The 135,540-nt window shown below is 39.0% G+C and overlaps 2 protein-coding genes, 1 long non-coding RNA gene and 1 pseudogene across 7 annotated transcripts; 2 read left to right on the forward strand and 2 right to left on the reverse strand.

The window, feature by feature from the left end:
* Positions 1-1,086: 1,086 nt before the first annotated feature.
* Positions 1,087-5,981, forward strand: LOC132015021 (uncharacterized). The gene is made up of 3 exons (XR_009403524.1): positions 1,087-1,527; positions 4,033-4,125; positions 5,799-5,981. It is a non-coding gene; the product is annotated as an uncharacterized LOC132015021 (long non-coding RNA).
* Positions 5,982-12,469: 6,488 nt separating this feature from the next.
* LOC132016294 (large ribosomal subunit protein uL29-like) lies at positions 12,470-13,171 on the forward strand (annotated as a pseudogene).
* Positions 13,172-22,134: 8,963 nt separating this feature from the next.
* NUP42 (nucleoporin 42) lies at positions 22,135-44,611 on the reverse strand. 2 transcript variants are annotated; one of them, XM_059396721.1, is made up of 7 exons: positions 43,260-44,611; positions 40,067-40,295; positions 38,295-38,389; positions 31,934-32,010; positions 31,109-31,195; positions 28,199-28,283; positions 22,135-22,987 (listed from the first exon to the last, which is right to left on the reverse strand). In XM_059396721.1, the coding sequence occupies exons 1-7, from the start codon at positions 43,369-43,371 to the stop codon at positions 22,422-22,424; spliced, it is 1,251 nt and encodes a 416-aa protein (XP_059252704.1). In that variant the 5' UTR covers positions 43,372-44,611; the 3' UTR covers positions 22,135-22,421. The 2 variants fall into 2 exon arrangements, with proteins under 2 accessions (XP_059252704.1, XP_059252705.1); XM_059396722.1 differs by lacking the exon at positions 38,295-38,389 and having other exon boundaries at positions 42,993-43,351.
* Positions 44,612-50,389: 5,778 nt separating this feature from the next.
* Positions 50,390-119,921, reverse strand: KLHL7 (kelch like family member 7). Of its 4 annotated transcripts, XM_059396724.1 has the most exons (12): positions 119,533-119,620; positions 104,736-104,869; positions 100,197-100,299; positions 98,960-99,053; positions 98,586-98,710; positions 93,752-93,927; positions 90,423-90,597; positions 79,480-79,622; positions 61,972-62,212; positions 57,612-57,813; positions 52,754-52,851; positions 50,390-51,825 (listed from the first exon to the last, which is right to left on the reverse strand). In XM_059396724.1, exons 2-12 carry the CDS (start codon positions 104,757-104,759, stop codon positions 51,542-51,544), a joined length of 1,665 nt encoding a protein of 554 aa, XP_059252707.1. In that variant the 5' UTR covers positions 104,760-104,869; positions 119,533-119,620; the 3' UTR covers positions 50,390-51,541. The 4 variants fall into 4 exon arrangements, with proteins under 4 accessions (XP_059252707.1, XP_059252708.1, XP_059252706.1 ...); XM_059396725.1 differs by lacking the exons at positions 104,736-104,869; positions 119,533-119,620 and adding an exon at positions 119,830-119,921; XM_059396723.1 differs by lacking the exon at positions 104,736-104,869 and having other exon boundaries at positions 119,533-119,917.
* Positions 119,922-135,540: the final 15,619 nt, after the last annotated feature.

Raw genomic sequence — 135,540 nt, forward strand, 5'->3', positions numbered from 1 at the left:
TAAAATGATAATTAGGAATTAAAATAATAATTCTTATATAGCAAAAGCAAACATATATACAGTGCTTATTTTGCGATAGGTACTGTTTTAAACACTTTATAAATATTAACTCATTTACTGTGCCCTCCTCATTTTCTCCAGGTTTTCACAAGGATGTCCATCCTGCCCAGGGCGGACTTCATAGGTGTGTGACTTGGGCAGTCCCACAGGCTCCACCCTTACAAGGGCCCTGTGGTTGTTTTACAGCTCTGCTGTCGCCATCTTGAAAGTCTTAATTTTTAAACAAGGGGTCTTGTGTTTTCGTTTTCCATTCGGCCCACACATGATGTAGCCAGTCCTCATCCTGCCCCCAGCCAGGGAGCACACAGCACTGTGGTTTGGAAGAGCCACATCCTAAGCTGGTTCAGGGAGGCCTTCACTGAACCTGTTGATGCTGAAAGGTTTGCAGAACTGGCTCAGAGGTGCTATCTGACTGCTGCACCAGGCCCTCCAAAACCCACACAGGGATTAAGCTAACCAGCTGAGATGTGTTCCCAAAGAGCGTAGTTTTGGTTCCCTGTAGCACTGGTTTCCAACGCTCGCTTTGGCCTGAGGCCCCCTCTGATTATGGATGTGGTACAAAACAGCCCTGTGAGGCCACTCCGGGGCATGCCAGACAAATTATTGAGGACCCCATTGGCCGCATCACACATACACCAAAACCTTCTTTTTGGTCTCAGCACATGGGATGGTTAGCCTTCTCCTGAGCAGTAGTTTGTGTTCTATTTTTAGAAAAAATGGTAGGGTCGCCATGGACCAGTTATGTCACTGTTCCCTTCGCTGTCCTGCTGCGAGGAAGCTGAGCCACCCACCCGGCTACCACCGCTCTACATTGTAATGACAGGCCTCATTCTTGGCTCTACTTTATCTTTCCCGCCCCCATGTTCCTTTGGGCTCATTTTCCTCATCTATAGAGGTTTTATCTTACTGTATGTATTTTTATAAGTCCTTTCATACCCTGTCTAGAAAAAAGTTACAACTCAATAACTTAAATGACAACTGTTGAAATAAATCAAATCCTGTAAGATCAAGTGCCCTCTTCTCATAAAATTTCTTGAAGCTAAAAAGATTTTTCTGGACCTGCTCACTTAAGCAGTATCATTCACAAGAACATTCTGGCACAACAGTGACCCGGGTAGTCCCATGGAGTCATGGGATTTGCTGTGTGCAGGCCCGAGCCTGGTGCGGAAAGGCTGCCAGACCAACAAGCCCGTGACACTGAGTCAGCTGTTCGGGGCCCCCGGGGAGAAAATCACTGCCACCCTCTTCCTCTTTCTCAAAAGTAAAACAAATCCAAATCAGCTCACTGGCCACTGACCAGATAAATGCCTAATGGCCTTCTTTGAGCGCCAGACACATTTAGTGCAGCAGGTGGGTTCTGCCTTGCTGCACCAGCCATGCAGGAAGGCGGTGCACAGGAAGCCAGCCACCGGGCTAACTGACCCGGCCTCTGGGAGCTTATTCACACTATCGATGGAGGAAGGACAGGTGAGGGTCAGGCATCACATTAGTGAGCTCTGATGAAACACCATGATGTTTTAGGCAGCATGAGGCAGACCAGGGTCCTCAGCTTCATTCCTGTATCACTTTCGGGGATTTTCTCATATCTTTGTACTTTATTTAAAAATATATATTTGGGGCGCCTGGGTGGCTCAGTGGGTTAAAGCCTCTGCCTTCGGCTCGGGTCGTGATCTCAGGGTTCTGGAATCGAGCCCCATGTCAGGCTCTCTGCTCAGCAGGGAGCCTGCTTCCCTTCCTCTCTCTCTGCCTGCCTCTCTGCCTACTTGTGATCCCTGTCAAATAAACAAATAAAATCTTTAAAATATATATTATATATAATATATATTTTATTTTATTTTTTTATTTTTTTATTTTAGAATTTTATTTATTTATTTGACATAGAGAGATCACAAGTAGGCAGAGAGGCAGGCAGAGAGAGAGGAAGGGAAGCAGGCCCCTGCGGAGCAGAGAGCCCGATGTGGGACTCGATCCCAGGACCCTGAGATCATGACCTGAGACGAAGGCAGTGGCTTAACCCACTGAGCCACCCAGGCGCCCTATAATATATATTTTAATTTACTTTTTTGAGAGAGAGCACGCACAAGCAGGGGGTGTGGCAGGAGAAGCAAGCTCTCCGCTGAGCAGGGACCCAACACTGGGCTTGATCCCAGGACCCTGGGATCATGACCTGAGCTGCAGGCAGACATTTAACCAACTGAGCCACCCAGGTGTCCTATATATGTGTACTTTTATTACAGTTTTTACTTGATATTTATCTTTGAATCTATGTCAATACTTTAATCTCCTCCTAAGTGATAGTACTCCAAATGTCGGATTTTGATATTCTAGTTTTGTTTTTTCTCTCTATAGAAAGACAATTTACTGTTACCTATTATAAAATAAATATAGGGTGCCTGGGTGGTTCAGTGGGTTAAAGGCCCTGCCTTCAGCCCAGGTCATGATCTCAGGGTCCTAGGATCAAGCCTCGAATTGGGCTCTCTGCTCAGCAGGGAGCCTGCTTCCTGCCCCCACCCCCTGCCTCTCTGCCGACTTGTGATCTCTGTCAAATAAATAGATAAAATAAAATCTTATAAAAAATAAATATTGAAAACTTGTTGAAATAAAACGGATGTGTTCGTTTACCTTCTAAAGTCATCTCATGTACCCCCAGTGGTAGGCATGGCCCACCAGGGACACTCTGAAGGAGAAACTAAACCCAGGTCTCATAGGGCTGCCCAGAACAGCGTTGGCTTCGGTGGGATCTGGGGGGAGCAGAGAACCTGTACTTTAAGTGCCATATATACTTACAGATATTATTATAGACTTAAAAAAATTGGGCTTTGGGAAACCAAAATAATCACAAGTTAGGATCCATAACTTGTACACCTTCCCTGCCTCTGTTTCGAGGCTTCTTTGGATAAAATTGTATTTAAGATAAATGTGTTTATTAATGCCAATAGTGCATGCAGCATTTGTGGATCCCTTTAGAAACAATGCTGGCAGTTACAGCAAGTTCTTTCTATATTTTAGAAGTAGTACTTGTTCATTCAGTTTACCAAGCCCCAGTAAAGGACAGTTTTGTTATGAAGTATCAGCAAATGTGGCCAGCAGGAAGACCGTATTCCAGGGTGGGCTGGGGCTTCCTCTGGGAGGCCCCGGGGAGCTGAGCACGCTAGAAGAGGGGTGAAAATCCCAACAAAGAGAGGCTGGAGAGAGAATATTTTAGGGCTGCATTTTCACTCCATGGTGGGCACGGGGGAGAGGGAGGAGGAAGAGGACCTCTATTGTAAGGGTTGGCAAATGGGGCCGGTGGTGTTTTGTCATGGCAGAGGTGAGGATGTGAAAGCAAAAGAGAAAAAAGTTGGAAAAATAAATTTCCTGCAAGGTCAAGTAAGAGAAATTTTATCAGCAACAAAACAAGGATGGGAAGTGTAATTGGGTATTAACTGGAGACCTGGTCAATGGCAGAGTTGGGAGATAGAACTTCAAAACTGAGACTAGCTGGCCAGGAGAGCTTTGGGATTATTATTATTATTATTATTATTATTTTTAAATTGGATCTCAGAAGCAGAAAGGACACACGACGTACTTCTGAGAGAAGCTGCGTTCGTTTAGCCAGAAGTGCTGATTCATGGCTTCAGGTTGGTGGGTTGGCATTGTGGGACACACAGGCCATTCCCCACAAAGCCCAAGGACCAAAACAGAGGCTGAGAAGTCAGGCATTGGTCTGGGGGCAAGGTCACCTCTTTGGGGTTGGAGGTTGGAGGGTCATGGTAGTGGCTCTTCCTATGGTTTTGGTCATAGCAGCAAAAGTAAAGAAATTGGAAATTTCAAGATTTTTGCCAATTCTTTTGAAGTGTTATGGTGGGAGCAGAGGCAGAGCAGATTAGGAGAAAGTTCCCCCATCACCTCTACCAAGTTGATTCAGAGAGATTAGAAGGTAAGTGGTGCTTTCACAGAAATTTGAAGCACTTTTTTTCCTTCTAATTTTAGGGGAAGCTTCATAGAGCCCTTCTATTGACAGCTGGATTACATTTGGAGATCTGAAGACAATGAAGAAAATATCTAGACATTGCAGCCTCCAAGGTCCCCTCTCCCTTCCTCTTCCTTAGAGCGGTCACAGGAATATACATTGTGACATGGTGGTGGTGTGATGGAAAGTTCCTTAAAAGCATGAAAAGCACAAATCAGCAGTCATGTGCTTGAAGAGGTTGATAAAGAAAGAACTGTGTGATTTGAGTGTGTATGTTTGTGGGCAAGGTCCTAGAATGTGCATCTTGTGCAAGCCTGTGTTAGGAAATAGCTAGAAAACTCCAAATGTCCTTCAGAAAAGGAGAGGTGAAATAAATTATGACACATTCATGCAATGGAATATTGCACCACTGTTAAAAAGGAGGGGTTAGATCTTTGTTTCAGAGTTTGGTCAGATCATCAGAAGAGACTCTGCGTATTCAGTGACTGACCCAGGGTGGGCACATACCTTTGATCAGAGCCAGGGAGAGGCAGTGAGGATTTTGTTGGGAATCCTGGGAAAGTGCCCCTTTTTCTTCACTAACTCTCTAAGAGACATGGAGTCTGGAGCTGCTGCAGGAATGTGGTCAGTGGAAAAAGGGAGCCCAGACGCCTAACGGGTGCTGAGAACTTAGCAAGGACAGTTTCAGTGGAATAAGGGGTGAGACAAATTGAAAAGGGTTGAACAGTGAGGTGAGAATGGGTCAAGGAGGAGAGTGGTCAAGTGAAACAAGATTTGGAGAAATGTGGCCTTTACAGGAAACAGAGAGCTTGGGTGGTGGTTTTGAAGACCAAGAGCATTTTGCAATGGTTTTTCCCCAGCAGACAGGTGCTATAACATGTGTGATGTTTATGGGGGAGTCCGCAAAGGGGAAGAACAGGTGACTTAGGAGGAGAGTAGGCAATTGGTAGTGTCCCCATAGCATGTGTGAAGGGCAGGCTTTGGAGTACAGAAGAGAAGGACCACTGTCTTGTCTGAGGCTTCTAATTTCTCAGTGAAGGATGAAGAGGGTCATTTTTTGAGAGAGAAAAGACAGGTTTGATGGTGTAGAAAAGGTATAGAAAAACCAGGGGGCAGCTGGCTGGCTCAGTCAGTGGACCATGAGACTTGATCTCAGGGTGGCAAAGGGAGCCCCATGTTGAGTGTAGAGAGGAAGGAAGGAAGGAAGGAAGGAAGAAATGGAGGGAGGGAGGGAGGAGGAAACAAAGAAACAGAGAGGAGAGAAAGAAAGGGAGAAAAGCTTAGGTGGGAGCAGTGGATGAGCCGCCTGGAGGAACTTTGTGGCTTTCTGTTTAAGGTCATGACTTCGCAGCATAGCTTTCCATAGCAGCCCCACAGCTCTGCGGGTGTGCTCGTCATGGCAGACAGCCTCCCAGGTCTCAGGCTGGCAGGAAAGTGCCTGGAGGAAGGGATATGGAGGAGTTGCAGTTATGGACCTTCAAGAGTGGTTGGACTGATGTGCTGTGGACTCTAAGCTAGAAGAAGAAACAGATGAGGCCAGGAGGCGCCACAGTCACTTGGGGATAGACCCCCCCCACCCCCCATAGTTTCATTTTCCTTTCCCATTTGTCCATTTCCATCTCAAATTTGGCTTGTTAGAAGCTGCTTGGCTGGCGAGAAAGCTGGAGCTATTTCTTAGAACCACCTCTCTCTACTTCTGCCCCCATGGGTGAGCTAGGTAGTAATTTCCATTAATAATTTTTTTTCTGTGTGTTTTGATGAGATACGTCTCTCTGGTCAATGACAGACTTGTACATTCAGCCATCAAACATCATGGAAGCCTATCTAAAGGACAGATGACAGCTTCAGAACACTTGGAAATCCTCATCTTTCTAATTTTGATGGAAAAAAACCCAACAAGATCTGCAGCGTTGTCCATGCAGTAGTGGTCCAGGAGGCTCCCTGGAAGGGATTGATGGGAACATTGCTGATCTAGACCCCAGTCCTAATTGCTCTTATTGCTGTATATATTCATGACAATAAATTCACTACCTTTGAAATGTAAGTAGGCTATGTCTTCTGTTTCAGGACCTACATGGTGGGGAGGATGGAAGGACAGGAGGGGATTAATCAGTAAGACATTTCAACGATCAATCTAATGAAGTCTATAAAAATAAAAACTATTTAAAAATAAATAAAATAGGGGCGCCTGGGTGGCTCAGTGGGTTAAGCCGCTGCCTTCGGCTCGGGTCATGATCTCGGAGTCCTGGGATCGAGTCCCGCATCGGGCTCTCTGCTCAGCGGGGAGCCTGCTTCCTCCTCTCTGCCTGCCTCTCTGCCTGCTTGTGATCTCTCTCTGTCAAATAAATAAATAAAATCTTTAAAAATAAATAAATAAATAAATAAATAAATAAAATAAAAACTATCCATATTTTCAACTCAGCATTTCCACTTTTAAAAAACATTCGCACAATAGTGAAAAGATATATGTTCTAGTATATTCTATTGAAGCATTGTTGGCCATGACTAGAGGCATAGTTAAATAAATTAAGCAATGGACATACAATGGAATCCTCCCTTTAAAAACAGTGAGGGGCATCTGGGTGGCTCAGTGGGTTAAAGCCTCTGCCTTCGGCTCAGGTCATGATCTCAGGGTCCTGGGATTGAGCCCCACATAGGGTTCTCTGCTCAGCGGGGAGCCTGCTTCCCCCCCACCACCTCTCTCTGCCTGCCTCTCTGCCTACTTGTGACATTGGTCAAGTAAATAAATAAAATCTTTTTTTTTTTTTTTAAATTAGAAACAGTGAGGTAAACCTATACATGCTGATTTGGAAGATTCTTCAAAACATTTTGTTAGGTGACAAGATGAAACATAGTATGATAACACTGATAATAACTATTAGAATGTGTATAAAGATGAAAATGAGAGAATCATGCACAATAATGTTAAAGACAATGCCATTGGGAGGGTGGAGAATAATTTTCATTTTATGAGTTTCTATGTGGCTTAAATTCTCTGTCATGACCAAGCATTATTTTTCTCACTAATGGAATTACTAAGCATAATTTCCCTGCTAAGGATGTTATATTCATTACTGATCCACACAGTCACTGGGTGGGGGATAGTGCCTGTTCTGCAGATAAAAGGATTGGAAAAGTTAACCTGCCCAAGTTCTCCCAGTAAGTAAAGATTCTTTATCGAAAGAGACAAAGAAGCTTTTCAAACTCTATATAATGAAGTTAATATAATCTTCCTGGACTCAGCTGATTTCTGTTTAGAGGGTCACTTCTTACTGCTTTGATTATTTCTTCTTCCACTGTGATTTCACTTCTGTCTCAAAACTATTAAAATTCTGGGACGCCTGGGTGGCTCAGTTGGTTAAGCAGCTGCCTTTGGCTCAGGTCATGATCCCGGCGTCCTGGGATCGAGTCCCCCATCGGGCTCCTTGCTCATCGGGGAGCCTGCTTCCCCCTCTGCCTCTGCCTGCCATTCTGTCTGCCTGTGCTCGCTCTCTCCCCCCCTCTCTCTCTGATAAATAAATAAAATCTTTAAAAAAAAAACTATTAAAATTCTTTTCCTCTGGGAAATTATCACAGGCTGATGCTGGCTTTTCATGAACTGTACTCCAGCATTGTGATGTCCTCATTGCAGTGACTTTTTATACATGTTACCATCTGAATTTGCATAGATGACTTGATTCTTGTTCATCTTCATCGTGATGATGACCTTGTTGAGAGACTTGACACTTTGTTTGGAACTTTCCATAATCCTTCAGGGTCGTTTCCAAACCTGCTCAGTAGGCCTAGGACTGAATCTATGGTAGTGTAACATTTGCACTTGGTGGGTCCTTAATATCAGAAAGCAACAGTTCCAATAAACCAGGCAATCTTTTTCTTATACAAGACTATGTTTCCTCTACTGAATTCTGTGAATGTTCCTGAGTTGGGTAGCTTCTGGGTTAATAAATAATTCCAGTAATGTCTTCTCTTGACCTTTTTTCTCCTGATGGAAAGGAAATGTGAGTCATGCAGTCACTAGAAGGTTTTCCAAGTGTAGGGACACCTGGGTGGCTCAGTTGGTTGAGCATCTGCTTTGGCTCAGGTCATGATCTCAGGGTCCTGGGACTGAGTTCTGGGTTGGGCTCCCTGCTCAGTGGGAGAGTCTGCTTCTCCCTCTGCCTGTTGCTCCCCACTGTGTGTGCTCTTTTTCTCTGATAAAAATAAATAAATAAATAAATAAATAAATAAAATCTTTTAAAAAAAAAGTTTCCCAAGTGGAAAAATCTTGACAAGTACTATGTCAAAGGAAACATTAATGGCAGAGAATCCTCTATGCCTCTGCTTCACTGCAGACAGGATTGAATACTGTTTATATTATAAATGACAAGGAAACAAGATGAGACTTCCTGCTGCCTGATGGCATGAGGTTGAGAAAAGACCATCAAAACCTGGTTAACATAGGGAGTCTAGATTATCTTTCTTGTCTGTTTTAAGTAGAGAGACAAACTAGTGAATCAGGTATAATTTTCATTTTGCTCCACAAATATTTGACTGTAAACCCTTAACATTTCAACAGCATGGTAGCAAAAATTACATTGTCCATATCCACGGTCTGATCCCTGGTTTTCTTCTCTGGGCTTCAGTATTTGAAGGCAAGCTTCACCAGAGTGGCATATTTAATCCAAAAGACTTGGATACAATTTGACAAACTAGTTGATTCATAGCATCACTTCAGAAATCTAAAAGCTACTTGATAATACACAATTTAGGGTGGGAAAGAAGGCATTTCTTTTTTTTTTAATGAAATCTTTACAAATGTTTAAACTTATTTCAAGTCTATGGAAAAGTGTAGAAAATAACATCCTGGATAACTATGTACTCATCATCCACTCTATTAAATGTTTCCACTGTTGTATTAAGTTCAGATTAAATGTCACAGAGATAAAGTGCCCTGCATATGCGTCCAAAATCTCATTACTTTTATTCCCTCCCTAAGCAAACTCCATTCTGAATTTGGTGTTTGTCATTCTCATGTTGTCATTTCCTTACTATGTTTATATATTCAAAAATAATATATAATATTATTTTGCATTTTGTACTTTAAATGGTATACCATAGATATCAGTTTGCACCTGTATTTTTTTAGTTGTTTATACATGTAACTCAAATTATTGTATAGATATGTCCTCTTTTACCAAATACCTGTTATCCTGCAGATGGACTTGTTGTTTTCAATGTCTTCCTACCACAGACAATACTCTGTATTGATTTGCTCAAGTTTTTTCCCACATACAATTGTTTCTCTTATATTCAGGTGCATTCAATCATCTGGCAAATCTTGTTAGCAGGAAAACTCTGATACAGTAGGTTTGAGAAGGGGCCTGAGATTCTGCATTTGCATTAAGTTTCCAGGTGGTATCCATGCTGCTGGTCCTAGGACCAAACTTAGAGGAGCAATGGTCTTATGGGGGAGTGGAACTACTAGGTTGTAAGAGATGTGTATCTTCAACATTTCTAGATATTGCAAATTGCTCTCTCAAGTGCTTGCACCAATCCACACTCGTGTTAACAGCTCACAGTGTCTCCACGATATTGTATCTTTTTCAACACCTGTTTTCATCAGACTTTGATTTCTGCCAATTTGGTGGGCGTGAAGTCGTATCTTGTTGTATTGTCTTTCATGAATATTTTTGAAGTTGGACCATTTGAGTTTCTTTTTCTGTAATAATTCTCAACATAAACTAATATTTGGAACAAAGAAGATGTCTTCATTAATCTGTTTCATATTTTAAACATCCTTCTTACAAGATTCCTTCACTTTTTTCTTAAGAGACTCTTTTTTTTTTTTTTAAAGATTTTATTTATTTGATAGACAGAGATCACAAGTAGGCAGAGAGGCAGGCAGAGAGAGGGAAGCAGGCTCCCTGCTGAGCAGAGAGCCCGATACTTCGGGGCTCGATCCCAGGACCCTGGGACCATGACCTGAGCCGAAAGGTTGCTTTTACCCACTGAGCCACCCAGGTGCCCCAAGGCATGCACTTCTAAGTCCTGCATTTGAATTCCAATTTAACCAGTGACTAGTTGGGTGACCTTGGATAGGTCATTTTCTCACTTAGAAAATGAGGATCATGATAATAGCACCTAGATCATATGGTTGTGAGGATTAAATTAGCTAACAGATGTAAAGTACTTAAGACATAGAAACTTGCAAAAGATCATAAAAACTAGAGCTATCAGAGGTGACATTAGCAAGATGGTAGAATAGGAAGCCCTCCACCCTCCTTCCCCCTTGGAGACACAGATTTAACTGCAATGCGTGGACCAATCTGGAGCCCAGTCAAGAGTTCCTGCACTCCAGGTGAGTGCAAAGCCAACCACCTTAAAGCCTGGTAGTAATGTTCATAGTGATTTCTTTTGCCAGAGCTCTCCCTCTGACCCAGTGAGTGCTACCGGGAGGAAACACTTAACTCCCATCTTCTCCCTGTGGATGAAATGTATGCCCAACACTCTTTTAGGTGGATTGTTGAAGGGACTGGTTTACATCTTGTCTGACAACCAGGAGTCTGGTTGGGAGCTTGGCCTGCAAGATCAAAGTGATTGGCATGAACAAGAGTCTGCAGTACCATGGATAGGCACTAGGTGGCTCTCCATTGCCACGGCATACTACAGCACCAGTGAGGTCACTGCACACAGGCAGGTATTGATGGGGAGTACTGAGTAGAAACAGGCAAACTCTTCAGTCAGGTTACACACAAGCCCCAAAAGGACACACTCCCCAGAAAAGGCTTGTGAAATCTCCAGAATCTCTAGCAGCACTGAATTGAGAATGTCATTCCAGTACAAAACCAGACTATAATGTTGGGGAGGGATGGCTGATTTCAAATGCCCAAATCCCAACAGCAGATAACAAGACATACAAAGAAATAGGGAAATGTGGCCCCTTTAAAAGAAAAATTAGGGGTGCCTGGGTGGCTCAGTGGGTTAAAACCTCTGCCTTCGGCTCAGGTCATGATCTCGGGGTCCTGGGATCAAGCCCCGAATCTGGCTCTCTGTTCAGCAGGGAGCCTGCTTCCCTTCCTCTACCTCTGCCTGCCTCTCTGTCTACTTGTGATCTCTGTCTGTCAGATAAATAAACGAAATCTTTAAAAAAAAAAAAAAAGAAAGAAAAATTAAATTTTCTGAAACTGACCCTAAATAAATGGAGACTTACGAGCTACCAAAGAATTTGAAATTGCCATCATATATGCTCAATGAGGGGCACGTGGGTGGCTCAGTTGGTTGGGCCTCTGCCTTTGGCTCAGGTCATGATCTCAGGGTCCTGGGATCGAACCCCATATTGGGCTCTCTGCTCAGCAGGGAGCCTGCTTCACCCCCAACGCCCCCTTGCCTCTCTGCCTACTTGTGATCTCTCTCTCTGTCAAATAAATAAATAAAATATTTTTTAAAAATTTAAAAAATGCTCAACAAATGAAAAAAAGCATAGATAGACAACCAAACAAAATCAGGAAAATAATACATGAGCAAAATGAGAGTATCAATGATAAGAAAGAACTATGAAGAAGAACCAAACAGAACTTCTGAAAATGAAAACAATAATAATTGCACTGAAAAATTCACTATTCAATGTCAGACTTGACAAATCAGAAGAAAGGACCAGTGAACTAACTCAAAGACAGGACTTTAAAAGTTACTTAGGCAGAGGAGCAAACAGAAAAAATACTGAAAAAAGATGAAGAGAGCCTAAGTGACTTATGGGACACCAGAAAGCAGAACAACATATACATTATGGAAGTCTCAGCAGAAGAAGAAAGAGAGAAAGGAGCACAGAGCCTAACTGAAGAATAACTAATGGCCTTATATTCCCTCAATCTGAGACTAGAAATGGACATACAAATTCATGAAATTCAAAAAGCTCCAACTAAGATAAATCTGAAGGTAATTACTCCAAGGCATTTCATAATCAAACTGTCAAAATTCACCAAAAGAATCTTGAAAGCAGAAAGAGAAAAGTGACTTGTAATGTACAAGGGAGCTCCTATTAGATTATCAAAAGATTTATCAGCAGAAACATTGTGGGCTAGAAGGGAGTATGATGATATATTAAAAATACTGAAAGAAACAAGGGCCAACCAAGAATACAACATCCAGCAAAACTATCCTTCAAAAACAAAAGAGAAATTTAGATTTTTCCAGATAAAAGCTGAGGGTTTCTCATCACTAGACCTGCCCTATAAGAAATGCTGATGGGGGGCGCCTGGGTGGCTCAGTGGGTTAAGCCACTGCCTTCGGCTCAGGTCATGATCCCAGGGTCCTGGGATCGAGTCCCGCATCGGGCTCTCTGCTCAGTGGGGAGCCTGCTTCCTCCTCTCTCTCTCTGACTGCCTCTCTGCCTACTTGTGATCTCTCTCTGTCAAATAAATAAATAAATTCTAAAAAAAAAAAAAAAGAAATGCTGATGGGTTCTTTCCCTTGGAGCAGATGGCAGACGTCGTGGCTTGTGCAGCCCTGGCCAATATTAAGTATCAAGATCTTCAGGGTAAGGGGCGCCTGGGTGGCTCAGTGGGTTAAAGCCTTTCCCTTCAGTTCAGGTCATGATCCCAGGGTTCTGGGATAGAGTCCCTCTTTGGGCTTTCTGCCGTGTGGGGAGCCTGCTTCCTCCTCTCGCTCTGCCTGCCTCTCTGACTACTTGTAATCTCTGTCAAATGAATAAATAAAATCTTAAAAAAAAAAAAAAAAAGATCTTCAGGGTAAGGAAGAGGAACTGTTGAAATAGCCGGACAACAGGAAGGTAAAGTTATCACAGCTGCATGTCTCCAATGTGACAGGCAGAATGGCATCCAAGCTGTCCAAGATCCAAGTTGTTCACAAATCCATCATCTGTGCTCTCACCACATTAACTAGGAATCTAGTTTGTTTTTTTTTTTAAGATTTTGTTTATTTATTTGACAGACAGACATTACATGTAGGCAGAGAGGCAGTTATTAACTAGCTAACTAGTTCTAGTTAACTAGAATCTAGGAAAATTATACAAGGGCAAGTAGTAAAGCCCCTGGAAATGGGCCCAAGAAAACGTGTGCCATGTGCTGCTGGCTCAACAAACATGAGAAAAACCTGAAGATTAAGAAGTAGCAGTGGAAGAAAATTTTGTGCCCACTGTGGATGTATGCAGTCAGAGACTGAGCACAGCAGGTCCATAAACTGGCTGTGAATAAAAAGGAATGCTGAAGGGAGTCTTTCAAGTTGAAGTGAAAGGATGATAAACAGCAACCAAAACCATACAAAAAACTCCTGTAGTAAAAAAAATATATAAATATAAAAATACAAAATACACAACTCCTGTGGTAAAGGTAAATATATAAATGTGTAATTATGTAGTGTTATAATGTAGGGAATATATCACTTTCTAGTATAGAATTTTAAAAACAAATGCACAAAAAGTAATTATATATAAATATGTGCTAAAGGATATGATATAAAAAGAGGTAATTTGCATTTCATAACAAAGTGGGGGTACAGAGTTTATGTAAAGGGGCAGAGTTTTTTTTTTTTTTTAGATTTTATTTATTTATTTGACAGAGAGAAATCACAAGTAGATGGAGAGGCAGGCAGAGAGAGAGAGAGAGGGAAGCAGGCTCCCCGCTGAGCAGAGAGCCCGATGTGGGACTCGATCCCAGGACCCCAAGATCATGACCTGAGCCGAAGGCAGCGGCCTAACCCACTGAGCCACCCAGGCGCCCCAAGGGGCAGAGTTTTTATACGTAATTGAAGTTAAGCTGTTAATGGCTTAAAATATATTGTTACAACTGTAAGATGTTTTATGTAATTGCAATGATAACCACAAGGAAACTATAGAATATACACAGAGGGAAAATGAGAAGGGAATAAAAATATGTCATTACAAAAAAAATTAAAAATGAATGAAACATAAGATAAGGTAGTAGGAAGAAAAGAAGGACAAAGGAGCTATAAGATATACAGAAAACGATGAACAAATGGCAATAGTAAGTCCTTCCTTGTCAGCAATTACCTTATAGGTAAATGGATTTTAAATGTACCAACTGAAAGACACAGATTGGTTGAATGGATAAAAAACAAGATCCAATTAATATAATGTCTATAAGAGATTCATTTTATTTTATTTTATTTTTTTTTTTTTAAGATTTTATTTATTTATTTATTTGACAGAGAGAGAGATCACAAGTAGGCGGAGAGTCAGGCAGAGAGAGAGAGAGAGAAGCAGGCTCCTGCTGAGCAAAGAGCCCGATGCGGGGCTCGATCCCAGGACCCTGAGATCATGACCTGAGCCGAAGGCAGCGGCTTAATCCACTGAGCCACCCAGGCGCCCCAAGAGATTCATTTTAGATCTAAAGACACACATAGGTTAAAAGTGAAAGCGTGAAAAAGACATTTTATGCAAACAGGAACCTGAAAAGAGGAGAGGAGGTCATATTTAGTTAAAATAGACTTTAAGACAAAAAACTGTCACATGAGACAAAGAAGAACATTATATAATGATAACAGGGTCAATTCACCAGGAAGATACAACAATTATAAAATATGTACCTAATATTAGGGCTCCCAGATATAGGAAGTAAATACTGACAGAGCTGAAGGGAGAAAATAGACAGCATAACAGTAGTTGTAGGAGACTTCAATACTCTGCTTTCATTTATGGCTAGAATAACCAGACAGAAGAAAATAGAAGAACTGAACAACACTATATATAGACCAATTAAACTTAAGAGACATGTATAGAACACTTAACCCAACAGTATAATACATATTTTTCTGAAGTGCACATGGACATTCTCTAGGGTAGACCACAGATTAGGTCATAAAATAAATCTTTTTTTTAAAGATTTTATTTATTTATTTGACGGACAGAGATCACAAGTAGGCAGAGAAGCAGGCAGAGAGAGAGAGAGAGAGAGAGGGAGAGGGAAGCAGGCTCCCTGCTGAGCAGAGAGCCCATTGCAGGACTCGATTCCAGGACCCTGAGATCATGACCTGAGCTGAGGGCAGAGGCTTTAACCCACTGAGCCACCCAGGTGCCCATAAAATAAGTCTTAACAAATTTAAGAAGACTGAAATTACACAAAGTATCTTCTCTGACCACAATGCAATAAAACTAGAAAATAGTAAAAGAAGGAAAATCCACAAATATGTGGATTAAATTAAACAACACGCTCTTAACCAATGGGTTAAAGAAGAAATCACAAAGGAACTTAGAAAATATCTAGAGACAAAAGAAAACAAATACAATACACCAAAGCTTATGGGATGCAACAAAAGCAATACTAAGAGGAAATTTTACAGTGGTAAGTGCTTACATCAAAAGAGATCTCAAATCCATAATCTAACTTTATACCTTGAGGAGACAAAAAAAGAACAACTAAACCCCAACTTTGAAGGAAAGAAATAATGAAGATTAGAGCAGAGGTAAATGAAATAAAAGAACAGAAAAGCAATTTAAAAAAATCAACAAAATCAAGAGTTGGTGTGTTATGGACTGAATATATAAAAATATTATATATATATATATATATATATAATATTTTAATATATTTTTAATAGATAAAAAATCATGTATTAAAGCCCTAATCTGCAGTGTGATAGAATTTGGTGGTGGCCCTTGAGGGATAATTGGGTTTAGATGAAATCTTGAGGGTCAGAACCTCATGTTGGGATTAATGCCCATATAACAATCTCTATCTTCATGCACATGCACCAAGAAAAGGCTGTGTGACCACACAGCAAGAAGACAGCTATCTGCAAGCCAAGTAGAAGGTTCTCACCAGCACCTAACCATGCTGGCAGCCTGATCTCAGACTTTCTGCCTCCAGAACTGTGAGAAATAAATACCCTTTTTTAAGCCACCCAGTCTATGACATTTTATGGTAGCTTGAGCAGACTAAGACACTGTTTTTTGAAAAGATTGACAAAATTGACAATGCCCTAGTTAGACTAACAAAAAGAGGCAGAAGATTGAAATAACTAAAACTAGAATGGAAACAGTGCATATTGTAATTAATATCACAGAAATTAAAAGGATTATAAGAGACTACTATGAACAATTCTATAATAATAAATTGGATAACCTAGAAGAATTATATAAATTCCCAGAAATGTACAACCTACTAAGGCAGAAGCATAAAGAAATAAAAAATCTGAACAGACCTATAACTGGTAAGGAAATTGAAGTAGTAATCAAACATCTCCCAACCAGGACCAGATGACTCACTGAAAGATTATACCAAACATTTGAAGAATTAACACCTATCCTCCTCACAATCTTCCCAAGAATTGAAGAAGAAACACTTCCAAACTCATTCTGTAAAGCCAGTATTATTCTGATACCAAAACTAGATGAAGACATAAGAGAATAAAACTGTAGAAAAATATTCCTAATGAGTAACAATGTAAAAATTCTCAACAAAATACTAGTAAGCTGAACTAAACAGCACACTAAAAGGATTATATATCATGATCAAATGGGATTTGCACTTAGAATGCAAGGATGGTTCAACAATTAAAAAAATAAATCAATATAACACACCACATTAACAAATGTAGGACAAAGTCCACATGATTATCTCAGTTGATGCAGAAAAACACTTGACAAAATATAACACTTTCATTAAAAAAGCACTCAACAGACTAGGAATAGAAGCAAACTGCCTTAACATTAAATACATATATAAATGAAAACCCCACAGCTAACATTATACTCAACTCTGAAAGGCTGAAAGTTTTTCCTCTAAGATCAGAAATAAGGCAGATGCCTCCTTTGACCACTACTATTCAAAAGACTACTAGAATTCTTAGCCAGAGAGCAATTAGGCAAGAGAAAGAAATTAAAAAGCATCTAAATTGAAAAGGAAAAAAACAAAATTATCTCTATTCACAGATTATATGATCTTATACGTACTAAACCTTAAAGACTCAATACACACAAACTGCTACAATTAATAATTTTAGCAAAGTAGCAGGATACAAAATCAACATACAAAAATCAGTTAAATTTTATACACTACCAGTAATTAATCCAAAAAGGAAATAAAGAAGATAACCCCATTTAGTATAGCATCAAAATGGGTAAAATATTTAGGAATAAACATAACCAAGGAGGTGAAAGACTTATATTCTGAAATCTATAAAGCAGGGGTGCCTGGGGGCTCAGTGGGTTAAAGCCTCTGCCTTTGGCTTGGGTCATGATCCCAAGATCCTGGGATCGAGCCCCACATTGGACTATCTGCTCAGCAGGGAGCCTGCTTCCCTTGCTCTCTCTCTCTGCCTGCCTCTCTGCCTACTTGTGATCTCTGTCAAATAAATAAATAAAATCTTTAAAAAAAGAAAACTATAAAATATTGCTAAAAAAAAAAAGAGAGAGAGAAAACACAAATGAATGGAGATATCCTGTGCTTATGGATCGGGAGACTTAATATTGTCAAAATATGCATACTATCCAAAATGATGTAAAGATTCTGCACAATCCATATTGAACACCAATCCTTTCTTTTTTTTCAGAAGTAGAAGAAAAGGTCCTAAATTTATACAGAATCTTAAAATATCCCAAGTCTCCAAAACAATCTTGAAAAAGACGAACAAAATTGACAGCCTCAAAATTCCTGATTTCAAAACAAAATACAATGAAACATTAATTAAGATAGTGTGGTACTGATATAAAGGCAGATGTATAGACCAACAGAACAGAATAGAGCCCAGAAACAAACCTGTGCATATATACCCTAATAATTTTTGGCAAAGGTGCCAAGACTAGAAAATGGATAAAGGACAGTCTCTTCAACAAATACTATTGGGTTACCTGGATATCCACATGTAAAAAAAAAACAACAAAATTGGACTTTTACCTTACACCATATACATAGATTAAAATGGGTTAAAGACCTAAATTTAAGACCTAAAGCTATATAATTCCTAGAAGACAACAGGAAAAAAGCAAGACACTGGAGTTGGCAATGATTTCTTGAATATGATACCAAAAGTACAGTCAACAGAAACAAAAATAGACAAAGGGACTACAACAAACCTAGTAACTTTTTTTTTCAAACCTAATAACTTCTATATGTCAAAGGAAACAATCAGAATGAAGAGGCAGTAAGGCATTTGCAAATCAGATATCTGATAAAGGAGTTAATATCGAGACTACACAGAGAATTTCTATGACTCAATAAGAAAACAATTAGGCAAAATTAAAATTAGGATTAAAAATTAGGCAAAAGGGCACCTAGGTTTCTCAGTCAGTTAAGCAGTCGACTCTTGGTTTTGGCTCATGTCATGATCTCAGGGTCCTGGGATAGAGCCCCGCTCTGATAGAGTGTGTCAGCCTTCATGCTCAGTGGGAAGTCTGCTTGTGGATTCTCTCTCCCTCTCCCCCAGCTTGTGCTTGCGCTCTCTCTCTCAAAGAAATAAATAATCCTTTATTTATTTATTTATTTATAAAGATTTTATTCATTTATTTGACAGACAGAGATCACAAGTAGGCAGAGAGGCAGGCAGAGAGAGAGTGGGAAGCAGGCTCCCCACTGAGCAGAAAGCCGGATGCAGGGCTCGATCCCAGGACTCTGGGATCATGACCTGAGCCGAAGGCAGAGGCTTTATTTAACCCACTGAGCCACCCAGGCGTCCCAATATTCTATTTTTTTTTTTTTAAGATTTATTTATTTATTTATTTGATAGATGGAGATCACAGAGAAGCAGGCAGACAGAGAAGGAAGCAGGCTCCCTGCTGAGCAGAGAGCCCAATGCTGGGCTCGATCCCAGGACCCTGGGATCATGACCTGAGCTGAAGGCAGAGGCTTTAACCCACTGAACCGCCCAGGTGCCCCCCAATCTTCTATTTTTTTAAAATAAGATTTTTATTTACTTTTATTTGAGAAGACTGAGTAAGAGAGACACAAGCTGGGGAGAGGCAGAGGAAGAGGGACAAGCAGAGTTTCCACTGAGCCCCAATGTGAGGCTCATCCCAGGGCCTGGGATCATGACCTGAGCCAAAGGCCCAAAGGCAGATGCTTAACTGACTGAGCCACCTAAGTGACCCTAAATCTTTTAAAAAAAATTAAAAATAGGTAAAGGACTTTAATAGACTGTTCACCAAGGAAAATGTACAAATGGCCAACAAGCAATTGAAAAGCTGTTTAACATCACTAACTGTAAGAGAAATGCAAATCAAATCAATGAGCTATCACCTCACATCCATTAGGATGGCTACTATGAAAACAAGAAAATATGTGTTGGGGAGGACACAGAGAAATTGGAACCCTGTTGATGGGAAGGTAAAATAAGGCAGCTGCTCTGCGAAGTGGCATATAGGTTCAACATACTAAACGTTAAGAGTTGCCATGGACTCAGTAAACCTACTTCTAGGTATATACCCAAAATAACTCAAAGCAGGATCTCAATGAGATATTTGTACACCATGTTCACTGCAGCATTATTTACAGTAGACGAGAAGTGCAAGCAAACCAAATTCCACCAACAGATGAATGGGTAAAGAAAATGTGGTTCAGGGGTGCCTGGGTGGCTCATTTAGTTAAGTGACTGCTTTTAGCTCAGGTCGTGATCCTAGGATTCTGGGATCAAGCTCTGCATCAGACTCCCTGATCAGTGGGGAGCCTGCTTCTCCCTCTCTCACTCCCCTTGCTTGTACAGGCTTTCTGTCTCTTTCTCTCTGTCAAATGAATAAATACAATCTTAAAAAAGAAAAGAAAAGAAAACAATGGAGTAGTTTCAGTGTAGCAAGATTTAGTTCCAGAGATGTGTTACACAACAATGTGACTGTTGTACACACTACTTAACACTACTATACACTTAAAAATAATTAAGATGGTAAATTTAATGTTATATGGGTTTTTTTTTTTACAGTAAAAGATTTGATCTATTATTAACTTTTAGGCTTTCCTTTCCCTATGAATATAGACTTTCCTCCCAAATTGGGCCACATTTGTATGTATGATTTTATAACAGGCTTTTGCCCATTGACTACAGAATAAAAGCCCTTCCGAGTTATTCTCTATTCTTTTAGGTCATTTAGAAATATTGTCCAATATTCCAATATATGAATCTACCAGTTAATGGATTTCCTGTGGCTGGACACTAGATTTTATCCCTGCGAATAATACCGTGTGGCTAACTCATGTTATGCTTTTTAAATAGGGTTAATATCAGCTGTTTTCTCTCTCCTCTTCTAATTGGCTCTCAGCTCTTATACTCCTCCCTTTCTCATCTGTGATGAGATAACCAAGTTAGCTAAATCAGTTTACTTGTAATAAAACCTTGTTTGCAATTCTGTCATTTGCTCCCATTCTAGGTAAATAGCTGTTGCAGCAGCTGCTAAGGGAAGTGGTTTTTGCTTATTTGGGGGTATACTTTCAGTTTAGACCAGCTCTGCCAGAACTGGTTCTGATCTCAATGAATAAATCCAGATGGTGGCACATACTCTTGTGGTTGCTTTTTCCCCCATCCACTCCCTTCCCAGGGTCTTGAAACTCAGTCTACCTGGCCACCACCTCATTGGTACCTGTTTCTGATTTTCTTAAGTCCTGCTGCCCCTTAGCTAGGTCTAGGAGCTCAGGCCTTCTTGGACTCCTGATACTGGTATGCTTGCATACTGCTTGTTTCTACTTCATTAACTCCTTCGCTTTAGTTTCTCAGACTTTTAGGTAACCCAAAGCATGCACTTGTGCTTTTTGATGACTGTACTACTTAACCACCTTGGATCTAAGTTCACCACACTGTGTGTGTGTCTGTGTGCACACGCGCAAGCACATAAAATAGACTTCAATAATTAAAACGAAACTCCCAAGTCACATATTACTAAGAAGCCTAAATGCAGCTAGATCGGCTCCTTTTCCCCAAACTTGCTTATAGAATCTCATGAAACACTTTGTAAAAAACACATCTCCAGGTCTAGCCTAGTGGATATATTATTCTGGATATGCAATTTAGCAAATACCTCATGTAATGCTTGTAGCCAGGAAAATTTAGAAACACTACGTCCTTTGCATCCTCAGAGCCTCTAGGACACTGGGAAGTTCAACTGGGACCCACAGGAGACTAGTAAGCCTGGTAGCATAGGGTTTATTCCATCACATAGAAAAATCCTAAGAGTGAAGTAACACTGGAAAGTCTTTAGAACTTGAGACCAAAGCAGGAACTTGGGATCTTTTTACTCTTTCCACACCAAGGATGGTTTCAAACATATACCCCTTGGCTACAGATTCGATCCCAAATTTTGGGCTTCCAGAAGTGTTAGCTGGGAATCATACAGTTCTTTGAAAGAAATAACAATAGGATCTGGATCTTCTGAGGACTGCGTTCTTTGCATAAACTCTAAAATCATTTGGGGTATATGTTTTATTAGGTAAGGTTCTAATTTCACATTAAAAAATCAGTTCAATCCCAGATCTATGTCAGGTAACTGTTCTGTTGTGCGAGCTATGTCATTATGGAGGCTTGAGAGAGGAAAACATAACTCTGACACATAAGCCTCAACTCATAACAGGTCTTTGGCTTGGATCAACTATATGTAAGATATACAAGACATCACTCTTGTATATCTTACACAGATATACAGGCACAGGGAGAGGGCACAGGAAGATCAAAACATGTTTGAGAATTCTAACAGAAGCTCACCAGAGGTTGTGAATCCTGACCCTACCACATACTCTATTTATTCACGTGAGACCACAATTTCCATTCCTCTTACAACCTGCCAAGTTGATGGGATAATGTGAGGAATAAACAGAATTATACAGAAGTTAGGCCCTGATACAAATAAGTCTAAAACTGTTCAAGAAAACTCAAATGGTATTCCTTAAGAGAGTCAAAATTGGAGGGGGAACAAAATTATGCAGGGAAAATGCCTTGTTGGTCTGAATAATTAAAAAAAGTTTAAAAACTATTATTTCTCTAAGAGAATTTTCTTTAACATGAAGGATAGTCATGCTACTGATGTTTATTTGATAAGCAAGCTAAATATTTAAGCATTTTTTCCCCTCATGGCTTTAGAAATGATCTCCTTTCTAAAAAATAAACAAATATATATATATATATATATATATATATATATATATATATATATTTAAAGGTAAACCTTTAAATGTTAAGACAGTAAAGTGATATAGAATGAGAAAAGCACTTTATTCAGTGCACACTGACAGTTTTTTTCGATTCCATTCATAATTGAATTTTTAAAAAAAACTCTTGCAGAGTGCTTTTTATGCTTTACTTAGAAAAAATATTGAATTTCAAGACCCCTAAAGTTATTAATGAAAGCTTATATTCCTTTTAAGTATATATGTACATATATACATATTTATGTATATATTTAAATCACTTAAAGCAATTTTATACAAACCACTCAGAACAATTTTAAGAGCTGTTCTTTTCTGTATTTAAAATTGTCCTTTCAAATATTTAGAAGTTCTGTAGGTGGTGGCTTTAAGGGAATTTTTCCTAGAGTAAATTTCTTGGATTGAAATTGCTCCAGTTCTTCTGCTGTGAGTTGATCCTTGGGTGTGAATAATTTGTTATCTGTTGTGGTGCTGCCATTTGAGACTGGGAGAGAGGTAGATATGCTACTGTTTCCAAAGGTGTTGCTAGATGACTTGGAAAAAGCAGTGTGGGAATGTGAACCTAGACTACCAAAACCAGCCACAGAAGTACCACTTCCAAAGGCTGGGGCCCCTGGAGCTCCAAAAGAGCCTGCTGCCATGGAAGTTGGAAATCCTGAAAATCCAGGTGATCCAAAACCAGTGGCTGCAGTACTTTTAAAAGAAAATGAAGCAGCAGATGTGATTGCAGGTTTCCCAAATCCAAATGCTGGAACAGAAGTAGTGATGGCAGAACTGGCAGAGGGTGCAGCTCCAAATGCTGGAGTATTCCCGAACATAGGAGGACTTCCAGAAGGGGCAGAGCTTGGTTTAAAACTAAAATTCTGAGCATTAGCACTGCTGCTGTTATTCACTGGAAAACCTACAAAAATCAGAAAAAGGAAAAAATAACCTATTATAGTAAAGAATGTAACCATATTAACCACCCCTCCTTTTTCTCTTATTTCTACCATGTTTGAATGTGAGAAGCTTATTGGATAGAAGAAGAAGTGAAAAGAAGAAGCTAGAACAAACCCACTAAACCCTGTTGTCCTATCTTTCTGCTATATCTGACCTCATTTGATCATCCTCACTCATGGGTACAGCTTTGAGAAACCTCTGGGATCAGGAGGTGGACTTTCACTTTGTTTCAACCTCAAATAAATCAGCCACATCATTATCAAAGAAGTAACTCTTTCCTTAGCTATATTCTTTTAAGCAAATATAGAGTGGTCACTTCATCTCAGTTTCCTCCTGTATAAATGGAGTGATTCTCAAGCCCCTTCCACCTCTCAACTAAGACAAATCTGATGAAATTGTACTCTAATAATTAACATCTCTAGTTTTTGGCTAAAATTTTTCTGGAGTTGCCATTTTTATTTTTATACTTTTTATGACAGTTCACACTCCTCAGTCCTAATTTGCCTTTTTGTCTCTAAGAACCACTGTTTACCTCTGTATACTAACTTAAAACAATTTTTCTTTTAAATTAAAGAAAAAAGTGATACAATATTGTCACTTGAGACAATATTATACTGTTATGCACTGTGAAAAGAAGGTCCTCAATGTGCTGCTACCATAGCTACTATGTACTCTGATAAAACTTTTGAAAAACCATTGCTAAAATATGCTCTGAAAGCCTGAGCCACAGGGTCTTTCAAAAAATGTGCCCAGTCTGACCCCTATTTCACAAATGATTAATGAGCCAAATTCTCTGAAGCTCCATTATAGAAGGCAGTAGAATCTGCAAGGATGATTTAAAAATCACTTAAAGAGAGGGAGGAAGATGGTGTAGAAGTAGGAGACCTTAGTTTTCTCTGGTTCGTGGAATTCAGCTAGATAGCTAAAAAATCATTCTGAATACCTGTGAACTCAACTGGAGAGCTAAGAAAAACATTGCTGCAATTCTACAAACAGAAAAGTGACCACTTTCTGCAAGGTAGGAGATGCAGAGAGGTGAATCCAAGGTGATGTATCAGAAGATAAATGGCGGTGGGGGGGGGGGGGGTTTGCAAGCTGGCTACCAGAAAATGATACAGCAGCGGAGCACAAAAATGGGAACTTTTAGAAGTCTGTCTATCCAAGTGAGGGAAATGCCTGCCTGAAAGGTGCTCAGGTGGTGAGGCAGGGCAGAATCCTATGGGGGAGAGTGTGATCTCAGGACCCCAGAGCGCAAAGGAAGACCTGGGGTGCCTTAATGTGGCAGAGTTCTCAAGCATCAGAGTGGCAAAGCCAGCTACAAATGGCAAGCTCAGGAGTGGGCTTTCTGCTCTTTGTTGCCATAAACCTCAAATTGTGGCAGGCTGGGCAACTGTTCTCTGAGCAGGGGCCCAGCGAGTGGCAGAACTGTGGTGAGACACCCCCCTCTTTCCCCGTGGGGAGGAGGGGTATGGGTATGAGCTGCAGGAGTCTGCAGGCTTTGGAGACTTGAAACAGAGTTGCATGCCTGAGATAGAAACACTTGGTCACAGGCTGGGTGAGCACAGAGTGCTAAAGAAGACCAGGAAGACAGCTTTTCCCTGAGGCCATACTGAGGAGTGCAGGTTATGAGCTTTTAGCTCTAGGGTTAGAGACTGGGACGCTGCCATTTTCATTCTCATCCTCTAACACAGCACGGAAAGCCTTCAGGGAACAAAAGCTACAAAGAGCAATCTGGAGTGCTTACACTTAGTGCGGCTCCCTGGCAAAGGCAGTGCGATTCTCCCTGAGACAAAGACACCTGAGAATCAGTGCAACAGGCCCCTTTCCCAGAAGATCACCAACATATTCAGCTAAGATCAAGTTTACCAATCACAGAGAACTACAAAACTTCAGCGCTAGGGAAAAACAGTACATAGAATTCATGTTATTTTTTAATGATTCCTCAGTCTTACTTTTTTTTTTTTTTAAGGCTTTATTTATTTGAGAGAGAGAGAGAAAGCACAAGCAGGGGGAGGGGAAGGCAGAGGGTGAGAGAAAAGCAGGCTCTGCTGAGCAGGGAGCCTGATGTGGGGCTTGATCCCAAGACCCTGGGATCATGACCAGAGCCAAAGGCAGACACTTAACTGAGCCACCCAGGCATCTTACAGTCTTTCCATTTTAACTTTTTTTCTTTTTCCTTTTCAAGCAATTTCTTATTTTATCAACTCTTTTTTAAGACAAGGATGTCCTACATCCTGCTTTTTTAAAAGATTTTATTTATTTATGTATTTATTTGTCAGAGAGAGAGAGCGCGCGCGTGAGTGCACACAAGCAGGCAGAGTGGCAGGCAGAGACGGAGAGAGAAGCAGGCTCCCTACGGAGCAAGGAGCCCAATGTGGAACTTGATCCCAGGACTCTGGGATCATGACCTAACCCGAAGGCAGCGGCTTAACCAACTGAGCCACTCAGGCATCCCTTGGGTGAACCTACACTACCCTTATCAACTCTTTCAAGTATTTTTTAATTTTCATTTTTATGGTTATATTCTATCCTTTCATTGTATTTAATTTAATTTTTGTATATACATAAGTTTTTCTTTCTTTACAAATTATAGCTGAGAACTTCCCTAACCTGGAGAGGGAAACAGGCATTCAAGTCCAGGAGGCACAGAGAATCCCTCTCAATATCAATAAAAATAAGTCAACACTTCAACTTATAACAGTGAAGCTTGCAAATTTCAGAGACAAAGAGAAAATCCTGAAAGCAACTCAGGACAAGCGGTCCTTAACCTAGGAGGGTAGAAACATTTGAGTGGCAGCAGATACATCCACAGAGACCTCGAGGCCAGAAAGGATTGGCATGATATATTCAGGGTGCTAAATGAGAAAAATATGCAGCCAAGAATACTTTATCCAATAAGGCTGTCATTCAGAAGAGGACAGAAAAGAGCTTCCAGGACAAACAGAAACTAGAAGAATTTGTGATCACTTAACCAGCCCTGTAAGAAATATTAAAGGGGATATTGTAAGTGACGAGAAAGCCCAAAAGTAACAAAAGACCAGAAAGGAGCAGAGACAATATACAGAAACTGACTTTATAGGGAATATAATGGCACTAAATTCATCTTTCAATAGTTACTCTGAATGTAAATGGGCTAAATGCTGCAAAGGACATATTATTAGATTAGTTAAAAAAGCAAGACACGGGACGCTTGGGTGGCTCAGTTGGTTAAGCCGCTGCTTTTGGCTCAGGTCATGATCCCATCGACCTGGGATAGAGTCCCGCATCAGGCTCCTTGCTCAGCAGGGAGCCTGCTTCTCTCCGTCTCTGCCTGCCACTCTGCATGGCTTGTGCATACTCTCTCTCCCTGACAAATAAATAAATAAAATCTTTGAAAGTTTTTTTTTTTAAAGATTTTATTTATTTATTTGACAGAGATCACAAGTAGGCAGAGAGGCAGGCAGAGAGAGAGAGAGCAGAGAGCCCAATGTGGGGCTCAATCCCGGGACCCTGGGATCATGACCTGAGCTGAAGGCAAAGGCTTTAACCCACTGAGCCACCCAGGTGCCCCAATAAATAAAATCTTAAAAAAAAAAAAAAAAAAAAAAAAAAAAGCAAGACACATCCATACGCTGTCTGCAAGAGATTCATTTAAGCCCAAGGACACCTTCAGATTGAAAGGGAGTGGGTGGAAAGCCATTTATCATGCTAAAGGACGTCAAAAGACAAATTATATTTTAAACCAAAGACTGAAATAAGAGATAAGGAAGAACATTATAACATAATTAAAGGGTCTATCTAACAAGAAACCTAAAAATTGTAACTATTTATGCCCCTACCAGCTAATAACAAAATTAAAGAAACACCTTGATAATAAAATAATAGTAGGGGACTTTAACACCCCCTCACTGCATTGGACAGATAGTCTAAGCAGAAGATTAACAAAGAAATAAGGGCTTTAATTGACACACCAGACTAGATGGACTACAGATATATTCAGAACATTCCATCCCAAAGCAAGAGAATACACATTCTTCTCTAGTGCACATGGAACATTCTCCAGAATAGATCACATCCTAGGTCACAAATCAGGTCTCAACTGGTACCAAAAGACTGGGATCATTCCCTGCATATTTTCAGACCACAGTGCTTTGAAACTGGAACTCAACCACAAGAGGAAAGCTGGAAAGAACTCAAATACATGGAAGCTAAAGAACATCCTATTAAAGAATGAACGGGTCAACTAGGAAACTAAAGAAGAATTTTAAAAATTCATGGAAACAAATGAAAAGGAAAACACAATGGTTCAAAAGCTTTGGGATGCAGCAAAGGCTGTCCTAAAATATACAGCAATATAGGCCTTTCTCAAGAAACAAGAAAGGTCCCAAACAGAGAACCTAACCTTACACCTAAACTAGCTGGAGAAAAAACAGCAAGTAAAGCCTAAACCCAGCAGGAGAAGAGAATCAATAAAGATTAGAGCAGAAATCAATGAAATAGAAACCAAAAGAATAGTACACCAGATCAATGAAACTATGAGCTGGTTCTCTGAGAGAATTAGTAAGATTGATAACCCCCTGGCCAGATTTTCCAAAAAGAAAAAAGAGAAAGGACCTGAATAAATAAAATCATGAATGAAACTGGAGAGATCACAACCTAGAACAATCTATACATTCAACTGAGGGTTCCTGGAGGGGAGGGTGTTGGGGGATGGGGTAATTGGGTGATAGAAATTAAGGAGGGCACATGATACAACGGGCATTGGATGTTATATGAGACTGATGAATCACTGAACTCTACCTCTGAGACTAATAATACACTATATGTTTGCTTTTTTTTTAAAGATTTTATTCATTCACTTGACAGATCACAAGTAGGCAGAGAGATAGGCAGAGAGGCAGGCAGAGACAGAGATGGGGAAGCAGGCCCCCTGCCGAGCAGAGTCCGAAGTGGGGCTCGATCCCAGGACCCTGGGATCATGACCCAAGCCAAGACAACCCACTGAGCCACCCAAGTGCCCCTACACTATATGTTAATTAAATGAATCTAAATTTAAAAATATTAAAAATAAAAATATTTTAAAAATAAAAAAAAATTAAAAGCCACTTAACATACCTTCAGACTTTATGATCTAAAACCTCTAAAATCCCACATTTCTAAAATTAATGAAGTGTTACATTACTTTATCATTTACCTGGTGATCCAAATGTTACTGCATTTGTACTGCCAAATCCAAATGCAGGTGCTGGTTGATTTATTCCATCCTTTACATCTGAGAGCTTTAAAAAAAAAAAAAGTAGGTAAATAATAAAGTAATTAATGAATAATTCTTTTTTTAAAAAAAATATTTAATTTATTTATTTGACAGAAAGAGATCACAGTAGACAGAGAGGCAGGCAGAGAGAGAGAGGGAGGGAAGCAGGTTCCCTGCTGAGCAGCGAGCCCAATGCGGCATTCGATCCCAGGACCCTGAGATCATGACCTGAGCCAAAGGCAGCAGCTTAACCCACTGAGCCACCCAGGCACCCGATGAATAATTCTGAATTACCTTTCCCATACACTTTATAGGCAAATTCAATTTTTAAAATGTACACTTAAAAAATATGTTTAACATAGAAAAATGTCCACAATATGAATATGCACAGAAGAAGATAGACCAATCTCAATGAGATAAGAACAACTGGCTGATGAATTATGGGTGATTTTAATTTTAATTTTAATTTAAGCTTCTAAAATATTTTCTAAATTTCTTCAATGAATATGTTTGAAAATGAAAAAAAATTTATTAATATTTTTCAGTGTCTATAGGTTAATTATCAAGAAACCAAGATTTCACATAAAGGGCCTTTAGAGGCTACCCAATCTGCTTACTCTAATTCTTGACCTCAAGCTGATTCATAATTACATTAAAAGCTTACTATTGAACTCCAGTAAATATTTCCTATCCCTGAGAATACTTTTTGTTCTTGCTATTTTCTACACTAGAAATGTTTTTCATCTGTACATAGTGAAATCTTAATCTCCCTTAAAAAATTTATTTATTTATTTATTTATTTGAGAGAGAAAGCATGAGCTGGGGTGAGCGGTAAAGGGAGGGGGGGATGAAGACTCCCCACTGAGCAGGGAGCCCAATGTGGGGCTTGATCCCAGGACCCTGAGATCATGACCTGTGCCAAAGGAGATGCCCAACTGACTAAGCCACCCAGGTGACCCTTTAATCTCCCTTTTGAGGAACTTTCCCTTACTCCTTACCCCCAAGAATCTTTTCCTGATCAACTCAAACAGATATGATCTCTCTCATTTGGAAGCCTCAATAGCATTATTCAAAAATCAATTCCACTGAAGTGTAGTTTATAAGCAATAAAGGGCATCTGTCATACATACATATATTTCAGTGAGTTCTGACAAACTTATAGCCATGACAATCAAGATTTAAAATATTTCCATCACCCTTCAAAGATCCCTTGTGTTCCTTCTCAGTCAAGCCTCTCTCAAACCCTAGGTACCATGAACCACTCATCTCCTTCCCATCACTATAAATGAGGTTTGCTTTCTCTTTTCTAAAGATTTATAAAGGGGTGCCTGTGTGGCTCAGTCACTGTCTGCCTTTGGCTCAGGTCATGATCCCATAGTCCTGGGATCGAGCCCCGAATTGGGCTCCCTGCTTGGCGGAAAGTCTGCTTCTTCCTCTCTCACTCCCCCAGCTTGTGTTCCCTCTCCTGCTGTCTCTCTCTGTCAAATAAACAAATAAATCTTAAAAAAAAAAAAGAGAGAGAGATTTTTAAAAATTTATTTATTTGAGAGAGAGTGAGTAGGAGGGAGGTGAGAGAATGTGAAGCAGACACTGCACTGAGTGCAGAGCCCAACAAGGGGCTAAATCTCACCACCCTGAGATCATGACCTGGGCTGAAATCAAGAGTCAGATGCTTAACTGACTGAGCCACCCAGGTGCTCTGATGAAGTTTGTTTTCTTTAGTTTTTCATATAAATGAAATCACATAGTAGGTACTTTTTTTCTGTTTTCTTTTTTGGTCTAGCTTCTCTCCCTCAGTTTAATATTCATCAACAGGTAAACAGATAAACATATACATATGCTGGATTAAAAGAACAAAGAATTAACTACTTGGCATAAAGAATAAACTACTGACACATTCTAAGCCCCTTGTGGGTGGACTGTTCAGGACCCTCCTCACCTTTGGAGGGGCCCCTAGAGAGCTGACAAAGGGCAAGGATGTTCTAATCCCAAGGGAAGTTCTGTAGTTCTTTGGACTCAGTTATCTCTTCTACATTAGCAGTGGTGAGCTGGGCCACCTCTCACATAGGGACAGAATACTTACAATATGTCCTACTAAATTTAAATGGCATCATAACAACTAAACAGTGAAGAAATGAGCTCACCCAAAAGTCTGTTTAGGAAGTACATATTTAAGAAAGGGGTGGGTGCTGGAATGGTCACATAGTCATTTATTAAGTTACATAACCACAACTCTCATATCCTTTTCAGAAAGTAGAAGCATAAATCAGCAGGGAAACTGTAAATATCTTATTTCAAAATAAGGTTCCTAAAGAGTTTTTATGGGAATAAAACATCATAACTTTAACCCACTGAGCCACCCAGGTGCCCCTAAAACATCATAACTTTAGTGATAGAGAATGAATATGCTACAGTCAGGACCATGTATGTGGGTATGTATCTACTAAAGGCATTTCTATATAAGTTAGGGAACATATGGTGAGTGTTTTTCAGTCATAAAAGTATACATTAGTCTAAATGTATATTCATATCATTTTTCAGAGCAATTTCTTTGTAAATGCTAATAATGTTACATACTTAAATTTATATATTTTCAAAACTAGACCACCAAAGTAAAAAACTTTACCCTAAAAATAGTTTTAGGAAAGCAAAGTTATCTGTGCTTTTCTAAGGAACAGAGAGAAAGCAATTCCAGGACTGTGACTTTAAATGATGATACAGTCTTGAGAATGTGTGTGTATCATAATTCCTGACAGAGAATTTTAGTTTTGCTTTCCAAATTCAAAGTGAAATTCTCTGCAAAAAAGCAACAGATAAGATACTTCCAGTAGAAAATTCTCCACTACTCACCAAGGCTATGTTAGTTGATGTATTTAGGCTCTTCAGTTCATTTATTCTATTTCTCCATTGATTTATTAACTGTTGGAGGGAATTTAGCTGAAGAGAGAAGACAGAAAAATAATGAGTCAATTTTGAGTGTTTTAACTTTGTTTCTCCAACAACTTCATGTCTTTACTTGCCAAAATCACAAAAAGTTTATAAAACATTTTTATGGCAAATTGTACTATTTGCCTAAGATATTCCAGCTATAGTTCCCTCCCTGTTCTCCAACTCCCGATGTTCCCTGGTTCAGACTCTCAAGTATGTGGCAGCACACAGAGAGTTATATCTGGATGGGAGGCAAACATGGGTACTAGTAGAAATGCTTGATCATGAGCGTAAACAACACAAAATACAGTTTATGTCATTTCCTTCAGCACCAAACTTACTTAAGCCCAGCTTTTTTATTTTTTGACATCTGATACACGAGAATGTTAATATGACAGACGGTGTCTTTTTTTCACTTTGTTTTTCTAGCATTCATCATGGTGTTTGCACCTAAGGGACGCTCCATAAATGTCAAATGATGAAAGGGTCTGACTTCTAGGAATAACTGCTATTATTTCTAATAAAAATAGTGACATTCCTAGTTATATAGCCAAAATATATTATTACCGTGTTAGATAACCAACCAATTTCAAAGAAAGTAATTTAGAAAATACAAATAGCCTTGTCTTGAGAAAAATTCTAGACCTCATTCACTTTGCCAACATATAAGCAAGCCACTACAAACAGAGAAGACAGTAATTAACAGCTAATCTGGTATCAAGGTAGATGAATAGGAAACAAACTTACATAACTCTGTAAGTTATTGCTGGTTAAGAAGTTATGGTATTCAAGCCTCAACTCCTCTGGTGAAATGTCTGTAAAACCTGAAGTGAGGAATCAATTGGAATCTTTAAAATAAATAACAATACTTTTAATATTATAGTAAAGCTAGAAGTTCAAGACAAGAAAATATGCTGATGCTGATCACAAGGAAATTTTTATAATCAAAAGGAAAAATTTCAAAGCCTATATTCTAATGTTGAACAAAGTATAAAATTAAAATAAAATACAATTGGATATCTGATTTTCAAAGGGAGAAATTTTCTAAAGATAAATGGGATGGAAGGAATAACAAAGAAAAGAAAGAGTTGACCACATACACATTCAAACTTCTGTCTAAAAAATATTCTGCATGCCAGAAACTATAAGCAAAACTAAAAGGCAAATGGTAAACTAAGAAAACCATGACTGTAACATATATGACTGGAGAAGAGCTAATGTCAATGTATAAATAGTACTTAAAAACCAGTAAGAAAAATAAGTTAATATGGGCAAATAAACACCCAATTCATAAAAAATTCAAATAGCCAGTAAATAAGTAAAATAAAAAAGTTGATTTAAAAATACAACTAAAAATAGAGACAAAATGCTTTACTTAATGGAAAAAATTAAAAATGGATGGTATTTACTATTATTAAGGATGTGGTAAAATGGATATTTTCCTAAATTTCTTTTAAGGGAAATAAAAAGGTGTTTTTCTGGGAGAAAAATTTTAAATAAGCATCAAATGTCTTAAATATGTTTACACCTTCTGTCCTTAATAGAATTTCTAGGATTTAACCTGAGGAAATAATTAGATATACAAACAAAGAGTTTAATGTATGAAGATGTTCATTCTAGTATTTTTAGTAGTAGAGACAAACTGAAAACAACAAAGTAGAATACAAAACTAGATTATGATCCTAATTTTATATATTTATATGTATACAGGAAATATGGTTGTGTGTGTATATTTTGAAAGAAAAGACTCAAAAATGCTATAGTTATCTCTATGAAATCAGGTGATCTTTATTTTGTTTACATATTTCTGTATTTTTCAAGTCTTTTATGGCACCAGCCATAAATTTATAATTAGGAAAACTTCTAAAGAAAGTTCAGGATGTTTTCTACAGAGAATTACTCATATCCCACATATCATTAACTCCACAAACCCCTATACCCCAGAATAAAGAAAAGACTAAACGTTCAAATTAGAACATTGGATTCTTTTTTTTTTTAAGATTTTATTTATTTATTTGACAGATCATTAAGTCGCCAGAGCAGCAGGCAGAGAGAGAGGGAAGCAGGCTCCCTGCTGAGCAGAGAGCCTGATGTGGGGCTTGATCCCAAGATCCTGAGACTATGACCCTCTGAGCCGAAGGCAGAGGCATAACCCACTGAACCACCCAGGTGCCCCCAAAACCTTGGATTCTTCTAACAATTTATCTTTATACCATCTTGATTAACTGTTCAGGCCAAAAAACCTAGGAATCCCCTTGCATTTCTCATTCCTCACATCTAATTAATCAGCATCCTCCCAGTTCTCTCCGAAATGGACCATGGATTTGACCAATTCTGTCTCCACCGCTAGTAATGATAATTCAGTCAGTCACAAGCATTTGTCTCCTAACTCATCTCCTTGCCTTTATATTGCTTTCCACCCCCCACCACTCCCTACACACCATTTCTTTTCATACAACAGTCCAAGTAAGTTTTTTCTAATCAGATCATGTCCTTCTCCCACTTAAAGCTCCACATGGCTACCTAGAACAATTAGGCCTAATATGACGGGGCTCCTGGCTGACTCCATGGCCTGTGTCCTATAACTCTTTACTTTATTCACTCTCCTCCAGTGGTTCAGGCCTCACTAGTCCTCAAACTTGCCAACCTTGTTCCTACAAGGGCCTAAGCACTAGTTGTTCCCGTTGCCAAGAATGTTTTCCCCAAATAATTCCCCTAAGTGACAACCTTCTTTTCACTTAGGACTCATCTTCAATACTGTCCCCTAAGAAAGGATAAACACTTTAGCTAAAGGAATGCTGTCCCTCAAGTCACTTTTTCCTCCTTCCAGCTGTTCCTCCTCTGAGCCCCACAGGACACAGAAAATTATGTGAGTGAGTATTTTCTCAATTCTCTCAAGGGTGATACAAAAATAATATCATTTTAGATGCACAGGAAAAGTTAATTCATTATAATTGATGTCTAAGGACAGCAGTTGGGTGCCTGGGTGGCTCAGTAGGTTAAATGTCTGCTTTCAGCTCAGGTCATGATCCTAGGGTCCTGGGATGGAATCCTGCATCGGGCTCCCTACTCATGCATCTCCCTCTACGCCTCCCCACTGCTTGTGATCTCTCTCTCTGTCAAATAAATAAAATCTTAAAAAAAAAAATCCAGGACAGTAGTTCACCACCTTCCTAGTCTCATGACCCAAATATATTCTTAAAAATCATTAAAAAACCCCCAAAAGCTTTTGCATATATAGGTTATACATATCAATAATGACCATATTTAAAATGAAAAATAAGAAATACAGAACATATTAAATCACATAAAAATAAGAAACCAGGGGCGCCTTGGTGGTACGTCGGTTGAGCATTCAACTCTTCATTTCGTCTCAGGTCATGATCTCAGGGTCATGGGATTGAGCCCTGTGTTGGGCTTCATGTTCACCTTGGAGTCGACTTGAGATTCTCTCTCTCTTCCCTTCTTCCCCTGCCTACACTCTCTCTCTCAAATAAGTAAATACATCTTAAAAAAAGGGGGGGGGGCACCTGGGTGGCTCAGTGGGTTAAAGCCTCTGTCTTCGGCTCAGGTCATGATCTCAGGGTCCTGGGATCGAGCCCCGCATCGGGCTCTCTGCTCAGCAGGGAGCCTGCTTCTCTTCCTCTCTCCCTGCCTGCCTCTCTGCCTATTTGTGATCTCTGTCTGTCAAATAAATAAATAAACCTTAAAAAAAAAAAAAAAAAGGGAACCAACTACATATCAACATAAATGAAAAGACTAATTTTCAAAGCAAAAAAATAAAAATTTAGTGAAATGAGCAGGCTTGTCTTATGTTTGCCAATTTTTAAATATACCGTAATTTTAAAATATTTTATTGCTAAGAAATGGTAACCCTCTTCAGAACTTGCAGTGGGTCATCAGCTTTTTGCAGATGGAGGGTCTGTTTGTAAATTATTTTAACATTTGACTTTAATAGAAGACTGCTGGATTATTCTTTTTTTTTTTTTTTAATATTTTACTTATTTGACACACAGAGAGAAATCACAAGTAGGCAGAGAGGCAGGCAGAGAGAGGGGAGAAAGCAGGTTCCCTGCGGAGCAGAGAGCCCGACATGGGGCTCGATCCCAGGACCCTGGGATCATGACCTGAGCTGAAGGCAGAGGCTTTAACCCACTGAGCCACCCAGGTGCCCCTGCTGGATTATTCTGCTTCTACATTCAATCTGTTGCAATCTGTTGCCTAGTTGAAGTATATGAAGAAAGTTTGTTCTAATACAGATAAGTAGTTGGAAATGGAGGACTTAAATAGCTTTTTCAGGTAATTATGGACATTCTTTTTTGACACTACCTCAAAACTTGAGAGGTTATAGTTTCTTAAAGGTTAGCTATAATGCAAACTCAAACCATATTCATTAACTTTTTGTACTACTATATTAAATCCAATGGTTTATCTTGCGCTTAGAATGGATTTTTCAGCCATGTATAATTTTCACTTGAAAGCCTGAATTTTGTCACTGGCAATAAACAGTCATTTTTTGGTACACCTGGGTGGCTCAGTTGGTTAAGTGCCTGCCTTTGGCTCAGGTCATGACCCCAGAGTCCTGGGATCCCACATTGGGCTCCTTGCTCAGCAGGGAGCCTGCTTCTCCCTCTGCCTGCTCTGCCTGTTCTGCCTGTTCTTCTCCGTGCTTTTGCCCTCTTTGACAAATAAATATATAAAAAAATCTTAAAAAAAAAAAAAAATGATTGGGGCGCCTGGGTGGCTCAGTGGGTTAAACCTCTGCCTTCGGCTCAGGTCATGATCTCAGGGTCCTGGGATAGAGCCCGCATCAGGCTCTCTGCTCAGAAGAGAGCCTGCTTCCCCCCACTCTCTGCCAAATAAGTAAATAAAATCTTTAAAAATTAAAAAAAAAAGGCTAAAAAATAGACATTTTTTTCTTTGAGGTGATAGGCTTACTTCATTAGTTTTTTAAGAAAATGTTGCCAAATACCAAAGTCTAGGTAACGAGAGTTATCAGTCATTCTTTCAAGTAAATATTGTCTGTGAAAAAAGTGGCTAGTTGAGCTCACAACTCAAATGATAACCTTAGTGCTTTTCCTCAAGACAACTATCATATCCGAGTATGTGGCAGAAGCACTTATGTGTGCTTCCCATTTTGTCACACAGATTAAAAAGGTGTGCACTCAAGGGTCAAGATTAATAAAATCAACATTTTTACTTCTTTATCAGAAATTTTAAGAGAAAAAAGGCGTTGATTTTTTTTTTTTTTTTACAGTGGTGCCTGGCTGGCTCAGTCAGAGGAGCATGTGACTCTTGATTCAGGGTTGTGAATTTGAGCGTTGGTGGCATAGTGGTGAGCATAGCTGCCTTTCAAAGTTGTGAATTTGAGCCCCACACTGGTTGTAGAGATTACTTAAGTAAACAAAACTTAAAAAAAAATGGTTTTGGGGGCGCCTGGGTGGCTCAATGGGTTAAGCCTCTGCCTTCCACTCGGGTCGTGATCTCAGGGTTCTGGGATCAAGTCCCGCATTGGGCTCTCTGCTTGGCGGGGAGCCTTCTTCCTCCTCTCTCTCTTTCTCTCTCTCTCTCTGCTTGCCTCTCTGCCTACTTGTGATCTCTCTGTGTCAAATAAATAAAACTTAAAAAAAAAAATTTAAAAAAATGGTTTTGTATTGACTACTATAGTCTGCTAGTACAGTAAGTTGCGTTTTACCCATCAATGTTTTTGTACCAATAGTGCAAATGTCAACAGAGTCAAAATGGCAATTAATGTCTTAGTACTATTATGAAAATTGAATTTTGAGCCTTTAGAATGATTTCAGGAATAGGGTTGCCAGACTTAGCAAATAATAATACAGGATACCCAGTTAAATTTGAATTTCAAATATATAACAAATACCTTTTTAGTATAAGTATGTCCCAAATATCACATGGAATATTCAGATACTAAAAATATTATTTTTTAGGGGAGACTGGGTGGTTTAGTTGGTTAAGTTGGCTTCAGTTCAGGTGTTGACCTCACGGGTTGTGGGATCAAGCCTGGTGTTGGGTTCCCCGCTCAGCAGGGAGTTTGCTCCCCTCTTGCTTTCTTTCCCTCTGCCCCTCCCTTGGCTTGTGCACTCTCTCTCTCTGTAATAGATAAATAAATCTTACCAAAATTAAAGAAAAGAAAAGAAAACACCAGTGAAATTATCGTATTTATTTATATTACTTATTGTCTCCTTCCTTCAAGAATATAAGCTCTGTAAGGGAGGGACCTTGTCTGTCTTGCTTATCACTATCTTAGAGCTAAGAATAGGGCCTAGCACAAAAGAAATTCTGTAAGTATTTTCTTGAATGACTGAGTGAATAAATAACTAAGGACTGATGTGATACCAATACTCATAGGGAAATGAGCTGAGAGAGAGCAGGGATCCCAGAGTTCTGAGAGATCGCAAAGGCTCTCATCTGCTAGATACTTGCTGGTTACTCTGTAGGGCAGATGCCCAGGACCACCCAAGAGGGATTAGAAAAGTGTGGTGCTCTAGCTTTCAGCTCAGAAAGGGCTTAGGGACTATGAAACAAAGAAAACAAGGGAAAAAGGGCGTTCTAAACAAATGCTATCCCTGTAGTCCAGTTGAAGTTCTTTACCTTCAAACATTATCTCCAGGACAGGTCTCAACATGCTTTATGAAAAATAGCTATCTTTAGAAGAAAATATAGGGAAGAAAGGGAGAACAGCATCAGGCAGCCACAGCCTTAATGACAGGTAAGATGTGAATCTTCAGGTCACTGCAGGCAGCTAAGAGATTTTGAAGTTGTACCCATAGGTAAACAAGAAAGCAGAGATTCTTCGGGGGCTTACAGAACTGGAATTGTGGTGGGTACTGATTTCAGTATTTTCTCATGAGAACTATGTATCTTAAATGAACTGTATCTTAAAAAAAAAAAAAAAAAAGAACAGAACTGTATCTTCTAGTCCTTATTTCTGAATTACGAAGTTCTGCCAGAATACTGGAATACTCGAAACAATGTCCAAACTTTCTTAACTGTAGCTAAGTTTGTAGTTAGTTTACTTGGCATGCTCTTGGTTTTAGAAAATAAGAGTTGTAAAACATATTTAAAAAAAATACAATTTCTCAATTACCTGAAATATTAGGTTTCTTTTTCATTGGTGAATAAACAGAAAACATCCACTGCCCTGATGATTCCCAAATTTCCATATCTTTTATAATTCCTTCCCTGGGGAAAAAAAAAAAAGCAAAGGATCTTTTTCATCTGCTTGTTAAAATTTATTGTTTATAATTTTCAATGACTGAAATTCTAAATTATAGTAAATATGTAATTTCAGGTTAAAAAAGAAAAGATTTTATTTATTTTTAGAGAGAGCGGGAGAGAGTGCACATGCAAAGGGGGCTGTAGAGGAAGAGGGAAAAGCAGATTCCCCGTTGATGGTGGAGTCTGACACAGGGCTCAATCTCAGGACTCTGAGATCACCACCTGAGCTGAAATCAAGAGTCAGATGCTTAACTGACTGAGCCACCCAGGTGCCCCTAGATTTTTTCCATTGTATTTTCTGAAGACTATTCTTTAGAGCAGAATTTATGAACTAAGAACTATATTTAATGATTTTAAGTATTATAATATTAAATAAGTTCATGGTTTTGGTTTTCCAGTTAATTGAACCATTAAGCAATAGATTTGGTAAATGAGAACTATCAAACTACACATATTTTAAAGAACTAAAATATACAATACTAATTTTAATCTTTCTTCGTTCATTATCGTAAACATCAATAACAAAGAGCCACGTATTGCATGGAGCACTGTGTGTGGCGCATAAACAATGAATTTTGGAACACTGGAAAAAAAAAAAAGAACCACGTAATATAGAACCATAAAATTTTAAAAGTGGGTAGCACTTTAGGATCATTTTGTCTAATTCTTATATTTTGCAAAAAGGGACAACAGACCCACACCCATATAGTTAATTTATTGGCAAAGTGATGGGTAGATTCAACTCTAAATTAAATGTTTCCCTCCACCATCAAGAACGTTACAATTAATAAAATGAGAGATACCACAGAGATAACTGTACTAAATTCAGGATTTTTACAACATCAAATACAGGAAGGTGGGCTTTGTTTGCTCTTTTACCTATTTAAAAAAAAATCAATTGCATATGATATATGGATCAAAATGTTTAACACTCATTCTAATTTATTATGAGAAATAAAAGACTAATGAATATATTTAAGTACTGTCCTGGGAGCTGAAGCAACAGTTACAGAATGCCAGGGACTATTTTGGCACAAGTCACACATTCTACTATGATCAGGAAATAATAGGGAATCTACTCTACAGTAATGAAGGAAATCAAATGAAACCAGTTTCAACGGGGAAGTGGAAGTAAAAGTTTTAGGAAAAATATATCAGATGCCGTAAGTGACCACCAAGAGTACAAGTGACCACCAAGAGTGCTTTAAATTACCTCATGCTTTGTAAAGAACTAATAATATACAACAAACTCAAGCAAAACTACCTTAGAAAGATATTCACAATATACTGTTATCAATAGAAAAATGGAAAAAGCATAATTAGCTCTGAGAAGTCATTACGCTGGTATGGGAAGGGGACATATTTTTAAGGGTAAATACTATGACATATGCAAAATAGTAGTTATCTCTAAGTAATAGGATTGTGGGTGCTTTTTCTTCTTTTTGCTTATTCTGACTTTTTTAATGATTTTTTTTGAAGATTTTATTTATTTATTTGACAGACAGAGATCACAAGTAGGCAGAGAGGCAGACAGAGAGAGTGCTCCAATATTACTTCTTTTTAAAGAAAATATTGTAGGTACTTTTGAAAAAAAAAAAAATAAGCAAATGGGTAGTAATTTCTCTGAAGGCTACCACTTACAGAAGTTTCTTTTCATCTTTCTGCCCATCAGGGCTGGGTGAAGCAAATGGGTTCTGGGACACTCCAAACCCTCTGTTCCTGCTAGTTGAAGCTCCAGAATTGAAGGAACTAAAAGATGGCTTTTCTTGATCTCTGCTGCCCCCCCATGGTGTTGATTTGGAGAAGCTGGATGGCTGGATAACGCTGGAGTATCTTTGGCTGGTGGTATTCCATCCACGTCTGTTATTACCTGAAAATAAAGAATAAAACAATTTTATTGGCAATACCTCTTTTAAACCTCTAAAAATTTCATTAATATTATCTTACTATGGGCAGACATTATACAAAGATTCAACAAGCACCACACTGCCACTCATTTTAAATCAGAAAACTCTTCATTTTTGACTTACATATAGTTACTTGTAAACAACAAATCATGTAATGGTCTAATGGCATATTTTGTTTAACAAGATTGAGAGAAGTGCAAACCCTGAGGAAAATAATGATATATTAGTAAGTTCAGCTGATATAAGCTTATTAAGTAAATAATTGCTTGATAGTAGATTTAGGATGTATCCTAAATCATAAACTCCTTCAGGATAAAAAGCTGTCTTAATCATTCTTTGCTCTCTTACAGTGCCCTATAGAGCAGTAACATCGGAAAATGGACAATGTATTTATAGATTCTTTTTTTTTTTTTTAAGATTTTATTTATTTACTTGACAGAGAGAAATCACAAGTAGATGGAGAGGCAGGCAGAGAGAGAGAGAGGGAAGCAGGCTCCCTGCTGAGCAGAGAGCCCGATGCGGGCCTCGATCATGACCTGAGCCGAAGGCAGCGGCTTAACCCACTGAGCCACCCAGGCGCCCAAGAAAATGGACAATGTATTAAAGAGTTTGTTGAATATGAAAAATTAGATTCTACCCTCTATCCTTGAACAGATGCTTAAATCTACTTGACTCAGTCCTCCCTCTGGGGAAATAACATCTACCCACCTATCTTTCACAGGGAGATTATTTACATGTGAATAAAATGCATTCAGTTCTATTATCAGCAGATTCTAATATTTCATAATTATCACAACGAAGCAACAGGACTCTCTTCCCCTGTCTCTGTATTTTATTTTTATTTATTTATTTATTTATTTATTTTTTAAGATTTTATTTATTTATTTGACAGAGATCACAAGTAGGCAGAGAGAGAAAAGCAGGCTCCCTGCTGAGCAGAGAGCCTGATGCGGGGCTTGATCCCAGGACCCTGGGATCATGACCTGAGCTGAAGGCAGAGGCTTTAACCCACTGAGCCACCCAGGCGCCCCGTCTCTGTATTTTAAAAAATTGTGGGGCACCTGGGCTGCTCAGGTGGGTTAAGCACCTGCCTTTGGCTCAGGTCCTGATCCCAGGGTCCTGGGATTGAGCCCACATCAGGCTTCCTCTGCCTGCCACGCCCCCTGCTTGTGCTCTCTCTCTGTCAAATAAAATCTTAAACTACCTCATTTACTCAGCACTTCCTAGTTGGAACCAAGATAATTTGCTTTGTTTCTGACTGAATTAAGAGATATGCCATGAAATATATTAAAAACTGGAATGATGAGAGATATATTCCTTCATGAAAATTCATCTCCCAACTCTAAAACTACCTAATAAAACCAAAGAGAAAAAAGAACAGATTGCTGGGCCAGACCCCTCATTTAAGTGTTAATGGTATTTTATTTTTCTGAAGTTCCAAATTCGTTGGGGGATGACACAACTAAAGAAGTTCATTCTTTCTTTTGTATATAGCTTTTGGTCTTCATTTATTAATTACAAAAGCATTCATTTCTGGGAGATAAATACTGTTTACTTGTTGAGTTTTATTTATATTCTCTCCATCCATCAACCCATTAAATATTTGCTTTCTAATTACTACATCTATTGTGAGTCTCCACAGAACGTCAAATATTAAGTCACATTTTCCAAGGAAATACGTTCCCAAGTATCAGACCCCGAGTCCTAATTTTTGGCTTGGAATATTTCACAAGACTAATTGTGGGTGATGCAAAAGGCCTGGGTTCAAGAGGAGCGATCAGACGTGAAACCACTATGCAACACAAATTAAAGATGAGACGAACAGTCCTAAGAGAGGGAAGGGAAGGAAAGTTACAGAAGGGGGTCAGCATCTTGTGATACTTTTAAGGACTAAGTTCCAATCCTAAGAAAATAAAAACCTACTTATTCATCTGACCTTTAAAACCTTGCTTTGCGTGGTTTCATGTCCGATCCCTCCTCTCCTGGAACGCCCTCCTTTCACCTCATCCACAATTGGCTTAAATATTCCCAAAACTTTGACAATGACTTAGACCCAGGGAGTAGGGTAACGCGGTCCTCCACACCCCTTCTCTCATACCTCAGAGTCCTTCTTCTTCTTTTTTTAAATTTTATTTATTTATTTGACACACAGAGATCACAGGCAGGCAGAGAGGCAGGCAGAGAGAGGGGGAAGCAGGCCCCCTGCTGAGCAGAGAGTCCGATGTGGGGCTCGATCCCAGGACCTCGAGATCACGACCTGAGCCGAAGTCAGAGGCTTTAACCCACTGACCACCCAGGCGCCCCTACCTCAGAGTTCTTTACTGGGCAACTTCCAGTTTCACCTCCAACGTTACGAGCACGTACACTCGCCTAGGGTAGAGTTTTGCAGCTATTAGACTGTTCGAAGGAGTTTGCGACTTCCCCAACGTTCAGCATCCTGGCTGTGACCCCAACGGCTAGCCTCTCTCAAAAAATAAAAAAATCAGTAAAAATTATATCTAGGGTGTCAAGGGAGACAAAAGAACCAGTACGCAGAAGGGTAGGAAAGCAAGGAGGCGTCTGGGTCGACCTACACCCATTCTCCGGACCATCCCCACGCACAGACACGAGAGTTTTGACACGTACTTCCGACCTAAAAACTCATGGTTTCGCATTCGTACCAAAGGCCGAGTCCCCGTCTTCATCCCCTCAACTACAACCAGCCGAATCCCCACACAGCGCAGAGGAGCACCGGAGAGAACCTGGGCCGGGCCTGTGGGCGGGACCGAAAAGGGGACGACGCCAGCACGTCATCGTCACCTGACTGGTGCGCCGCCGCGCTACGCCGAGCGACGGGCCCCACGACGGACGCCCGTTCTCAGCCCCACGGCCCTGGCTCCAGGCCTTCCCCCGCTCCACCGGCGGCGGAGGATGGAGGGGCACGTCACCTGAGGGCTGCTGCTGCCGTCCTCCGCCCGCACCCCCGGCGCCGGGATGTTCGTTCCAGCACCGGTCTCCAAAGCGGCACCGGCCTTGAAGGAAGAACTGACAAATGGTCATAGCCGACGGCGTCGCCCACGGAACGGTCTTCAGTCAGCACCCTCAGCGGACGGAGAGCCCAAAGCAACCGAAGGTCCCTCCCTGCTCCCGTGACGTCATCTTCTCGCGTCCCCACCTCCCCCCTGCCCTGCGGTGAGAGGCGTAGGTCCTACCCAATAGGATTTGAGAAGAGCGGGCGGCCCCCCGCTCACTGAGTTGGGCTTGGGAGAGCGGAAAGCTTGAATGGTTAACGTGGGGGAAGAGGCGCGTTTGCGCGTGGTGCAGAGCCTCGGACTGCCAGGAAAGCTTGAGGTTCCGAAATAAGAGGAGAGCAGGTTAAGGAAATTTAGATTTTCAGCACAGCCACGGAGGGTTCGAGAGACCGAGTTGTAATTTGCATTTGTACTGTTGTGAAAGTGAAAATCCGCGCAGCCATTCATCAGGTGGAAAACCGATATAGCCACTTATAATGTAAACAGGAAACAGTGTTTCCTTCAAGGACAGACTGCAACTGAAAAGTATCATAACCCCATCTTTGGATAAACACTACATTCTTACACTCTGAGAAAGCTAGTTCTTTCAAGTCCGCGTACGCGCCGCTGTTTGAAATTGTATCAGTAAGAATGAAACATCCCACTCTTGCCTGGAGGAGCTGAGACTCTTGGACACAGAGAAGCAGCACCATTTCTATCCAGGTGCCCAGCTTCCGATAAGGCGTTCCTGAAAAAAGCATTCCTATTTTTCTTAACTTTGTAGTTTCCAGGAGGCCTGGGTGGCTCAGTCGGTTGCCGGCTGCCTTCTGCTCAGGTCATGATCCCAGGCTGCTGGCACGAGTCCCGGGTTGAGCTCCTTGCTGGGTAGGGAGCCTGTTTCCCTCTGCTTGCTATGCCTGCTGCTTGCTCCCACTGCTTGTGCGCGCTCTCTCTGACAAATAAATAAAATCTTAAAAAGAAAAAAAAAATTGTAGTTTCCAAGGAAACGTGACCCCACATCCACTGCTCAGTCCAGATCTGATGTTGATGCCTTTACACAGAGCTCTGCTTTGCTTTGAGCTTGTATAATCTTACCTAAAATCCACCTAGTCCGCAAATCTTAGTTGTCTTTTCCTTCGTAGGGTGAAACACCCCTACCGTTCCTCTGGTTCGCGGTCTCCTTGGTTGCCAGGAGGCAAAAAATATGACTTTGTTGGATTATAGATTTATCCCTGGTGTTTTAAGATGATTGGCCATTGTTCTTGTTCGCATCTTTGGATTTTGAATACAGTGGAAGCTACAAAAGCACTGGGAATAACTGCTACAATGTAGTTTAAAGTTTTTATTTTAAGTAATCTCTATGCCCAAGTTTATTTAAACCTAGTTTATTTAAAAAAAAAAAAATTTCAAGTGGGGCCCCTGGCTGGCTCAGGCAGTAGACCATGCAACTCGTGATCTCAGGGTTGTGAGTTCAAGCCCCACACTGGATGTAGAGCTTACTTAAAAAAAAAAAAAAAATCAATTTACTTATTTTGAAATGTATTGAAGATTTACAAATACAGTATAAGAGATGTATTGCAGACCTGATACCCCATCACCCGAATACTTTATTTCCTATAAAGACATTCTCCCACATAACCACAGTACAATCAATCACCAAAATCAGGATGTTAGAATTGATGAATAATTATCTAATCCTTAGATTCTGTTCATGTTTTGCCAAATGTCCCAATGCCTTTAAAAGAAAAAGATCCAGTTGTCTTATTGTCTTATTCATATATATTTTTTCTTCCTTTATTTAGCCTTACTTGTATTTCTTTAGTCTTCTTCATCCTGGAACATTTCCTCAATCTTTCCTTGACTTTCAAGACCTTAAAACTATTAGAGATTACAGCTAGTTACTTTGTAGAAGTTCCTCAATGCAGATTTATCTGCTATTTTCTTGTGATTGGATTCAGATTAAGCATCTTTGGCAGGATTATCACATACATGATGTCATGGTCTTTACATTGCATCTCTCAGGTTGTGCACAATTTCAGTTTGTCCCATTACCTGAGGTGTTTACTTTGATCACTCGGTTAAGATGGTGTCTGCTGAGCTACTACAATGACTCTTTTTGTCTTTGTTATTAATAAGGATTTTGTAAGGAGATACTTTGAAAGTATAAATGTGCCATTCCTCCCCAAGCTTTTTGGTTCTTTCATTTATTTATTCCTATCACTATGGCCTCCAATTTTCCAATTTTATTCAGTGGGTTATAATCTATTACTGTCATTATTTTGAGGTTCAAATCATCCTCAGTTTGGCCAGGGAGAGACCTCTAATCTTTGTTTTTGACACACCCCATTAATTCTTTGAACACTTCCTTTACTCCTTGGCCCAAAAGATGCTCCAGGCTCAATCTTATACTTTCCCTGATCTAGTTCTAGAATCAGCCATTTTCTTCCAGCAGTCCTGGGTCTTTCAATGGTACTTAGAGGCCAAGATCTGAGCTTCAAATTTTCTCATTGTTATTGTGAGGTCTTTTCTCCCAAGCCCTTTTGTGGGCATTGCTAGGAAATATATACCATAGACAGGCATACGTTTACATCAATACATATCTCTGTGTATGTATTAGAAACTATGAGTTTATACTGATAACCTCGTTTAATCCCAAGATTACAGAATTTCTTTTATTTTCTTCCTGTATTTCTAACTTCTACCTTTGATAGTGAGAAACTTGGTTCTCACTATCCATACTTATTTTGAGCAATTCCCTTGTATTAGCCAGTTTCACCTTGTGGCCATTGACTTTCTTGTCTATGCAAAGACCAACATGTGTAAGGACTCTGCTGGGATCAAAGACCTTTAATGCCAGTGGTGGCTGAAGCTTAAATGAGAATGGACATGGCGCTGTGTGAAGGTGGAAAGGTAGGCAAGGCCAGATCTCAGTTGAGATCATCTAGGTGAGTGCTCATGAGACAGTGGGAGACAATGGGAGCCTAGGGCTAAGGAATGCAGAATTCAGTAGTAGATCAATTAGGGCTGGGTTGGTGGAAATCAAGAGTGAGGTCACAGAAAGGAAACTTCTAATCTCAAGATGGCAAAGTAAAAATAGTTCTGCCTCCCTTTCCTCTTGAAAAATCATCTCAAAGTAAGGGGAAACAAGCAAAAACCAAAATCTTTGATTATACTAGCAAATAACCATAATCTCAAACAACAATTTGTGAAGATTGAATGCGCTTGGAGGAATAGTAAATTATTTAGCAGAGAGGAGGAAGGTCACATTCTGGAAAATCCTCAGAAATTAAGAGCCACCAGGTACCTTAGAAGGGTAGACTGAAATCTCTATGTAGTGCAATTAGAATCCAGCTCCATAAATCCACCCAGTGACGATAGCTATCCCTACCTGATGGGAAATAGGTTTTCTCCTTGAAAAAAAAAAAAATGGGGTAGGGTGGGGACGAGAGAGGCTTTGAGTCCAGGACATCAAGTACAGAGAAGTTACAGTACTGACAATGCAAGCTGTTTATTGAATGGTGAAGTATAGTCCTCTTTGCCTGAGCTCCAGAAATCCTGTAGCCAGCCTTATAGAGCCTTTTCCCCAACTTGCACTCGGCACCTAAGGTAGGGGTTTGCAAGATTATTTTCTTGAGAATCAAACATCCCAGAAAAATATCTATAGATCTGGTGGATTCCCAACAAAAATAGGTGACCATTCCCTCATCATATGATGAGGCTCACTGATAATTAGGCCCACCTTTGCATATAAAAATTATCAACTCATTCAATGTCTCATTTTAAATAAAATTTGCAGACAGGGACTAGAAAAGAGCAAAACAAACAGAAAAAATAAGCAGAAACACACCAAGTGTGTAGAAAATGTTAAAAAAAACTATGGGCGCCTGGGTGGCTCAGTGGGTTAAAGCCTCTGCCTTCAGCTCAGGTCATGATCCCAGGGTCCTGGGCTCTCTGCTCAGCAGGGAGCCTGCTTCCCTTCCTCTCCCTCTGCCTGCCTCTCTGCCTATCTGTGATCTCTGTCTGTCAAATAAATAAATAAAATCTTTAAAAAAAATAAAAATTAAAAAACTAAAGTATCGTCAGAGAGGATACCATGAAACAATAACAATGCTATATGAAATAATCATTTTAAAAAAAGTATTCTTAGATATTAAACATGGGTAGTGGAAACAAATTCAACAGATGGTTGGAAGATATAATCAGAGAAGTTCCGTACAAGAACTGAACAAACCAGATCCAGAACCCATATTATAGCTGCTATGAGAGGAGGCTTAAAGCTCTGGAAAAGTAAAATCTTTCAATTTCCCAAAAATAAAATTTTTATTTCTCTCAAAGTAGTTTGAATAGTCTTGGGAAGGAGGAAGTTAGGAAGATGAAAGTTAGTCCAAACTTTTGTTAGTCTTTTGAGGCAAATATTAGGAGGAATATTTAAAGGATTTAGCACATTTGAAGGATGCAACCTGAAAATGTCTCTTCATATTATCAGATTTTTGGGACTTGGTTTGGTGCTATGTTGGAGTGGATTGAATTTTCTGGACATTGTTGGTGTATGTTAATGGTGTCACCCTTAAAAAGCGAAATTTTGGGGGCACCTGGGTGGCTCAGTCAGTTAAGGATCCAACTCTTGATTTTGGCTCAGGCCATCATCTCAGGGTTCTGGGATGGAGCTCCAGTTGGGCTCTTAGCTAGGCATGGAGCCCGCTTAAGATTTTCTCCCTCTCCCTTTGCCCCCTCCCACTTCTCTCCCTCTCCCTAAAAAAAAAAAAAAAAAAAAAGAAGAAGAAGAAGAAAAATAAAGTCAACCTTTCCTTCAAATACTCTTTTATCCTGACAGGCAGCAAATCTCAATTTTTTGCTGTTAATAGAATATAAGGCAAAAGGAATATAGATTCCTTAGTTAGTAATTGTTTATTAACTGGCTCATTTTTGTGACTCAGAATTTCCTGTAAGATTACAGATCAGGTTTTTGAAAGCTAGGTCACAATTGTAATTAAGTCCTGTTTTTTATAGTAACTTTTTTTTACGGAAAGATTTTATTATTAAAGGGAGAGAGAGAGAGAGAGAGAGAGAGAAAGAAAGAGAACACAGCAGGGGGAGTGGCAGGCATAGGGAGGAGGAGCAGACTTTTCACTTAGCAGAGAGCCCAATGTGGGGCTTGATGCCAGGACCCTGGGATCATGACTTGAGCCAAAGGCAGACACTTAACTGACTGAGCCACCCAGGCGCCCCCCACACTTTTTTCAAGACATTAAACTTTCATGTTCAAGTTGTGATTTTTGAAAATATAAACTGCTGTCATCAAAATAGTGTCACTGCAAAGGATGGAAAAATAACGTATCACGTTTACTGAAAAGAAAGCAGAGCCATTTATATAAAGGACAGGACTTTTATGGGGGGAAAAAGAAATAGAAAAATGCTGCGGTGTCTGACTTTAAGGTTTTGGCTTGGGTCGGGATCTTGGGAATCTGGGCTCCACATTTGGCAGGGAGTCTGCTTGAGGAGTTTCTCCTTCTGCCCCTCAAGTCAATAAATACATCTGAAAAGAAAACAAAACACCAAAAAAGCAAACAAACAAATAAAAAATACCAAACCCAACTTGCCAATATACTGTGCCATTATCCTGGCATTTATAATTTTGTAGAATATTTCCCAAGGCAGAAAGAACTAATTAGTAATTACTGAGATTACTAACACCACCTCCCCTAAAAAAAACCCCCCACAAAACCCCAAACCCAGGTTTCATCTACCTCAAACCTGTCTATATACTTATAGTATGTTCCAGTCAGTTGATATAGCCAAAGAAAAGGCTAGTCCATTTACAATATTTCAAACAGTGCTCACATTCCATATGGGAGAGTATCATATTAAGTAATATAAGTAAATTGTAATATGATAAATGGATGTTCTTCTCTCCAAAAAACATGGAGTTTTCTCCCCTAGTGGAGTACAAAATTCAAAAGCCAACATAAAAATGTTCAAGACAGGCAAATCTACAGACAGAAAAATTTAATGGTTGTCTAGGTCTAGGATATCTGGAGGATGTAATTGGGTTGGCTAATGTCCCCCCCCCACCACAAATTCATGTCCACTTGGAACTTCAGAATGTGACCTTATCTGGAAATAGATTGTTTGTAGATGTCATTAGCTAAAATAAGGTCATGCTAGATTGGGAGGAGGGTTAGCTAAATCCAGTGACTGCTGTCCTTATCACAACATATCAAGACACAAGGGGAACACAGGAAAGGACATGTGACGCCAGAGGCAGTAAGTGAAGTGGCACAGTTATAAGTCAATGAATGTCAAGGACCGCCAGCAACCACCAGAAGCTAGGGGGCAGGTTGGCAGTTTTTGCCTCAGAACTCTAGGAGGCAACCCTGCTGACACCCTGATTTAGGACTTCTGGCTTCCTGAGTTGTGAAAGAATAAGTTTCTGTTGTTTTAAGTCACCAACTTCATGGCAATTCATTACAGGAGCCACAAGAAATTAATACAGGGGAAAACGGGGAGTGACTGCTTAGTATGGACTTGACTTCTGTGGTGATGGGAATGTTCCAAAATTGTGATGATGACAGCACAACTCTGTGAATGTATTAAAGACCACTGAATGATATACACTTTAAATGGGTGAACTGTATAATGTGATTTTCATTTCAATAAAGCTGTAACATGCATAAAAAACTAAATAAAAATATATCATTATGCTTTTTAAAAAGATTTATTTATTTTCTAGAGAGTGCATATGTGCAAGCACAGGGGAAAGGGGCAAAAGGAAAGGGAGAGAGAGTCTTAAGCAGCAGAGGAGCTCCATACAGGGCTGATCTTACAACCCTGAGATCACGACCTTAGCTGAAACCAACAGTCGGATGCTTAACCTGACTGGGCAATGCAGGTGTCCCTATCAGTATACTTTATATTTATAATCTTTTTCATTTAAACATTTTTAGGATTTAAGATTATAACCCCATACAAATAAAGCAATGAAAATTAAAATAGAAATACAGCTTCACAAATTTAAAAACAACCACTGCCTAACACATTTGAAATGAAGGATGAATAAAACTTAGCAGTCTATTTTAAGTTAAAAAATATTTAATATTACTGGATAAAAACACTGATGGTGACAGCTTTACATGGCTCATTCCATACATTCTGTAATGTAAAAGGGCAAAACATTACTAGGAAAGAAATGAGTAGCTGGGTTTGTGAAAGATTTATTGACCAGATAAAAGCAATTAATACGAGATGACAAACATTTAACTCAAATTATTACAAAACTTAGTAACTGGGTCAAATCTCTCTGATGTGTCCTAGTAAGGAAAAGAAATCATGTATCTTTTTAATCCATAAGAAGTTCAGTCAACATTGATACTGTGTAACTATCAGTGCTATTCTAGTAACCTAGAAGTTAGCTATAAATAGCTTTATCTTTTGCTAATCATTCTTACTATGATTTTATTTTATTTAACAGTGAGGACTGAAAAGGCATAATCATTTTTTTAAACCACTGGGTAAAATAGTACTATAAATTAATGAGTGTGCTAAGCTTGACATTTTGTGTTTGAAAAGATGGACTATATTTAATTGGAATGAATATATTTCATGAGGACCTGGGTACATTTAAGCCCAAAATGTGTTTATGAAGTTCTGTGAGAGAACAGGTGTATACCTTGACTCACTCTTGCTTGCTTTTAAAATGAAATAAATTTGGCACTATATGGAACAAATGAAGACAAGCAAAATTAGGTGAGACTAAGATGCTTCATCAGAGTTGCCTGATTTGACTTACAATTCATACTATTTCTTAGTTCTTGACTGAACAGAAACAAACAGACCTAACTACATAGCACTTCTATGATGTATGAAAATAGAATCTAGAGCTAAGATGAGGCTGCTTCACTGATGAGCCAATCCCCCACTCTGCCATAATCATAGTTTCAAATGTAAAATTCATTCAAGAATTCATATTTTCATCAAATGCTTATGATTTTTCAAGTTTTCTTGCTAGATATGTCTTGGTTAAGTGGCCAGCTAAAATATGGTCTTTGAATTAAGGAAATTCATATAAAAGAAACATCTATTTCATAGCGATCTTACTTTACTTGAAATTTCCTTTAAAAAAAACAAAACACCAAACTAAAACTTTGTAACCAAACTCTTGGAACAAAGCACTGGTGGCCATATTCTTGAGTCTCCGATAAATCTTGAAGTCCATTCACTTTTCATGTTTCAAGTGTTTCCTCATTTGCTCCACAAGTATCAACAACACATATTAAACAACTTGTTACTGGAAAAGCTCGGACTTTGGAGTTGGCGACCCATTTGTCTGTCTCGGTATTATATTCAAGGATATGTCCTAATCGACCCACACCTTGAAAACCAGCCAAGACATAAACTATAGAACCAACTGCTGCACACTTCACTGTTACACCCTTCCATGGCATTGGTGAGACCATCTTCCATTCGTTTAACTTAATATCATAATATTCCACGTTGTCCAGACCACCTTCAAAAGAATAAAACAGCATGAACAACTATGTTAACAGTTCTAAGATCTCTTAAGGTAATAATTCTTTGGATCTTCCCAACATTTTATTATGAACATTTTCAAATATTCAACAGTTATGAATCTTAAAATTAAGATACAGCTATCATCTATTCTTATTTTTACTTTAACACAATAAAAATTTAACTTAATTTTTACTTGAATCCTAAATAAGTATGTTTATTTTACAAAATTATAAATGTTCTATCTGTTCTGGGGAGGTAAACAAACCAGTGGATTTTCCTTCTGATTAACTTTGACTATAATTATTCAAAAGTTTTTAATCCTTCTGCCATTTATCTTTTAGCAGTTTATGGAAAACAGCAATGGCCGGAGACAAGAGAAGGGAAGAAAGTATTTATTATACTTATGTAATGCTTAAAGGTACTAAAATGAGGTTTGTGGACTATAGATTCAGTCCAAATTCTCCATTATTTAAAGAAATAATTTCAGATTTTTTTACTACAAATTATTTAAGAAAACAAAAATCAAATTTACTAATTTAAAAATAGCAATATTGACATTTTCATGCAAAGTTTAAAAGTGGTAAGGAAACTTTGTCATTTAGGGCCTGAAGTTGTATTTAAAAGTTTGTAAAAACTCAAATGTTTCTGTCACTTAATAGTTCTTTAGCTAGTATGACATTATTACCCAGGGGGTGTTTGGAAGTGTGTGAAGCTGAGACTGTCACAATGACTGATGGCCATCGAAGGGATATTAAATATACTGTAATGTTTTGTAAAATATATTAGTTCTCAGAAACTATAAACATAACAATGTATGTGATAAATGCCTGTATTTAGATTTTAGGAAATGTTTTAAAGATTTATGAGAAGGAGGTATCAGCAAACTCACTGGGAAAGTTGAACAGTGATTTAATGTCACATACCCAAGCCATTCTGACCACCTACAGCAAATATCTTGTCTTTTACAAATACCAGTCCATGATTCTTCCTGGCCTCAATCATTGGACACAGCTCAGTCCATCTGAAAAAATGAGAGGAAGCTTTTAGAGTACTTGTTCACGGGAAGTACGCAAACTACTTTATAGGAAAGGTCTGTTATCTCAGTTTAGTGCTCATTTAGTACTCACATGTGTTCACACCCACACACAAACACATATCTGAAAGGCTAGAAGACAAAAGTTTAATATGGTTTTGGGTAATTTATTTATAGGTGAGGTAAACGGAGATTTTATTCCTTTCGACTCCAACAGAATATGAGAAATAGAGAATATTTGGAGACTAACACATCTTTGGAAGAAATCCATTTCCTAGTTTACAGTAACTTGTTAAAATGGTAATAATAAAAAAAGAAAGGGAGGATACTTAAGAAAATATAAAATACTAATACTGTCATGTATTTTTTTTTTTAAGATTTTATTTATTTGAGAGAGAGAGAGTATGAGGGGGAGGGTCAGAGGGAGAAGCAGACACCCTGCTGAGCAGGTAGGCGATGCAGACCTCGATCCTAGGACTCCAGGACCATGACCTGAGCCAAAAGCAGTCACTTAAACAACTGAGTCATCCAGGCACCCATTACATGTGGTTTTAATTAGTATTTATGTATGAATCAAACACAAATTTAACATTGGGCTCTAGCAAATTAGTAGTATTTGTTACTATTCATAAGTAACAAAAGTACTGTCATTCTTTCAAATTTAATACTTATTAACATGTTGTTATGTTCATGGCCACTACTATAAATAATGAGATTGAGGGGTGCCTGGGTGGCTCAGTCGCTAAAGTGTCTGCCTTGGGCTCAGGTCATGATCTCAGGGTCCTGGGATGGAGCCCTGCCATCGGGCTCCCTGCTCAGCAGGGGGGGGTGCCTGCTTCTCTGCCTCTGCCTGCTGTTCCCTGTTTGTGCTCTCTCTTTGTGTCAAATAAATCAATAAAATCTTAAAAAAAAAAAAAAGATTGAGAACATAAATGTGGACACAAGTGTTGAAGAATATTAATTCATAGGTAGCAGCCTCATATACATAGACAACTGTTATTTTTTTTTTTTTCTGTGAGACTCAATTCCTTCTTTTGCATACACTCCCCACACACACAACTGAGGTTTGTGACTGTGAAGGTGGTACTGGCACACAGGCTTGTGTCTCAATAGCTAACATAAACCAAAAGTATCCAAGTAACAACAAAAGGGTAATCTGACATAAGTGTAACTTTAAAAAAATTTTTTTTATTTATTTTTTATAAGTGTAACATTTTAATGTTTATTTGCGTCTCTTCTTTTAAATAATTTACTAAATTTAACTTTGCAAAATATAATTAGGACATAATGATTAACTCTGAAATATTAACAACTATTTTGTTGCCTTATATTCATAAAATTGTTTTGTTTTAAAAGTGGTTTGACAGATGCCACATTGATTTTCAGAGCACTCTGTAAGGTGAGATGGGCAACGTTATTCCTTTATTTCCCCCCAGGGTAAACATCCATGCTCTTCCAGGTGAAAAGACCGCATATAGCTCAGTGGTGGGAGCCAGTATTGGCCCTCCACTGCCTCTCCATGCAGTAAGTTGCATACGGAGAGCTGTCAAAGTATATTAAACATAGTATCTGACTTGGAAAAATTCAAAATATATACTCCTTTCTTCTCTACACATGTCCATGATATAAAATAAGAGCATATTTTTATGTAGGGTCGTCCTTCACTTACAATGGTTCAACTTAGGATTTTTTGACTTTATGATAATGCAAAAGTGAAATATATGCAGTAGAAACTGTACTTGACATTTTGAATTTTGATGTTTTCCTGGGCCAGCTATATGATACTCTCTCATGATGTTGACAGCAGCAGTGAGCCACAGCTCCTAGTAAGCCCTGGATCACGAGGGTGAAGAACTGATACACTTATAACCATTCTGTACCCATACAGTCATTGTTTTCCACTTTCAGTACAGTAGTCGATATGATACATGAGATATTCAACACTTTATTACAAAACAGTTTTTGTGTTAAGATGATTTTGCCCAACTGTAGGCTAATGTAAAATGTTCTAAGCATGTTTTAAGGTAGGTTGGGCTAAGCTATGATGTTTAGTAGGTCAGTTGTATTAAATGCCATTTTCAAGGTAACAGTATTTTCAAATGACAATGAGTTTCTCAGGATGTAACCTCATTGTAAGTGGAGAAATATCTGTGTACTTAAGCCTCCTGAAGGTTTAAAGTTAGGAAGTTTCACAACATACACTTTCTTCTTCCTGTAACTTCATGGGGAAAGTATTTACTAGGTGCTTGCTCTCTCCAACCTGAGGTTTTGTGTTTAGAAGCTCTTCTTAAAATTCTGACTGCAGAAACTCTGTCACATTATTTCCGTAAGGCTTCAATTCTTAGCTTCCAATTAAACCACTGTAGTTACAAAATACTTAAGAAAACTGTAAAAATCAGAAAGAATTCTTACAAAAAATAACTTAGATGGATAGATCACATATTAAAAAAAGGGAAATCATTGTAGCACATAACTTCATTTAAGATCTGGGTAATTATAGTCACACTAGCCTTCCACTTAGGAAAATTTAAGGGCACTGAAGAGAATATAGATTATTCAAGTCTTACACATAAGCTTAATATGTACAAAAGAAATGTTAACTTGTTTGAGTTTTAAGATATTACCTAAACTGAACACAGCTACCTAATTTTAAAAAATACTGAGGTTGCAGAAATCCTTCGTATTTTTTCTCTGCTACTATGAATAAGAATATATTGATATGCACTCATAGTGCCTGAATGAAGATCTCAAAATTTAGAATCTTGGAGTTTATCTGGTATGGGTTCTACTTTAAGAGATTTTTTAGAAATGAAAAAATAATTAGGAAGCAGGATAATGAGATTACAATTTTCCAATTAGTATGCTATAATACTTTTTAAGCACAGTTGTCTGGGAGGTAAAGTAGAGACTGATATAGGAGGGAAGAGAGTTGCACACACCCTCCTCTTATAGTTTGGGACAAGATGGGGCAGACAGCTCAAATGAAGGATGACAGAATGAGATAAGGGTTCCCTGGCAAGTACAAAGATACCTTTTGAAAAACACTGAGAAGTAGTAAATCTGATGATCTCAAAGAGATTTTCTAGTCTCAACAGTTAAAAAAAAAAAGATTTATTTATTTTAGAGAAGGAGAGAGGGAATGGGGGGAGGGGCAGAAGAAGAATCTCCAGCAGACCACTTGCTGAGCTTGGGACCCAACGTGAAGCTGGATCTCCTGACCTGAGCTGAAAATCAAGAGTTTGGAGGCGTACCCAAATCAGCCACCCCGGCATCTCTAGTCTCTAAACTTTAGCAAAAGGGAAGTTTCAAGATAAGTTGTTTTCAATTTTATTTCTAACACTGGTAACCAGCTAAACAAAGAAATGAGAAAAGAATAACTGTAACTACAGTTTTGTTTGGGAGAGGAGTTATTTATTTTAAATCCTTTAAAAATAAGTGGGAAGCATAAATAAATAATTGCACATGGTTAATCATATTTTATAATTAAATTCTTACTTTTCATTTAAACCAAGAGCTAGAATGGAAGACTTCTATGTTTTGTAATCTGGCAATATTTCCTAAATATAAAACTTGAGCATAAGACTTTTGGTGCAGTTCTCTGGAGTAACATTTAAGTTGAACATATTTACCCAGTAATTTGTGCTGGTAAAGGAAGAACAAACCTTTCAAATCAATAAATAACTTTTCTTATCAAATGCCTTTGGATGTTCTGAGTATCAACTAAAGGTCTGACTGGGATATTACCTGTGGTCATTCCCTTATTAGTTTAATGTCACTGCACTTATCACCCCTCACACCTTCAGTAACTGGCACACTGCCTCTGGCTACACTGAATAGGTTCTATCACCAATTACAAGGTCAGAAAAGCTGGCTAGCCATTTCCTTCTTTAGCATTTTGCCTTTTAAAAAGCAGCTATTTACTTCTCAGATTTAAGAATAATCATAATGAATAAATATGTCTCTAAACATAATTTAGTAAGCATGAGCTCAGAATGAGACATTTTACCTAGGGGTATGATTTATTAATGACACAAATCAATACATAATGTTTCCAATTAAAGGCAAATATACAGAGCATCTAGGTGGCTCAGTTGGTTAAGCAACTACCTTCAACTCCAGGTCATGATCCCAGGGTTCTGGGATCAAGCCCCACATTGGGCTGCCTTCTCAGTGGGGAGCCTGCTTCTTTCTCTCCCTCTTCCTCTCCCCTGGCTTGTGCTCACACTATCTCTCTCAAATAAATAAAATCTTTAAAAAAAAAAAAAAAGGCAAATTTTCTGACCATATATTCTTCCCCATCTTCTTCACATTTCCTGACCTCAAACAAAAATATTTTATGAATTTGATGAATTAGTCAGACTTGTCTCATTCATAGGCAATTACTGCATAAACAGGAACAGAAACAGATGAGCTCCCACAGGGTATATTAAGGTCAAGCCATTTCTTAAAGTACAGAGGAAGGGTCCAGGACATAAACATGTCCTGAATGTAGCTCCTTCAAAAGTGTGTACATATTTTTATTTAAATTTTTTTTGTTTTTTAAGTTTTTATTTATTTATTTGACAGACAGATCACAAGTAGGCAGAGAGGCAGGCAGAGAGAGAGAGGAGGAAAAGCAGGCTCCCCACTGAGCAGAGAGCGGGGCTCAATCTCAGGACCCTGGAATCATGACCTGAGCCGAAGGCAGAGGATTTAACCCACTGAGCCACCCAGGTGTCCCTAAAATAAGAATTTTAAATGATACATACGTTTCTGTGGCAGGATCATAAACCTCACAGGAATTCAGCACTCGCCCAGAAACATTGTTCCCTAAACTTCCGCCACAAACATAGATCAGGCCATTGGCTTCCACCATGCCGTGGCTGCAGCGCTGAGTCAGCATGCTGGGCTTAGTGTGCCAGCTTTCAGTTCTCGTGTCATAGCACTCAAATAAATATAGAGCTGAGTTTCCTGTAAAAGAAAAAGGCTCCATCAGGCTTCTCTTAGTGTATATGTGGGTTGGGAGGGAGCTGACAGTAGAGCTGGTCATTACTTACTGGAGGGAAGAATTTATAAAGTTGTAGTCTTTTCTTTTTTTTTTTTTTTTTTTTTTTTTTAAAGATTTTTTTTTATTTGTCAGAGAGAGAGATACAGAGCGCAAGCACAGGCAGACAGAGTGGCAGGCTAGAGGCAGAGGGAGAAGCAGGCTCCCTGCCAAGCAAGGAGCCCGATGTGGGACTCGATCCCAGGACGCTGGGATCATGACCTGAGCCGAAGGCAGCCGCTTAACCAACTGAGCCACCCAGGCGTCCCAAGTTGTAGTCTTTTCTGAACTTAATTAACAGTAACAGCAAAATGGGGGACTAGCTTAAGAAAAAGCTAACCCTGTTTGTACAGATCTCAGAAAAATATTTTTTAAAAAGATGTGCTGGAGATGTTTATTGGTAACTAACTTTAGGAAAAGAAATTGGTTTGATTTCAGAAGAAAAATTAAGTAACATTATGTATGTCTTCACGCCCAGTTAGGCATGATGGTAATTATTTAAACTTTAAATCCTTATAAAGCATAGCTATTTATAGATGGTAAATCCATACCTTAAACTCTGAAAACTACTATCTGATAATATGCTCAGGTTTATCATTTAACATTCTATAATAGTCACTGCACCATTAACAAAACTATTCTTCCTGACTACTCTCAGTGGCTGTGTAAGCCCTGAAGTCATGCTGACCCAGTCGGGACTGTACTCTCAAGGTATCACTGTATGTCTCTAGTGTACTTTGCTTACACATTTTAACAGCAAAACATATACATCCTGTCTTATAACTTCTGTACATTATAGGGGCTCAATAAAGAATTTTAGAAATGATACTAATAAAGCAACAAGTGCTTTTTTCCTTCCCAAGAAAAAAGAAGGTAAAAAAAAATTTTTTTTAGCTTTTGCACAACAAAGGAACAGTTAACAAAACCAAAAGAAAACTGACAGAATGGGAGAAGATATTTGCAAATGACATATCAGATATTTGCAAATGACATATCAGTATAGTATCCAAAATCTATAAAGAGCTTACCATACTCAACACCCAAAGAACAAATAATCCAATTCAGAAATGGGCAGAGGACATGAACAGACATTCTGCAAAGAAGACATCCAGATGGCCAACAAACACATGAAAAAGTGCTCCACATCACTTGGCATCAGGGAAATTCAAATCAAAACCACAATGAGATACCACCTCACACCAGTCAGAATGGCTAAAATTAGCAAGTCAGGAAATGACAGATGCTGGTGAGGATGCAGAGAAAGGGGAACTCTCCTACACTGTTGGTGGGAATGCAAGATGGTGCAACCACTCTGGAAAACAGCATGGAGGTTCCTCAAAAAGTTGAAAATAGAGCTACCCTATGACCCAGCAATTGCACTACTGGGTATTTACCCTAAAGATACAAACATAGTGATCTGAAGGGGCATGTGCACCTGAATGTTTATAGCAGCAATGTCCACAATAGCCAAACTACGGAAAGAACCTAGATGTCCATCAACAGATGAATGGATAAAGAAGATCTGGTATATATATACAATGGAATACTATGCAGCCATCAAAAGAAATGAAATCTTGTGATTTGTGATGATGTGGATGGAACTAGAGGGTATTATGCTTAGTGAAATAAGTCAATAAGAGAAAGACAACTATCGTATGATCTCCCTGATATGAGGAAGTAGAGATGCAACGTTGGGGGTTTGGGGGGTAGGAAGAGAATAAATGAAACAAGATGGGTGCTGTGAAGTCTGTAAACCTGGCGAGTCACAGACCTTACCCCTGGGGTCAATAATACATTATACGTTTATAAAAAAATAAAAAAATTATTAAGAAAAAAGGAAAATTTTATATAGTTTGACACTGAATATATATACATAAATACATATATATGTATGATTTTAAAAGCATTAGGATTATTTATATGTGGAGATACACACACACACACACACACACAACCATTAAGACCACTAGACTAGACATTGCTGTTTCATTTTTAAAATATTTCAACTTTTTCTTAAAGCTTCTGGCTTTTTCACATTTGAAATTATAATCAGAAAAAAATTTCATTGTTTTGCTGTGATGAGCACTGGGTGTTGCATGAAGTGTTGAATGACTAAATTGTATACCTGAAACTAATATTACACTGTATGTTAACTAGGATTTAAATAAAAACTTTTTAAAAAATTAAAAAAAATTTTTTAAAGATTTTATTTATTTGACAGAGAGATCACAAGTAGGCAGAGAGGCAGGCAGAGAGGCAGGCAGAGAGAGAGGGGGAAGCAGGCTCCCTGCTGAGCAGGGAACCCGATGCTGGGCTTGATCCCAGCACCGGGGATGGTGACCTGAGCCAAAGGCAGAAGCTTAACTCACTGAGCCACCCAGGTGCCCCATGAAGTTAAAATTTAACCTAATTGTAACTCATCTCCCACTCCTGGGCTTCTTGATAATACTTAAAAACAATACCACCCTTAAGGTTCTCCATCACAGTCAAGGTCTACAGAAAACAAAGTCCAGGGAGTAACAAATGGAAGAAGTAATGGTCTCGATTAACAATAACTTTTTTTTTTTTTAACTCTCAGAACATTTTCAATTTGGTAGATTCAGCTGGTGCTAAGAGGAAATACACACTGTATGGCAGACATGAGAAACTACTACTTAAGTAAAAAATTGACTTAGTAATTGCTGAAGATATAAAGTTATCTAATTTCCAAAAAAGTGTTTCTACAGTACAGTTACTTTCTATTATCTTTAAGATTTATTGTATTTGAAATATGCTGTATTAGATGTTCTCTAAAAAATGTTTTTAAAGGGGGGGGAAAGGTAATTTCTTAAGTCACATTTTAAAATACCTTTAAATACCTTTAATTTTTCTAATATTCTTTTGACATCTTGTGGGGGAGTAAAAACTTAAAACGTAAATATGCTGACCTAAAGTAAAACATTCTTTGGCCTAATATAAAAATCATCAAAGAAAATAAAGACTTAATTGACATTTGAATTCGACACCTCAGGTTTACTTGGGTCTTCCTAGTTTTCTTTATAAGCCCATTATTTAACTAAAGAAACTATCTGAAAAGGTGAGAGCTATTATGCATCTAGTCTGCACCTAGAATATCCATTTAGAAAAATTATTCATTTAGAAAAAGACCACCACTGGACACTAACAAATTACCCATCAACGACAAAGATTTTTTACACCCAAATCCATACCCTGTTCTGATCAATTAAGCATAAAACAGCACTCCCAGCCTTTATATGAAATAGTTAAAGAATAAATGCAAATGAGAAATATGATTCTTACTTTTCTCTGATACAAATAAAGAACAGGTAATAAGGTATAACAGATTTTAAAAAATGTGAATGTAATAGATTTTAAAGGGTCTGTCAGTGAGCCAAACTCTGCAGTCTTTAAAGCAAATAATATTATGTATCTAAAATTAATCTAGGAGCACCAAGTTGGCTCAGTCAGTCAAATGTCTGCCTTTGGCTCAGGTCATGATCTCGGGGTCCTTGGGACTGAGCACCATATTGGGCTCTTTGCTTAGTGGGGAGTCTGCTTCTCCTCTCTCTGCCCCTCTCCTCCCCTGCTCATTTACAAATAAATAAATAAAAAGAAAATATTTTTAAAAAATGAAATTAATCTAGATAGAACTAAAATCCAGATGATATGAGAAAAAAATGGGACAATTAACATAATCTAGGAACCTGAAGTTCTTGTAAAATGATTCATAGAAAAGTAAGGTAAACCTTCAGGGAAATGGGATCTAAAATGTGACAGATATGTATTTAAATTATGTTAAAAAGGGGCGCCTGGGTGGCTCAGTGGGTTAAAGCCTCTGCCTTTAGCTCAAGTCACGATCTCAGGGTCCTGGGATTGAGCCCTGCATCGGGCTCTCTGCTCAGCGGGGAGTCTGCTTCCTCCATCTCTCTCTGCCTGCCTCTGTCTACTTGTGATCTCTGTCAAATAAATAAAATCTTCAAAAAAAAAAAGTCAAAAAGACAATACCAATTGTTTGTAAATATGAAAGCCAAGGAACACTTGGTAAAACACCTTCCCCAGACAAAAATACTGAGTTAAGTCCTTACCAACTTCGGAACCTCCAGATGTATAAATTTTGCCTTCTGCTGCACAGGCGGCAAGGCTGTCTCGAGGTGTTGGAGGGCCCAGTTTGGAATACCAGCTATCCTTCACGACATTATAGCAATCCATTCGTTTTATGGGGAAAAGCTGAGAGCCACCCAAAATGTATACTACATTGTCCCAAAATACACATGCTGCATCTCTTCGTTTTTCAAAGGGGCAGCGGATGTCTGTCCAGCTATAATCCTGTAACCGGAAAGGACAGGAAGCAGTCAGTAATGCAAAAATATAATTGACACAAATGAGGCAAAGATATAGTTGAGAAAATACAAAATACAGGAGTATGTTAGTTTGCTAGAGTACATATAGTTTGGCTTGAGACACGATCTAATTTAATCTTGTGTGATTTCTTAAGAATGTTGGTGACTGCTTTGGGTGTTTTCTGGCTCCAGATTAAACTCTAATACATTTGGATGTATCACTACCACCAGTCTTCTATTCCTTCTGTTATTAAGGATGGTAACACAAGAAAATTCTAAAATAAATAGCTTTGTAATTTAGAAAAAAACACACAACTTTCAAATGTAAATAGGGGCGCCAGGGTGGCTCCCCTGAATGTCTGATTTTTTTTTTTTTAAAGATTTTATTTATTTGACAGACAGAGATCACAAGCAGGGAGAGCAGGTAGGAAGCAGGCTCCCTGCTGAGCAGAGAGCCCAACGCGGGGCTCGATCCCAGGACCCTGAGATCATGATCTAAGCCGAAGGCAGAGGCTTTAACCCAATGAGCCACCTGGGTGCACCCATATGTCTGATTCTTGATTTCAGCTCAGGTCATGACCTTCGTTGGGGTTGTGGGATAGAGCTGCAGGTGGGGCTTTGTGCTCAGTGGGGAGTCTGCTTGAGATTCTCTCTCTGCTCCTCCCCCTGCACACACGTTCTCTCAAATAAATAAATAAATAAATAAATAAATCTTTACAGATAAGAACAAGGGTGCCTGGGTGGCTCAGTTGGTTGTGTCTACCTTCAGCTTAGGTCATGATCTCAGGGTCCTGGAACTGAGCCCCGCATTGGGCTTCCTGCTCAGCGGGGAGCCTGCTTCTCCCCATCTCTGCCCATTCCTCTTGCTTGTGCTCTCTCTCTCTCTCAAATTAAAAAAAAAAATTAAACAACAAGAACAACAATAAAAACCCAAATGTAAACATACTCATTCCTTTCCTGCCAGATATACAGAATGATATAAAGAATCATTGGCAGTGTGCCTGGGTGGCTCAGTCGGTTAGGTATAGACTCTTGATTTCAGCTCAGGTCATGATCTTGGCTTGTGGGATTGGGCCCTGAGTCGAGCTCCACTGGTGAGGAGATTGCTTGAGATTCTTTCTCTCCCTCTGTCCCTCCCCCAGCTCACATATATGTGCACTCTCTAAATCAATGAATAAAATATTAAAAAAATCACTGGATAATATGAAGCTTAAACTGCTGTTATCCTGCTGATGTCTAAAGCTAGAAGATATTTTGTAGACTTCTGTGATATTACATTTTTAAAAAATATTCAGTTGAGCCAGTTTATTTAGCTGGACTCTTAAAGCTGTGATAATTACTATGAAATATTTGAGTAATCTGTTTTAACCAGTCTGGAAACCTACTTTTTTCTTCCTGATGATTAGAAATGAGCATGTATCAGTACTTCACAACAAGGGCAGTTCATGGGATCATTTCATTTCCTCACTATGTTTGGTACATCCAAGGACCTTCTTCTATGTAAATGTATGGGGGGATTTCTCCCAAAGCTACAGGATCTTAGATCCTCCCCCTTTTTTTAAGCAAGGAAGCTACAGTGTTCCTGCTGCTTTCTGAAAATATCTGAAAACAATTAGAGAATTTCAAAGAGAAATCCAAACAATTCCTGATCTCAGTGAGCAAAGCAGTGTGTGTGTGTGATTATTAATGCTGAGTTCCCTCTGGGAAAATCTGATGGATAGCTATCACACTAGTGTCCAGTATTTCAGGCATTGATCAGATGAGATTAAGCATCACAGAACATGAGGAATGGTCTCAGGAAAAAGAAGAACCCCTCATGTGGAACACATCAAGGTGTCAGCTCCTAGCGATGATAAACATTCTACTTTCTGGGTGGCCAGAAAAATGAGAGTCTTAACCCTTGTTTTATTCTCAACTTAGGATCTATGTGTCCCCCTGACTGGGAGGCACACAAAACTACAGGATAAATACAACATTTCCCCCAAAGTTTGTTTTCCTCAATGGGTACCAAAAAACTCGGGAAAATTATTATTTTAATATTTTATTTATTTGAAAAGAGAGGGAGGGTAAGAGGAAGAGAGCGCACAAGTGAGAATGAGCTGGGGGGAGGGGCAGAGGGAGAAGGAGACTCACCGCTGAGCAGGGAGCCTGATGCTGGGGTCCATCCCAGGACCCTGAGATCATGACCTCAGCCGAAGGCAGACGCTTAACCGACTGAGCCACCCAGGTACCCCCTGGGGAAAATTATTTTTAAAATTTGTTTTCTTAGAGTTGCATACCATAGAATGAAAAAAAATGAGAGAAAATAATTACTATACTCAACAGGGCGTGATCCCTCAAAAGCAAACTAAAAATTCTCTTACATATTCTGAAATATATTCATATTCCTACCTGTCAAAGTTCGTTAGCAGAAAAATAGTTTCATTAATAAGATACACTGTTAACTCAGTGAATTTCAAGTCTTGCCACTCCTATACCCAATTTATTTGATATTATTAGAAAGTAATATGGGAACTTATCTATAATTTCTAAAGATAGCCACAAGAACATTATCTTTCCTTGCTCTTCCTTAATTTCAGGATGAGAAAGTGGGCGATAGATTCTTTTGAATGATCTCTAAGATATACTACCCTTCAGATTAAAAATAACTGACCATGTAGGAGCTGGGATTAAAAACACAAACAAAATGTTTTCTTTTAGCTAAATGAGCTTGAACAATGAGACAAAGGATACAGTTCCAAAAAAAGGGGGAATAATTCCCAAGAGTTTGGTAACAGAATAGTTCTAATTTTCTATTACTCCTCAAGGATTTGAGTAAGAAATAAATGAGTGCTTATATGTACCAGTCGTATAAGGCTTAGGCTCCAGATTTAAGAATTAAAATAAACTGCTCTCTTGGAACTGTAAAGCCCAAAGGAAAAATGATTAGCCAGTGTGTGTGTGTGTGTGTGTGTGTGTGTGTGGTGGGGTGGGGGGCAAAAAGGCACATGCTTCTATCTACTTGTAATATGGGCTCTGACTTCCTTAGATACCCTCAAGTTTTTTGGTTTTTTTTTTTTTTTTAAGATTTTATTTATTTATTTATTTGACAGAGAGAGATCACAAGTAGGCAGACAGGCAGGCAGAGAGAGAGAGGAGAAAGCAGGCTCCCTGCCAAGCAGAGAGCCCGATGCGGGACTCGATCCCAAGACCCTGAGATCATGACCTAAGCCGAAGGCAGAAGTTTAACCCACTGAGCCACCCAGGTGCCCATCCTCAAGTTTTTAAGTCTTTTTCATCTCTCCAAATTCTGTCGCTGGTCAGAGTACATGTTAGACACTTAAGTCTGATCAATACTGACTATATTTAATATTCCAATAGTTTATCTTCTAGGCAGATGAAATGACCTTTGCAAACATTTTACCTAGAATGCAAGTATAATTTCATTTCAGCTAAAATTTAATGTTTTAACATTTGAGCTCATTAAATATACCTACCAGGGGTCAAATGCACCTGTGTTTGAAAACACCTGGCTGTGGCTATATAAATGAAGGGGGGGGGGATTTTTTTCCCGTCTGTGTGTATGGGTAGATCTCACTGGAAAGTCAAATTTTCCCAATCAATTCCTCACCCAAAAGAGAATGCTAAGAAGGTGATTTGATGTTTGCCCTTTAGTAATTTGTTATACTGCCTAGGAGGTAATGTGCGTAGTTGAGAAAGCAAGCAGAGAACATAAAAATATAGATGAGAAGTCAGACTTACAGGTTCCATAGATATGAATGCCAGGTCTTATCTTAGTGATGGGACTACTCCCAACCTGGGGCCCGCACGTAGAAGAAGGGTTGCTTAAGGTTTCCTAAGCTCCTAGGCTACAGGTCAAGCTACAGGGACATGCAGCTTTTATGTCAGCAATAAAATAGATACACAGCAGTAGAGTTACAGTGTATGTGTGCAGGCAGAGAACTGTTATTCTAAAAACATAATCTAATTCAGTTAAGTTTTATTGAGTATCTATTTCATGCAAGGCTCTGTGCTTGGCTGAGGAGAAGATAGGAAAATGGGAAAACTGGAAAGCCTGGAAAAAACAAAGGTAGAAGGAAGTTTTGACTTATCACCCATTTATGCATCCATACGCATACACATTCACGTAAAAGTTCTGTCTTCTCTCATCCTAGTTAGCCTTTCTTTCCTCTGTTGTGATATATACACTCTAGACTTTTTTCAAGCTCAAGGTCAAGACTTCTTTCCTTTTTGCAGGCTTCCCTGACTGCCTTGCTCTGAATCCCCCACCACACTAAAGTCTGGACTTGGTGACTGAGCACTCCATTACATCCTGTCCTGGATGATTTTCCAGCAGCAGTGAGAGGCTACAAGACAGTGAAATGCTTCTTCTTCTTCTTCTTTTTTTTTTTTTTAAAGATTTTATTTATTTATTTGACAGAGAGAAATCACAAGTAGACTGAGAGGCAGGCAGAGAGAGAGAGGGAAGCAGGCTCCCTGCTGAGCAGAGAGCCCTATGCAGGACTCGATCCCAGGACCCTGAGATCATGACCTGAGCCGAAGGCAGCAGCTTAACCCACTGAGCCACCCAGGTGCCCCAACAGTGAATGCTTCTTCAGGTGAGGGGCTGTAATAGCTTCTCTAAATCCCTTAAGGCAAAAACACCAGCCTGCTATTTTCCTTGAGAGTAAGGACTGATTTTATACTAATCTGCATTCAAAAAACACATTGAGTCTTCAAAGAATAGAGACACCACAGATATAGATTTCAATAATCAAGATAACCAAATCCAAAATAAAAGAAATACTTTTTATTTATAAGACTTGAGAATTTTATTTTGGATAATTTTGAGGGGAAACAAAGCAAAAATAAGACGGATCTTAGGAAAAAAGGAAAGCAAAATTAAGAAAAATGTAAAACCTTAAGATTTCTGGAGAAACGTCAAGGAGTCAATGTAATCTGAGTTTAAGATTACTAAATTATAAGTACTTTCTGTTAAGCTATTATCTGACTAATTTTAGTTTCTTTTCTTTAAAAGACTGTTATTTATTTATTTATTTATTTATTTAAGAGAGAGAGAGAGAGAGAGATCAAGAGAGCACGGGCAGGGGGAGGGGCAGAAGCAGAGGGAGCAGCAGACTCCCCACTAAGCAGGCAGCCTCAACTGGGGCTCGATGCCAGGACCCTGGGATCATGACCTGAACCTAAGGCAGACTTTTAACTGACTAAGCCATCCAGGCACCCCTTAGTTTCTAAGAGCTATTTAAAAAATAATCATAGAGGGGCGCCTGGCTGGCTCAGTGGGTTAAAGCCTTGCCTTCGGCTCAGGTCATGGTCCCAGGGTCCTAGGATTGAGCCCCACATCGGACTTTCTGCTCAGCAGGGAGCCTACTTCCTCCTCTTTCTCTCTGCCTGCCTCTGTCTACTTATGATCTCTGTCAAATAAATAAATAAAATCTTTAAAAAAATAATCCTAGAACTACGGCAACAATCCATAGAGAAAGCAGGTTTATACCAGATGCAAGAACATCCCTAGAAGCAGTTTCATGAAAAATGCATAAACACTTCTGGCTTCATTCATTTCAGAAGGTCACAAAGAATGCAGCTCTGTGGAGCTGGGAAACACAGGCACTGAGCTAGGCTGTGGAGAAGCTGTGGGTCATACAGAGTCACTTCACCTTTCAGGGATGTTAGTTCCCTAATCCTTTGAAACAAAAAGACTGAACTAGACGATCTTAGGGCCCTTCCCTTTCAGCCCTAAAATTCAATATCTTAGGGTCCAAATGATTTAGAAAGCATCCCTGAACAAAGAGCTAACAGTTAGTTAATTCATTATAGAGCAGTGCCCTTTCCAGGAACTATACTGAAATACCTTAAAACATTATTTTATTTAATTTCCTCAATAATCCTATGAGGTAAGAACCTTATCTAATAGATAACAAAATCTTAGAAAGTTAAGTACCATGTCAAAGGTTACAGAGTTAGAAAGTGGTGAACCCAGTGGTGAACCCAGTATTTAAGTCCAAATTTGTTGGACTCCAAAATTGTACTCTTAACTCCTACACTGCTCTGCTTCTTTAAAAATCTTCTTACAGGGGGGCAGCTGGGTGGCTCAGTGGGTTGAAGCCTCTGCCTTTGGCTCGGGTCATGATTCCAGGGTCCTGGGATCGAGCCCCACATCGGGCTCTTGGCTCACCGGGGAGCCTGCTTCCTCCCCTCTCTCTCTGCCTGCCTCTCTGCCTACTTGTGATCTCTCTCTCTGTCAAATAAATAAATAAAATCTTTTTTTTTTTAATTTTTTAAAAAGATTTTATTTATTTATTTGACAGAGAGAGATCACAAGTAGATGGAGAGGCAGGCAGAGAGAGAGAGAGAGAGAGAGAAGCAGGCTCCCTGCTGAGCAGAGAGCCCGATGTGGGACTCGATCCCAGGACCCTGAGATCATGACCTGAGCCGAAGGCAGCGGCTTAACCCACTGAGCCACCCAGGCGCCCCAATAAATAAAATCTTAAAGAAAAAATCTTCTTACAGGGCCTCCTAGAAAGAACACTGGACTGGGAATGGAATAATATGGGTTCTGTTCCTGCTATATTTCTAGCTAAGTTACTCTGGGCATCTCACTTAACATCAAAGGAAGTGAACCAGCCTCATCTACAAATCATACAAATCAGGATGTTGGCAGGATGGCCACTGAGGTCCTTCTGCACAGCCTCCCTATCTTATCACTTAGAAAAGCAATGCTTGGGGATGCCTGGGTGGCTCAGTTGGTTAAGCAGCAGCCTTCGGCTCAGGTCATGATCCCAGCGTCCTAGGATCGAGTCCCACGTCGGGCTCCTTGCTCAGCGGGGAGCCTGCTTCTCCCTCTGCCTCTGCCTGCCTCTCTGTCTGCTTGTGCTCACTCTCTCTGACAAATAAATAAATAAAATCTTTAAAAAAAAAAAAAGAAAGAAAGAAAAGCAATGCTTAAGCACTAAAACCACAGCTTCTCTGAAAAACTGGGATTTCCCCCTGTCTTTGTATGGTATTAAAGCCCAGGGCTTAGCATATTGAAGGGAATATTTCTATTGGATGTTAGGCCACATTTGTGTAAATGTCTCATCCAGCTGAGCCCTCTTCATTTTATACTTTCTAAAGGTCAAAGACTGTAGATCCTGCACATGGCTCCTAATCTGAACCAGTTCCTCACTATAGGACTGCCTTTAAACCACACGGACTCCAGAAAGCATCTTGTCACTCTGGCCCCTGGTCGTTTGGTGGCACTACTGAGGGACAGGAAATCTATGACCAACCAACAAATAGTACCTGATGTTAGAAACCAGGCTTTTCTTTACTTTTTTGGTAAATCAAAATAGTTTCTATCTTTATCCTTTGCTAGAACAATTCTTCTCCCAGGAATTTACCCTACAGGAAAAACTGGGACAGTGTATAAAGCTGGCATATACAAGATGTTTCACTTCAGGGGTATTTTAACAGGAAAAAATAGGAAATAGGCCAGATGAGCATGAAGAAGATAAGAATTAAACAAATTATAGTATATCCTTAGACTTAGATAAATTATGCTATATCCTTATGATGGAATACTCTCTTGCTGACATGAAAATAACTCCACAATATAAATGCTAAAAGAGTAAAAATAGTTCCTGCAAGACAGCACATATAGTATGATCCCATATATGTAAAATGGAGAAGACTGGAATGGTGTTGATGATGTCTTTTGATACTGCGATTGTCCTGGCTTTCTCTTTTACATCATGCTATATTTGAATTTTCTAGAGCGAGCATTTTTTTTTTTTAAAGATTTTATTTATTAGAGAGAGAGAGAGAGCCAGAGAGCCAGAGGGAGAGCCAGAGGAAGAGGAAGAAGGAGACTCCCTGCTGAGCAGGGAGCCCTATGCAGGGTTGGATCCTAGGATCCTGGGGTCATGACCTGAGTTGAAGGCAGATACTTAACAAACTGAGCCACCCAGGTGCCCATTTTTGTTTGTTTGTTTTAAACAGAAAAAGTAAATATAACAACCAGGCAATGGTGCCAAAAACATGGTAAAAGGAAAACAACTTCTCAGAGCAAATGCTTATAACAGTGCTAAATGTTTTAACAAAAAAGTCAAAGTAAAACTAATTTAAGAAGGTGTGCCTGGGTGGATCAGTTGGTTAAGCATTGGCCTTTGGCTTAGGGATCCAGTGCTGCATTGCTGCATCCTGTTCCCTGCTCAGTGGAAAGTCTACTTCTCCCTCTCCCTCTGCACTTGTGCTATCTCTCTGTCAAATAAACAAATAAAATCTTCAAAAAAAAAAAAAAAAAAGACAAAATAGTATTTAAAAAATTAATTTAAGGGTTTAGGAACTGAAAAACTTATCAGCTGCTATATTCTGAGACTGCATTTCAACAAAACAGATCAAAAACAGTCTTTGCCTTCCTTCCAAATGGCACACTTACTAGGGCACTCTGGTCTTCAGAAGTAAACACTTGATCATGCCAAGTAATTTCACAGGTTGTACCCATTTTGAAATATACTCATTTTCAACAGGGTCACACAAATATTTCTGGAAACATATTAACCTCTTAAAGTCCAGAAAGGGGTTTGATAATCAGCCATTAGGAGAAACCACTCCTGTAATCTAAATTCTTCAAGAAATACAGTATTGTAGTTAGAAAAAAATGGCTTCCATAGTGGGTGCTGGGTAGGGTGGGAGGGGCATGACTATGCTGTTGTAAACAGCTAGATAAAACCAGGAACAGCAAACCTGTAAGTGGTCAGTTCTCAGCTGTTAAGGACTGTTAACATGAGTAAGGAGTCTGAAGTAAGGCCAGAGACCAGCTTAAAGGGGATTACTGATTCAGAGTACTGCTTCTTTATAAAGTCACAAAATGTTCTTCTTTTCCACTCATAGATGAAAACCGTATCACCAAAAACCAAAGACTCAAACCTAAACTACTTAGAAATTTAAATATGAAATGAAACCCAAAAGTGAAACCCAAGAAGGATATTATGTTCAGTAATATCGCTTGTCCTTTGAGTAGAAAACAAATGAAATAGGAGGGAACTATCCCTGTGCTAGTACTCTGCCAGTTATCTCAACACAAGATTTGCCTTTAGATGAATACTGACATGTTATCTTAAATCTTGGCACAGGAAGGCATATTACCCTTTATTTTATTTTAAAGATGTTATTTATTTATTTGACACACAGGGAGAGAAATCACAAGTAGGCAGAGAGGCAGGCAGAGAGAGAGGGGGAAGCAGGCTCCCTGCTGAGCAGAGAGCCCAACACAAAACTCGATCCCTGGACCCTGAGATCATGACCTGAGCCAAAGGCAGAGGCCTACCCACTGAACCACCCAGGTGCCCGCATATTACCTTTTAAATGATTATTTCAAATCTCAAAATGTAGTAACATATGCATTTAATAAACAGTCCACATGAAGGGACAAACACCTGCTCTGTCTCAGATGTGTGGAGTACAGGAGCTAATGCCAAGGGGCTCCAGTTGGGGGGACAAACAAAATGAAGAAATGAAGATGGTAAGCCTTTTTACATTTAAATATGGAAAGTGAGGAATCCTAAAGATGGCAGGGAGAAATTGAGTACATGAAGATCAAAGAAAAGGTGGAGTCTAATGAACAATAGAAACCCACACAAATCCTGAGATTTCAGTTTGTTAACAGACCAGAAAACTGAAGTTTAGAAAGACTAGCCAATTTACCTAAGTTTATATACCTAAACTCGAAATGCTCTTTCTGCAGAAGAGCTGCTTTCCTTTACAAAAAAAAAAAACAAAAAACAAAAAAAAAACTTCACAAAAGAAAAAAAAGACCAATGGCCTAGTCCTTCAGTTCTTCCACCTGTCTAATCTCTTTTTTTCTAAAGCACAAAATCTTTTAAATCACAAAATTTTTTAAAGAACAAAAATGGAATCTACAGTTGTTAGATTCCATTCAGTTAAGTAATGCTTTGGAAGCCATACTTATCAAGCCAAAAAGATGCCTTCATACTTAGGATTCAATATATTCTAGTCTTTTTCCCCCTATCCAAACTCTACCAATAAGTTGCCCTCAAGAAAACCTTCATGAAACTTTCATGGACAAATCTAATTCAGGGGGAGTTCTTCAAATCAATAAGGCTGTTAATGCCTGTTCCATTTTTGGACTTTCTCTTTTCCTCTAAGTAGGCTCCTCCCTGGGTGTGGAACCCAACACAGAGCTTGAACTTACAACCCTAAAATCAAGACGTGAGCTGAGATCAAGAGCTGAATGCTTAACCAACTGAGCCACTCAGGCACCCCCCATACTGGGACTTTTAAATGGCTATGTTCAGTGGCCACCTCATTGACCTCAGCCTCCAACTGCTTCATGTTTCTGCATCTGTAATGTGCTCTGTTGTTTCTAACAGCTGAGGATAATTATCTCTTACAACTGATCATAAATACTCAAAGAAAATAATCACAACAAACCTATTCAGACATGTTTTAATACTCCTAGGATGACATATCTTACTTTGCTTCTGCTTCATCATATGAAAAATTACCAGGATAGCTAAGAGAAATTTTCAAGTGACATGGTATAGTAAATAGTGAAAATTTATCTCCTTCTCTGTTGGTTACCCTCAGCCTGACCCTTACCCCTGTAGTCCTGTGTTCATATGCCCACTACTCTCCAGCTAATTCCAGGATGGCTGGAGTCCTTTAAAATACCACCACACACAGATACCATTTTTAGTTTCTTCATTCCTACCCACTTACAGCCCCCACTCAAACACCTACAGCTCCATTTCTGCTCTCTCCCAGCTCTTTTAGGAGACTGATCTGTTAATTTATGATAATTATGGCTTGAAGAGAATGAGTATGACATCATCACTCCTGTGGTTAGTCATATTTCCCCGGGGTTTCTTGTAGATGCAGTGAAAAAGGAAACAGATCCCTGAAGGGGGAACTTCGTGGGATGCAATGGGCTTTCAGGTTGATTTCAGAACAAAACTATAGAACAGCGTGTGGGGTAGATGCGTGGAAAGAGAAGAACAGAGGCTCTCAATATCTTGGAAGACATTCTAGGAAGGCAGAGCACTCTGCTGAGAATTTATTTCAGAATACATTCCAGTCTCTTCCACATGAACGTGAAGACCACCTGTCTAACCAAAATGCCCGCAAACAATCAAGCTTGAGGAACACTTAATGTGCACAAGCTGCAGAGGACATGTTACCACTGGGGGCCTAATATAATGACAACTAAGGAAGCATAAGGAATACCCATGGTGACCCACACTTGCATTCCAACAATTTCAGCCTCTGGGCATGCAGTTTTATGACCAATCCACTTGGGATGACTACTGCCCATGTTGGGTATTTTGTTCCTGTAGGTGCTCCTGATCATTTTAGGAGTGCTCACCTTTTACCTCCGTATACCGCTTCTATGGCACTCTTTTGCTGGTGGCAAGCACTACTGATATACTCTTATAAAAGCCTTGTTAATTTTTTAAAGTGTACACTTCTTTATGTACCTATCTTCCATAGTCATATGCAATGTTTAACTGCCCATTTCCACCCTGATCACAGAGTGGGACTATCTCCTCAGGAAAGGGCTATTTTAAGAGGTCAGGTGGCTACGATACTCTGAGAAAAAGCACTGCAGTGCCTATGTTAAACAATATTTCCAACAGGAAAATGTGTGCTAAGTTGAAGGTAACTTCATTTCTTTTGATTTAGGGCCCATCCATATTTAAATCCAGTTCTATAAAACCAACTGACAAAATTGCTTGTGAAATGTCATACCAAATTACACTGATTTATTCATCCTTTTGAACTTGAGTATCCACATTGGGCCAGACACTAAGCTCAGCGATGGGTCTACTTAAGAGTTCTGAATAAGAAAATGTACTCAGGGTAAACCTTCTGAACCTGATGTGATATGGCACCATATGGTTTTCTGCCTTTGTAATTTATAGGCTCTGGCCCTTACCCTACTGGTCTTAGTCTTTATTTGTTTTTGGCAGGGAGTGTGCAAAATCCCTTTTTCTCTACCATATTAAAGTGGTGAACCAAAACATTTGCAAAGAACTCATTTGCCCTTAAGAGCTCACTGTTTTATCTACAGGAAGAGTCCAAATAAAAACTGGTCTGTTAAGTCAATTTTTATTTAGGGATCAATATCGTTAAGACATTCTCATTCTACAACTTGAGAATACCAATACTAAGAGAATAGAGCACTGGTTACATATAAACAATTTTTTCAGTAATGACTAAGCACTTGAAAACTTTAAAAACAGGTAGAGGTGGGGAAATGGAGGCTCAATAAGCTTTATAAAAGGACCATAGCAAGAAGTATTTAATTTCAATTTTATATAATAACCCAAGACATTTTTCTATTAATATTGAGGAAAGAAAATTAAGATTTTATCATTTTTCAGTCAGCCATTAATACAAATATTTGCCTCCTCTCATCAGTGATATCCTAGGAAAAATAAAAAAAATCAGTTTATAGGGATACTGTCTTAATTCTGAATAATTCAATTAAATAATATACTGCTTCAATCGCCCCTTCAAAAGAGATCAATTCTGAAAATGAGAAATTTGAGGCTAGTATAGGACACACACAAATGGGTCTCACTTAATGAAGACCAAATCTGAATTTCTGAATTCTAATTTCTGAAGATTAAGTTCAAGAATTTTAAAGTAATTCCTGTATAGTACTTTTCATTAAGCAATCTACTTGAGTCAATGATGAAATAATGTTCATTTAGGCAGATTCAAGATAGATAATAACAACTTATAATGAAATCAGCCTTCCCAATTATTTTACTAGAATACTGACTAATTAAGTTATATTAAAATATTATATACAAAAATAGTAATGGGTAAAAGTCTTCAGGATAAAGTTTTATAGCAAAAACAAGGGAAGGCCTGGTACTTCTAATAGACACATTTAATAAACACTGAAGTGGGATTCTAATGGTGTTAGCTTCAGGGCATAAGAGATAAATGACAGAATGAGGATATTTTTATTGGTAGTTACTTCCTCAATTATTTGAATTATTCATGGAAAGTCTAAAAATTTTTGGTTGAGTATACAAAAGAGCAATAAGTATGTATGCATCACTGATAAGAGCAAATAGGAATTCTGAAGTCACAGTCTCATTTCCAGGGTTGTGGAGAATATATGCTTCTTTTCAACTGTCCAATTAAAAAAAAAAATCAAGGAAAGTGTTAGAACTACAGATCAAAAATAAAGTGCTAAGAGTCATTCCACATTTCCCATATACTAGAAACAATGTATACTGTCTCCTAAATGAAATCAGGATTCTCCTGTCCCTCTGTCCACCACAAGAGCTACCTCCTTTAATGTAATTTTTTTCCTACTGAAATGTAGTTTGTCTTTTTAAAAAACTGAAGTATAGCTGACATATGTCATATTAGTTTTAGGTCACAACATAGTGATTCAAGTCTGTATGTTATGCTATGCTCATAAGTGTAGCTAGGTTTTTTGCTTTTAACTGTAGAAACCAATACCATAGTTAGACTTTGGAAAACAAGAGGGGATTATTGTCAACACCTGAAAGCTGTAGTTCATAGAATTATAAAGTCCTAGGATCTCAATTTTTGCTTGGAAAAAACACACCACATTTATAAATTACTTGCTCTTAATTCAAAAGGATCCTGAAAAATCAAAAAACACTGAAATTAAATAGGCACTGGTATGTTAAGAGTCTTAACCTTACCTGGTGTGAAATAGAAGGTGTATCAATCTCTTAAGCACAATACCACTGTGCTTACTGGATTGTACTGCATAGGCCATGAAGCCTTGTGGTACCTGCCAGACACCAGTCTTTACTGAGAAAGGAAGCTAGATGTCTTTGTAAGAATGTCAGCTTATATTCTGGAGATGGAGGAATGGGCGAGACACAGATCGATGGGCTAAGAGCAGCCCAATATGGACAGTCCAAATATAATGGTGTTTAGCCAATCCAATTCTGATCCTTTGTTCTTGGAGAGGTCTTTTTGCTATCTGCCAGCATATCCACTCTATGAATCGTGATGTTAAGTTTACAGTAAACAGAAGAAGCCTTCTTTGGTAAGACGACCTCCTCTACCGAAACAGAGGAGGAACTGCTGCTTTGAACTGCCAAGACCAGTGCCTCTAATCATTGTGGCAGTGCCAGGGTGGTCTTCTTCCTGGACCAGATTGAAACAACTACTAAAACTTGGCATATAGCTAACACTTTGGCTAATGTATATTTCTTTTAGTGTCTACTCAGACAATTAGATGGGACTTTTTTGACTGGCAGGAAAAACAAAATAATTTCCAGGTCTGACCTCAAGGATCTCTTGACTCTCTGTGTGCTATAATATAAGCTGCAGGAGCCTTGGTCCCTTCTCACTTTACCAAGGGTAGTCTCATACGGTCTCATGTATTGATGCCCATAATACTGATCAGGTTTGTAGAACAGGACATGGTAAGACAAGTGCTTGACAGAAGTTTATCCTATAATACAGTGATGGTCACTATAAAGCTCTTAGATGCCCACAGGTCTAGAGCAGGGGCTGGCAAACTAAGGCTGGCAAACTAACAGCCCACTGCCCGTTTCTGTAAATAATGTTTTATTGGAACACAGCCATGCCCATTTGTTCATGTATGAAAACCCTGAGAATATTTATCATCTGGTCTCTTAAGATAAAATGTGTCAAGTTCATGTTGGTATAGCTCCTTGGAAACAAAGGATATACCTTGCTGTGCCAAGTACCTCCTACATATTAACAGATGGCGTATCCTGTAATTGGGTGTCCCACTTAAATACTTTTAGTGGGTAAACCAAAATGCTGCCAGTTGCAAGGAAAAGCTAGAGCAGGAGACAGCTTTTTAAGTGGGACAGGCTACAGTAAAATGGCTTGGCTGCTCAGGTTACTTTGTGATCCTGAGACATCCGGATACTGACTAGGACGCAGCTTATTGCTTGGGCCATGTTCCAATATGACCACAGAGCATGATCTGGGATTCTGGAGCTAAGCCAACCTCCTTTAAGCAGGTATCATTTTTTTTTTTTAGGAAATAGCTCCTGGCTGGCCAGTGGGTCTTGACAGACAGCAAACGTTTGACATCAAGGGAAATCAGGTAACCACACTATTAACACACTGAACAGTTTTACCTGATCTACCAAATAGCATACCTTCAACCAGTCATGTGGTATTTAAACACAACCCTGGGCTTACAAAGATCTCAAAGGCACAGAATACCCAAATGAGCTAATTACACCCTTTCCTAGGAGGCCTTCTCCCTCACCTCTGTGTCTTCATAGAGGTGGTCCCTATATATCAGCTGATAAATTTGAGAGACCTGAGCTTGGTCCATTTATGATAATACTAGCCAAGAGTAGACATTTAAAGCATTATAGTCCCTTCAGAATGGTACTGAGGGACAACTGAGAAGAAACCTTCTGATCAGGCAGAATCTATTTTTTTCTTAAATTAACATATAACGTATTATTAGCCCCAGGGGTACAGGTCTGTGAATATGATCAGGCAGAATCTTTCTTTTTATTTTTCTTTCTTTCTTTTTTTTTTTTTTTTTAAGATTTTATTTATTTATTTGACAGAGAAAGAAAGATCACAAGTAGGCAGAAAGGCAGGCAGAGAGAGGGGGAAGCAGGCTCCCTGCTGAGCAGAAAGCCCAGTGCAGGCCTCGATCCCCAAACCCTGAATCGTGACCTAAGCCGAAGGCAGAGGCTTAACCCACTGAGCCACCCAGGCACCTGATCTGGCAGAATCTTAAGTAGTTCCTTTTATTTTCCTTTATACCCTTCAGGAAGGAAAGGCTACGGTTTTATCAATTCTTGATAAAGTTTACCTAAATGGATATAGACCTGAAATAAGTAACAATGTAAGACTGCTGACAGAAAGATCTGAGGAAGGATAATGCAGATGACCCTTTAGAAAAGACACAAATTTGCATCCCATATGAATTCTTACCGGAGTACCCACAACTTCAGCAAAGTCTCTTAATAATCACATGGATTATCTCTATCTTCCCTCTCCAATCTGAAGCTTGCTCAGTGGGTTTATGAGTGACCACAGGGGCAGTGACAGAGGCTGCATAAGCCAGGAGCAATGGAAACTAATGTTCCTAAGGCCAATGCTGCTATCCATACTAGAGAGTGCCCATTTCATCAGGAATATGGACCAGTCCTAAGCCCTTGATTTGTTACCACACCTTGGGGAACCAGTTAGTTACCTAAGGCCTGGCTAACTACACTGGGACCCCTCCACTGATAAAAGAGACAATGCCCTACCCTCATTAGAATGGATACTGATTATGGATTTGGATTGACCTTTACAATGTTTTGCTCTGGACAGCATCATATGCGTTTTTATAAAAGCTTTGTTCGTCTCTACTACAGTATTACATAGAATACCTCCAAAGAAATGAGTATCAGATAAGTATCCTGATGTCAAGAGGATAATGGACTCATCAGGTATCTATCATCAATAAAAAATGGGCCAACAAAATGATGAAACAGACCATTATATGGTAGATTTAACACGAGTTACAGGTTCTGTCTTTCATAACTGTGATATTTGCTCAGCCCCAGTAAAACACACAGAACTAGCAAAATGCGGCATTCTCTCTTTCATAGCCAAAACACATAGGTCTAAGAAACAAGGGGTAGAAATGTGAGTGGACTCTCTCAAGGTTTTAACTAATAATCTTTTAAGAAAAACTGTGTTTCTAGACCTATGACTTAGGCTTTGCTGGCCCAAATGGCATTAACATATACTGGAAAACTCATTAAAATTGGTGATCATTTCTAGATGGTTGAGTTAAAGGTAACGTAATCTTTTTTCTTTGTTATTTCTTTGTTAAATGTTATTTCTTTGTTCTATTTTCTTTGTTATTTCTACATTTTCCAAATTTTCTAGAATTACTATGTATTATTTTACATTAAAACATAATTACTAAAGAGAGAATACCACATATATCCCCAGAACATTTTCATTGAAAATGACACATAAGGAAAGCAAGGAGCTGCTAACAAAATAAGAAGGAAAACTAGTTTTCCATTTTCTCTGATAGTGGTTACTATGCAGTGCTTTGGATGAATTACAAAAATATTTAAAATCTGACTAAGCTTCAAATTCCTTATTTGTTAAACAAAGAGAACTGTGTATCTCAAAAGATGTGAAAGAACAAATAAACTGCAACTTCTCTAGAAGGCATGAGCTATTATTACCAATGGCAGTTGAGTGTTTATGTGCTAAGGGTTTTCAAAAGCAAAAACAAAAGTTAGTTACCTTTGGGTTAAAATATCTACAAGACTGTGGCTGGGAGCCTCCAAAGAGGGCTATGCGATAGTCATGTTTCTTTCTTCTGGGCCTTGTGCCTTCTACCAATTCCTCTCGATCCTCTGGGGACAGCAGATGATACCTCATTCCACCTGCAGAAAAACACATGGCAATTTTTCAAGAAACTTCAGGCACTTTAATTCTTTGAAAAGGAAATAACCAAACATCATAGTGCTTTTATTTCTGTAATTGTTTTTCTACTATCCCTCTACAGCATTTAAGCAAAGAGTGAGGGGCAAAGAGGCAAGAAAACATGTAAGGATCTGAGTCCTAACAATTTATTATTCTTAGCAATCACTTCTATGCTAAGAATGCCCCACCCACTTACTATATACCAGTGAATTATCTGGCTCTTCAAGCAATAGCTGCCAAAAATCTCTGAAACCACCACAGACTCAAAAATTAAAAATTCTGTTGGTATGGTCCAGGTACTAGTACTGCCACTTAAAATGTGGTTCAAAGGCCAGCAGCTTCAGCATCTGGGAGTCTGTTAGAACTACTGAACTTCAAAATCTACTAGGCTTAGTGAATCAGGATCTACATACTAAACAAAACTCTAGGTAATTTAGATGCACATAAAAAACTTGGAGAAGTAGGTTCTTTAGATGATTTTTTAGAAAGACTTATTTATTTGAGAGAGAGTAAGTGAGCAGGAGCGGGTGGAGAAGCTAAGTGCCTGACTCTTTGTTTCTGGCTCAGGTTCTGACCCTGGGTTGTGAGATAAAGCCCAGCGTTGGAGTCCGTGCTCAGCATGGAGTCTGCTGGAGATTGTTTCTTCCTCTCCCTCTGAACCTCCAGCTTATGCTCTCTCTTCCTCTAAAATAAATTTTTTAAATCTTAAAAAAAAAAGGGCCCCAAATATGGAAGTTAAGGCATAAAACACAGAAGACATGAAAAAACATTTCAGACTTAACTACATAAAATTTTAAGTTAAATTGCTGCATGGCACAAAGAAGAAACAAAACCAAAAGACAATGACAAACTAGGAAAATATTTATTAATCATATAACAGACCAACTGGAAAGAAACACTATTAATAAGATTAAAACCAGTTACTAATAGAAAATTCCACTAAGTAACTAAACACAGCTCAAGAAAAAGAACTACAAACTACTCTTAAACATAGGAAAAGATGCTCAAGTGCTCTAGTTAGAGAAATAAAGTAAATCATACTTCTTCACTTATCAGATTGGCCATCATCAAACTGTCTGGAAACAGGGTATATTATAGGTGTGGTGTGGGGGAACACACACTGCTTCCTACACACTGCTGGTGGGGATGTGGACAGGTACAAACTATATGGAAGGCAATATATATGATCTCCCCCAAATTACAAATGCACACTCTTTAGTCAGTAATTCTTCTATGAGTTTATCAACCTAAAAGTTCAGTCAGGGAAGTGGCTAAAAATTACTGTATATTCATACAATGGAATATTATAAGTGGCTGTTAAAACCAAAAAAGGGTAATATGTACCGAGGGAATGATCTCCAAAAACTAATGTGGAATGAAAAAGAGCATAGCAGAATACACAGTATGATACCATTAGTGTTTTAAAAATTTATATTTTATGCATATAGTTAAATACGTAATTTATACAAGTATATGTAGGTAAATGTGTATGCAGACTACCAATGGAAGGATATATAAGATTGTAATCTCCAGCACGAGGGGATAAGGGGATAGGGAGCAGGGTTAATGGAGAGATCTATACTTTTCACTATATACCCTTTCATATTGTTTTGAACTATATATGTAGTATTATTGATAAAAAAAATAATGTCAACAATTCTTAACACATGCAAAACACTTGTTCATGAGTCTGTGTGGGCCTTTAAAAAAGAGAGACAGGCTGGAGAAGTCTGTGAGTGAATGAAAATCAGTATCAATATTTAGAATTTCCTTCATTTTAGAGTTTGAGTAAAAGCACTTTTTATTAGAGCAGCAGGCAACCTTTGCAGCTAAGGCTCCGGTGCATGCTCTAGGTCAGGGGTCAGACTTTCTTTGGAAAAGGGCCAGATAGTAAATATTTTAGGCTTTGCAGGTCACATAGGATTTCTGTCACATACTCTCCATTTGTTTTTGTAATACTTTATAAATACAGAGACCACTTTTAACTCAGAGCTAGCTAGCTACAGTCTGTGGCATGTAGTTTGTTGACCCCCTCTTCAGCCACCCAACTCTAGGTCTAAGACAGAGGCTCTTAAACTGTGGCTCCCTGACCATCACTAGCAGCAACGGCCCCTGAAAATTTGTTAAAAATCCAGATTACTGTATAATACCCCAAGACTTTGGAACCAGAAATGCTCGGGTTTGAGAGCTACTGCTCTTAGGAGGGCTCCACACAGGCCACAAGTGTGTTTTATGCTTTTGCCACTTATGAAAAATTTCTAAATTATTATTCATTTAAAATATTTTTAGTGAATACAAAGCATTCCATTGTATGAATATATCATATGTTTTTCCAATTTAAGGGACAATCTTGGGTCAACATACCGAAAATCATGACAGTATCGTTAACTAGGTGTTTAATAAAAATTTTACTTGACTTCCAAATTAAGAGGCAAGTGATACAATTTAATAACTAAGACATTCAAACTTAAGGCCACTCTTGAGAAAGATGTCTTAGGCAGGAGGGAAAATGCTCATTTCTCTTTCACTTATTTCCTTAAAACTTTGTGACTGAGACCAGCTATACCTTATTTTTTTTTTTTTAAAGATTATTTATTTATTCATTTGAGAGAGATCATGATGAGCGAGGAGAAGGTCAGAGAGAGAAGCAGACTCCCCGTGGAGCTGAGAGCCTGATGTGGGACTCGATCCCGGGACTCCAGGATCATGACCTGAGCCGAAGGCAGTCATCCAACCAACTGAGCCACCCAGGCGTCCCAAGACCAGCTATACCTTAAATGAAATGTCCAGATGAGGTACCAAGAACAACTTTTGGTTCAAAGTAGGTTCTAACTACCTTCTATGAGAGACTTTCTTGCTCACCACATTAACTGAAATCTAACTGCTGATTGCATTTGTAGATACTGTCCACACTGGTTTTTTGGTTTAAGATGAATGGGAATTCAAGAGCCCAGGAGAGTTGCAGGAGTGTACTTAACTCAGCATACTGCAGTCAGTATACTCGTATTTCATGCATTTTTAAAGAATAAGCTAAACTTCTACTTACAGCAGTATGACAGTTCAGACTTTCACAAATACTTCCTGGTACAAAATAACTATAACATCAGAAAGAATAAACATTTAAACTTTGTTTTAGGGGTGCCTGGGTGGCACAGTTGCGTAAGTATCCAACTCTTGGTTTCAGCTCAGGCTGTGGTCTCAGAGTTGTGAGAACAAGCCCCACATCAGGCTCTGTGCTCAGTGTGGAGTCTGCTGGGGATTCTCTCTCCCTCTCTTTGCCCCTCTTGCTTGTGCTCTCTCTCTCTAAAATAAATAAATAAGGGTGCCTGGGTGGCTTAGTCAGTTAAGCATCTGCCTTCGGCTCAGGTCATGATCCCAGGGTTCTGGGATTGAGCCCTGCATTGGGCTCCCTGTTCAGTGGGGAGCCTGCTTCTCCCTCTCCCGCTGCCATTCCCCCTGCTCACACCCCTTCTCCCTCTCAAATAAACAAAATCTTAAAAAGAATAAAAGAAAACAAATCTTGAAAAGAAAGAAAAAAAACCCCCACATTCTTTTTGTTTTTTGAGAGCAAGTGAACATGAGTAGGGGGAGGAACGGGGGGAGAGAAAGGGAGGGAGGGAAAGAACCCTTGAGCAGATTTCCCACTGAGCAAAGGAGCTGGATATGGGGCTCAATCCCAGGACCCCAGGATCATGATCTGAGCCAAACGCAGATGCTTAACTAACTGAGCCACCCAAGCACCATTATCCCCCACATTCTTCTAAATGCACAGTTAAGGGGTACCTGGCTGGCTCAGTCAGTAGGGTATGCAATTCTCTTGATTTCTGGGTTTTGAGTTCAATCCCCACACTGGGGAGGGGGGTAGAGATTACTTAAAACTAGATGGTTAAAATGGCAAAGAAAATGTACAGCTAAGATCAGAGGGAGAAAAATGAGAAAACTAAAGTCTAGAATAGTAAGCATTAAGAGACCTCTAGAATGGTAAGTACTAATGGTACCACTATGAGGGTTTTTGATAATATCAGAAACTCAGAAATTATCTTACTGGGTGTATGAGGGAGAGAAGATAAGGTCTTGGATTTATACAAGTAAGCTGTCAGAATTGAGATCATTGCCTAAAGCAAGATCACTTAGATTATTATACCTTTAATGAAAAGATAAGCTAAAAAAAAGAAAAGCCAAAAAACCAAACTGCCCTATGGCAAAAGAGGTAAATTGTAATTTGCCTACTTAAATTTCAGCTCCAGGTGAGGTAGTTTCCTTCCTAAGAATTTGTAATGATGGCCTGTCCTTGTGCAGGTTTGAGGTTTGAATTTACCTACTTGCACATCTAGGAATGCATAAGTTAAGAAAGATTCAACATAATCTTGTTTTTTCTTATGCCCCAGGACACCTGGCAAAAGCAAATACCATTTTCTTTTTGAGGAGAGCAGGAAGACCCACAATAGTCTAACCCAGGCCTCCCAATATTCTTGGAAATTAAGATAAAAAAATATAAGCTCACAATCCAAAATTACAAAACACTTAAGGAATTAAGTAGACAGGAATAAGTCAAAAGAACAAACAAACAGCAGCATCTGGTCTTCAGAGACTTTTTAGGTATTAGCTTCATTAAACACAAAACACAAAATAACTATATTTAAAATGTTTATAGAAATGAAAGAACGGAAAACATGAGCAAAGAGCATAAAAAATGACAAGGCTGCTCTGAAAAAAATTAAGTAGCTAATATTCAAAACTCAAAGGATAAGTTAAACAACTGATCAGAACAGAAACAGATGAAAGCAGCATTAGTGAACTGGAATATACATTTCAAGATTTATCCCAAATATAACACAAAGAGACAAAGATGAATGAAAAGTTTAGAAATCACAAAGTAAAGACTTGCCAACATTTCTAATTCGAATTCCCGAAGCAGTGGCATTATCTAAAAAAAAAAAAAAAAAATGGCTGAGAAGTTTCTAAATGATGAAAAACACAGATCACTGAATTCAGGAAACAAAACAAATACCAAGCAGGATAAACCAAAGAAATGAATGCCCACACATACTTGGCGCTAAACACCAGAAGTAAAGAAAAGCACTTTTAAAAAGCCGTAGAAAAAACCCAGATCATTTACAAAGAATGACAACTAGACGAACAGCAGGGACCAACGGTAATGATGAAAGCAGGATGAATGATCTTCAAAGTATTCAATCTAGAATTATATGCCTAGTTAACCTTTCATTTAAGAAGAGCATGGGGTGGGGGGGCAGTTCCAGATAACCAAAACAATTTACAACAAATAGACTATAAATGTATGAAGTTTGTAAAAGACGTTCTTTAGAAATATGGAAAATAATCCAGAAGGAAAGTCTAAGACACAAGAAGAAATGGTGGGGAAAGAAACTGGCAAACATGGGTAAATCTAAACACTCATAATATTTTTAAAAAATTATTAAAAAATTACCATGTCTCATCTGGAAAATTAGAAAAAGAGAACTAAATTACAGAACAAATAAACATGTAAATACAGAAACTGAATTAAAGGGTCCTAAGATCCTTGTTTTCTTCTGGAGAGGGTAGAAATAAAAAAATTTTAAAGATTTTATTTATTTGACAGAGAGAGAGAGAGCAAGAAAGCACAAGGAGGGGGAGCGGCAGGCATAGGGAGAGGGAGAAGCAGGCTTCCCATGGAGCAGGGAGTCAGTCCAACATGGGGCTCAATCCCAGGACTCTGGAACATGACCTGAGCCAAAAACAGATGCTTAACTGACTGAGTCACCCAGGTGCCCCATGGAGGAGTGTAGAAATATTAATGTCTAAGGTACATGTATTAAAATAGAAAAGATAACTATTAAAAAGACTGACACAGAGTATAAAACTTCTCACACAGTAGAAGGAAAAAATGTAGGGAAAAACCTCAACCCAAAAGGAGACAAGAGAGAAGTACAGAAAAACTGAGATGAACAAAAAGTGCAAAATAAGGCATTAGAAATAATTCAAATAAGTAGTACTTACAGTAAATTAAATGGAATATAATTTACCTGTTAAAAGATAATCAAAAAGGGTTTAAAAAAGAAAATCAAACTATATGCTGTTTTGAAAAAGATACACCTAAAATATAAGGACAAAAAATGTTTGAAAAGACTTCACAAAAGGATAAAGATAAGCCAGGAAATCACTAACCAGATAAAAAGGTAGATTAGTTATATAAATATCTAATAAAATACAGAAAGGCAATAATCTTATAGGGAAAAAGTAGATGACTACATAATGATAAAAGGTCCCATTCACTAGGAAGATAACATTTCTAAACTCACACTAATAAGCCCTCAAAATATATAAAAGAAAAATTAACAGAATTACAGAAGAAACTGAGAAATCTACTATAGTGGGTAAATATAATACAACTTTGTCAGTAACTGATAAATTAACTAGACCAAAAAATTAGGTCATAAAAGATACAAATGACAACTTTACAAAAATTGACAACTTTCAATAAATACTAAAGATCTGATCATGATGTTCCTGGACCACAATGCAATTAAGTAAAATCTATAACCAAAGGCTAATTTAAAAGCACCCTTCTATTTAACTTATTGGTCACAAGAGAAAACATGAGAATTACAAAGCATTTTTAAAAGCAATTTCCAGAAGAATACATACAGTGTAACATTTACATAGATTTTAGAAACATGCGAAACAGTACTAGATGCTGCCTATATATATGGTAACTGTTTAAATAATCATATGGTAATCAAACACCATATTCAGGGCTGTTTCCTCTCAGGTGGAAGAATGGGAGCGGTCACTGGGAAGGAGTACACTGGATGCTTCATCTGTATTGATTTCTTAAGGTGCTAGGTAAGTTCATGAATATCTGTATTATTTTTTATACTTTTCTGCATAGCTTAAATATGCATACCAAATTTTAAAACAGTAACACTAAAGAAATACTTGCCAAAATCCTCAAACTCAGGAAACAAATAACTTTTACAGGTGTTTATTAAAGTTTAAGATTTAGGAAAAGTACTTTCTTAATTATAGACACCTACTATCCACTCCACTCATATCCACCTATGTACCACACACATACATAAGCCAATGACAGTCAAAACCCATGTCCACACCACTAGAACTAAAGGTATTCCCATTAAAGTAAGGAAAAGACAAGGTTGCCATTTATCACCATTATCAGTTAATTGAACACTGTCATGAAAAAGCCATTTAAAATAATAGGGCAATGTAACAAGATAATAGGGGGAAAAGCTAGAATTATCATTATTAGCAGATAAAAAATTAAAGCCCTAGAAAAAGAGAAATCAACTGAAAAAAGTTTTAAAAGGGATCAATAACAACTAATACAAAGAAAAATATATAATTCATAATAGCAACAACAAAAATATCTAAAAAATTTTTTAAGTGTATAAGTTATAAGAAGAAAATTATAAATTCTCCAGGATATAGAATTTAATTAAGTGAGGTACAACAATAATTAAAAGGTACCAGAATGAAATGGAAGAGAAACTGATTTTTGTGTATGTATAGATTAGTGGGAATTTAGTTTATGATGTTTCAAATCAGTGGGAAAAGATGAATTATTTGATAAATGATACTGGGCCATCTTGCCAGACTTACAAAGGGAAAAAAACCCAACAACCTAGATTCTTATTTATTCAAATAAATTTCAGTTGGGTATAAAGTTTAAAATTTTAAAAAAAAAGAGAAAAGAAGAAATTTATTAAGTGCATGAGAAGAATTTATAAAATTTTTAAAAAATCATCCTGGAATAAGGAAGACATTTCCAACTAAACCTCTAAAGCCAGATTCAGATTTAAAGAACCTGAGATATAATATAAATATAATATAAAAGAACCTGAGATTGAATGTGCCATTTTAAGACCTTTTTTCTCTCCACTTCTCTTAAAAGCCATCCCAGACAACAGGGAAGCAAGTAACAAACACAAACTCTACCTTTGACAATAGGTCTGTAACCCTAAAACTTAGTTAATGAAGACTGACCGGTAGCAGATAGAATGCTAAACCGAAATGGATGTGGAAGAAGATGCCAATGACAAGCAAGCCAAATTATCCTGCAGAACCATGGAAAGATTCCTAATTGGAGATAGAAAGTATCCCAGAAAGTGGGGTGGGGATGAAGATAAGAGAACTCTAAAATTCTGAATAAACAACATTTGAACTGCCAGGTCTCCTACACAGTCAGGTAATCTGCCATGCCTTCTCCACTGTAGGATATGTGAGGACTGGTCTTTGGAGATACTCTGGTCTCAAGGAATCACACAGAGAAGGGTGTAAGCCTGAAGACAAGGACTAAGTTTATGTATCAAAATATTCCCTACCAAGGAATATCTATACCCAGCTGTCTATACCTAGCTACCTGAGAAAGTATCTACAGATACTGACATTTGAAGGCTCATCAATTAAGAAACTGTTTACACTGATTACCCTGCAGTTCAGTCCAAGAGGTAAGGAGCCCATGCACATACACTGCCTTATCTACTAGTTTAATAATAACTTAGTCTTATAAATATGACTCACAGATGATAGCAAACATCTAAGAAAAGCTTCCAATAGCAACAAAAAGAGAAAAACAAAATTCAAAGGTAATACAGAAAATACAGACAAGAGAGCATGAAAGGTACTACAATGCTACTTCAGAATAAGATATTTTAGCCATGAAAAATAAGAAACCAGAGAATAAATAAAAGCTCACAGAAATTAAAAAGAGCTGAAATAAAAGTGTTGATAGAAAAATTAAGGCTACCTCTCAGAAGATCGAACAAAGAAGCAAAGATGGGTAACAAGAGAGACAAGATTAGAGACTCAATTGCTGAAGAATCACAATACCAGTAACAGAGAACAAAGAAATCTGTTGAAATGATAGAAAATGCCCAACATGATAACTTAAAAAAAAAAAAAAAAAAAAGAGTCACATCAAGTTACATTATTGTGAACTTCCGGAAGAACCTCAGGGATATGAGAAAATATTTAAAGATTGATTTATTTGAGAGGAGAGAGAGCCCCCGTGTGCATGCACATGCACAAGATGGGGAGGGGCAGAAGGAGAAGATTGGCTGCAGACTCCCTGCTGAGCGCAGAGCCTGAGGCCAAGCTTGATCTCAGGACTCAGGAGATCAGAACTTAAGCAAAAACCTGGGTGCACCTGGGTGGCTCAGTGGGTTAAAGCCTCTGCCTTCTGCTCAGGTCATGATCTCGGGGTCCTGAGATCGAGCCCCGCATCGGGCTCTGCTCTGCAGGGAGCCTGCTTCCCCCTCTCTCTCTGCCTGTCTGCCTACTTGTGATCTCTCTGCCAAATTAAAAACAAAACAAAAACAAACAAAAAAACAAGACCTGACACTTAACCGACTAAGCCACCCAGGAGCACCACCCCCCCACCAAAGATTTTAAATGCTTACAAAGGAGGAATAAAAAAAGTAAGTGGGTCAGACTGACAGATTTCTCAAAAATAACACCAGAAGCTAGTTAATAATGGAGCAATGCCTTCAAAATTCTTTTTTTTTTTTTTAAAGATTTTATTTATTTATTTGACAGACAGAGATCACAAGCAGGCAGAGAGGCAGGCAGAGAGAGAGAAGGAAGCAGGCTCCCCGCTGAGCAGAGAGCCCGATGCGGGGATCTATCCCAGGACCCTGGGATCATGACCTAAGTTGAAGGCAGAGGCTTTAACCCACTAAGCCACCCAGGTGCCCCTGCCTTCAAAATTCTAAGTGAAAATGATTTTCAACACAATTCTATACCCAGTTTAAGAATCCTTCAACTCTTTATGGTAAAACAAAGACATGAGATTCATCAAGTCTCCAAATATTTACTATCAGATATACTTTCTCAGGAACCTTTTAGGGGATACATTCCATTCAATAGAGAGACTTATGAAAGGGGAACACCTGGGGTCCAGGAAGACAGTGGGTCTAACTTACGAGAGTAGTGAAAGGACATCCAGGATGGCAGAGAAGGGAAGTCTAAGATAAGTGTGCCTTAAGGTTAGAGTGCAAACAGTCCATACTGGAATATGTAGAAAGAAGACTCTATGAAGGATGTTTCCAAGAAATAAAAGAAAAGCAACAGATTGTCTAATTGTACAATTTTATTAAGGAACATTTACAGAGGAACATTTATTTAGCCTCCAAGTCAAGAAAAACTAAGTAATGAAAAAGTATGGCAGATATTAGTTCTAGGCCAGGAAAAAAAAAAAAAAAAAAAAAAAAGGAAAAAGTGATCACAGTATACTATTTGGTTGACTAATATAAAAAATGAAACACCAGAGGGCGCCTGGGTGGCTCAGTGGGTTGAGCCCCTGCCTTCGGCTCAGGTCAAGATCTCGGGGTCCTGGGATCGAGGCCCGAGTCGGGCTCTCTGCTCAGCGGGGAGCCTGCTTCCCTCTCTCTCTCTCTGCCTGCCTCTCCATCTACTTGTGATTTCTCTCTGTCAAATAAATAAATAAAATCTTAAAAAAAAAAAAAAAAGGAAACACCAGAAATGAAGAGCATGAAAGCTATCATACACAAAAGAAAACAAGGTATAAATAATTTTTCCTTCTATCACAGTGTCCCTATAAAATAAGGGCTTATGTAAGTCTCCTCCAAGTAAAGAGCTGACAACCCCATGGATTAAGTATCTAAAAGAGCTAAGTCTTGAATGTTTTTCCCTTGCGCTGAGTCTGATCCATTCTAAAGTGTTTAAGCTCAAGAGAAACTAGCTATAGGATCAGGTTATGGATGGACAGTAAGGCAACTTACTTATCACCATCTTAAGGCATTCAGGATTGTCTTGAATAAGTGGTTCAGCTTGTACCGTTTTACTTAAGAAATTCTTTGATATAAGAGGAAACCTGACTTTAGCAAGGATATCAACCATAAATGGCTGGCGATTAGGTTCATCATATTTCAACCATCTGACCGCAGCATCATAAACCTAAGGAGGGAAAATAGCATAGTAAATAAAGTTCTTAGAAGGCAGCAACATTTCCAATTACCTATTTACTCTCATACTGAAGGTTAGGGGAGGATCTCATGAAGATACAACCATTTATTCCCAATATTTTATTCAGATATTTTCTTTCATTCCCAAATACTTGCCTGTAAGTCACAATAGTTTACCCACTGCTCTAATGACTCTTGTAGATAGATTTTAGAACTAATTACTACTATATAATGCAATCACAGGAGGATATAGGATACTGACTTTATGATTTTTTAAAACAAAATGTAACTTCTTGGGGCACCTGGGTGGCTCAGTGGGTTAAAGCCTCTGCCTTCGGCTCAGGTCATGATCTCAAGGTCCTGGGATGGAGCCTTGCATTGGTCTTTCCCTGCTCAGCAGGGAGCCTGCTTCCTCCTCCCATCCCTCTCTCTCTCTCTGCCTGCCTCCCTGCTTTTCTGCCTACTTGTGATCTCTCTCTGTCAAATAAATAAATAAAATCTTAAAAAAAAAAAAAGTAACTTCTTCTCAGAAGGAGCTGTGATGTACATTTCAATGGAAAGAAACCTACTGGTTAATGATAGTTTCAATACATGTTCACTTGGTACCAGGAACACAGACTAATTTCCTCAGGGGGAAGTTTCCACTCCAAGACATATGAAGGTCATCTATGACTTTATTTCAATACAGTATTCCTAATTATGAATTGATACCTGTTTTCCAGAAACTTTACAATATAAAAATTCTATATTTTAAAGGATATTTATATAAGAATTGTTTTCAAAATAGTACTATAGCACTCATTTATTTTTACCAAACAAGTCCAAGTTTATTAACACAATTTGATTTATAAATTATTAGTTTTGTTTTGTTTTTAAAGTAGGCTCCATGCCCAGGGGCCCCCAGGGTGGCGCTGTCAGTTAAGCATCTGACTCTTAGTTATGAGCTCAAGCCCTGAGTTGGCTCTGTGTTTGGTGCAATCTGCTTGAGATTCTCTCCCTCTGCTGTTTCTGCTCATGTGCTCTCTCAAATAAATAAATAAAAATAATTAAGTAAATAAATTAGGCTCCATGCCCAATATGGGGCTTGAGCTCATAGCCCTGACATCAAGAGTCCCATGCTCTACCAACTGAGCCAGCCAGGTGCACCACAAATCATGAGTTTAAACACACTGATAACACATCTTTTATTTCATAAACAAAAATCTGCCACATAATTGTTTGAGCTAAAGTTGGTTCAGTTGGAGTTACTGTTAATATGGCCTAAGTTCTGATCTCCATATGAGTTAATTTTTTATGGGAACTGGCCTATTTTTTTAAAAATAAATTTTTAATCTTGGAAAGTTTTATATTTACAAAAGAGTTGCAAACATAGTACAGAGTCCCTCATATACCCTGCACCCTGCTGTTAAAGTGTTATATTATTAGCAAGGTACTCTTCTTTCATATATAAATTTTTTATTTTTTATTAACATAAAATGTATTAGTAGCCCCAGGGGTACAGGTCTGTGATTCACCAGGTTTACACACTTCACAGCACTCACCACAGTAGCAAGATACTCTTATCACAACTAACGAATCAATTATTAAGTACAGTCCATATTTCCAAAACTTTAGTTTTTTTATCTAATTTTTCCCTCTGTCCCAAACCCATAAAAGATACCACATCTCATTACTCATTATGTCACCTTAGATTTTCTAGACTTTCACAGTTTCTCAGACTTTCCTTGTTTCTGATCACTTTGACAGTGTTAAAGATTTTATTTATTTAAAGAAAAAGAGCACAAGCAGAGCAGTAGAGAGAGGGAGAAGCAGGTTCCCCGCTGAGCAGGAAGCCTGATGCAGTGCTCGATCCCAGGACCCTGAGATCATGATCTGAGCTGAAAGCAGATGCTCAACTGTCTGAGCCACCCAGGAGCCCTGCTAGTCAGATATTTTGTAAAATGTCCTTCAATTTGGGTTTGTCTGATGTTTTCCTCATTAAACCAGAATTACAGTTTTTTCAGAGGAAGACCACAGAGGTGCCATGCCATTCTCCTTACTTTATATTAAGGGTACATAATATCAACATGACTTATCATTGACAATATTAACCTATACGTAGTGCTCATCAGGTCTGATGATCTGTAGATACCATTTGCCAGGTTTTCTTCAGACTAAAGTTGTTTTTTAATTCCCTTTCCATAATGCATGTAAGTCAGTTAATTTTAGTCACATAACTGAGAAGTGTGGTTGTGTTTGTTGTTGTTTGCCTAGCCAGGTCTTCCAGGTCCAACTTGTCAATTTGCAGACTACTATAACCAACGACTCTGGGCCATTAAGACCAGACAAAAATGGCTCAGTGTAAATCTTTTTATTTTTAGAAGAAAAGTAACTCAAGGCTTATGATCTTATAGTACCTCTATTAGTTTTCTATTGCTGATGTAACAATAACAAATTATCATAAATTTACTGCCTTCAAATACAGAGAAGGGTGTGGGACTGAAAAGAGGGATTAACTGAATGTCTGCATATCAAAGTGTTACTGTTGGACCACCTAGCTCCCAAATGCCTGTACCCAGTTTGAGAGTAAATATGTGTCACACTTGGTTAAAATCAGTGTGTCCAGTAGGGTTGCCTGAGGAACTAGAGGAGAAAGCATTTCATTGCCTTTTCCAGAATCTAGCAGCTGCCTGCATTCCGTGGCTTATGGCCTCTTCCTCCCATCTTCAAAACCAGCAATCACTGGCCAAGACTTTCTTACATCCCATCACTCTGACATGGACTCTTCTGCCTACCTTTCCATACTTAAGGGGTCTGGTGATTACAGTGGGCCCACCTAGATAATTTTATCTCAGAGATCTTACCACATCTGCAAAGTCCCACTTGCCATGTAAGGTACTTACTGGTTCTGGGGATTAGGATGTGGACATCTTTGGAGGGGAAGCATTATTCTTCCTACCAAGGTATCCAATAACTTTACTTCTACCAAATGGCCTTGCAAGCACCCAAGATTTACTTTTCCTATGAAACGATTTTGGAATACTCTGTTTAATGAACAGATTCTCTCCTAATATGATTCTTTTCCTTGTCATGTATCCAAATATGAAACATAAGAAATCAATAAGGATATTTTTCCTAAGAAAAATGTGGGAAGACAATTTAGTTACCTGATCCTCTGCTCTCACAGTCAGAGTGTCCTGGTTGAGGAGATGTGTAACTCGCTTGACATCAAGTTGCAGAAATTCGTCAGTTTTGTAAACTTCAGTAAAATGCTGATGAATAAAGTCATCTGCAGTTGCTTTCAATTCAGGACAATCCAGACACTCTGCTAGCACACTTATACCTAAATACAAAAGAAAGTAAATGAATAGAAAATGACTTTAAAAAACCCCAAACAGGGGTGCCTGGGTGGTTCAGTGGGTTAAAGCCTCTGCCTTCTGCTCGGGTCATGATCCCAGGGTCCCGGGATCGAGCCCCGCATGGGGCTCTCTGCTCAGCGGGGAGCCTGCTTCCTCCTCTCTCTCTGCCTGCCTCTCTGCCTAGTTGTGATTTCTCTCTGTCAAATAAATAAAATATTAAAAACAAACAAACAAAAAAAAACCCAAACAAACCCCAAACATACACTGAAGACAAAGTATGACTCCAGAAATACGAGGCTGAACGAATTTCATAAATTTGGATCCTCTTCTATTCTACTGATTTGTTTATTCTTATGCCAATACCATACTGACTGATTTTGATACTTTGTAGGAAAAGCCCCTTCAATATTTTTTCACATTTTTTTTCTTGGCTAGTGTTAAACATTTTCTCTTGTAAATAAAATAAGCTTATAAGATTCTACTTTTGATTCTACATTTTGATATGATTTTAAGTTCCACAGTAGTCTTAGGTTCACAGCAAAGTTTAATAGCAAGTACAAAGTTCCCATATACTCCTGTTCCACAAACAACCAACTTCCTCCACTACCAATATCTCACACCAGGGTGGCAAAGTATTATTATTACTTTTTTTGGTAAAGAATTATTTTTAAAAAGACATTCATTGATGGATTCAATTTGGCTGACTGGGCGGGGTGGGGGTTTGTCTTGCTCCCAGGACCCTGTGACCACGACCTGAGGTGAAACCAAGAGCTGGAGGTCCAACTGACTAAGCCATCTAGATAACCCTCATCTTTCCTTCTTGATTAGACTTGTTAGGTATTTTATACGATTCTTTGAGATAATTAGCTTTTGTTTCTCTGGTCAATCTATAGTCTATTAGTGTGATTTTTCCATTTTATTAATTTTACTTTAAAAAGGTATTTTCTTTTACTTTCATTAGGTGTAAAAATTTTTCTTTTCTACCTCTTCAAGTAGACTACTCTGTTGAGATAAAAATAAATGCATTTATTTGGAAGTATTTGAAGACTACAAATCAAATTCTCTTTAAAGAAATACTTGAGTCACATTCCAAAGTTTTGATTTTTTCTGTGCTTATTGTCATATATTTCTATATAGCCTGTAAGTTCATTTTTAATACCTCTTTAAAAATTCTTTTAAAATAATTCTTCAAGGGCGCCTGGGTGCTCAGTCGTTAAGCATCTGCCTTCGGCTCAGGTCATGATCCCAGGGTCCTGGGATCAAGCCCCGCACTGGGCTCCCTGCTCAGCAGGGAGCCTGCTGCTTCTTCTTCCACTCCCCTTGCCTGTGTTCCCTCTTTTACTGTGTCTCTATCTCTCTCTGTCAAAATAAATAAATAAAATCTTTAACAAATATTTGTCTTAGCAATGTGTCCAATGAATGTTTTAAAATGTAATTTTTTTCTCCATTTGCATGTCAAATTCTACTACCTTCTAACTTCCTGTTACAGATAAACTGATGTCATTCTGATTCTTTCTTTTCTAAGTAAACTTTTATATTAGTTATCTATTTCTTTTAGATTTTACTTATTTGAGAGATCTATTTCTTTTAGATTTTATTTATTTGAGAGCATGTGAGTGAGCTCAGAGAAGGAGACTTCCAGCTGAGCAGAGAGCCCTATGCAGAGCTTGATCCCAGGACCCTGAGATGACCTGAGGCAAAGACAAATCCTAAACCAAGTGAGCCACCCAGGAACCCCAGTTATCTACTGCTGCAGGAAAAACAACTCTAGCACTTAGTGGCTCAACATAACAGTAACATATTATTTCTTGCAATTCTCTGAGTCAACTGGGTGGTTCTTCTGAACATGGCTGGTTTAGCTTATGTCTGTAGTTAGCCGGTTGCTCAGTTGGGAATGGATGGTTTAGACTGGCCTCATTTACTTATCTCGTAGTATGTAAGCTGGTTGGTACAGACATCAGCTAGTACAGCTCATCTGTGCCCCAAATGGCCTCTAATCTTTTCATGATAGCAAAAGAGTCCCCAGCAGCAAAGAAGGGCAAGCCCCAATGCATAATCATTTTTTAAGCCTTTGCTCATGTCACATTTGCCAATGTCCCATGGGCTAAAGCAAGCTACATGGCCAAGCCTAGGCTACACAGGGAAAAAACTCTACCTCTTGATTGACGGCTACAAAACCACATATACAAAGACTCATACAAGGATGGAAAGAATTTGTGGCCAATTTCTGGCTAACCTACCATACTCCTTCTCTCTAAAAGCTTATAAATTCTTTTTATATTGGTTTTTTAAGAAATTATGGTAAAACATATGCAACATAAAACTTACCATTATTGACATTTAGTTTATTCACCATGTTGTGCCACCATCACCACTATCTAGTGCCAGAGCATTTTTATCACCCAAAGAGAAGTTCTCTCCTGATTTTGGAGGCAAAAAATATCACTAGGATATATGTAGGAGAGGAATATCTTACTTCATCAGGTCTGATACTTAGTATAATTTGGTGTGAAAAGTAAAGTTTTTTTTGAGCTCAAATAAGTTTTATTACTTCTTTGATACTGCATTTCCTCCATCTGTTCCTTCTGAACTTCCTATTTCATATCACTGTCCCTTCATCTTCCTTTCATTTTTTTATGTTTTCACTAATTATTTCCATTCCCTTGCATTTTTGTTTTGTTATCATGAGACAGTTTTCTGTTTGATCTTCTTCAGTCTGATTTTTAGGAATATCCAATCTATTTTTCAATTCAATGGAATTTCATGGAAAATCACCGCTTTCCCCCACCCCCTTCATATGCATCCTTTCTATCTTAAGTTCTCCTCTTCTTATATTAAAGTTGTCTATAGGAAACATTCATTTTGGCTGTTTAGCTTGCTTTCTGTACCTCAGACTACTGGGTTTCCTTTAACCTAGAATGATTTTTGCCCAGTTCCATCAGATGTCATGAGTTCCTTTGGTATTCGTGGAAAACAGCTTGTTGGGGTCTTCTAGGTAGCAGAGAATTGACAAGTGGTAAAAACAAAGAGTTCTCTGATCAACTCACAGGTAGAGCCACACTCAGGGCTAAACAGAAAGCAGGCTGAAGTAGTTCCTTTGGGTACTGAGAATGTGGTTGGCTCAACTAGTTGGGCCACTATCTTTGCCCCATTGATAGCCCAAGAGAATCAGGCTCCCTTTTAGGCTGCTATGCTGTCCCTCCTCTCAGCTTTGAAAACAATGATGACAGAGGGATCCAGAAGTAAAAAATCCTAAATGGTCTCCTCAGAAGCCCAAAGCCCAAGATGTGGTTAGCACAAACTTGCTCCAGGTTCCACAGTATGCTTTGTACCATCATATCCACTCCCTACTCTGTTTTTCTTTTAGTTGAAGTACCTGGTTGGAAATTTAGAGTGGTAGGGAGTTAGGGAAAAATATTTAAGTCATCATCTTCCAAAAACTTATTTGAATTCCCTCTTTATAATAAATTTTGTGAAAATACTTATATAAGGAGAAATAAGTAAAATCTCAGGAATGTTAATCTTATTGATGAATGGAGCCCCAAACTATGGCCCAGAGAAATAGATTCATCCCAGAATGTCTCTATTGCACAGGTGAGATTAGAGACTGGTCTTTTTAAAGGATGTTTTTATTTATTTGAGAGAGGGAGAGAGACAAATGCACAAGCAGGGAGAGGAAAAGAGGGAGAAGGACAAGCAGACTCTGTGCTGAGTGTGGGGCACAACATGGGGCTCAATCTCAAGACCCCAATATCATGACCTGAGGTGGGATCAAAAGTTGAATGCTTAACTGACTGAGCCACCCACATGCCCCCATAGCAGTCCCTTAATTAGTAGCTTACTTTATAGTCTAGGATTTTTAGTTTTTCCAGTGAACAATAGCTAGCACAACTAAGAATGTAAAGAGGCAACATAGTGTAGTAGTTGAGAACAAGATTACTTAAATTCCAACCTCAGCACCTCCACATACTAGCTATAAGACCTCAGGCAATATACACAACCCCAGTTTTCTCATTCAAGACAGACTGTAGCAATCTTAAGTGCTTCAACAAAGGTGAACACTCATACTTATGATATCATAGATCATACCACCACCAGATGCAATCCTTACTCTTCATTCCAGATACATAAAAAATCATTATTAAAGTTATTTCATATTTTTTCTAGAAAATGTAGTACAGTTTTTTTTGTTGCTTTTTTTGTAGTACAGTTTTTATTTTTATTTATTTTTAATTTTTTTATTTTTATTTATTTTTTAAAAATTTTATTTATTTATTTGACAGACAGAGATCACAAGTAGGCAGAGAGGCAAGCAGAGAGAGAGAGGAGGAAGCAGGCTCCCCGTTGAGCAGAGAGCTCAATGTGGGGCTCGATCCCAAGACCCAAGACCCTGAGATCATGACCTGAGCTGAAGGCAGAGGCTTTAACCCACTGAGCCACCCAGGCACCCCATAGTACAGTTTTTAATGGGCTTCTTGAGGCCTAGATTAATAAGCACCTCCTTAAGCATCTCTTAAAATGTATTCTGAGCATATTTTCTAGTGGACAATGTCTTTAAAATTAAATGAAGATACTTATAAACACTTTTTAAAATTAAAATACACATTAAAGTTTGGTTTTTAGTAGGAATCTGATTTCTTACCAAGACAATTTGAAGCATCAACTTGTTCTTTCAAAAAATCAACACACATTTTCTTCACAGGTTCAATCTGGTACTGGTTTGCTGCATCTAACAAAGACTGAACATTGTTGCTATTCACAGAAATTCTGCAAAGAAGTTAAAGTGAATATTAATCTCCTACAATTTATTATTTAAATAATGCTATTGTAAAATGTATCCTATTAGCCCCCGAAATTAAACAGAAAATTAAACTTTTCAGTCCTTGCATCAGTATGGCATCCTTGTAGTTTTTCATGTTGAAGAATTTGGAGCATACCAATTTGTCACCACAATGCTCCGGCATGGTAGATGCCAACCTTACTTCTCTATAATGGAAATGATCCTTCTTAACTTACCTAGCGGTATAAGCAAATTCCACAAGTTGTTCAATAATGTCTGGTTCAGCATCTTTGAGTTCAACTTCAAAGGACTTTGATTCAAGCATGTTAGCTAAAATGAAAAGAAGAAATATAAATGTCATGAGTACTATTATTAGTTTAACTGAGGGCCAGATCATTCCAGGCCATGTTAAATATGGAAAAGAATAATAGGACAGAGATTTCTCTGGAAAAAATATACCCAGAAAGCCCGACATTCCTATAATAAATGCAAAATTAATTCTCCACACTTGAAAAGTGCCTTAAATTAAAATAAGCTAGGAAATTAGTGAATTAGTATATTTCTTAAAAAAAAAAAAAAAGCCAAGTAAACACATATATAAAATAGTCTTAATATTCCCCCAAGTCCTAAAATACTTGAGTAGCACTCTTCTAAATTGCTGTGAGCAAAACTACATCTGATGCAGCTGGCAAACATCTACAAGAACGATGACAATTACAGCAATGCAACTGCTATAATAAATATAGCTATAGCTAACAAAGCTCTCATTCTCTACCAAAAACCTTATAGGTAGCCAGAGCACCAAAGAGAAAACTTGAGGCAGATATATTACATTACCTGATCAAGCTCATAAAATAATACTAAACAGAGGAACCAGGACTTGGATCCAGTTCTTAACTTTAAATCTAGAGTTCTTTCTAGTATGGTATTTCATACTTCATTTTTATTTAGTTTAACTTGCTAGACAAATTATCCTAAACATTTATTTTCTTCTTTGCTTTTCCACCTAAGGTCAAGAAGAAAACTGGGCATTCAAGTAGAAACTGTACCTTCATCCATAAAATCTTTGGGCCTGTAAGGCTGATGAAAGAACATTTTTCTTTTGCTCAATCCTCACCACAACCACTTTTCAATCACTTCATTATTTTATGGCCTTAATTTCTTTTTTTTTTATATAATTTTTTATTTTTTATAAACATATATTTTTATCCCCAGGGGTACAGGTCTGTGAATCACCAGGTTTACACACTTCACAGCACTCACCAAAGCACATACCCTCCCCAATGTCCATAATCCCACCCCCTTCTCCCAAACCCCCTCCCCCCAGCAACCCTCAGTTTGTTTTGTGAGATTAAGAGTCACTTATGTATGGCCTTAATTTCTTAAATGCTTTAAAAACTAGGAAGATATTTTCATTTAGACTCCACCTCATTCTCACGGAAAAAATTTTATGTTTTACTTTAATATACTTACTTGTGAACATTAAGTTAAAAAAATGACTGGCTGCTGCAAGGACAACTCGATGAGCAGGTATCTTTCTTTCCTGGACCATAAGGATCACATCACATAACGTTTTCTAGTGAAGGGAGAAATAAATGAAATGAAAAGGGGCGCACTGGGCCTGGCTTAGCAAACATATAAAACCAGTGCTTGACAAATGCTTCAACTCAATTTTCTATTCAAATCCAGTCTTTGTCCAGCACAGAAACTGTTCCTCAGACACATTTAGAAGAGATGTAGAGTTGCTATCATGATTTGCTGTATTAAAATATGGCACTGAGCTTCCCTTAGAAAAGCAGTCTACTATTCCTTTAGAAAAACCAATTTTTTTCCCTGACACAAAATGTAAGGTATTTCTCATGGTGTTATTTTATGGAGATTTTAAATGAAGTAAAAGCAATGTCCTTGATGGTTTTTCAAACATAGCAATCTGGGTTTTTAAAAAATTATCAATACTTGGTAAGACCCAAAGTTCACACTGTATTTCCCAAGAAAGTAGCTTACACAGCTTTAACTTGAAACAAAAACAATTCAGAATGCAGACTGGACAAAGCCAATGACCACTCAGCACTCTTTCCTTAGTAACACTTCTCTCAAATGTATGTCTGATAGGGGTTGGATAGCAACTGCTTTTTAAATTGTGATTTCTGACCAAGGCCAAAATGGTGTCACTCTAGGTTGTCGAAAGAAGGCAGAGTTAGATTAAATACTTACAATGCTGTAGAAATAAATAGTAATGAAAAAATTTAAGGTTTACTGGCACACTTAAAGATGAATTTCAAGGAGAAAGAATATCTTTATTGTCAAACAAAATTTCAATTTCTTAATGAAGTTGAAGATAAAATGTACAGGTTAGTCTCAGAGAAAATCTGGAGACTGTGATATGCTAGGAACTCTTAGCACTGGGAATATGAGGCAAATAATACTTCTAGAATAAGAGAAAATTCTATCACATTTTGTAAATTTTAAGGAATTACTAAACTAGTAATACAGATCACCTGGGTGTCTCGGTTGGTAAGTGTCTGCTTTCGGCTCAGGTTATAACCTGGGGTCCTGGGCTGGAGTTCTGCAACAGGCTCCCTGCTCACGGGGGAGTCTGCTTCTTCCTCCCCTGCAACCTCTCCCATCTGCTTGTGCTCTTACTTTCTCTCTCAAATAAATAAATAAATAAATAAAATCTTAAAAAAAGAAACTACTAATATAATTTCTGATAGGTAAGTCACTATATTCTACTTTATTAGTCCACGAATAAAAATCCAAGTGAGACGGTAATGCTCAGTACAAGAAAGGAAATGAGCTTTAGTTTTATTTTATAGTGGGCTAAAAGATGAACATATTTCACTTTTACTGCTATGTTAAGATTTTTTTTGTAAGTCCTACAGACTGCTACTTAGATATTATATTCAAATTACTTATGGTTAAAGCCATTGTTATCCCAAGTGTCTCAAATTTTTCAATTTTTATTTCCTTTGATTTGGTGGGGGAGGTACAGAGTAGGCATAGTTCTTAGGTGACTTTGCCACATACCATACCGAAAATACCAGGTAGCAAAACCAAGTCAACTATTTGGTTACAACGAAACAAGCTGATCTACTTGCTCAAGAGAAAGAAAGAGGGAAAAAAGGTGGAAAGAAAAGAAGGAAAAGGAGGGAGAAAAAGAATTTGGACAGAAGAACAAGAAAGTTAGATAAGGGAGGAGTCTACGGCTGCTGACAGAGTTCCAGAAGATGTACAACTATACTGAAAGGCAGCGAAAAACCTTTCCAAAATATATACTCAGTAATAGTGAGTTTTAGTGGCATGGATTTACAGGCACTTTAGAAAGGTAAAGAAATCAGAGCATTCTCTGCACAGCAATTTAGTGCTAAGAATAATCTCCAGCTGGATATTAATGTTATGGAAGGAATGGGTGGAACCTTTTGTATCCAAATGGTACATCTGACTGTACTATGTAGACTAACAGGTTTCAACAAGAGATGGGACTGACTTAAAGAAAGAGGTTCCGCTCAGGAAGAGTCTATCTGCAGACAGAAAATGGGAAGAGACAGAGATCTGGGTTACACTGGAGAATATGGGCAGATTGTTACTTGTGGTAACAAGTCCTATGTGAAATGAAGAGAAACTTAAACAAAAACTACCCTTTGGACAATACATGTTCACTGGATAGAACAAGAAAAAAATACATAAACTCTGGCAATTTGTTTATATCCACCTGTATTTGTTATTTTCAGCTTTTGAATTTTTAGTCTCTTATATATTGCACATATTTGTGAATCTGTGAAATTCTCACCATCTAAAATTACTTTTAGTAGGATTTAGGTCCTTCATATTTATTACTGATAACTCATGTTTCATTTTACAGAAGCCATATTCTTTTACATAATTTATTATGCTTCCTTGCTGTCTTCTTTTTTCTCTAACTACCAGGTGGTATTTTAATCCCATTTTCTTTGTACTTGTGCACTTTTTTCTTCTTTTAGGGACTTACTTATAGATCTGTCAAATATTTGCAAAGTGAATTCAGCAGGGTTATTAGTCAAACGTTGTTCTAGGAATGCAAGGAGCATTCAAGAACAGTAATTCTTTCATATAATTCAGGATATTCACAGGTTAAAAGAGAAAAACTTCACATAGAAAACCTTCAATAGAAGGCAAAATTAAAAATTCATTTCCTTGTATACTCTTTAATAAAGTAAATGATGTATCTGTTTGCTGAAGGTGATTCAACTCAAAAGCAAACATCACATTTAATGGTGACACAAAAGAAGCATTCTCGTTTAAATTTGAAACAGAGACACATATACTGTTACTACTATTAATCAATTATTGTTCTGAAAATTTTAGCCAAATTGAAAATTGCCTCTGCCCCAGACAACTTACCAGTATTTAAGTTTAGCAAGCACCTGTAGCCCTCTTGATGAACCAAACCTTTCTTTGTATAGGAACCAGAGCACCAATATGCAACCTTCAAGCACTGCTATGTCTGTCTGTAGCTGGTACCATTGAGTCTGCACACAGTCAAGAAGTGTTACAGACCACTGAACTCCCTTTTTACTGATTAACTGCCCTAAAGTGCTTTTAAAAATCTTTGGGCCAGGTAAAAATCTCAGTTGGTATTTAGACAAAAGTCTCCCTTCTCCCCAGGTGGTCAGCCTTCTGGATAAAGCTCATATGCCTTTCCAATCAAAACTGGTCTCTTAAGTATTGGCTTTTGAGCAATGAGCAGCTGAACTTGGGGTTTTAGGTAACAAAATCAGTAAGAAAATGAAGATAAATAAACTTAACACTTATAGAACTAAATAAAAAAGTCAGTAAGATGGCTGGACAGAAATAAGATAAATATGAAAAAGCAATTAGCTAACCTATATGTGAGCAGTAAGCCATAAGGAAACACAAATAAGGGGAAAAAAACCACAAAAACCTGGCATGGCAGCAACAAAATAATTAAATGTTGAGAAATAAACGTAAGAAATGTAAGGGATCTACATTAAACAGTAATTTAATATATGATAAAGATACTATTTCAAAAATGTGGCCAGAAGGTGGAGCACTGGCAATGTTCAGGGCAGTGAAACTACTTCCTATGATACTGTAACGGGACACATTTATAGTACACAACTGACAACATCCACAGAATGTACAACACAGAGAATAAACCTTAATGTAAACTGTGGTCAATAATAATGTAACAAAATACTGGCTCATCAATTTTAATAAATGTATCATACTTGTGTTAGCAAGATGTTAACAGTAGGGGAAACTGGGAGGGGGAGAGGAAAAATGGAAAACTCCGTACTTTCTGCTCTATTTTCTGGTAAACCTAAAACTACTCTAAAAAGCAAAGTCTACTAATTTTAAAAAAAAGTGGTAAGAGAATGGATAATTGAAAAATTGGTATTAGTATAACTGTTACCCATTGAGGGGAAACAGATTTCTCTCTCATAATATAGTGTCTCTTCTCTAGGGCAAGTTAAGTACTGGGAAAGAAGGTTCAGTCCTTTTCTCCAATGTCACTTGTGGAAGAGGTTCTATAGGACAAGCAAGAATAAAATAGAGGTCACTGACCACACACACACTGCTAGGCCTTCTGGTTCATTTTCTTCTGTAAGTCTGCCCCAAAGTGGAACATAACTCATCTCAAATGTTTGGAACCAACAGTGGAAGAGGGTTGCTGAAATCCATTATGCAGAGACATTCAATGCACTGAAGACAAGGAGAAATTTAGGTGATGCTTTAGTGCCTACAGATATGAGTCCTTTGGTTGGGAAAGGTTTCACTTCAAAACAGGCAATCATTTCAGGCAAGCGTTGGTAGAATGACCTGTTCTCTTTATGTGTTTGCCAGGTAAATAGGACTGCAAATGGCAGTAGTCTCCATGTAAGCTCCACAGCATTGTAAAAGGTTCTAACTTTTAACAATATGTGCTGGCATTACTAGGAGGCATGCAGCTAATTCTATTCCCAAACTGTATCCTTCATCATATCCCAAAAAGAGGACTGAGGAATGACTAACCTTTGGATTTATGTAGCTTGTCATTAAGGTTCTGCAATCAGTCCTGCCCAGCGTGATTTCAAGTTGGCCCTGGATATAAATCCCTGAGTAGACTGTAGTAGATTCAACTATAGTTGGGTGATGGATTTAAATCACTGAAAAGATAAAGGGAAATGGAGCCCTTATTATATGGGGGTAAATCATCTTCTTCGATTGAGATACTAAGAAAGCCTCAACAAAGCCATAATAAACTAAGCTAAGAGAAAAATTAAAAAGGCCTTAGGAGGGGTGCCTGGGTGGCTCAGTGTGTTAAAGCCTCTGCCTTCAGCTCAGGTCATGATCCCAGGGTCCTGGGATCGAGCCCCACATTGGGCTCTCTGCTAGGTGGAGAGCCTGCTTCTTCATCCTCTCTCTCTCTCTCTGCCTGCCTCTCTGCCTGCTTGTGATCTCTGCCTGTCAAATAAATAAATAAAATCTTAAAAAAGAAAAAAAAGGCCTTAGGAATCTTATCTGTTCAGATAATCAAGAAAAATAGCACTGGATTTAAACATACATAATCACAGTAAGGCACACGGGAAAGTAAAAGAAAAACAAAGTGAGATACCCAGATTAATAGAGGAAAAAGGGGATTTCTTCCTTAAGGGAAACATGGCAAGTTAGGTCAAACAGCTTTAAAAGGCAAAGGAGATATAGTTTGTTTTAACTGCTCTTTACAAGATGAGACTAGAAAAAAAAAGTCTGTTATTTATTCAAGTAAGGTGATATAAGCCAAAGAGATATATGAAGGAAGAAAAGCAAAATTCAGCAGTAGACTAAAATGGTTCTCAGAAAAAGCCTGGATCTAAGAAATTTTTGTTGTAGAGCTCTCTTAAAGCTAAAGGTAAGAAATCAAACACATAATTAAGGACTATCCTTAAAGACTAAGACAGTTTTAACAGGTGATTACATTAAATTCAGATAGATCTGTAAAGTTTTGGAAAAGGAAGATCAGCAACAAAGCCATTATGTAATTTGCAAGGTGACATGGATGGGAAGACAGGAATGTTACATACTATAGTGGAACATATCTGGGAAGTCTGTGGGGAAAAGACCCTACGGGAGAGTATTAGGTCACACGAAAGGAAGGTCAAACAACCCAGACATAATCCAAGCCTAAATGAGAGGCTGAACCTGTCCATAATTGGAATTACTTTACTGAGGGTATGAAGGTTGGCAGCAGCTGAATCAATCCTGAGCACACGGGACCTCTTGATTTCCACTGTGACAGCGTCTATAAGAAAGGCACTAAAGAAAAGAAGCAAAACAAACATTTGGGCCCCAAATCAAAAGACAAGGAAAAGTAAGGAAGGTATTCTAATCTAAACAATGTTAGCTCTATATTATGTACAAAGGAAAGGATTCAACTTGAACAGGTTAACAACTCAGGTGGGGATGCCTGAAAGGAACAGACAAGAGAGTCATAGCCCATTTTGACACATATAGGTAACAAAAAGGAATATGCTACCACTGAGTTTCCAAAGCATGGAATACTCAAATAACGAGGAAAGGCAAGGTCCTGAGAAGCACACTGTAAAGGCCATATTGGTCCCTATGGGGACCACAGGCTTTAGAGGAATCAGTGAAAGGTCATTCTCCTGCTGAGATAAATGGAAAGGAAAAAAGATCCCTCCAAGAGTTAGGATTAGTAGTAGAAAAAAGGAATTTCACAGGATAGGATCATATTGGGGACACAGGGATAAAGAACAACCAGTTGGATCAGAACTGTAGAGAATGCAAAGGCACTAACTGCTCCGCACGACTGCCTGCTACAAATGTGGATCATTCGTCTTTCAAAAGAAAATACTTTGTCACTACACAGAACTCAACTATTTCAGCACTGGGTTGTCAAGAACATAAGGTTCAAAAGAGAAATAAAAATTATGATTTAAATGTGCAGAACAGACAACGGGAAAAAGGGAGACTCTAGAAGACCTGGTAGCTGGGTAAATCCCCCTAGCAAATTTTTCCAAGAACAAAGGTATCCTATGTCAGTGAAGTATTATTACACGTGGATGAAAATTCCTTCCCTATATGGTAAAGTGTTCTATTAGCCTCTGGATAAGTGATTCCTCTCACCTGAGTTTAGAATCTGCAAATTATAGATAGCAAACACAGACTGGAAACATGTGCAAGCAAAAAGCCCAGACATCTTTATGTTTTCTTTGAAGATTCTCTGTTTCCTAGAAACTGAAGTTTCTGTTGTTTTAGCCTGGGAACAATAATGTAGGTTAGGACTTTATAGTAAGGTGTCAATATCTGCACTATTTATTGTAGAGTTATCTTTTTGGGTTTGTGGGGGTGGAGATGATGCTGTGCTAATCTTAAGACCCCTAGGAACCCTTCAACATTCTGAAAACACGTGGCACCAACTACCTTGAAATTGGAGAAATTCATCTTTGGAGGTGCTAAACTAATTTAATATATTCCAATGAAAGACAGCCCAGGCAGCAGCTACTGAAGAAAGCTTCCCTGAATCTGCCAAACACTTAAGCTAATGCTTTCCAGCTGAGCCTGAGCGGTGTAAGAAACAAGGGAGAGCACATATTTGGAAGGGCCTTTAATTTTAACTGACAGGGAGATCACAGACATGGGAATTTAATAATGAATGGGTTCATAGGAGTCAAATTTTGGGGACTTCGTATTTCTAGTATGTAATTAGATGGAGTGTTTTAAGCTGTCACTTGGTTGGTCACTGCAGATAATCTGGAGAGCCATGAAAGAAATCTTGGTTGAGAAAAATTGGGGATGGGAAATAGAAGTGAATTTCCAATCTGGAGTTAATAGATTATCAACTCACTTAAAAGCCTTCTGGAGGGCGCCTGGGTGGCTCAGTGGGTTAAGCCGCTGCCTTCAGCTCAGGTCATGATCTCAGAGTCCTGGGATCGAGTCCCACATCGGGCTCTCTGCTGAGAGAGCTTCCCTCTCTTTCTCTCTCTGCCTGCTTCTCCATCTACTTGTGATTTCTCTCTGTCAAATAAATAAATAAAATCTTAAAAAAAAAAAAAAAGCTTTCTGGAGGAAAAAATTTAAATAACTTTTCTGAGGTGGTCTACAGAAGATACACAGAAGAACAGTTATTGATAGAGGATGCCTTTAAGATAGGACAAAATGCTCCCTGTGCAGGTAAAACAACAACCACCACAAAAACCAAACAGAAAACCTAAAAAAAACCACAAAACACCTGGAAACAAATTCTTATTTATTTACTCAGTCCAGTTACTTCTGTTGGGAGTTGGGATAGGGCTTTGGTACCTGAATTCTACTATTCAACCTTCTGAGATTCTCATCAGGGAGTTTACATAAAGATTAACAGCCAGACAATACATAATAAAACACACTACTGGGATGCCTGAGTGGCTCAGTCAATTAAGTGTCTGCCTTGGACTCAGGTCATGAACCCGGGGTCCTGAGAGCTCAGTACTGGCCTCCCCGCTCAGCATGGAGCCTGCTTCTTCCTCAGTCCTGTTCCCAGGCTCATGTGCAAGCACATGCACTCTCTACCTCAAATAAACAAAATCTTTAAAAAATTATATATATTAAAAAAACACATTATTGATAGATGGGTACTTGGTAATCTCACACCTGGATACCCCAATATTTAAATTTTGGAATTTGCATATTCATATGTCCTGTAGTGGGGAATAAAAGATGGCTGGGCCCAAATCCATCTGTAAAGTCCACTATAAGACATACTTTACCTAGTCTCCTTAGCTGATGGAGATCTTAGTAGATGTACATCTCAAAAGAATAATTGCACCATTAATAAAACAATGTCTTGACTTCTAGCTTAATCAGATGATAACGTCACTCTCATTGAGCAAAACTTGTAGGAGAGAGATGAGCTCCTACTCCTAGGTGAGGCTGAAGGTCAGACATGTTTTCCCAGCCCCAGCCCCTTTGCCCTCTGTTTCCCATACCACATACAGATGGACAAAGAGAGACAAACACACACACATACACACACACACACACACACCATGTGTGTGGGTGTATGTATATCCATTCTCCTTTTCCTTTCAGGGAAAAGCCTTATAATAGTGGTTTTCAAACTTTTTAAGCAGCAGAATCCATTTTCAAGTGATGTGATTTCACATAATTTACAGAGACAAGGGGCAGATGGTTTGGCTCAGGTCATCATCCTCAGGTCCTGAGGTTGAGTCCCACATTGGGGGGTGGGAGGGGCTCCTTGCTCAGTGGGGAGCCTGATTCTCCCTCTCCCTCTGCTCTCCCCCTGCTTGTACTCTCTTTCAAGTGAATAAATAAAATCTTAAAAAAAAAAAAATTTTTTTTTAAATTTACACAGGGGCGCCTGGGTGGCTCAGTGGGTTAAAGCCTCTGCCTTCATCTCAGGTCATGATCGCAGGGTCCTGGGATAGAGCCCCACATCGAGCTGTCTGCTCTGCAGGGAGCCTGCTTCCTCTTCTCTATCTCTCTGCCTACTTTGATCTCTGTCTGTCAAATAAATAAATAAAATCTTTAAAAAAAAAATTACACAGACAACACACTTTCTACATAGTCAGACTTAGCCTGGCAACCAAGGGATGGAAGAAGCTCCCCTGATGCTTAACAATTCACTCACAAATATTTTGCTTCTGATATCACCAATCAGTCCTTCTGGAGGTGGATTCTGCTAGTTTGAAGATACAAGGACCCAAAAGAAGAATGCTTTGACCAAGTGACAGAGTAATATTTTTACAGAATTAGAAGTTAAGGCTACAACTGGGCATTTTGTCATTCTCCTCGCACGGGATAGAAAGAACAAAAGTTTTTACATTTGGTTAGCTGCCTGAACCTGAAGGAGAAAGAAAAAGGTTTCTCTTCTCTATGGGACAGAGGATAACTGGAGCTCGGGGATCCCCTTGGGTACCTTCTTGTTGGGAGAGAAGAGTCCTCTATGGTTCTCTTGAATTCCTACATATCTTCCTGGACATGCCATGGGCCATTTCTCAGGGTTATGTTGGCAGTAAGCAACGATAAGGGATAAGATAGTCTTCCCTATAGGAGTAAAGAATAGGCTTGCTTACTGTTTGCTATAAAATGACAGACTCCTTAAGCTCAGTGTTCATTCCGTAGCTACAACACAAACCCACTGTGTGTATAACATCCATCTGGGCCCCAGTGGGTCACCCTCACAGTACTTGTGGGGCAAGGGGAACTGACACATACATGTGGAAGCTCATGATACTGTGCTCTAACTAATCAAATATGTTGTCTCTAACCTAGGAGTCTCATGTCTTCTGCCAGCATCCATCAAACAGCAATAGGCTAACTACTCTGCTTATAAGTACTGTAAAACCAAATTCCAGGCCCCTTGCTGGTACTAAATCCAGGAATAAATGTTAATGAAAGACTAAAGTGACCCTATACAGGCAAGACCAAAGGTTCAAGACACCTAGGAATAAAGAAATACGTCATACCATCAGATAAAGAACCCTGAACTGCAGGTCCTAAAGAATAGGAATAGGCAGAAAAAGAAGAAATTATGAATAATAAAAATATTAACAAATAAATAATAAAAAATGAATGAGGCTTCTATTTTTATTTTCATCCTTGCTCTTATATTTATGTAAGTTTTAACTATGAAATTTTCCCCTCCATAATCATGTAAAGACTCTATTAAGAATTAGGCCTCAGAATTTTGAAATGACTATAGAAGGAATGGATATCACCAAGTAATCTTTTTTTTTCTTTTTTAAAGATTTTACTTATTTATTTGACAGAGGTCACAAGTAGGCAGAGAGGCAGGCAGAGAGAGAGGAAGGGAAGCAGGCTTCCCAGTGAGCAGGGAGCCCAATGAGGGGCTCGATCCCAGGACCAAGATCATGACCTGAGCCAAAGGCAGAGGCCCTAACCCACTAAGTCACCCAGGCGCCCTATCACCAAGTAATCTTGAAGTCAGATATAGTTAAGTGAAAAACCTGATGACTTTTTTTTTTTTTTTAATGGATTCTGGCAATCTAGCATCCAATTTCCTGCCTATTAGAACCCCAAGCTCCCATTTCTGGAAAAATTCCTCTTTATGTGCTATGTTGGTAAGAGGGCAATATGGAAGTTAAGAGTCAGTTATTTACCTTTTTTTTTTTTTTTTAAGATTTTATTTGACAGAGAGATCACAAGCAAGCAGGCAGAGAGAGAGGGGGAAGCAGGCTCCTCGCTGAGCGGAGAGCCTGATGCGGGGCTTGATCCCAGGACCCTGAGACCACGATCCAAGCCAAAGGCAGAGGCTTAACCCTCTAAGCTACCCAGGCGCCCCAGTTAATTCTTCTCTTTACTCAGCAGAGCCAAAACCTGGCAAAGAATCTAAGGCCAGCCAATTATTTACCTACTTTCAGGATTCTGAATTTTGAGCAAATAATAGAAAGATGGTGGAAAAATTGTTTTTATGGCAGTGGCAGCAGCAGCAGCAAATAGTCAAGACTTTTCCCACACTATAATTGCTTACAGAATCTCCAAAGCCTATCTAACAGAGAATGCCAGGATTTCTGCTTGTTTGCCATTTCTGCTCCTCTTCCAGTCTATGATCAATACAGTAAGCTCCTGATATTCTTGCAATAAATTATTTTGGCTTAAGAGAGAACATATTTTGGTTGCTGGTAACCAAGAATTCCAGGAGATTCATTGTGATAATCGCAATACTAACATTATATGACAATACTGAATAATTTATCAAGAATTTTCAGGGGCACCTGGGTGGCTCAGTTGATTAAGCGCCTGTCTTCAGCTCAGGTCACGATCCCAGAGTCCTGGGATTGAGCACTGGGCTCCCTGCCCAGTGGGGAGTCTGCTTCTCCCTCTGCCCCTCACCCCGCTCTTGTGATCTCTCTCAAATAAACAAAATTAAAAAAAAAAAAAAAAAGTTTTCAGGGTGCCTGGGTGGCTCAGTGGGTTAAAGCCTCTGCCTTTGGCTCAGGTCATGATCCCAGGGTCCTGGGATCGAGCCCCGCATCAGGCTCTCTGCTCAGCGGGGCGTCTGCTTCCTCCTCTCTCTCTCTGCCTGCCTCTCTGCCTACTTGTGATCTTTCTCTGTCAAATAAATAAATAAAATCTAAAAAAAAAAAAAAAAAAGTTTTCACTTTCTCTGTCTCACTATCCCCAACATCAGTAAGGTAGGTCAATATAATATTATGGCCATTGTTGCGCACATACAAACATAAAAGTCTAAGAAGTTGTGACTTGCCCAATGTCACACAATTAGTAAGAAGACAGAACTAGGATTCAAACCCAGAGCTGTTTGACTCCAAAATCCATGTTATTTCCACTATTGCATACTGCTTCCCACAGCAATGAGTGACTAAAGAAAGGCAACAGTACTACAAAATTTTATAGAAGATACAAAGCCACTTTATTTTTAAAAAATATTTTATTTGACAGAGAGAGAGAAAGAGTGCGCACGTGCATGCATAAGCATGAGCAGGAGGCAGAAGGAGAGGGAGAAGCAGGTTTCCTACCTCACAGCGAGCCCGATGGGGGGCTCGATCCCAGGATCCTGGGATCATGACCAGAGCTGAAGGCAGACACTTAAAACCAACTGAGCCACCCAGGTGCCCCATAAACGACTCTAGAATAATTTTTCATGATAAAAGTTTACACTATAATATTACAGTGTGATTCAACTTAAGTGCAAAATGAACTCATTTAATCCTGGCACACCATTTGCCAGCATGTTAACTTTACATTAAGTATAGAATTTACGGGATTTAGCATAGATGGCATATTCTTAAGACTGTCTCTCTTAAATATTAATCAACCACATTTTTGACAGTTTAACAGAATGAAACTAAATTGTATGCTATATTATTATGCCTAAAATATTTAATATGCTGGCTATTTCAATGCTATGAATTTTTAAAAAATATTTTATTTATTTATTTGATAGAGATCACAAGCAGGCAGGGAGTCAGGCAGAGAGAGAGGGGAAAGCAGGCTCCCTACTGAGCTCGATACCAGGATCCCGAGATCATGACCTGAGCTGAAAGCAGAGGCTTAACCCACTGAACCACCCAGGCACCCCAACAATATGAATTTTTGTAGTATATGTTCACTGGAGTTCTCCCCTCTCAGGAAATGGTCTCAGTACATGAGTCTTTCAAGATCACGTTTGTGCTACAAGACCTTGTTCTCCTTAGCATAGATACCTGATTCAAAGGTTTAGCACTCAACCCAAGCTAGGTCTATCAGATACTCTCTATCCAGAATGGTATTAAAGTAAGAACTGAAGCATGAATAGGAGAGAAAGAGTTAAAAGGCATCGGTACATTTCAGGCTTTGAAGGGAGACAGGTGCCTGGACTGAAATGGCTAAGAGTGGTATGAAATCTGACTGAAATAGATTGGGATCACATCAGACAGGGCTTTGAAACCCTGGTTAAGAATAAATATTCCTTACAAATCCATAATAATAAACCTCAAAAAACCTTCAAAAATACTGGCAGCAATTCTATCCTTCACAAAAATTACTTGCCTCGACCTCTAGCTTCATTTTCCTCCTTCATTCTAGTGGATGATCTCATCTACCATTTTTAGAGAGAACAAAGGCCTCTGGACAGAAACTCCTTTATTCTCTTGATTCCAAACATACCTATATACCAACCTCTCTTCCTTCCCACTCTTATAGAAGAGAAAATGTCCTTCTTCCAAGAGAGATTAATTACCTTTACTTTAGATCTCATCTCAGGAATCATCTATCAATTATCCATTCTGTCTCATATACATTCAAGCACTACACCTCAAATGCATTCTTTTTAAAATTTTTTTAATTTAAATTCAACTGAGATAACATATACTGTATTATCAGTTTCAGAGTTAGAATTTAGTGATTCATCAGACGCATACAACACCCAGTGCTCATTACTTCAAGTGCCCTCTTTAATGCCCATCCTCTAATTATCCCATCCCCACTTCCCACCTCCCTTGAAGCAACCCTCAATTTGTTTCCTATAGTTAAGAACCTGTTATGGTTTGCTTCCCTGTTTTCATCTTATTTTTCCCTCCCTTATGTTCAACTGTTTCTTAAATTCCACATGTAAGTGAAATCATATGGTATTTGTCTTTCTCTGACTGACTTATTTTGCTTAGCATAATACCCTCTAGTTCCATCCATGTCATTGCAAATGGCAAGATTTCATTCTTTTTGATGGTTAAGTAATATTCCATTACATTATATATACGTCACATTATCATTATATATCTCTCATATTCTTTATTCATTCATCTGTCAGTGGACATCTGAGCTCTTTCCATATTGAGTGAATTCTTCCTTTCAGTTCTTAAGCACACTTACATCTCTCCAACTGAAACAAATAAAACCAAACGAACTTCATTTTACTTCCCTACTTCCTTCAGGGCCAAATTTCTCCAGTGACTGTTTCAATTGGCTCCTATCTTACTCAAGATAATCTGACTTCCAACTGTCTCCCTCCTTCTCTCACCTGCACAACACAGATCTGAAGGAGTTTTAGAATAAAGGCAAATCCCCTTACTTGACTTAGGAGACTGTGCATGGGCAGGTCTCTAGCTACTTTTCCAGTTTCATCTTACACCATCCTCCCCCTAATGTTTGGTGCTCCAGCCACTCTGGTCTTTAATCAGCCTCTTGCACTTGCCACTCTATGGTAAGTAGGTCTCTGAATCAGGGCCTCTGCATCTGTTGTTCCATCTACCTAAGAGGCTCTACCTTAAGGTGCTAATTAACATGTACTCTTATTTTAGCTCTCCGTTCATTTACCAGTTCCTTGGGGAAATCTTTCTGATTTGATGGTCAAATCATCCAACCCCTCACTGTATCACATTCTTCTCTTTAATAATACCTACTACCACTGTTGCAATTTTACATTTCTTTTGTGTGATTGCTTGACTCATGTCTCACTCTCCTACTAGACTAAAACCTGAGCAAGGACTGTCTAATTTTGCTCATCACTGCAACTACAGAATCTAGCAAAATGCCTATATATGCTAGGCATTTTGCTAGACCCCACATACAGTGGGTCTCAGTAAGCATTCATCCAAACGGAGGAGTCAGAAAGCCAAACTGAGCTAGAGGAGTAAGTCAATAGTGAGCCAAAACGGGGAGGGGGGGGGCAGTGAATCTACCCACCCTTTGGCTTTAACAGCAGGGAGAGAGGTATTATTTATAGAGGAATGTTGAAACTAAGAATGGGTAGACTGGACTGGATGGTTAATTTAAAAACCAGAGAAGTTAAAACATGCCTAAATGCTAGACTCTGATAGAGAAGGAGAAGTTAAAGATGCTCAATAGAGATGGAATAACCAACAGTATAACTTTCCTGACTAGGCTAATATTGAGGGAGCCAAAGCCCAAGTGAAAGTACTGGCTTTAGATGGAAAGAGGCAGCTCCTTCACTGTAAAAAAAATTAAGAACTGTCAAAATAAGTATATAGATTTTGTGGTGGAAATTTAAAAGTTAGATAGTTCTAAAATAATGTCTTCTATTTATTTATGGTATCAAAAAGGGGTGATATACTGAAAGTATAGATACTGAGAGAGGTATAGATACTTGTAGAGGAAAACAGGACTTACCTGGGAAAGAACTGCCCAGTAATGGGATATTTTCCAGCTGTGCTTAGAAACCTTGCACAAAAAAAGGTAAAGAGTCACTGATGCTTTTTATCAGATGGATGGGAAAAAAGGATGGAAGGTCATGAAAGCCTGGGGCATTGGAAAGGGAATGAAGAGAGAGATGATTATCTCCTAAGTGGACAGAAAGAAGAAGACAGTGGAGAGTTAAAAATAGGAAGGTGTGGAGGATGGGAGTTGTCAGTGGGAGCTGTTGGGAGAAACAAAATGAGACAAAGCATGTAAAACACATTGCAGAATGGCTGGTTGAAAATAAATGCTCAAGAATTGTTTCTATTATTCAGAATTTAAGGCAGAAGGTTTGGATTATTCACAACAGACCGTGTAAAGATTAATGACTACTAGTAATTTACAATCTTGAAGAGCTGAGTGTACAGAAGTTGAGTCATTTTACTTAGTAAGTAAGCCCACCTGACTGCTCAGCATCCAATCCTTAAATCAGCTTTTCTGGTTCTCTCACATAATTCTCAGTAGGGCTTTAACATAAGCTTTTAAATTCTAATTATGCTTTAATTCACTTAACATGAGGCAACTGTAAACTGTAGTGGTACTCAGGAAGGTCTCCTGAGTCTCCTGACCCTTAAGGTCTCCTAGACTTCATTAACACAAGAGCCAAAGCAATTAGGTATGAAAAGTAGTGACTATGACCTAGCCCCACTTTGCAGAGCTCTTCTGTTGTTTATCAGGTAATAAAATTAATCTAAACAAAAAGTTAAGGAAATAAAAAGGTGCTCAACCTAATTAAATAAGAGGCTACTAGGGGTGCCTGGGTGGCTCAGTGGGTTAAGCCTCTGCCTTTGGCTCGGGTCATGGTCTCGGGGTCCTGGGATCGAGCCCCGCATCGGGCTCTCTGCTCGGCGGGGGGCCTGCTTCCCCCTCTCTCTCTGCCTGTCTCTCTGCCTACTTGTGATCTCTCTCTGTCAAATAAATAAACAGAATGTTTATAAAAAAAAAGATGCTACTATAACCCACTAGAATGACTAACATTATAAAGACTGACAATACTGAGTTTTGATAAGGATGTAGAGTAAAAAACTAATACACAGCTGGCCTAAGTGTAAACTGCCACAGCCCTGGACACTAAATAACAATTTCTATTAAAGCTGAGTATATCATAACCTATGACTCCACAACGCCACTCTTAGGTATTTCCCAACAGAAATGCATACACGTGCACATGAGCAAAATATGCAAAAATGTTCAAAGTAGTATATCCTGGGATGCCTGCGTGGCTCAGTTGGTTAAGTGTCTGCCTTCAGCGCAGGTTGTAATCTCAGGGTCCTGGAATCCGGTCCCGTATCAGGATCCTTGCTACACAGGGAGCCTAATTTTCCCTCTGCCTGCTGCTCTCTCTGCTGTGCTCCCTTGCTGACAAATAAATAAAATCTTTAAAAAAAAAAAAAAAGTAGTACTATTCTTCATAGTGCTAAACGAGAAATAACTCAAATGTCCATAATGATAGAATAGATAAATTGTCGTATATTTATACAATGGAATACTAAATACAATGAGGATGTACTAGAGCTACACAGAACCACATAATAAATATCACAAAAATAATGTTAGCTTTCAGAAACCAATACCCAATATATATATATATACAATATATATACTGTATAATTCCATTTATATAAGTTCTAAGACAGGGAAAAAAAATCTATGATGATTTCTTCTGGCTCAGAAGTTGAAACACTGGTTACCTTTGGAAGGTGGGTAGTGATTGAGAAGAATGTAAAGGGGGACCTCTGGTATCCTCTTCATGTTCTATTTCTTGTTGGTGGTGATGTGTTTATTTTGCAATAATTCATTGAGCTACATGTTTATGATTTGTATCCTTTCAGTGATTCCTATACTTCATTGGAAAGTTTACTATAAAAACAAAAGGCTAAAAATGACTGCAAGGATGGTGAAGGGAAAGGCTCCATAAGAAGCTGAGGCTGCTGGCTCTGAAGAACCCCCACTCTATTCTATGTATAGAGTTAGCTGCCAGGCTACGGAAAGATGAAATGACCTAAATCATATTTATCTAAGATCACAAAACTAATTAGTGGCAGAGCGGGAACTGGAATTCAGATATTCTAATTTTACCACTTTCTCAACTTCCTGTAAGAATGTTCCTGGGTATGTACAGAAGGGTCCCTGTCATTGAGGCACACATTATTTTGATTCCCAAAGTAATAAGATCATATGGGGAAGCAAAAATAGTCACAGCATAATATTCACTAAAGGACAAGAACATTTAAAAAATTGGTTCCCACTCAAACATTCTTCTTCTGGCTCAGACCAGTTTGTTTCTGCCAATTCCCATCAACTGCCCTTGTCAGTCACTCTTGATGAGTCTCTCTTGTGTTACAATGTTAAACAGAACAATACAAGTATAATGTAAATGAACCGCAGACTGAAACTGCACATCTTGAAAAAGATGCGGGATTCCATGAAGTTGGAAGTTCCATAGAAGTTCTATTGGAGAATACCCAAATAACATTTAAAGCCATTGACAAAGAGAGAATCCAACATATTAAGGTCAGTTAACCACTGTGGAAGAGATCCCTGGCTGTTCCACCCAGTACCTATTTTCCCCTTCCTACTAAGAAACAGTAACAGAATCCTGATTTTTCAGTAACTTTATTTCTAGCTTAACAGTAAATAAACAGAAGTTAATGAAGTCTAAAGCTAAGTCCAAGAACCAGATATGAATCAATTTTTAAACCCAAAGAGCTAAACACAGAGTTTCAGAAAATCCCCTTTTTTTCAAATAAACAACGGATGCTGCAACCTAGTTGCACCCTATCTCCTTAAGGAATGAGGCGATGCCTCACCATGCTGGTGTGGATAGATAAAACCACGTATCTGGGGGGACTGGGAGGGATGTTGGAAACAAATTTGAGCACTGGTGAATGGTGCTCACCCTTTACAAGCAGACACTTGTTAAATGCACCAGTAATATGAAGTCAATGGTGTTGTAAATATAAAAAGGTTAACAAAAAAAGGCACTTGAATGTATACATGAAAATAGATACATGAAAGTAAGTTACACACAATACTGAATTCAGAGGTTCACAGCTACTTCCGCACAAAAGCCTGGAAAGATTTAAAGGCATTTGGACAGGTATCTACTGCATTCATGCACCATGCCAGGAGCTGATGAACAAAGACAAGATCCGGGCAGTCAGAGTTTGCTTAAAGAAACCAGAAGCTAGTATCTTCATATAAATCTTATATTCCTGTCCTGTTTTCCATATTCTCATGAGAACCACTAGATAAGCAAACGAGGTTTTGCTATTATTCAGACGCACATCCTTTTGTCTTCTTTAAAAACAGAACCACGGTTACAAAACAGAAACATTCCCGCATCTCCTTCGATGCGCATTTTTTTTTTTTTTTTTTTAGAAATAAAGCTCACGGAATAAAAAAATTAACCAAGTGACTTTCCTACGCCCTTTGGTAGAAGAGGTCATAGAATTTAAAAAACAAAACAAAACAGAAAACATCTCTAGTGCACATTCTCCGTGTTAAAATCTATTCCTTTCATAACCCACCTTTCGCCGGCGTGAAGACTTTCATTAATGCGCCACACATCAAAGCCAGAACAAAGAGCTCCTCTTAATCACAGAGGCGCACAGGGGCCTTAAAAGACTACGCGGTATTATCGGTGACTGTTTCTGCTCGAAATGAACACGTACAGGAGAATTGGTCTCCGACTAGCTCCTCCCGGCTAACCCAGAGGAGGGCCGGGGATCCTTATTTAAGAGGAGCGGATTTCAGGCCAACTGTGCCTTTCCCTTTGGGGGCTTCGGGTTGGGCTGTGCCAATGGGCTTCTCCGCACAAGATCTCACGACACCTTAGCGGCTCGCCAATGGAGGGATCCTCGCCTCACAAAGAGATAACTAGGGCAGAGCTGTTACACAACCGATACGCGACGCCGAATGCCAGCCCGGGGAGTCCCCCAGGAGTGGGACTTGGGAGCCACAGCATCCGCCGACGAGGCGACGCTGCGGCTCGAGAACGGTTTAAAGCGACCCTCGAGTCAACAGCAGCTCGGCCGGCGTGCGAAAATGGAAGGAAGGGCGAGGGACGAGGAAGGGAGCCGCGACCCCGCCGGGCGCGGTTTCGGCCCAGGGAGCCAGGGGCGCGAGTCCCGGACCCCCTCCCCCCTGGCGTCCGTCACTCCCACAAAGGCGGTACCTGTTTCCGCATGTTATTCATGACGCCCATGAAGCCCGCCAACAATTTAGCTTCTTCTCGAGCAGCAAGTTTCTTCTCGGTCTTCTTCTTGCTGCTCTTCTCCACCCCGGAGGCTGCCATCCTCCGTCAGCTCGGTTCACGCCCGGGGCTGGCCGGGCCGAGCGAGGGGTTGCACGCTCCGGGCACGCTGGGGCTTCTGTTTACCAAACAGCGCGGCCGGGACTGCGGCTGCAGCGCCCTGCTGCCCGCGCGGCCACTGCGGAAGGACAAGGCCTGGCGGCCCCCTCAAAAACTCACCCGGAGGCGACGTCGCGGGCTCGGCGGCGTCCCGACAGAACCGGAGCCGGGCCGACGAGTCTGCGCACTTGGCTCGCGGGGGCGGGCGCGCGCCGCGGGGAGCAGGGGGCGAGGCCTGCGCGTCACAGCAGCGCGCGGCTTGTAAGGGAGCAGTGGGCGAGGCCTGCGCGTCACTGCCGCGCGCCTCTCCGCGCGACGCGGGGCGGGTCTCCGGCTTTGGTCGCCGCCAGCTGCCGCCTGGGTTTGGACCTCCAGCTGCTCCAAGGGCGTGCGTGCTCTTCCGTTTCCCCAAGCCAGGTTTTACAGATTGAGGTTATGTGGCGAGATTTTTTTTGGATACATAGGCAATATCTCCCCTTAATGTAAGCACCACAGGAACCGGGTTGGTGTTTTCTTCCCGGCAGCATCACAGCCTGGCAAATTGTAGACACTCAATATGTATTTACTAAATGATGAAAGATGATTTAGTTATTGCAAGTGAAAGGCATCGTACATGGAACACAAGAGCTGTTTGCTTGATTTATCAAAACAAAAACACACAATCCCGTTGGTGTCTCCTTGATGTGGAATGCCGGCTTACTTAGGCTGGTTTACTTAGTGTTTGAAACCAATGAGGTATCGGCTCCAGAAATCTTCAGTTAGCCCAGTTATCCTTCCCCAAGTATTCTACCGTGACGCGAAACTCAGTCGCAGGACTCATGAAAAGGTTTTTTTTTTTTTTTTTTTTTTTAACGATAATAATCTATTCTTTCTAGTGTATGCTAATAATACAAGATTATTTGAAATGGTACATTATTTTACATTCTGAAAATCTTCTACATATCCTTTTAATTTTCTACCTAGGTCTATATAGGCATATACAGAGGCATATTTTATGGAAAATAATTTACACTTTTGAAGCATTATGCTTTCTCTTGACAAACGATGTGCAATAACTCACATGAAAGCAGGTGGCATATAACCTTCCATTTTTATGAAAGAGTAAGGGATTTATGTCTATGGGCCCTTTATCTTTCTTTTTTTAATCTAGAGGTTTCCATATCTTCTATTTTAACTAGTCAATCATTTGAGGTTCTAGAGTGGACCCTGGCAAGAGAAACAATTTGTTATTCATGAAATAAGAAACAAGGATAATTTAGTTTGTTTTATTATTTATTTATTTATTAAGATTTTATTTATTTATTTGACAGAGCTCAGAAGCAGATAGAGAGGCAGGAGGGAGAAGACTCCCCGCAGAGCAGAGAGCATGAATGCAGGGCTCCATCCCAGCCAGGATCCTGGGATCATGACCCCAGCGGAAGGCAGAGGCTTTAACCCACTGAGCCACCCAGGTGCCCCTTTAGTTTGTTTTATTAAAAGACCTAAAACACTGAAGAATAAGAGTGTATTTAAAAATTCCTTTTCATTGAAAGGAAGTAGAAACCTGTCTTTTAACTCTAAGGCCTTGGGAGACACTAAGGATCCATGATTCAAAGGCAAAAATACAGGTCATGAGATGGAATACTATTCTGTAATAATAGGCAAAGGAAATAAGGAACAGCAATCATCCTACTTGATGTCAAAACAGTTCTTTCACATATTGCAGAATATACCTCATTTTATTCTTCACTTCATTGCACTTTGCAAGTATTGCTTTTTTTCTTATTTTTACAATTTAAAGATTTGTGGTAACACTGTGCTGAGCAAATCTATCAGTACGATTTTTCCCACATTTGTTCAGTTTGTGTCTGTGTGTCACGTTTTGGTAATTCTAGCAGTATTTCATATTTTTCGTCATTATTATATTTGTTATGGTCCTCTTGATAGTGATCTTTGACGTTACCATTTGAATTCTTTTGGGGGTATCACAAACCTCCTCTATATCAGATGGTGAATTGAATAAATATGTGTGTTCTGGATTGTTCCACCAACCAGCTGTTTCCCTGTCACTCTCTCCTCAGACCTCCATATTCCCTGAGACACATCATTATGGGAATTAGGTCATTTAATAGCCCTATAGTGGCCTCTAAGTGTTCAAGTGGAAGGAACAGTTACAGATCTGTCAACTGTAAATCAAAAGCTAGAAATGACTGAGATTAGTGAGGAAGATATATTGGAAGTAAAGGAAGACATGAGATAGGCCCAAAGCTAGGTCTCTTGTACCAAACTGTTGGCCAACTTGTGAATGAAAAGGAAAAGTTCTTGAAGGAATTTAGAAGTGTTACTCCAGTGAGCACACAAATGATAAGAAAGTGAAACAACCTTACGGCTTACATGGAGAAAGTTCTAGTGGTCTAGATAGAAGATCAAACAAGTCACAGCACTGCCTTAAGCCAAAGCCTAATCCAGAGCAAGTTTCTAACTCTCTTCAGTTCTGTGAAGGCTGAAAGAGGCAAGGAAGCCACAGAAATTTTAAGCTGGGGATGTTGGTTCGTGATACTTAAGGAAAAAAATCATCTCCAAGATGTAAAATTGCAAGGTGAAACAACGATGATGTAGAAGCTATAGCAAGTTATTTAGAAGATCTAGCTAAGATAATCAATGAAGGTGATTACACCAAGCAACAGATTTTCAATATAGGTGAAACAGCCTTTTATTAAAAGAAGACGCTATGGCACTTTCATAGATAGAGAAGAAAAATCAATGCCTGGTTTTAAAGTTTCAAAGAACAGGGTTACTTTCTTGTTAGGGGCTAATGAAGCTGGTGACTTTAAGTTGAAGCCAATGCTCATTTACCATTCCAAAAATCCTAGGGCTCTTAAGAATTATGCTAGCTTTACTCTGTACACTATACATGGAACAACAAAGCCTAGGTGATGGCACATCTGTTTATGACATGGTTTACTTAATATTTAGGCCCACTGTTGAGATCTGCTCAGAAAAAATGATTCCTTTCAAAATATGATGGCTCATTGACAATACTCCTGGTTACCCCAGAGCTCTAACAGAGATGTAAAACAACATTAATGTTGTTTTCATGCCTGCTGACACAACATCCATTGCAACAATCCATGCAGCCCATGGATCAAAGAGTAACTTTGTTTTTCAAGTCTTATTATTTAAGAAATACATTTCATAAAGCTATAGCTGCTATAGATAGTGATTCCTCTGATGAATCTGAGCACAGTGAATTGAAAATCTTCTGGAAGGGATTCACCATTTTAGATGTCATTAAGAACATTTGTAACTCCTGGAAAGAGGCCAAAATGTCAACATTAATGGGAGTTTAGAAGAAAAATTCATTCTGATCATCACGGATGACCTGGAGGGATCAAGACTTCAGTGAAGTACAGAACTGTTGATACGGTGGAAACAGCCAAAGAACTAGAATCAGAAGTGGAGCCTGGGAGTGCCTGGGTGGCTAAGTCGGTTAACCAACTGGCTCTTGGTTTCGACTCAGATCGTGATTCCATGGCTCATGAGATGGAGCCCCATATTGAGTTCCCCGCTCAGTGGGGAGTCTGCTTGAAGATTCTTTCCCTCTCCTCCTCCCTTGTGTTTTTTTCTCTCTCTCTCTCCCTCTCTCTAAAATAAATAAATATTTAAAATAAAGAAGACGTGATTGAACTACTGCAATCTCATCCTTTATCCGTTTTTCTATTAGGGGAATGTAGCTTGTTCAGACTTTTTTCTATCACCAAAACATAGCTACTCCTATACGAATACATATCTCCTTGTATATATGTATGACATTCTAAGTAAGGCCCATATTGTGGAATTGCTTAGAGAGGAAATATGCATTGTCAACTTTACGAGGTTTTATCAAATTTTTCTCAATATTCTTGTCAGCAATGGATAAGTGCTCAATAAAATCAAAACCCCAATTTTTATTTACACAGCTCATAATAATAAACAGTAAGGAACTGGGGGATTTAAGCTGACAATTAGTCTTAATTATTGAAATCATTTTTCCTTCAATAAAGTCAACACAAATTAACATTTACTTAAAATTTACTATATCATAATCACTGTTACATATTTTCTCTTTATCATTCCCTTCATCTTCATTGTAAATTCCCTTCCTCTATGTTCATCTGTTTTGTTCTTTAAAATTCCACGTATTAGTGAAATCAGGTGATACTTATGTCTCTGACTAAGAATCCTGCCACAAGAGGGAGCAATTGACTAATTTATTTCACTTAGCATAATGCCCTCTAGTTCCACCTGCATCATTGCAAATGGCAAGATTTCATTCCTTTTGATGGCTGGGTAATATTGTGTGTGTGTGTGTGTGTGTGTAACATCTTTATTCATTCATCTGTCGATGGACATCTGGGCTCTTTCCATTTCTTGGCTATTGTGGTCATGCTGCAATAAAAAATCATCTAAAGATTTAATAGGTTTACTTATTACAGATTGTTTACAAGATAATTTCTCAAATATAACATATATAAATATAACATTTATTGAGTGCATACTCTGTATCAAGAACCATACCACTATCTTCCCATTTTACAAAAAACAAAGACAAGGCTTAGGAAGGTCAAAAAATAGCTAGTAAACAGCAGTGTCAAGATGGGAAATTAAATCTGCCCAACCGTCGTGTTCAAGTACTCCACAACCATGCTATCCACCTTTTTTTTTTTTAATTTTTTATTTTTTATTATTTATTTATTTGACAGAGAGAGATCACAAGTAGGCAGAGAGGCAAGCAGAGAGAGAGAGAGAGGGGAGGAAGCAGGCTCCCCACTGAGCAGGGAGCCCGATGCGGGACTCGATCCCAGGACCCTGAGATCATGACCTGAGCCAAAGGCAGCGGCTTTATCCACTGAGCCACCCAGGCGCCCCAACTATCCACCTTTTTGAATTAAATTTATTGTTGAAATTTTTATACTGTGTGGAAGGTAATCAAAAAATGAGCGAACATTTATTTCACATTTTCTGTATGAGAACTACTGTAGCAGAAGTCAAAGAAATATAACATGGTTCTGGGCCCCTTCACTTCCCCTCAAAAGCTTAGATTCTATTAGGATTACAAGACACCTAAAAGCATCAAAGGCATCATGGTAGCAAGTGAAAATAGTCAGGTGAAAGGTTTGTAAGTGTGTCTTTTCATCTATCCAGATCTTTTGCTGCTCTCAGGAGAGAGCAAATGAATGAACATTTAGAAGAAATCAGTTAATTTTGTTGGACCCATAGTGTTTTCTTAGCTTTTCTAAATGTCAGAAGATCTTCCATCTCTTTGTGAAGATACCTGATGAATGGAGGGATCATTCACCTGGAGAGAAGAGTCCCAAGGGGACAGAAGAAACCAGTAACAAGCTTGTAGACCTTGGGATCACCTTTCCAAAAATAACTTTGGATCTGAATTATGGGAGTGGAAGCTTAGGTGTTGGGGAAACCTTTATCAATATGACAGGCAAAAAAATTTTTTTTCAGTGTTGTTTAAAAAATTCCTTATAAGATTGAACATCTTTTCATATGTTTATTGGCCATCTGAGTTTTTTCTATTACAAATTGCCTATTTATGTCCTTTGTTCATTTTTGGTTTTTGATTTTGTAAGCAATTTCTGCTGAGGTGAGTTTTAGGCAAATTGAGTTTGAGATAATGTAAGTCATTGAAGATGTATGATGAAGTCTCCAAGGCAAGAATACAAATGAGCAAAAGTAGATTACTGATTGATGTAGCTCAAAGAGAAACAGGATCTTGCAGAGACAGAAAAGAAGTATTCGAAGTGACCTGGAAAAAAGTGTCCTCATATGATCCTTACCAGTCACACTTCCTTTTACAATACAAATTTGTGTGGCATGCACGACTGCAGGAAGTCCAGTTTTTTGGTGTTTTTTTGTTTGTTTGTTTGCTTTTTTTTTTTTTTTTTTTGGAGTGTTCTTCCTCAAGTACATTCAAGAAGCCCCAAGGGAGCTGATTCATGCCCAGATGTCCGTCATTCTAGTATTATTATTATATAGTATTATATAAAGTATTATTCTTTTCTTAGCAAAAGAATAATTTTCTGGACCAAAAGTCAGTGTGCCCCTTGAGGCTAGAGGATTCCACAGAGCTGCTCCTGATGCTGTAACTCCAGAATGCGCTGCTGAGACAGGGTTGGCTAAGACGCCTGGTATACTGCTTTCTGAAATCAGAGCAGTCTGAAGACATGCCCTGACTAGGCCATGTTCCTGATGCCCAGAAACCATATGCATCATCACTACTGTTGCAGGAACTGAACCTCAGGATAGCTGTCTGCTGACCCTGGCCAAGCCAAACAGCCGTGGCTCTAATTATGCCACCAAGGATACTGTAGATCCTAGTCCAGACCATGGCTGTTCCTCATTGCACAGGGGAGAATTGTCAAATGCAATCTATGCCAAATATAGCCCAGCTTTACCACCTTCAAGTGCTCATGGTACACACAGACCTGGTCGGCCTCCAGCTGGGTGTGCTGGGGACGTATTCACTAATGAATCCAGATTTAGGATTGACTTTTCCCAGCTCATCTCTTCTCCTATCTTTCCCTGTCCTCATGGTAAATCATTTCCTAGGGATATTGTTGCTCTTCCCTGTTGCCTAATTTGGGTTGGGCTGTCCAAGTCCATCTAATGATATTGATTCTTTTGAATTTGACAGAGAAAGAAACAAGTACTCACTTCCATTCCTTCCAAAAATGGTATCATGTGTTGAGGGCTCTAACCAAAACACCCTCTTTCCCAGCAGCATCTCTGTTTTCAACAGTAATGAAAATGTTTGGGGGTGGAAGGGAGCTGTCTAAATGTCCTGTGGCATTACAAAAGCACCTTCTCTCACTATTAACTAAGCAAAGTTAAACTGCAATGTTGAATTCCTAACAGAGGTGGGCTATCCATGATGTTAATGAAGCTTAAGGGTTACTTGCCCTGACTCCTTCCAGGTAACAGGAAGGGCCCTCACCATGTAATCACATGCTCATGTACTTTCGTAAAAATAGCAAAAGTAAGGTGTTTTTGTATTGCTTTTCTTAAAGAAGCTTTCTCCCCCCAATTATGTGACCATTGTGCTCTCTAAAACCTGGATCTATCTCTGATCTCTGGCAAAACCTTTTTGTTGTGTAACTTTTAGGAAACAAAGCAGCATAATGGCATCAAGCCGATCTGATTTCATCCCAAGCTTCACTTCTTACTAGTTGTGTAATCCTAAGAATGTTCCTTAACCTCCCTGAACCTGAGGTTCTTCAGCTAGAAAGTGGGGATGAAAATCCATGTCTTACAGCATTGTTGTGGGAATTAGAGCACCTTGTATGGTGTTTGGCACATAGTAAGTAATCAAAAGCATTTGTGTTATTATAACTTTGCCAATTGCAAAAAAGATCTTTGCTTTGGAAGAGTGGGTACTTATTTCCCAGCTTTCTTACATATCTATTTATTCTCTCTTCTTGCTAAGCCCTGATCAGAAAGAGCCTTGGACATGAAAGAATAAGCCAGAAGAATGGGGCTCTGCTCTGAGCTCTTAACTGAGTAATTCAATTGCTAAGCACTATTTTCTTTCTTTTTTAAAGATTTTATTTATTTATTTGACAGACAGAGATCATAAGTAGGCAGAGAGGCAGGCAGAGAGAGAGGAGGAAACAACTCCCCACAGAGCAGAGAGCCCAATGTGGGGCTGATCTGAGGACCCTGGGATCATGACTGGGCTGAAGGCAGAGGCTTTAACCCACTGAGCCATCCAGGAGCTCCTATTTTCTTTTTTCATATCTCAGATTTGAAGTTTTCTGGGTGCCTTGACTTTCCTGATGTTATATTACAAAAAAAAAAAAAAAAAATTCTATCTGATGTAGAAGAGATGCTAGGATTCGAAGCCAATGGCCGAGAAAGAATTCTTGAGATGCCTTTGGTGCAAAAAGGTGATTTTATTAAAGTGCAGGGACAGGACCCATGGGCAGAAAAAGCTGCACTGGGGTTATGAGGAGTGGTAGATTATATACTTTCAAGTTGGGAGGGGGTTAGGGATGACTTAAGTTACTAAGACATTTTGGAAGCAAGGTTTCCAGGACCTTGGGGTGTTAACTATTGTTAGGAAAAGGTCATTTACTACTGTCTAATAAAACCTTAGTCATGAGACCCTTCAGTTGGATATCAGTGGGCCATATGCTTGGGGGATGATTGTCAACATATCTCTTGGGGAGTACAGATAAAAGAAGCGTCCAAGAGAATTTTTATACATTAAAGTAGACTTACAGGATCCCATCCCTAAGAATGGCTTTTGCACTTAGTGAAGTATTAACATCAAGGCAGCCGAGTCTCAGAGGAATGTCACTTTGCTTGTTTCAAGAACTTGTCAATGGCCTATAAGTAGTTAGGAAATTAAATAATTTTTCTTCTGCTTTTGTTTCTCACATCAAGATCTAGGCAAGAAGGTTAGAAAATGTCTTTCAAAACCCTTTATTTTAGGTCTAAATCTCAAAGAGAAAATTCAATACTGGAAGTATAATTAAAGTCAATGTTATTTCAAACATGATGGGAAAGGAACAAGGTGGTGGTCTTCAACTTGCATACCAATATGTTAATTCAAGTGGCCATGTCCAGTAATATAGTGGTTCTTTTTTTCAATTAAAGTGCCAAACATATTTAGTCTTCAAACTACATGATGGGGGGGGGTATAATTTAGTCACGTCCTCGGTTTAAAAAATATGAAATTTAAATATAGGTGCTCTAGTAAAAAAAGACATGGGGATGAAAGAAAATATACTCAAGCAATTATTTGGAACACAGAAGAAACCCAGGGAGATTGGTACATTTCTTATAATTGTTTAATTAACTGTTTTGCCTGTAGGTTACACTCTAATTCACTGTAACCTTAGCTTGTAATTGAAATGTTGTTTTAGTTAAGAAGACAAAATGACAATGAATCCTTCTGTGAAAGGATTTCAGCCCAAGGCATTTAATTCTGTCTCAGAACACAGGTCAAGTGGGTAGAAGAAACACATGCTTCTGAATTCCTTACTACAGAGCTTCAACATCTTTGTCTGGCTTATTTTGAATATAGGCCTGCTGCCTCTTTCTCCCAGTGCACACATTGCCTGCCCCCTCAAGGACAGTAGTTCTCGGGCACATAGGGTTATCTTCATTTTTCCTCATTGCCCTCCCTTCTACCTCACAAACACAAAGGAGAGTGGCCCTGTAAAGTCAGTTGGAATTCTGCCCCCCAACTCCCTTCTCACTGGGCCTTGTAGACCAGACTTAAAGGCAACCCTTTCCAGCTTCTCTAGGCTTATTTTCTATCCTCTTCCCCTCTATATGTAATCTACCTTTCCCCATATTCCACAAGCATTTTCAACAATAGTCACAACAAATGGGAAAATTGCAATGATTTTCTAAATCCCTAAATAGTTTGAATACAATCCCCAAGTACTGCATTGCTGTACCAACATTCAAAGTCTGTTGGGAAAATCTTTCATTATTGTGAGGAAATGGTTAAAAAAGACAGCCTCTTCATATGGCAAGTGAGCAGAACATACTGAAAATACATAGGAAATCTGTCTGGAAACCTAATGATAAACCAAACTGCTCAAAATGCTTAAATAAAGGGAATGAGAGATAATTGAAAAGAAATAAAAAAGGAAAAAAAAATACTCTCATAACTCCTCAGTGTTGGCCCCTCTTATTTTAAGTTTTACCACTTTTAGGAAAACAAGTAATAACAGAAATGGAAATACAAGGATACAAGGAAGTTGCAAATATTCCAATGTTCTTTCAGAAAACTCCCCTGGGCCCATTTCTCTTGGCACAGAGCTTTGGTATTTTATTTTAACAAGACTTTGGCATTTATTATAGTGTGATGGTTATACTGATGAAGTCCCAGAACCTAAGTCAGGTTCGGTGGGGTGAGGTTCGGAGCTGATGACTAAAGAAAGAATTCTTAAGACATCTTTGGTGCAAAATGGTGGTTTATTAAAGCACGGGGACAGGACCCGTGGGCAGGAGGAGCTGCTGCCCCGGGTTGTGAGGAGTGGCTGGTTATATACACAGGAGTTGGGTAGGTGAGGACAAAGGGGTGTCCAGAAGGGCTATTGGGGCAAAGAATACTATCAGGATATTGAAGGCCTGGTTACTATCAAGTAAAGACAATTGGGAGTCTGGTGGAATGTTACATTCCTGCTATCAAGCATCCTTGTTAATGAGATTTAGGTTTAGAAGAAATTTAACTTTATTTACTTTTCCTTCTACCTCCACCTCCTTCGGTTTTTTATGGAGGGGAGGGTGACATTAGGGCTTGAGGAACTGAGTTCTGTGTCTTTGGAAATTGGGCTATTGATAAGGTAACTTCTTTGTTGTAATCTCAAGGACATTTGCAAACCAAGGGAGACTCCTGTCTTGCAGGATTGTGATCTCAGCAAGTTAACTATTTATCATTTTATGGCAGTCAGGGGTGCCTGAGGAATGCTACACATATGGAGGGGAGCGGATGAAGGGGGGGGTGCAAGGCGCCAGCTTTTGCTTTGTCCTCAGCCAGCCTCCTGCTCCCTCATCAATACTGGTTATCTAAATAGTCCAGGTCAAGTCCTTCATGGTGGCAGTCAGCTGATGAGATGCTGGCAAGGAGAGGTCCAGGGAGCTGGTGTGAGCAAAAACTTTATCTCTTTTGGGCACAACCGCCAGGGCATTAACACTATCAAAAAAGCAGTACTCTGGGGTGAATGTTAAGATGGTTCCCTTCTTCATAGACAGGGTGGAAGCTAAAAAGAAAATGACATAGGTCAGGAACCTGTGAACCTCTGTCAGTCTTTTTTTTTTTTTTTTTTTTTAAGATTTATTGAGTTTAGGGGCACTTAGATGGCTCATTAAGTGTCTGCCTTTAGGTCAGATCATGATTCCAGGCTCCTGGGATTGAGCCCCACAGTAGCTCCCTGCTCAGCAGGAAACCAGCTTCTCCCTCTCCCACTTTCCTTGCTTGTTATTTTAAAGAGAGAGAATTTTTTTTAAGCAAATTTTTTGAAATATTTTTATTTATTTATATGGCAGACAGAGATCACAAGTAGGCAGAGAAGCAGGTGGAGAGAGAGGAGGAAGCAGGGTCCCTGCTGAGCAGAGAGCCCGATGATGTGGGGCTCCATCCCAGAACTGTGGGATCATGATCTGAGCTGAAGGCAGCGGCTTTAACCCACTGAGCCACCCAGCGCCCCGGAGAGAGAAAATCTTAAGCAGACTCTCCGAGGAACATGAAGGAACATTGAAGCCCAATGTGGGGCTCAATCCCATGACCCTGAGATCATGACCTGTGCTAAAACCAAGAATCAGATGCTTACCTGACTGAGCTACTCAGGGGTCCCTCTATCAGTCCAGAAAAGCAGATAAATATGTCAGATAATGTGTGGAACAATATAGAGCTTTAAAAGCAAAATTATTGAACAGTTGTTTATCAGAATGTGTCTACCTTTATTTTTATGTTTTTGGTAAAATTTTATTTATTTATTTATTTATTTATTTATTTATTTATTTATTTGAGAAAGAGAGAGAGAGAGCATGCACATGAATGGAGAAAGGGGCAGAGGGAGAGGGAGAAGCAGACTCTCCACTGAGCAGGGAGACCAATGTGGGGCTCCATCCCAGGACCCTGAGATCAGAACCTGAGCCAAAGGCAGGCACTTAGCCAACTGAGCCACCCAGGCACACCAAAATATGTCTAATTTTAATTTAAATTATTAATGAGGGAACCAGGAATTAGACAATTAGACAAAAGAGCTGATTTCCATTAATGCTTTCTCACACACACACAAATGTTTGCACAGTTAGCAAAAGAAGGCATTGCTAATTGAGACACAAAACTGGTTAACATTCTATACTGCAATAAAATTGTAACAGCTTCAGGGTTAATTTCTCTAAAGGCTTTCAAATGTTAACATTTTATCAAGTCCTTCAAGGGTAACCTCTAACTTTCAAGGGCTTAACACTATCTGCCCTTTTATCTGTTGTGAGTTGTTAGTCAAATACACTTTGAAAACAAAATTACAACAGCCACCATAATCAGTTGAGGGTAAGCCAGGACTGCATGGTTTCCCTCTGCCCTTCCTCTGGAGAGTCTCCTTCTGGTATTATCTGTGAAAGTTCTTAATATTTACTTTGTAAAGGAGTCAGTATTTTCCAATACCAATGATGCAGTTTTGGAATGTTGGTGAGGTCTGGAGCGGACAGCCAAGAATGAATTCTTGAGATGTCTTTGGTGCGAAAAGGTGATTTTATTAAAGCATGGGGACAGGACCCGCGGGCAGAAAGAGCTGCTGCACTGGGGTTGTTAGGAATGGCTGATTACATACTTGAAGGTTGGGGGGAGGTAAGGAAAAACAGAGGTGTTCAAAAGGACTTTCATGTGCTAAAGAAGATTTACAGGATACTGGAGGCCTGGCTATTGCCCAGTTCACATTGTTTTTCTTCTAGTAAGGCAATAACATTAAGACAGTTGGGAGCTTTCTGGAGGAATGTATACTCTTTCTATTACAAGCCCTTGTCAATAGGCTGCAAATGGTAAAGAAACAACTTTGTTTACTTGCCGATTTTTCTGTTTCCCACATCTCTGGAAGGGAGGGTGATATTAGAGCTCCAGGATAAGGAGTTATAGGTCTCTGAGAGTTAGGCTATTGATAAGAATGCATTTTCCTTGTAATCACTAAGACAACTGGTAAACTAATGGAGACTCATGTCCCATAGAACTGTAGTCTCTATTCATTAATCATTTGTCCTTTTCTTCCCTTCATTTCAGGGCAGTTAGGAGGGTCTGAGGAAAGTCACACAGATCCCATGGGGGAGGTAGATGTAGGGTGTCAACTTAAGCTTTGTCCTCAGCTTGCCTTCTGCTCCCTCATCACCATCTTTGCTCGACTTGTGTGTAAAGGATTCATAGGAGGAGCTGTGTTTAGGGATTCCACTCATGACTTTCACTATTTGGAATGTGTGAAATCAGTTTTGGCTGCTCAGAAACCTTTTTTTGTTCAACAACTAATTCCTCACTGAGGTCTATTTAGGCAAAATGACTGTTCCCTTTCTAGCTGCCTTTACTGCCAATGCTGCCTCTCTCCAGTGCAAGAGCCAGAGGACTGTTTGTAAAACCAGGACCAAGAGAGATTGTGGTGGTAGGGATTTATTTTTCCTCTTTACTTAAAAAAAAAAAAAATTCTCTATTTGAGAGAGAGAGAAAGAGAGAGCATGAGCATGAGCAAGGGAAAGGGCAAAAGGAGAGGGAGAATCCCAAGCAGACTCCACGTTGAGTGAGGTGCCCAACTTGGGGCTCGATTGCACAATCCTGAGATTACCACCCAAGTCCCCAACTGGCAGAGCCAGCCAGGCACCCCCCTCCTTATCCTTGTATCCCTACTCCTAACATAGGGTCTGGCACATAGTAGACATTCAGTAAATGAAGTAAGCATATACAAACTTAACTAAACTATGATTAATGATTTGTCCATGACTTTATCCAATACTGGAATGTGATAAAATTGGATAAATGGAGTTTGTGAATTACCTGTTCAAATTTCACTATCTTTTCAGAAAGGAGGACAGCCAGGTGTCCATCCTAGTAACCTCACCCTTCTTATGAAAAATCTCTTATACATTCATCCTCCTGCATTTGTCAGGCTAAATACCTCAAAATTTTGTCCTTATAAATGCTTTAGAAGAGACAGTAATTTGAATATGTTTCCAAATTTTGTTCTTTTGTGGTTTGTAGAGGAGAACTTCTCTTCCTTAGGGGCAATATTAACTTCTCAGTGATCAGGTATGAAACTAGCAATTTGTTATTTCATACTTGTTTGGTATTTACTGCAAATTGCTCCAGACAAGCAGGGAAGAAGCCCTTTTCAAGAGTGAAATATAATATCTGTCATAGACCCTATAGTATTTCCACAAAGTTTGTAAAAATCATTTGAGTTTATTCTTTACTGGGTAATCTGTGACACAGTCTTAGGAAGAATCTTATTCTAATGCAACAACATTTACTTAGTTTGTGTGTTTGCATGCACACAGACTCGTGTCTGTGAGGGAAAGAGAGCGAGCACTTAAATGTTTGGTTTGATTATTTTTGTTTGAGGAAAAAATCTAGATTTTTAGAGAAAGGTTGGCTAAGGTTACGTGAGCTCTCTGCTAAGGCAAAATCAATTCATGGTAGCAGAACCCTAATCTCCACCCTCTGGCTGCCTTCCAAGAGAACTGGGAGGATGCTGAACCCTCTAACTCAGATGTGGCTGTATTTGATGCTTAGATCCCACAATCTCACATTAGTCATAGTTCCTAGCCCTCTGGGTGAGGCAGGATACAATTTGTTCTGATGAAATCTGCACCTAAGAGGAGGAAACTCAATGGGGAATTAAGCTGGTAAGATGAAAACTCTTTAGAATCAAGTGATACCTGAGTTTTGTAGGCAAGCTGAATCCCCCTTTCTCTCTCCCCCGCCCCAGTGGTGTAAAAAAATTATATTTCCTGCTTGAGAGAAAGCTCTAGGGGTTTGGAAGCCACAGTTACAGTGTCCTTGGAGAACACTGACTTCTCTGTTGTTGTTAAGGAGAAGGTTAAAATGAACATATACTTCATCTAGTTTGGGGACCCAGTAGAATCAGAGGAATGGAGATTGTTTGAGACAGAGTATTTGAGTTCTTGCTCATGGCTCATATCTTGTCCTCATTTTGTCTCTAAAGCAATTTTCCCAAAATGTTTTCCCTTCTCTGGTTCTATGTAAATAACTACCCATACAAGAGTAGAGCAAGGAAATAAATAGCAATTAAAATACAAACCTTTGTTTTGCAGCCATCCCCCAAACCCTTCCTCTTTGTATCTGGAAACCTATGCTTCTGTATGTTTCTATGGGTTTAACATTTTTTCCTTAGCAGAACCATGGTAGAATGTCTCAGAGGTCAGTAAAACCATGGCCTGTAAGAAAAGTAGGACATCGTAACTTAATATACTTGGGAAAATCAGTATGAACTCAAGACTTTTTTTTTTTTTTTAAGATTTTATTTATTTACTTGAGAGTGCAGGGAGAAAGTACAGAGGGAGACTGAAAGGGACAAATAGACTCCCCCTGAGCCGAGAGCCCAAGGCAGGGCTCTATCCCAGGACTCTGAGATCCTGACTTTAGCCAAAGGGAGATCCCTAACTGACTGAGTCACTCGGTTTCCCCAAATTCAAGACTTTAAAGAGCTGTGTATTTTCAACTCTGCAACTTTTCAAATGCCCCAGCTGGCGGTGGTGTTTGCTCCTCACCAACTCTCCTCTGTTTAAATGCTCAGATTTGTATCTTCAATACTTTTCTCCGTTGAAGGAGCCTGGACTCCTTGGACTGCGGCAGTTTCCAAGACTTGAGGGAAGGGTTGGAGGGTAGAGGGGAGGGGGGATTTAAATGGATCAGGATGTATCCTTCTGTTGCCAGAAAACAAGGATTCTTTAAAAACACATAGCATGGGGCGCCTGAGTGGCTCAGTGGATTAAAGCCTCTGCCTTTAGCTCTGTAATGATCCCAGAGTCCTGGGATCGAGCCCTGCTCCCTGCTCGTCAGGGAGCCTGCTTCCACCACTCTCTCTCTCTCTGCCTACTTGTGATCTCTGCCTGTCAAATACATAAATAAAATCTTAAAAAAAGAAAACAAAAACAAAAAAACACACAGCGCTGGTGCCTGCTTCCACCACTCTCTCTCTCTCTGCCTACCTGCTCGTCAGGGAGCCTGCTTCCACCACTCTCTCTCTCTCTGCCTACTTGTGATCTCTGCCTGTCAAATACATAAATAAAATCTTAAAAAAAGAAAACAAAAACAAAAAAACACACAGCGCTGGTGCC

Source organism: Mustela nigripes, chromosome 4 (assembly GCF_022355385.1).
Source record: "Mustela nigripes isolate SB6536 chromosome 4, MUSNIG.SB6536, whole genome shotgun sequence".
NCBI lineage: Eukaryota > Metazoa > Chordata > Mammalia > Carnivora > Mustelidae > Mustela > Mustela nigripes.

Excerpts from the sequence above, each read along its gene's own strand:
- NUP42 (XM_059396721.1), bottom strand. The coding sequence starts at position 43,371 with ATGACCATTTGTCAGTTCTTCCTTCAAGGCCGGTGCCGCTTTGGAGAC. Across the intron at positions 32,011-38,294 it reads AAAGAAACCTAATATTTCAG|GTTTTACAGACATTTCACCA; the intron begins GTAATTGAGAAA and ends TCCTCACTTCAG. Across the intron at positions 22,988-28,198 it reads AGTAACATTTGGATCACCAG|GTTTTCCAGTGAATAACAGC; the intron begins GTAAATGATAAA and ends TGATTTTTGTAG.
- KLHL7 (XM_059396723.1), bottom strand. The coding sequence starts at position 119,652 with ATGGCAGCCTCCGGGGTGGAGAAGAGCAGCAAGAAGAAGACCGAGAAG. Across the intron at positions 62,213-79,479 it reads GTAGATATTTTAACCCAAAG|GATTATAGCTGGACAGACAT; the intron begins GTAACTAACTTT and ends TTCCGGTTACAG. Across the intron at positions 57,814-61,971 it reads ATCTGGAGGTTCCGAAGTTG|GAAACTCAGCTCTATATTTA; the intron begins GTAAGGACTTAA and ends TTTCTTTTACAG.